A 127,150-nucleotide genomic window follows, 5' to 3' on the forward strand; every position below is an offset into this window, starting at 1 on the left:
CATCGCTGACGTACAGCGGACCAGAACACTTTGTTTGATTAACTCCCGACATATCTGTGAGCCATCTGCAGGAACAAAGACAACACCATCAAATCGTGGCACAATCTTTTGACTTGTTTTGTTCATGACCGACTGTAAACATCGTATGTGTGAAGTGTAATTAAGACACCTGACTACAAATCAACCCCATAGCAGTGCAGACAAGGCGGTGTGTTTGTGTACAGAGAGGGAGGAAAGTAGACAGGGAGGAGAGGACATTAGGACGCTGTCATCTGTTAGCTTCTAATACTGGACCAAGAGTGGTTGGTGAAAGCCAACGGTTGTCGTTAAATCTCCATGTGGCTCAGAAATGTGTTGTGAAAGCCAGCAGGCATGGAGTGATTAATATTCAAAACCACATCCTGATGGAAATTCTCATAAATCCCACAAAGATAAGACGGAAAGCCTTTAAGCCAGAGACTCTAATGTGTCATCACAGTTCCTTCACTGAGAACCAGTAACAGTCGGGGGCGTCGTACAGATAAGACAGTACAGATAAGTGAGAAAGTACAATAGTTATGTTGTATGGGCATGGATGGATTACTGACAACATTTATTGTTGGGAAGTCACAAAGAGACAAAAACAACAAACTGATGCAAAACGAGACGCAAACCGACAACAAAGAGACACAAATGGAGACAGAAAACAAACACAAAGTTACACAAAAGGACTTAAAAGTGATGCAAAACTACCTATAGGACACAGAAAACTACTAGAAAGAGGTCGGCCCTGTCTCTCCCAATGCATCCCTCTCTTTAAAAGCACACATATGAGCCGAAGGAGGCGGCTCAGTTTGGACACCAAACCCTCCCCCACTGTTTTCTCTCATCAACACTGTAAAGAAAAGGGCTGAACAGGCGGCTTGGATAATGAAACACCAAACAACCGAGGAAGTAAAGACGATCCACACACACACGACTCTCCACTGACTCCGTGTCATTTACACATTGGCATGAAAACATTGAACAAAAGCGAGACGAGCAACAGGCAGACGAGACGAAGCCGGTGGCACAGCAGGCCTTTTTCCCAGCAGAGCGACGGGGGAAGCACGAGTGTAATCAATAACACTTACTGCTGGCGTCATGGAAGTCACCGAATGGAACAAGATGAAGGAAATGAGTCACACCTGCAACCTGTTGCTCTCAGTGAAGAGGGAGACACTGCAGGTGAACAGGGTCAAATAAATGAAACGTGTTCATTACTGACATTAAGACAATTCTTTTTGCTATTACAAGTTTTCAGAAATGTGTATGTTTAAATATGCAAATGAGGCATCGTCTAATGGTAACTTTTGGTAAATTTAAGAGAAATCTCCGGATGCAAATGAACAAAGTGATAAAATAAATCTTCCCACTCGTCTGAGAGAAGACGTGGAATGTTCTGGAAGTGAAACAGAACAAAATCTCAAATTTGACCAGTGCATGAAAGTGTTTCTGTCTGTAGTGTAGGTTGTGGAAAAAACATTTAAAAAACATTTTTAATCGAACCACTGCCAACTGTAATCTCAATATTTAACATGTCGTTAAACGAATACCGCTCGAACAGCGTCAATCAAAAATGAAAATGATGTCGGGACAAATTCATGGCTGAGTTGTATTTCTTTAGATGTTACCAGTGTACATAGTTAAGAGGCTGTATACTGTATAAATACACAGTATTCAATACATAATACTACTGTACTGTACATTTGATCTACTCTCAACTTTCTATCCTAAGTCTTTTGTGTGTGAAAATGTGTTAATCTCTTCCTCGGTAACCAGGAAACCCACTCGTATTCAGTATGAACGTAGAGGCATGCGAGTCCAACAGAAGGCCTGTGAGCCACGAGGAGCAGGAAGCTAATGAAGAGCAGGTGTGCCAGCTGATCGCTCAATTAGTCTCATGTTGTCGGGGGCCGCTGTCCTCCACACTCAAATATTTAGTTCATTTCTTTTATTCCAGGATCACGGGGAGCATGAGCTCGTTGTCCCCCCCTCCCCGATAACAGAAATGAGTTTATTTGCTGAAGCAGAATCTTTGGGTTGTGACCACCAGAGGGCAGAGTCAGCAGACATATGAGAGCCATGCTTACTGTGGCTCGAGGTCTTCAGCTTCCTCTTTTAAATGCTAATCAATGTCCTGATTAGAATAATCTACATGTAAATATTCAATCCATATCATATTTCCACTTGTTCAAAACTGCCCCGTCTTTATTTTAGTTTATTTCTTATTTTTTATTTGTATTATCTAATTATTTATTAAAAAGGACCACAAAGAGACACAAAACAGCCACAAAGAGACACAAAACAACCACAAAGAGATGCAAAACAACTACAAAGAGACACAAAACAGCCACAAAGAGACACAAAACAACCACAAAGAGATGCAAAACAACTACAAAGAGACACAAAACAACCACAAAGAGACACAAAACAACCACAAAGAGATGCAAAACGACTACAAAGGCACAAAAGAACCAAACCTGTGACTCTGTGGCTCTTGTTCTTGTTCTTGTGTAGGAGGGGTGGGGCCCCTTTACATGTTCGTGCACAGGAGGCCCGTTCTCTCATAATCCGTCCATGTGTCGGTCGACCATCACATCCGTCTCCAACAACGACCCTTTTGAATCACACATATGAGCAAAGAAGGCCGATCCAAAACACAACCAGACCTCAAGTCAAAATTGATCTGGTTGACTGTCTGGGACTCGGGGAGAATTACTATAATAATAATATAATAGTATAAATATAAAGAGAAGAAACCCAAAACTAAAGCTTTGAGGCCTTGATTTGGGTTCAGCACTCTGCCCCCTCTTGGCCATAACACCCATGGGTGCAGCTGGTTCCTGCCTACTTGTCTGATGACACGAGCGGCCTTTTCTGTCATTAGGGCAGTCCTACCTCCTAAAGTCCTAAAGAGTTCATTTTGTGTTCCACAACTGTGCAGAGCCAACATCTGCGGGGCGTGAGTCAGGGCCGTTATGAACATGCGTACTGGTAAAGGTCACTCGGGCCCTCGGCTCGCTCGTTTAAACTGAATCCCTGAGTGATGGGCGGGGCCGAGCCTCCGAGGAGCGCTCGTTAGGAAGATCATTAATCAGGTTCCTCCAGACGCATGCAACTTCACAGAGATTGTTGATCTTTTCTTTTTTATTATTTATGCTCCTGCTGTGAAAAACAACAGTGTAAACAAAGACCGCTTTAGGACTCATTGTGTACAAAGCTGCTTGTTGTTAGTGTTAATAGACGGCTAACTGTTATTGAGCAGAGGGAAGGCAGCCGCCGAGGAGACTGTCAGAGACACCAGAGTGCCTGGGCCGGGTGCATTATGGACCGATTATATTGGAAATGAAGCTCACAATGAAAATTAATGGGCCTGCAGAACAGGGAAGTCTGCTTGGGTTATTGTTCATATTAATTATTCACTGAATGTGACCAAAGTCATTTCACAGGGAGACATTTTTATTGTTTTTGTCCTACAAACATTTCCTGTCTCAATAAATGAAACCACAATATAATTAAAATGTATTAAAACTTTTTCGCCATCATTTTTAAATATGCTGAAATTAAAAAATTAAAAAACAGCAGGCGTAAATGCTTCTCCTGATGCCGTGAGCACAAACCCAATAATCTGATGGGATGCACTTTGCCACATTAACAAAATAAGAACCTCTTCTGCTGCAGAACAAGCGCAGTGACCTTAGGCCGGCTACATGGGGATTTCTGTTGGAGCACAAGTGGATTTTATTCCCCATTTGGTAATTCCATAGTTCACCGTGTCATTGCTCAAAAGGAACACTTGAGGGGAGAGTGAGGCCTGATCCAGATGTCCACACTCAGACGAGGGCTGTCCCGCTGTCAAATCGTCAAGTGCATTTGGGGGATTTCTTGCCTTAAGTCCTCATTTCTGCAGGGAATATCCCACAATTCATAGCGTAGAGACGCTAAACAGGGGAGAAGCAGTAATCAAGGGCCTACACATGGGTGTTCAGCCTAACTTTATGAAGAAACACTATGAACAGGGATTTAAGATGGTGCATAAACACATGGAAAGCTACATTACACACCCAGTTTATTTATCAACCATGTCTTTGTATTTTTACTTAATGATACATGAAGAAGATCACTCTGTCCTTGGGACACGGGATGTCTTCTTCTCTGTAACAAGAAAGGTTCAACCAAATGACATTATTTAGCGTTGGCGGGAGAGGAACATGTGTGTTTTGTTAATCCAGTAAAGCTGCAATTCCAACAATTCCGTCCAGATTCTCAGTCGTCCGTAAACAGTAATCCTGTCACGTCCAGTTTGTTAAATCTTACAGTTTTGTCAATAACGTAATCATCTTGTGACTATGAATGCATAACTGAATGCAACTTCGTGAACGAAACGTTCTGTATACAAAACGCCTCATTATTTCTAACAAATTTTATTTTTTCCGGTTATAACAGCTACAGTTCCAATGAGGTGATGACATGCCATCAGTATCCAAAATGAAATAGTTTGGTGCGCATCATTACCCACAGAACAAAAACATGGTCACCAGGCCGTTTGTGTTTCCAGAAACATAAACATCAGGGGGGGGGGGGGGGGGGGGGGGTCCAGTGCCCTGGGTGGCACATTTATTCACATTTCAGGTGCTTCACATTGAAGCATTTCAACCTTGAGCACATTCGTTTCCTTTTGGGAGAGATCGATCCTTTTAAAAAGGGGGCTGGAGGCTTCACGAAGCTGCTTTTAAAACAACACATATCTGTTCAAACAGTTTGTAAAATCTGTTGTGGTGGACATTTTAAACTGGTGGAGGGGGAAAGTGTAGAATTCAAAAGACAAACTAATGGTTCAGAATAAAAATGATGTTGAATTAATGACTCGGGTGCGCACACTGCCCAGCATGCATTGCATGTTTGCAAGAACAAGCATCGGTTGACTGGAGTTGACTGCAGGAATGAGTCCTAAAACCGGGAAATGAGTCGGCCGTTTTGCACCTCCAGTTCCCTCGTCATTGAGTCAATGTGTTGTTGGTTTGATGTCTGAAATCAGGTCTGTGTTTAACACGAGCTGAAGAGATTTGAATGCTTTGTTTTCTGTTATAAAATAGGTCAGTAAACGCCCCTCTGGTGAATTTAAAAGCTTTTACTTGTCTTAAAAAGAGTGAAATGAGACGACTAGACGTCCTCACTAGAACACGTGTCGTCCTTTAGTTTAGTTTAGTTTTTTGTCTCTGGAACCAGTGTGACGCTAACTTCCTGTTGGCTACAAAAATACGTCATCCCTGCAGAACTCTACTAAGAAACTTTATAGTTTCTGTATTCTAAACTACTCCAACTTTGCGCAGAAAAGTACGACAAGAACACAATCTTTCCATTATTATAATGAACTCACCTCACGCTCACATATCGCAATCGTTGCTGAAAATGCCATCATTCACATTAATCGGTCCACATTAAAGAGTACAGGGAGAGTCAAACGGCTTCATGATTAATCGTGAAATAGTGTTTGTGGAATCTACGGATGAGGAAGAGAGCGTTTGCCATTTTAAATCTTTTCTCGTACCAATGCCTCCGGTGGACACCCGTGTGATGTACTGTGCTACGTAATCAGTACGCACACTGCTGAGTTCATCGCCGCCACTCAGACGCTGCTAAAGATCTGCAGCTTTCTAGTTGTGAGTGTATTCATTAATCTGTATATATATATATATATATATACATATTTCATTACGGTTTGTTATTTCTTTACACTGTCATCTTTCACTAAATATTGTCTAATTTGTGTCCTTGGGTGACTTGAAAGGCTCTTATAACTAAAATGTATTACTATTATTAATTCTATTAAGAGGTAATAAAGTCTGATCTTTAAACCTTTGTTGCAAAATCGAAAATCAATTAACTACCAACTCTGCCAAAGAAGAATCTAAATGTGACTTTTAGGTGCTTTTTCGTCCTCATTCCACGCCTCCAAATTGTCACAGTGTTGATGCTGTTTGTCAAACAGCCGATGGGGTTCTTCAGTCTTTGTGTTTCCGTTGAAAGGATTACCACTTGTGTTTCCTGTTGACTTGTCTCACTGCTTACTCGAGATAATTGCCTGTGAGTGGCTGGGCATTGAGCGAGGGCCACACTGCTATCTCTCAGTGCATTGTTCACAGACAATGATGGCTTTACTGTTTCCCTCCACAGCCTCCACAGCACAGCATGTGTGCACACGAGCCCTTCATCTTCAAACTTTTCCCATAATTACATTTTATGAAAGTGGGAAGGATCTGTCTCTTGTTAGATGGCCACAATCAACCATCCAAAAATATTGTTGAAACTTTGTATTACGGCCCTTCTAATAATCATTAACAGTTAATCAGGTCATGATCAGTCCTTAAAAAATGCTCATCATCATGTGTTAATAGGACTATAAAAGTGTTAATAATAGCATTATAAACACATTTATTGTTAGATAAGACATTTATTATCACTAATCAATAACGCTAATACAAGTCTTGTGAGTTCCTTCCAATATGATATTATTGTTAAACCTTTACTAGCCTTTTTTAATGCTTAATCAAGATTAATTAATATATTATTATTAATTTATTAGCAAATAACAATACACATATGACCAGTTATTTATGCTATTGTCAAGTACCAGATCCAGAGCAAGAACAATGCCTTATTTAGGTTAATAAGTCCGTTATTATGCACGAATTAAAGATTATTTTGGGCATTTTTCTGACTTTATTAAATAAAGCTAAAGTGAAATTATTTGTGCCTTAGATCTGATACCTGAAAAAATGCAACGTTAACGGTTAATAAGTGCATAATAAAGTATGTATTCATCTTAATAAAGCAACAATAAAAGGTTAGTAAAGGTTTACGAATGATAGAAGTTTGTTAAATCATATAGATGTGTTTGTAATGCTATTATAAACAATTACAAGAAACTCATGAGGCCTTTATTAAACCGTGAACTATTTTCTTATAAATGCTTATAATCTAACAATTAACATTTACATGATGTTATTATTATCAGTTAAATAGTTTTAATTGATTTACAAGTTCCAGTCTCATTACTGAAGAAAATAAACTGGTGTGTAAATCAATGACTCGCCTCTTGTCTTTTCTCGATTGGACACAAACTGATGAACTGGACCTGATGTGTCCCTGTTTATCAGAAGCACTTCTCCAGCCTCTAAGGACAGGCAGGAAGGCCTCAACATGAACCCTGAAGGGACGCCAGGCCTCGTCATGGAGGACATAATTGCGGCCACCTGTTCAGAAGATCACTAAACAGAGAGTAAGAGCAGCTTCCTACAGCAGCGATGCTGAGCATCCTTTGCTGGTTCATAACACACAAAGTGTTTCGTGTTTGTTTAGAATATATAGAAGAAAAACATGTCGGCAGCATAGATGAACAGAAAGAAAGAGCTCCACCTGCATCAGCTCAAACTGATAAAAACACCCATTTGCTCGGGTGACGCCTTTGCATTTTAATTTCACAAAGCTTTAACCTGTTGCTAACAGCTAACACAAGAGGGCGCCGCGTCATCTGCTCACTGCCTGTGAACGCAGGTGGAACGTGATGGCAGAGCTGCTGCAGGGGTTAGAGCTCTGGGTCTGCAATATGAGCCTCTCCTCAGAGACTGTGAGCCTCTTTGTTACGCAATGTGAGTAACAAGACAAGTGTTGGACACTTGCTAGTGTGTAGGGGGGGGGGGGGGGGAGACATATTGTGAATATAAATAAATGACATTTTAAGTTGTAAATGGCAGCATTAGAAAACAGTTTACAGATTTGAAAGACAGAAGGTCCAGAAATCTTTGTAATTCTTGTGGATCTTGTGTTCGTCGAGAGGACAGGTGTAATTTGACATGAAAGGTCTCACCTGCACGTGCCGCTTTAACAAAACATCATTGTGTCACGGTTGATTACAACGGTCTCAATGTCAACCTGCTCTGTGAGGATATGCGGTGATATTAAACGACCCACAAAGTCGCAACAGATGGAGAGCAGCTAGGAAACGTACGATAACATCAGGGCACGTAAATGCACAGGGGAAAAAAGGTCGGTGCATTTAAACAGACGGGTGTGCACGAATGAAAGGAATGAAGTGTGTTTATGAAGTGAGTGGAAAAAAAGAAAAATGAGGGCGTGATGGCAGAGAAGTAAAGGGGGCAGGCAGGGGCGGCTTTAGCCCTTTTGGAGCCCGAGAGGGGGATTTTGCCTCCAGTGGCCCCTTTTACACCGACGTCTACTACAACACTGATCTCAAGAATGTGTTGATGTGGGGGTTTTTTGCATAAAAATGTAAAGAATCTAAACTAAACTCAAATCCTTCATTTGCATGTTTGCAATTGAAAAGTTCTCAGGTACAAAAAAACCCCATCCTGGACGAAGAATCACAATTCATTCACCAGAGGTAAACACAACACGCACGCACGAGTCCGTCACGGCGGATCCTCCCCCCCACCGACAGATGGATGGGGTTAATATCATAATTAAGCACCTTCGGGCCGACGGGTTCCTGTTTACCGCTCGGTTGCTAGGCAGTGACATCAGCTGATCCCTCCCTCCGTCCTCTCTAATCCCTCTCCCTCCCTCTCCCTCACATTCTCTCTCTCTCTCTCTCTCTCAGATAGGCGGCGCAGACGTGGGCAGAGTGTGGGGGTATAGGAAGAGGAGAGAGCGGGAGGGTAGGTAGTAGTGTGTGAGGCTGTCAGACAGCATGGTCTGGGTCTGAGGACAGCACTGGAAGACGCAGCAGCAGCCTCCAGATCTCCATGTAGAACCGGTGTGGTGACGTCCACAGATCACCTGGACCTGTCCGCCCGTCAGCACCCGCACAGGTCAACACCGGAGAAGCAACAGGAAGGAGGAGGAGGGGGGGGGGTGGGTCTGGTTGTTTTTTTTTTCTGTTTTTTGGGGGGGTTTGTGGAGTAGGCTCCGGGCTGGACCGCATGCATGACACAACGCAAAGGCGAGAAACCCACCATCAGCATCCAGGAGCACATGGCCATTGATGTGTGCCCTGGCCCCATCCAGCCCATCAAGCAGATCTCAGACTACTTCCCCCGTTACCCGCGGGGCCTCCCCCCAACTGCGCCCCACCAGGCGGGCCACACCGGGCCCCTGAGCCCTGCCCTCTCCACCTCCACCTCGGCCACCGCCTCTGCCACCGCCGCCACAGAAAGTGACCGCCCCAATGAGGATAAACCGGAACGGGCTTGTGCCGGAGCCTCCGCCTCCCTACAGGCCACCAAGAGGGACGAGGAGCCCGACGTGGAGGGATACGACTCGGATGACTCCAGTGAGTGACGGTTACCCCTTCCAGTCATCTCCATCCTCCTGTTGACTACGGTGTTTTCCAACATGTCTTTGTGTGTGTGTGTGTGTGTGTGTCTATCCCTTTTAGTTCTCCCTCTCCCTTTCTTTTATTACTGCATCTCCATTTTTTTGCCACCGGTTGCCAGGCATCCCTCCAGCCGTGTGGCTTTGTGGCTTTATCTGTCACCTTTTCTTCTCTCGGCTCCACCGTCCATCTCTTTCTATCTCCCAAAAACCCGCTGTGTGTGTGTGTGTGTGTGTGTGTTGTGTGTCTGTGCTGCAGCTAACTCTTTCCCTCTCAGTCTAACACACAGCCAACTGTTGCTGCTGCAAAGAATACAGCTCCCCCTTCCTCCTCCTCCTCCTCCTCCTCCTCCTCCTCTCGTCTCCAAATGAAAAGATTATGTGTGCCGTTTTATTGGAGCAAATGACTACATGCCTGTGTCAACCTGTGTGCATGTGTGCATTTCTTCATATCCCCCAGTGTGCTCGGCGTGTACTGTCGATCGGGCTGAATGATTCATGGCTTCTTGGTGAAGCTTCACATTAGTCGCAGTTTTGCGCTCAGCTGAGAGCGACCGCATCCGTGAGCTCATGTTTTGGCTGGTGGCAAGATGGGCAAGTTCAAATCAGGGGAGCACATCGTTTTGTCTGTCGGTCTGTTTTTTTTTTTGTGTTGCTTTCCAAAGCATGAAGGTGTGTGTGTGTGTGTGTGTGTGTGTGTGTGTGTGTGTGTGTGTGTGTGTGTGTGTGTGTGTGTGTGTGTGTGTGTGTGTGTGAGTGAGTGTGTTTATATCTGTCTCCGTCAGAGGGGGAGGCTGCTCTGCTGAATGTCATTCCTTTAATCTAACAGGTTTGAGTGGATGAATAATAATGGAAATTAATAGCACGCAGCGGCAGCTATGGGAGCAATAACAATCCAGAGACAAAACAAGATTTTCCACATCTTTCAAAACCATTTCAGCTCCCAGCAAAAACATCTGATGATACGACTGTCTGCACCAGTGCTGAGGACTCGGCTAAATTAAAGCTGCTGCTGCCACCTGCATCATTTTCATACGAACCTTTTAACATCTGACTGATGAAGAGCTGAAACAGTGACGGAATCTCTGCTTCGGCATTCGGTTGAGTCTGAGCGTGTCTGGGTGCAACGTGTTGCTCGCACCGTGCACAAAAACAAACAAAGTGCTTCACGATGTGTTTGTATCCGGCAACCCTTTTCTAGAGGTTTGTCCCTGTTGCTCTCTGCACGAGAGTCTTGTGATTGCAGGTTAATGTGTGACAGCAGTGCGGCTTCTCTTAAGAGTTAATCCATGCAGAGCAGCATGCACGGGGGGGCTTAGGCCATCTCTAATCCAGAACTGGACAGGAAAGGGGGGGATGGTAGGGAGCAGAGGCAGGTCGGGCCTGGCAGATGTTGCTCTATAACCTTCAACAGGCAACCAGGACTTCACCGAGAGGCATTCTCCTAATGTGTGCGAGCGGTACTTGACTTCTGCAGATACGAGCTTTCTACAGGGCGTTTGCTCGTTTGCTTTCGGCAATCACAACACTGTGATTCCGAATGCCTTTGTTGGTGCAATGTGAAGTGTGTGGGAATTTATATAATCAACTGCAAAGTGACACTTCTGGGTCCCTCTCAGACTAATAGCATTCTGCTAAATCCAAAGCCACGAACGGCAGCTATTTCTTTTTTGTCGCTTTTCAAACTCACGAGGGAGTTGTTGTGCATTTCATACACGCTTGATTACTCTGAGCTAAGTATGAAGACATCCATCTTGGTTTTTGCAGTGCTACATGCAAACACCGGGACACACTCGTCCATGAGGTGGGATGAAGAAACCCACGAGCTGCTCTCTACCTGTTGCTCTAATGTGCATGCAGTAGATCAAATTCAATATTGTCTGCAGCAGCTGTGACTCACGAGGTAGAGAGCGGCTCGTCCATTAGTTGATAATTATTGAGCCGGAGGAGGGGGTAATACTCAGAGACAGAAATCTGAATTTCCAAGATTAAAGTAGCAAATCTACAAGAAAAATACTCACAAATTTGTAAGATTACAAAGTGAAAAATGTACAAAAAAATCACAAGTTTGCAGAGTTATATGGCGTAAAAATATGATCATTGAGCTGGAGGAGGGGAGTAATATTCCGAGAAAAAAACTCTGGATTAAAGTCTCAAATCTACAAGAAGTAGCTGCCTTTGAGTGTAGCCATTCCAAACAGGCACAGACATGTTTGCCTTTAGACGTGGTGGGACGACACAAAAACCCAGAGTGAAGCGTCCTGCGGTCTTTAACATCAAGCACACAACGTGACGACAGTTTTAAAACATCTGGATAGAATACATCTTCTATTTCAATCTACTGCGTCTTGGTCCCATTCCCCCTCAGCTTGTCTTGATAGTGATAACAGAAGCTGTCTAATCAGCTGTGCCACATGATGTCTAACTGTGGTTGGCTATGTGCGACAGGTGTTGGGGATGCTGTGGCATAGAGTTACTGTAACTTTATCATATTGGCGTTGGTGCACAGTTACTAACTTACTTGTTTTCAGGCTCAGTCGCACTGCAGGTTTATACAAACATCAGAACGTCCCAGCTCTGCTCTATCCTCCCCGCTAATAAGGCAATTAGACACAAACATCTGCCGGAACATCATCTTAATGATTTCACAATCATGTAAAGAGTCATCAGTGATGCCGGATGATTGCAACGTCAACTCCCCCCCCCCCCCCCCCCCCCCCCCCCAAAAAAAAAGAGGACAAAAGAGGAAGGACGTCTTAGTAACCAAGGTAGCAATCAATTCTAAATGAAAAATATCGGTGTCTGACTCATCTGCATGCTTATCACCTCCAGCTGATATGACTAATGAAGGCAGACGCTAAAATAGATCAATAAATAAAGAGTAAGTAACAAGTGGCTGTTTGGGTCTGATGCAACATCCCAAATAATCCCAAGCTGCTGCTGCCGCCGCCGAGGGAGTTTGAGAGGAGAAACACGGGGCGTATCAACAAAATACTGCAGCAGCAGTCTGCTTTAAGGAACGGCACCACGGGCTCAGTTCTTTAGACCTGCTGCACATGGTGTAGGAGAAGTCACAGCAAGGCACTTTGACACTACAGGTGGCTCAGCATCGGTCACATTCACTTCTCCAGACTCGTTAACCTGCACATGAAGCTCAACAGTTATACAGAGAGAGAGAGACGTTTGCATTTGTGTCTGTATGACTTGTTTAAAGAAAAGCTTCCACTGTTGCTCTTCATTTGCTTTGTAGAAAAAAAGGTTTTTCAAATTTATAAATACCCGACGGACAGATGAGTCCTGGAATATGCAGCAAGCATCCCAGACTCACACTGTGAAAGGATTCCTCTCTCTTTAAGATTCAAGCTGTGTTGGAAGACTTGCCGAAGGACAGCTGAAACCAAGGCTATGTGATGAAAGCCCGCCACAAAAGCCGGGAACACATCGTATCAGCTTTGCAGACGGAGGAGTTCCTGCTGGCAACAAGCGTATGAGAATAACAGCAAATTGGAACTGATTTTATAACCGCTTTGCTCGCCTTATCAGCTTTGTTTGTGTATGTTCCCAACTTCATCTCATCTCGGTGGGTTAGTAAAGTTTTAACACACTCGGCCTCTTACACACCAGTCACAAACTCATTTCTCCCTCCCCCGGCGGTGCAGCGAGCGGCGCTGTGATCCGAATGGGAAAAAAAGCAGCTCCAGTTTGAACCCGTTTGATTTGACTTTCAGAAAGTATAACTTTCACCCCTGCTGGTGCGTTAAATGCAAGAGGAAAGGAACTCTCTTCTTCCTGTTGTTTGTGATTTAAAAGAGCCAGCGCTGCCCCAAATTGGCTCTTTACCGGTCCTGCGGGACTTGATCCAGTATCTGCATGCTTCCTCTTGGGGTTGGGGGGGGGGGGGGGGGGGCGTGGTGGAGCAGTGTGGGAGGGTGGAACGGTGTTCTCCCTCATGTACCAAATCACACAGGGATGCCTCAATCCTCGCTAAGAACCTGCTGGCTAATCTGCATAGCAGCAGCATTTTATGATTCATTGTGACTCAACCTTGATTTTAATTGAAACAGAAAAGTGCATCACCCACCAAGTGTCCCGGCTCCCCTGCGAAGGGCGGGTGTGTGGGTGGGGTAGGTGGGTGGGGTGGAGGGATCAAAACCAATTGGACATCCGGATCTCTGCCACATCAGTTAATGGCCGGTTTGTAGTGGGTGTGGAGGGCCACGGGAGGAATGACCGGTGTGACCCACATGACGGAGCAGGCTCTTGTGTTTCTGAGAGATAAGCCTCAGAGACATGTGTGTTGACGGGACGGAGGGGGGTTGGTGGGTAGTGTGTGGGGGGGGGTTGTTTGGTAATGTATGCCCATGCAGGGCTCCCCTGAGATGTCTCGCTCTGGCAGTATACTGCTATCTCCTCAGCACAAGACTTCAGCTGCAGTGTTTGCTTGTAGTTGTCAACCGGCGAGGAGAGATGCAGGGAGAGCAGAGGAGACGGATCCAGCAGAACAAAAGTCACTAAAATCAACAAAACTACATTTCAGATGCTGTTGTTATTGAGGATAATGGGGATTTATTTCAAGGATATTTCCCTGGTTTATAATTATCAAATGAGTATGTTTACATGCATACTAATAATCCACTACTCCTCCGGATTGGATACGCTTCATGTAAACAGCATATTCTGTTTGGATATTCCCAGATAAGCCTTAATCCGATTGAAGCATTTTCCAATTTAAAGGTGCAGTGTGTAGAATAATGGCGGCATCGAGTGGAGAGGCTGCAGATTGCAACCAACTGGCTCATTATGAGGTAACGAAAACGCAACGATTCTTACTTTCAGGTGATCATACACAAAAAAAACACACTTATTATATTCCATTTCTGCCAATAAATTCCCCTAAATCATGGGTATTCAATTCAAATTCATTGAATAATATCTTAACAATATTTATCCTCCATTTTCAAATTGAACTGGATGAATTAGTAAATAAATGTTTTTCTCTCATTTCAAGTAAAATAAGGGCTGCATTTAGGAGTGTTCTGCAGCTTTAAATTCAGTTCATTCAGGCGTTATGTCAACCAAGAAAACCATGATATTATATCCTATCTCATCTTCTAATAAGAGAAATTTGTGTGCACTTAATTTCGGATATGAGTGGGTACATTTGCTCAAAAGACGTTTGCTTTGTCTCGTAGTTTCGCTTCATTTACAGCTTTCACTAATCATCACGGTCTCTGAACATGAGAGACATGCTGGTTTTAAACTGTTCTTTGGGAAGAATTAACATGTAGAAGTCTTACCATTCTTGTTTAAAGGCTCAGGTTAAGCTGTTCACTTTCCTCTTTTTGGAGAACGCCGTGTGAAATAACTTCCCTGACTTACATACTCCTCCTGTTGGGTCTCCCTCCCCGTCTCTCTCGAGTCGGGAAGCTTATCGGAATACACATTTTTGATTGGCTGAGTAGCATCACATGGTATGATTTACAACGCATGTAATTGCTCGGTGTTGCTCAGGTTTTAGGAGCATTCTTTGAGAATATACATCTCAATGGGGGTTTTACAGCAGTGAGCGACACACGGCCTGTTTCCTGTTTTTTATGGTCAGCTCTGTGCGTTGCACACAAATCAACTAGCCAGAAGAAAAGCCCACGTTTCTGGTTCGGAAGGAGAAACAAAGCTCAGTTTGAACATTATGAAAGATTTATATACAATAACAGTAGTATAACAATAACAATATACAGACCTTTTCAAGAAGGTGGTTGAAGGAATGACAGTAAACAAGTCCACCACAGCAAAACCAGTCAACGGTGACATTTCATTTCAAAGTTAAATCACTTTCTCACAAGTGTCCATATTAATTTGTCTCATATCTTCAATACAAAAGTAATCCATTTTAATAAAAAGGTCAATTGTTCACTAATCCCCCATATTTAATGTGAAGGAGCCTCTTCAGCACAAACGTCCCTTAACTGCAGCCTATGCAATATAATAATGAATGAAAAGCTATCCAATATTTTAATGATATAATATTTAATAATATAATATTTAACATTTATATTTAATAGGTGCTCTGTGTCCAATGACGATAAACGTTGTTTGTTTAGCACTTTTAGATGAACATAGATTATGAGTGTGGAGAGCGATGAATACAGATTTAGACCAGAGGACTTTTCCTGCACAGTCAGCCATCCTTTTGTAATCTGTGCTAAAGCGTGCGGCCGCAATTTGCAAAAAAAGCTGCGTTTCCTTCCACAGCCACAGGAAGGAGGACTGCTGAGGTGGTGCAGCAAACCCCCGATTATAAACACCTGCAATATTTTTCCAGCCCTGCTCTTCTGCTCCCTGTCACGCAAAATAGATTTTATGAACAGTACCTCCCGTACTGGGGGCCAGTGAGAGCACCTATCCACAAAAATCTGACGATGTCTGAAAATAAAACGGCCCACAGAAGAAGAATATAATGTCTGCATGCACCACCCTGATTTACCTGAGGACCAATCACATGTTTCTTTCGTCTTTTCTAAGTAACAAGTGCAAGTGCATGGCTTGCAGTCCCAGATCAAAAGGCTAAGTCTCCAACACTCCATGCTGACTCTACAGCATGTTACATACATGACACCGATCATTCTGGTGTCGCTGATCAACGGGATGATCCCCCTGAAAACTCTGCGTATTCCTTTAAGGGCAGAAGAGGACGAAGTGTGTGTGGAGCCATCTGTTGCCTCTCTCAGACCAAAAGCCATTTCTAGACCTTCGCTAAACAGAGGGGCAGCATCAACCCTCTTGAAAACTTCCCCTGAGCCTCATAATGCTCCATTCAATGTAAAAAAGGATTTTTAGCACCGCAGTTTCCCAGCACAGCAGAATCCTATTAGCAGTCTATCTGCAAGCTGTCATGCAGTCGTAATGACTCACTGTAGTTTCCCCGTGTTGTTTCTGTGAATAAACCCCGGTGCGAACAAAGTAGGGGCACATTTTCAGCCTGCTCACATTATGGGATATTATTACTGCTCCTGACTCTCAACAGGAGTGTTTTTAAGTTAGCAGCAGCAGCGCTGCTTCGTCAGACCCAAACTCCGCCTCTGCCCTCCCTTCATCCCACTAAGCACATTATGTAATGATAATGCCAGCTATTACACAGATCCATTTGGCGTCTTGGGCTGCCGTCGGTGGGGAGAAATTTAGTTTTAGTCTTATTCTGCATGCACGCGCTGAGGGAGTGTGTTTAAATATCGGCGGTTAATACAGGGTGTAATTAATGCAAATGAAAAATCCACCTGTATATTATAAACCACATGCATGTGGAGTGCCTCATCCCCTTTACTGAGGAGAAGTCACTCCATTTGCCGTTATTAAATCTGATCGCATCTCAGCCCACGCCATGTGATGAATCCAAACTTGACTAACTTAACCACAACTGCAGTGAGTGGGCACTCGTGTCCACGGAGAGCTCAGTTCACCAGCATTAGATTTGTTAGCCTCTCGTCTCTTCATCCTTTGGCGGAAAGTGTGCGAGTGTGCCGTGTGCAGTTTAATGAGGCCACATTAAAGGATACGTGGGAACGAAAGTTCAGGGCTTTCAAAGTGTTGCATCTGATTTTCATTTGTAGATAGTTGGTCCAGTAACTTATAGTTCACAGAACTGTGAAGAAAATGGCATATCAGACAGAACATATGTGATCATGTTTTTAGTTTATCTCTTCCGTGTTAGAAGTTGATGGAGCCACAACACTGCAAAATTGAGTTAAAGGGGAAGAACCTGGCTCGGGCTAAGATCGGACAAGGCCAGCTGCTGATTTTTAAAACCTCTGGGCCGATTTCATTTCAAGCTTTTTGAAGTTCTGAAGTCACTGTATGCTATTTGCTAGGCACCAAAACGCTGAGAGACATATTCATCAACTAGCTGGTGAAGACACTCAAACATATATTTTTATGGGAATTGGTGAAGACCAAACCAGAGCTTAAAGGAGACTAAATATTGGACTACTGACACCTGGTCGGAGGCCCCCGGTGTCTTAATATCGACGACCAAAGCATCCTTTAGCATGTATGAGACGCACTGGGCTTTCAACTAACTCCGGACGGACGTAGTTTTAAGAAAAAGTCCGCTGAGTGCCGGAGGAATAGAGAATCTGATAAACAAACAGGACTTTCACTCAGGGGACCGGCATTTGTGTCCTCTGTGAAACCAAAAGTTGAGTTATTTTGACTGATGACGTGATGTTAAGCGACGCAATTATGTTACTTCTGTAGTTCTATTAATCCAACACATGATCTTTTTCCAAAACCAAACCAAATAGTGTTGTTGCATGAACCTAACTACAACTGTTTCACAACTTTAACTGCAACCATTTCACAATGTTAACCACAACCCTTTTCCAAACGTTAAAAAACAAATCACAAAAACTAGTCTGGTGATTCAGCAGCTGATACTTCTGTATCTCTTGCCAGGTGGTAGCAGGTTGAACAGGCTGTGGGCTGCGGTAGGTTTTGTCTTTTAATATACTTTTAACTCTTCGCAGGCACCTCTTGTCACCAATATCACTGATGCTCGGTAGATAAGTACCAATGATGTAATAACCACGTGTTATAACGTTAGCCTCAACAGCTTCACACTGTTAACCACAACTGTTTCACTGTATTTGGAGGAAGATGCTGAGGCAGCCTTCTGGAGCTAACACCTTGTGGCCATTAGGTGAACTGCAGCATACAGTTCTGCTGCATTTAGCCATAATGGTAGCTATATCAGCAGCTGATCGGCATCAGCTCAAATAAAAACTTTGAGTCCACAAAGCCTTAAGGGTCTCAAAGTCTGCAAAAAATTACTCCATCTGCATGCTTACACCTACTGTAGAATAAAGAGAACCACATAGCATGTCTGGAATACACAGTATTACTACAGTATATCAAAGACATTTTTGAATCCAATAAAAATCAGCAGAACAAACTTTTTGTTTAAGTAGGCTAGTGCTGCTGACCGTACCTGATTGGGAAATACTGCCCACCTCATCTCTCCACTGCTTTCAACCGGAGCACTTCAACTGAAAAACAGACAGAAATCAATGGATCCTGGAATTTTCCCCTGTGCATCCTGGAAGGCCTCCTGATTGGACAGCAGTGCTGAAGAATACTTCAAACCACCACATTTTTCTTTTACATTTTGAAAAAAGTAAAATAGTGTAATTGTAACTGGTTACCTAATCTGAAGTATTTTACTATTTGATGTTTGAGAATATCTGAATATTTAAGCTGTGCATCTTTGCTTTTATTACTACAGATGTGTCTGTAATATATAAATAAATAAACTTCTTTGTTGGGATTTTCTCAATGGCCCAGAGGGTAAGCTCAGCTATGATCGAAGGAGCTTTTTGTAAGTCAGAGCCCCTTTTCTTACTCTGCCAAAAAGGCTTTCTTTCTTTCCCCCGAGTTCCTCTTGTTACTCCCCGAGAACATGCTGAACTCAAAGTTCTTTCAAGGCTTCGGCATCCCACCGGAGCTGGATCGATAAAATGTCTCTGTCCTGCTTCTTGTGGACTCCTGGAAGCCACTTCTTAGTATTTATTTTTACTCTTTCAGTTTCCGCTCCCACACGGGGGGAAAACTCAATGAGCAGTACAATACAGCTCTGCTGTAGACGGACCGCCGACCACAATGTCTGGCCTCGCAGAGGAGTGTGTTGGGCTGTAAATGCTCGCTGAGCTCACCCGGACAAATACCAGCCAGGTGGGAAGATGTCCTTGTGTAGGCGTACTGTGTGTTTCCTTTATTGTCTGCTAAGGTCGATTTGATTTCCTTAGGGGGGGGGGGGGGGGGGTCTTGCTACATGGTCTCCAGACAACTGCAGGCTTAAAGGTTTTAATCTCTAATCACACTGTAATAACGATACAGAGCAATCTCATATATTTCATGGTAATTTGATTATCAAGGAATAAGGTCAACATTAATGTTATATGCAGTTCATATTGTCGGTACATTTTTTTATGTTTAGTTATTGCTCGCCCTGATTTCGCAGAGATTTATAACCGATGGCTGTGACATTTAACCTGCCTGGTGGTTTAGTTACACAGAACCAACGTGCCATGCAGCGTTGGTATTTCTTCTTTATAAGTGCACATTATTTTCTTTATGATGAAACATCCTCTAGGTTTTATCAATTAACAAAATAAATTCCATGGCCTGCAGTTGTCGAGATATATTTGTCTGACTCTGACTTACAGTAATAGGACTGATTTAAATTGAGAAAATATGTAATTCAATTACATTTTTCAATTACATTTTATTTGTAGAGCCTAATACCACAAATCACAAATTTGCCAGAGAGGGTTTTATAATCTGTACAGCACATACTCTGTCCTTGAACCCTTGCATCAAATAAGGAAATACTAGTGTATATTATGACATGACAGATTTGTTAAAGTTAAATGACAATAAAACTCCCCAAGCAGCTGTTCTGAATGTGACAAAGCAACATCCCTCCTTCATTAGTTAGATAGGGTGAAACTAATATCACAGCGTTACAAATCAAGCGCTTCTCAGAGACATTTAATAGTCTTGTTGAGCATTAAAAGCGTATTTAGTATGCACACCGCGGTCTCCAATAAAATTCATCAAAATATCACCACAGAGAGGCTTACATAAAGATCCATGACTCGTCCGCTTCTGGCAACCCCACAAAGTAGCAGAGCTTGAGTCATCTTTTTAGGGAGCCACATCTCTGTAAAAACTCTAAGAAGGCCCAAAATTTTTATTTTCCATGAAAGTTTACTTATATCAATAAAAAGCAGGGGCGTTGTTGATGGTTTACAGCCTCTAAACCTCCACTTTGTGTGAGCAGGAAAATGAGGGGGAGTTGAAACTGTACCTCACGTCACCGGAAAAATGTTGGTGGAAGAACTTCACACAGTCTGAGCTTATGTTATGATGCTGCTCACAATTAGAGTGTCCATTATTTTAATTCTGCTTGGAAATATAAAATGTAGCTTTTTTTTTGAAAGGAGTTTAACCTAGAAGGAAAAGTATAGTTCATACGTAGGCATGTTTTCTAGATTTATTTATTTTGTATATAAAGCCGCTTTTTAGCACAGTTAGTCCAGCAGTGCAGTCGAAAACGAGGATAAATTCACCCTGCAAACATTGACTTATTTTCTTATGCATATTCACGTGCATGCTGCAGGTGCACGCTGTCCTTTGGTCACTAATGATACATTTACACAGTGACGAGTGACTTCCTTTCAAATCCCACTAAGTGCATTCTTATCAGCTTGTTGAGATTAAATATTTGACTACGGGACTCAGTTAGTTCCAGCTGTTCTCTCCGCTGCTTCATATTCACTCATCTTGACTTTCATTGATGGAGGGATGGTTGAGTGGATGGGTGAATGGGTGAATTGATGGATGTATGGCTGGACGGGCGGAGGGATGGCTGGCTGAATGATTGGATGGATGGATGGATGAGTGAATGGATGAATGAAAGGATGAATGGAAGGATGAATGAGTGGATGGGTGAGTGAATGGCTGGATGGGTGAATGGAATCGATTGATGGAAGCATGGAAGGAAGGATGGATGAGTGGATGATGGATGGATGGATGGATGGATCTGTCTGATGAATGGATGAGTGGATGGATGGATGACTGGATGAATAGATGGATGGATGGATGAGTGGATGAATAGATGGATGGATGGATGATAGATGAGTGTATGGGTGAATGGATGAATGGAAGCATGGAAGGAAGAATGGATGAGTGGATGGATGGATGGAAGGATGGACAGACGAATGGATGGATGGACGAATGGATGAATATATGGATGGATGAATGGATGAGTGGATGGATGGATAGATGACTGGATAAGATAAGATAAAATAGACTTTATTGTCCCGAAGGAAATTTGTCTTGGAAACATACATACAGTGTCTACTGTTAAAACAATACAAGTAACATATTGCATGAGTGGATGGATGGATGGATGAATGAATGGATGGATGGATGGATATATGGATGGATGGTCCATGACAAGCAGCTCTGTAGCGTCGCCTTTTGATTCTCATAGATACTTTGAGGTGTCTGCATGCAGTGTTGCCTTCCTTTATTCACCGAGGCTTGACGTGATAACGAAGCACAGTTCTGTAAGCCCGTCTGCTGTTCTCCCGCGCATTAGCAGGAGCAGTCAACTTGAGTTCATAAAAACAACACATCAATAATCCTTTAAAATGTAAATCCCCATCCTTGAGTGCAAACACAATCCTTGTAGTAGATGTGCTGTGACACTGAGTGAATGTTTGATGGAACATAGCACATTGTTGTGGGGGTGCGCCATGAAAACATCACTCAATCATACTATAATGCTTTGAAAGTCATCCATTCTTCACTGTATCTGATCACAAAGTCATCTGCAGAACACGCTTTTTGATATCTTCCATCATTTCAAGCTACTTCAAGGCATTTTACAGTAAAAGGCCACCACATGAAACCAAGTACTTTCTTTACTGTGTGTGCTGTGAACCACTGGGATAGAGAATGGATGGTTACAATGTCCCTATTGTTCTCCAGCCAAGTGAGGTCAAAGCACTGTCACTGGGATCGGCCACGACAAGGGAATATAAAATAATAGATATCACCATGAAACTTCCCCAGTTGATCACTTGCATTAAGACAATTATTTTTTGTATTAAGAATTCTGAAATTGTATGTTTGAATATGCAAATTAAGTGTTATCTAATAATAGTGACGTGGTGAATTGAGGAGAAATCTACAGACGCAAAAGTAGAAAAAAAACAAGTAAATGTGTATTTTGGATGTTTTCTTTCCACTGGTCTGCAAGAAGAAATGTTATGGGAGACAAATAGCCCAACATTGATGAGTGTATGAAAAAAAGATGTTTTTTTTCCCCCTTAAAAGGTGCAGTGTCATCTAACAGGGAGGTTTAAGATTGCAAACAGCTGAAACTTCTCCTGAGTGCTTAGTTTGTATTAGAACTACGGTGGTCGAAAGAATAAACGCAAACGTATCTAGAGCCAGTTGTCTTAAGAGTAGCATATGGTCATTTGGAGAAATCAGAGCCAGTGTGTGCGCAGTGGGGAGAGAGTAGTGAAGCAAGAGAGATGAAAGCGACGTCGAACTTGCCAGAGAGAAGAAAGTAAGTTTAGCGGTGAGGATTTCAAATGACTGTTGCAGTTTGTGCAGAAATAAATGATGCAGCTCCTCAAAGCTAGGGACGGGTATTAGGATTTTATAGATGCTGGTACTCTTATTGATACTGCTTATCGGGTCAGTTTTTTAAAATACATTTGTAGCAAACAAACTAGCAAAGCGATTATCTTTCATTGATTATCATGTTCTTCTGATCCAACTCCGTATGACATCACCAACGTTACCTGACGGCTGCTCCACAGACAGACTGATGTTCTGCTTGTTGGTCGCATGTTGTGATAAACTGCTGCTGTTTCCTCTCTTTCTTGTGAGGGTTGTATTGTGTTTGAGACGACCAGAGTTCTCAGCATCTACTGGAGACAAATGTTTTCTTCTCTCTGATCATGATGTGAGTCTCAGACTGTACTGAGCCGGAGACAAAGACAAAGAGACGGAGAGAGTGTTTTATTTAGCCAAGGTTGGTTTGTCTGTTTTGGATTACTGCAGAAACATGGCTCTTTAAGGAGGACCCACCCGGTGTGTGTAGATAGAAATGGCTTATTATAATTCAAATTTCAATTTTTCTTCTGTGTTATGCTGTCACTCATGATGCCACGCCCCTCTCAGTTGATGCCACGCCCCCCACGTTAGATCAGGGTCAAAAGTCTGAACTGAAAAAAACGACCTGAAAGTGAAAACAAATTTGAATCTGAAAATATTAAATCTGAAACTGAAAAATATAAGACCTCAAATATCAAAATATATATGAAAGTGAAAAAAAAAAAAAAAAGTATTCAAAAAATTACAGAACTGAATCAATTATATTCAACCCCAAAAAACTTTTCATCCACTTATTTTTATTTTGAATACATTGCTGTATTTGTCAATGTTCAAGACCACAACTTGAACTTTCAGGTTCAAATTTTTTTTTCAAATGAACAAAATGTTTGACCTGGATTTAGCTCCATAACAAAATTGCACTTAAATACAACACTTGAGTACTTCTGTTACTTTCCAACTCTAAACTTTAACATACAGAGTGGGAAAAAGGCCTGCATCTCTACGCTCGTCTCCGCTAGATTAGCGTTTGTTGTCATCCCACCAGGTAGAAATCTGCATCTCACTGAAGAGTGTAGCAGAACATAAATCCCACACAGTGCTCCAAACAACAGTTCAACAGGCAGCATCATCGCACCATTTCCAGGAACCGTTAATGTGAGTTTCAAAGGTTTGATTCCCTGCAGTTTCTTATCTTTCTGTGTGTGTGTTCTGACTCATGATGTCTCTGCAAGTCGGAGTTTCTTTTGGATTGTTTGTTCGTCGTAAACATACAGTATACTCCTGCACAAACAAAACCAACTAAGCATAAGTATTTCATCCCGTCTTCAGCAAGTTTTAGTTATTGATCGAGAGATCTGAGAAAACCCTCGGTGTTCAGTGGTGCCGGATTGTTTTTTCCAGGTTGAGTGGGTTGACCGCTCTCCGACGTCTGTGTGGCTAAAAGTAAAATAACCATCAGCCAAAGACGTATCACTCCTCACAGCAGTCTTTAAATATCAGAGTACTAATCGCCTACCAAAAGGAGTGTTTACAGAGAAGAGGGCCAAAATGGAAATGCTGCCTCACATTCTGTAGGCGGAGGAACTGACAAAATGATAAAAATACATACAAAGTATGTATACAACATGTGTCAATCAGAAACAGAAAACTATACCAACTCCCATTTTCTCTTATGTAAACCTCTTCATTCAACAAAGTAGGATTAGAGAATTGTGTAATATGCCGTATGTTTTGAATTGAAACAGCCAAAAGGATTCATTTTAGTTACAGACAGACCATTAGAGAATTAAATCTACACATATAGTACAGGGCACGTTACTGCAGAACAGCCTCTTCAGCAGAAATCAATATTCGTAACAAGCACAATGCCTAACCGGGGTATTTTCCACCCCCTGGAATGACATTAAAATGATCAAAACCCACAGATATTAAATGCATTCAAAAGTTGCATTCAATTGTATAATTGAGTCGAGAAATTAAAGTTCTTTCATCTCCTAATGCAGCCATCGAGCTTTCTCAAAGTCAGACCTTCATTACGCTGAGGTTCAGCTCTCTTTTAAGTGTGCGGACAAAGAAGACCAGTTGGTGCCATCAGCGATAACATGCGCCGAGGAACAACACACCAGTTGTGCGTGCAGCACATACCAACCAGCTGATTTTGCCTTCAAAGCGAATCTTGAGGCTTTGGCTTGATCTGCGCTCTGACGCAGGAGAAGCAGTCGATACCAAGAACATGAAGTGTGATAAATAAAGAGTGCTGCTTGGGTGGTTGAATCATCCGTGAGTTCTCACTCGGGGTAAAGTACTGAATCAACCGTGCGCTGACCAACTGTGTCGTTATTTGCTACCGATTGTATCCCTGCAATATAAGACGTAGACGTAGTCGGTGCGATGTCACCATTTGGTTTGTGGACAATGGTTTTGAAGCCTCACGTTAGGCATTTTGGTCGTCGCCATCTTGGTTCTTGGAGCCACGAGAGGGTCGAACTACTTAAAACTGAGTGCTTTTTTACAACCAGAGGAGTCGCCCCCTGATGGACATTAGAAAGAATGCAGCTTTAAGGCACTTCAGCATTGGCTTCAGTTTCCAGAACCAGAGGTTGCCGCCATTGGCACAAGTTTTAGCTAGAGAAATGAAATGCCATTTCAGTCTGTGCCACGATGGATTGCACTGTTTCAGCTGACCACAGTCTTTTCAATAAAACAAGTGGGTGCCTAAGTATTAACCCTCCCAGATACTGACGTTCAAAACAGCTGTTTTTGGTGATATTAGTCATGATATTATCTTCAAGAGAGCAACATTTTTCTTTGTTTTTTTATGGACGAGGAGAACTTTAAATTACCGGTGACACTGCAAAAATCAAAAGGTATACAAGTAAACAGATGGGTTTTTAAAAATGTGATTTAATTGAATTCGTGATTCAACAGATTTTATTGTTCTCCAGCTTATTCTTCTCACCTCTTTAGTACTCTAATAGTCTGAACAAAGAATCAGTGTACTTTGCAGCATAGTGTTTTTGTGAAACACCCCCCCCCCCCCGCACTCCCTGTAGAGGTTGCGGTTTCTCTGAAAAGCTCCATTTGTATAGATCTAAATGCAGTTTGATCGGATTCTGCTGGCTCTAATGAGTCGGCAACACCTTGGTACGCTGCCCCTTGATCCCTCCAGGGATGCATTTCTACTTAACAACAAATAAGGTCCAGCGGTAGCCCGATGGTGCACAGTCAATACAGTGCACGGTGGCTGCAGAAATGGAAAGAAAGATAGTTACACATCACAGGTCTGCATTTGTCTGTTTTAAGGCGGGCTGAAAAAAGCCAGAGTGGAGTGTGCTTAAAGATGAATTGTTCATACGCAATATGTGCTTTGAACAGTCCACATGATCCTTTAAGGTTTCTCGGACTCAGAAATTGAACGATTGGGTGAAAGAATTGCATTAAGTCCTCGAGCATTTCAGTCAGCCAGTCTATTGAAGGTGCAACCAAAGCTGATAACAGAGCCGCCTCGCAATGGGAGGCTCAGGTACAAGTAGGGTTACAGGCTGATTGAAGCCACCTACAGGCTGTATGACATTTTAAAATCAAAGCAAACTCTCATGGCAGCAGGACACCGGGGCTCCTCTTTGTTTGATAAATGTTAGATTGAGTTCCAGGAAAGGTTAGTCATTTTATTACAATTTGATGCATAATCGATGAAGGCCCATGTTCACTTCCCTTGTTTAGATTTGTTCTATTGAATGGATAACTCCTGTGTGTGTGCTATATACCCAGAAAGTTTAGTTCTCCTGCAAGTGGGGCGCGTGCCTACATGTACCAGGATGCATTGCATGTGTCCTCACTGTGCGTCATTCCAGCCGGTAGCTGGGAAACACAAGACATTTCAGCTTTTCTTGAGGTGATGCAGCATTTATTTGTGCACAAACTGGAAACTTCAAATTAAATCGTCACTACTAAACCGCTCACAGCGCATTTACGTCACTCTCGCTCTCTCGCTCCACTACAGACTCCTGAGTCCATACACACACACACACACACACACACACACACACACACACACACACACACACACACACACACACACACACACACACACACACACACACACACACACACACACACACACACACACACACACACACACACACACACACACACAGTTTGTTCTCTGCAGCTCAGGTCCTTGAGGATCCCCGTCGGCCATATAATCCCTGCCTCGACCCCTCTCCACTGCCTTTCTTCAGCCATATATTCTGGCTTTAATAATTACGGCTGAATATCGGAGTGAGCCAGAAAAAAACAAAACCTTGTCCATAGCATCATATGGCATGGCATTTTTGCACAGATTGCAATACAATCAGCTCAGTCAAATAGAGCTGCACACACTGAGAACTGTATTGCGTCAATAGGCCACAACAGAAAAGGGCCAGAATTTTCCCTTTAATCTTGTGGATTACATTTTTGACAGGTATAGCTCAGAAATCATTACTTTCATACGTTACATATGTCAGATCAGCATTCAGTGTGATGTAGTATATGTTCATTTGTAATTTGCATGATTCACTGACTGTAAATAGCCGTGGAATCCCACTATGTGCGTCTCTATTGTTAACCAGCTCAAACTACAGGATAACCATACGATTTGTCCAGATGGAACAAAAGACGAATCTGAATGTGGTCAGAATGGTTACGGCGGCTCCAACTGCTCTGAGAGTCAATCTGGAGGCGACAGATTTGAATCGCAGGCGCCCACACAGGACAAGATATCACGTACCGACTGTTCACGTTGACCTGCTTTATTGTGTAGAGACCAGTCCAGACTCTCCATGCTGTTATAAATCTAATATTCTGGCTGAACTGAGTTAGAATCAGCTCTCATATTGTGTAGTGCGTTTCCTGGCCAGACAGACTTTATCCAAGAAGAGATTTGAACGGATTTGAACTGTTCCAAAAAGTAGTTTTTTTGTTGCAAAATTGTATTTGTATTAAATGGTATCACTTTCTCAAGAGGCAGGTTGTGAAAAATCCCATTCAGCAAGAGTTTATCCTCCATTATCTTAATTATTTTATTAATGACTTACGTTGACGTTTGTTCGCTCTTATTATTGACTTACTAACATTTATATGCTGACTTGTCTTACATTTATACAATTATGTTTTTATATTATCACCTAACCCAAACCCCCAACTTGTTCTTAATAATGGCTTATAACTGATCCATAAAACATTAGTACATGCTTTATTAACCTTTAATAGAACCATTAGCTACAGCTTGTAATTGTAGAGGCACCGTATTAGAAAGTGGTACCAACATAACTGAACATGTGCGGAGGGAGGGAACGTGGCGTAACTCAGGGAACGATTGCTATCTCCTAACATCGAGGCTGTCTCTTCAGTCGGGAACGTGAAAAGACTGAATGAGCATTTCACAGCGTGCAGCTGACTTGTCTTGCTTGAATGCACTCCGTGATAAAGCCAGGTCTCTAATGCTTTCACAGGGTTCGCCTATCTATGAATGTCTTATGTTGTGTGCACTGTCTTGCTTTTATTGCCGCTGGTGTGCCGTGTTTATGTCATGGATTTTTTTTATCAATGAAGGCACTATCTCACAGGCTGTTTTTTCTCTGGCATTACTGGTGCACCACTGATGGTCAATATTCCTTGGGTGGGTGGATTCTCAAGCAGAAACCACACATTCTACAATCTATACCCAATCTGCGCTCGGTTGGGCCTCACTGAGTTTCGGGATTTTTTTTTCTGCTATGTGGCATTTAAAGTTGTTTTTTAGAGAGACAGGGTATATTATGAGACCGAGACAGAAAAGTAAGAGGGGGAGGAGGGCATGCAGTGAGGCCCTGGGCTGGACACAAACCCAGGATGTCATGTTTGCATCCCTTCAGGCACCCAGAATGCCCTCAGAGTTCCAAACACTACCTGGAATCCTCTTTGGAAGTCTGACCACGGATCGTTTCAAGCTTCACAACATGTCTAAAGCCACATTTAATGCTTTAAAAGAAGCACCACATGGATAAAGGTTAGTTTAATGCCAAAGCACATTTTTAAACATCAAAATAAAATAAATGTCTCTGGTGCCAATGGGTTGGAAGCACAGCTTTGGTCTCTACCCAGCTGCACACACATCTGGGTCCATCCTTACAGATACAGGGACAAGCATACCATAGAAATAGAATAGGTGTAGACAGACATTGAACTGTTTTGCATGGTCATTTGACTAGCACAGCAGAACATGATGGTTGTTTGTGAGTTGGGCCGCAAAGTTTTCTCGCAGCTCGCCGGCAAGAAAGTGTTTTCGCAGCTCTGGAGATGCAGGGCTAGCTAGTTAGCTAGTTCTTTTGTATTTTCTGTAACCACTGTAGCATTAAAGTGTGGCGGAATTAGCCATCTGCTAACTAACAAGCTGTCCGCTAGACAGACAGTTAGCTCGCTAGCTTTTTTTAAATTCCACATTGCTTAAATGCTACACTGGTTACAAATGAGCCGAACAAAGTTGTCACCCATCTGGCGATAGCAATGTTTTTTTCCTAAGCTGTGAAAAGATTGTGTGGATGAAGCATTAAGTTGTTTAATTTGGCTCATTTACTCTGGCTCTCTCTGCTTAACGTTGCTACTCCACTGCTCGCACTAGTCGTTAATCCAAGACCTCAGTGAGTCCGCGACTTAACGTATGTCGGTTACAACGTTCGCAACGAAACACATAAACATGGCTGCCACTCTGACCGTCCTGCTACATAGATTTGAGTGGGAATGTCGGCTCTTTTCCTATTCTATGTGTATTATTCAAACCCACTGAAGATTCATTTAAATTCCTGTCAAAGACAGGGCGTGTGAGGTTTAGGTGCAAGAAGTGATTGGATTTTCAGGAAGTGTTTACATTTCTCATCAGGTCAGGTGGAGTGTGCCTGTAGCTCTTAAACTTCGAAGACCACATTTACCTCTTGGCCTTGGAGCGATCACTCTCTTCTTCCTCTCTAGAACCTTTACCCTCATCTGCTTCCTTCAGACTGCTCTACCTGATTTAGAATGACTTCCTCGTCCACATCACTGGTCTCCTCTCACTCTGGGGAGCACAGGGATGGGAGTGTGTGTGTGTGTTTACACACCATCAAACATACCAGTGGGGCTGACTTTGACTAGCAGTGTGTGTGTGTGTGTGTGTGTGTGTGTGTGATTGTCCACAAAGTGTCTGGTTTCAGACTATATTGAATTGATTTAAAACACTCCTAACTTTCATCGCTGTATATACATGCTCTTGGTGTGGGGCACAACACTTGAACACTGCAATTTTGCCTGCGTGATTTGAAGTGGGATTGTAGTCCACAGTTTAAAGTAAGCTGCAGTCCTGTTTGTGATCTAGGTAGCATTAAACTATCTGTGCAACTGTTCCTCCACCTCAGCTCAGCAGGGTCTTGAAGGGACAGTATGCGGGGACATCTACCATCGTGGCTGCAGATTGAAACCATAGACAGTGTCTGGTTTGTCCGTTCTGGGCTACTGTAGAAACATGGCGGTTAACGAAAACACAGCTAACGATTCTTAGTTTTAGGTGATTAAAACAAACATAGTTATGAATAGTATATTCCATTTCTGCGAACAGATCCCCTGACACACATGCCCTTTAGGGACATTTCATAATACAAGGACTGTAACTTTGAAAGAAACCAACTCGGTTTGTCGAACTCAAACAGCTGAAGCCTCGTATTAGCCTCAGCTGAACTTAAGAATGCATTCTTACACAGAAATAAGGCTGTAAATTCAGTCTCCCATCACTTACATTGGAATGATCCATTAGGAATCAAACTTTTTATGGCCTGTACAGACAAAAAATGAACACTTTCAGTGATCGATAATAAAATAGACTTGATCAAACATGAATCTTAGCTTTTACTGTCAATCAGTGAAGCGAGAATGTCAAGTACTGCGACATGAAAACAGTATACGAGTGCTGCTTTAGTACCGGATGTGAGGACCGTGTCAGCCAGTGTATCCCACTGTAGCCGTCTACATGTTGTCAGAGATTGTATCTCGTGGCGGATGGTGCCTGCTTGGTGCAGATTCAATCACCGACAGCTCCATCTTCGCTGTGAAGGCTCGGTGAACAGCGGCATCGGTCAAACAGCACACTGCTCTTCTGCTCCCACAAAATGCACAAAATGGGTCCCGAGGATAAAAGCAATTAGAGGTTACTTATTACTCTGTTCCTGGCTGTCTCTCATCCCCTCTGTTGTTCACAATGAAAGAATATTCTTTTGTTCCTCAAATCCCTTCCTGATTTCTCACTTTGTGGAAGATGAATTGTGCTATTAATTGGAAGTGAAATGCTGAACATCCTAATGAGCCCCTGCATACATTTTGTTTCTCGTGCTCATTTTTCACGAGCCGTAGCACTTTTTACATTTAGCCCAACCGGTCATTTCCAATTAATCCCGGGGCTCACTGTAATTGGATCCCACACCCTGACTGTCAGAAAAACAAAATCCATTATTTATTCGCTTTTTTTCCCTTTCTCGCAACGTCCACTTTGCAGCCTGTCTGTCGCCTGCTTCCTGCCAATAAAAGGCCTCCCATGGCTTCATTTATTACAAGTGAGGTGAAAAAGCCTTAGTAATCATGAGTCATGTACCCCCCCCCCCATTTTCTTTTTTTGCCCTCATGGTGCCCTCAGCAGCCACCAGATCTTTAGGGCTTATACTCAGCAACACCCAGCGGACGGTCTGATGAACCAAACTGCTGTTTTGGCCTCTTCAAATGAAATGAAACAGGAAGTGACGGCAACCTGAATGACACATCCTTCCTAAGATTGTGAAACATTTTTAACAAATGTAATTTGGAACGCTTTGGGCACTAAGATGGATAGAATCTTTTCAGTTAATTTACATTTCTTTGCCACATGCAAACCACATGCAAACTACAACCATTCATATACCAGCACAACGAGCACTTATATCCCATATGTGAGCAACTTATAGAAATCAGTCTGTATCAGTGGTGAAAGTCTGGTACAGCCCTGCAGAAGCACTCAGCAGGCCTTTTCCTGCTGGCTTCTACAACACAGTATCTCACCATAGACTCCTGCTGGCTAACATAATGTAATCCGTCTGTCTCCTCCTCTCTACACTCGCACAAGCTTTGTCCCCTTCGGATTTAATCAAAAGACACTTAAAACAACCAGCGTCCTTCTTCTTTTCTTTTTTTCCCCATCACTGCACACACTCACTTACGGTGCTCATGCACACACACCTTCCTCTCTTCCTTCAACCAATAATTAAGAAAAAATGAAGCGCTCTTAACATAAATTCCAGCCTGGTGGTAGGTATAGCAACAGGTTTAAATGGGCACTGTTTAAAATACATTCTGCTCTTAGTCATCCATCCTCCTGAGTGGGTTCTAGTTGAATCCCTTGCAATGTGAAAGGGCTCTTGGTAGAACCTCCTGAGTGGGTTCGAGATAAATCCCTTGGAATAGAAAAGGGTTCTCGGTAGAGCCCCCTTGGTGGGTTCTGTATGAAACCCTTTAAATACAAAAGGGTTCTCAGATCTTGTTAGCACCATTAGAAAGTGGATAGGGATCTGAGTGGAACCATTACACCATAGAAGGGTTCTCTGTAGAGCCTCTCATAGGGGTTCCTGGGTAGAACTCTTTGAAAGGTGAAAACTTCATAAAAAGGTTCTACCAGCAACCACAAAGGTTTCTGCTGGTGGGACAAGCTGAAGAACCCTATATAATTATAGTTAGCACATCTATGTAACAGAATAATAAACTATATTCAATCAAAGACAATTTGCATTGATCTTGCAACGGTGATTCCAAATGTTTGTAACCGACAAGGTGCACACATCTGGACGGTCGGTTAGGAAGCCTGGAAGGCGGCCGCCTCCTCCAAAGCTGTCCACAACAAACGCTCTTCCCTTCACAAGCCCTGTGGCAGGGCTGTGTGTGTGACCGAGAGAAGCTGGGCTCAAATTAAATCAAATGCACTGAATTGGGAAAAACTAGCTTGAAATCATTATTAGAAGTTAGGTTTGATAAATATTTGCATTTTGAACCGCTTCCAAGTAATTCGGATACAGAACACAGATGTAAATGCAAAAATCTCTATTTCATAATTCGGAGAAAACGAAATTGAAAATGAATAAATGTTCATCCATTTTATTTTTGCTTCATTTTATTGTTAGGCACAAGTGTGCGTCTTCTTTTTCCTTATTTCAGCAGCGTCTGCTGTTTAATGGAACGTGCCAGGTAAAAAGGAACACCCATTTCTCTGGGTTATGAATTTAGATAACTAATTAACTTCATGATTTCTCTAGAGGAAGCTGTTTCAAGCCATCAGTGATGACACACTGCTGTGATTGAGCAGGCAGAAAACTTCACATTTTGGTACAATCAAGTGTCTCAAACTGTGACCCGAGCAGCAGTTCATTGCCGGATGATTCAGTCAAGACAGTGATTCAGTGTTTGTTCAATGTATCAGCTCCTGACCTGGCTGTGAAGCAAGCCAGCTCAACCTTATGTTACATATAGTGTGTTGATATTTCGACTGTTAAAAGGACCACACTGATTACATCTCTTCAACTACAACTTTAACATTTCCTCTGGGTAGACTCTTAAAACGTTTCACAACACTTAACAGTACATTTGTGCCCAAGCTACATTACTGTTGTAGAGTTAAGTCCTCTAATTCATTTTCATGCCACATGGGGATCAATGGAAATCAATAGCTGCCTAAAAAGTAGGAAAGCAGAAATGCAAAATCATTGATATGATCCTTCAAAGCTCAAGAGTGTTGCAGAGAACGCTAACCGTGTTTCTTTATAACCTATTTTATGCACAATTTGAAGTATTGCATTAAAAAGCAGTATGGAAATGGCAAAATAATTGGGAAATGTCCTGAATTGCGCAAAAAAAAGTGTTTACGGTTGCTTGAGGTTCTTTTTGCCTTTGTCAAAAAAGAGTTGGAAACACCTTTGTGAATAGATTCTGAAGTAGCGAACATTTAACCTCGCATGACTGCTGTTTTCACTCTCAGTCTCCTGAGATATCGTCTTAACGTGCAAAAACATGGCTCGTGGGTTCCATATAAACCCTCGGAATATAAAAGGGTTCTTGGTAGAACCCCCTGGATGGGTTCTGGATGTAACCCTTGGAATAAAAAACGGATTTCAGCTCTTGTTAGAACACTTAGAAGGTGGATTATGTTCTGGATAGAACCTGCAGAGAGGGTTCTGGGTGGAACCAATACAACATGGGTTCTCTGTAGAACCTCTCATAGGGGAACATTTAATTCACATGACTGGTCAGCTGTTGTCACTCTCAGTTTCTCGGATATTGTCATAATGTCCAAAAGCATGGCCGGTAGTGGCATGAACAGGTACGCGTGGACCGACGAGGAGACCAAAGTATTCTTTGGTCTTACACACTGAATCAGTTTGACAGAACTTAGCACTGTTAACCCCCCTTTAATAAAACATTTCCTTTAAAGTATAATAGAAAACCGAATCCTTTGATTCGTGAGCCACAATCTCCTGCATCCATCTGCAGCTTCCAGGCCTCAAAACGTGTTATCATAGAAATTGCAGATTACCTGCATATTTTGTGGTTGTCACATTACAAACCCAGCCCTTTTCATATTTGGCTTCTTTTTGTGCTATATTCCCACAATTCACAGCAGTTAATCTCTTTCAATGTGCTGCTGGGGTGATTTAGATTTGGGGGGAAAAAAAAGAGTAAAAATGCTTTGATTTTGATCCTTCTCACCTCCTGATTTCAGTTTACTGAACAGATGAAAGCAGTGTTGGTGGATGGTGTGCATGATGGGAGGGCACAGGGAACAGCGGTTCTTCAGGGAATTGCTGGGCTGCAAAACATGAGCATGCAAACTGGGGAGAGGAACCAAATTCCCCTTTCAGATTGCAGAGGCACTGACAAAGCTAAGTCCAATCATCTTCTGAGAAAAATGGGGGTCAAAGGTCAATCAAACGATCAGAGGGAAGGGCACTTCTATGCTGTCATTTGTCCTGAATGTCACACAGCAAAATGGCTTTTTTAATAGGAAAGCACAACAGACGAAAAAAGGGACTGTTTCACATTTTCTCACGCTGGCCTTGAGGAGGGAACACTGTCTGCTGTTTTCAGGTTGGGTGGTAGGAAGCACTTCAAAGAGGTTGGAGGGGGAAAAAAAATCAAGATGTTCATCCTTGCTCTTCACCGGGCTTATTTCATTGTTCAGTCACAAGTCATTGACGCACACGTTTAAGGCCTGGGAGGGGTTAAGAGTGAAGATAAAACCTTTCATTAACCTTCGTAAGAATAACATCAGTTCTGTTTCAGGGGAGGTTTCACCTGAATAATTGATGCAAGAAATGAAAATGTAATCTTTAAATAATCCTGCAGTAAGCCTTGGAAATGTTTCGCTGATCAACAAGATAAACTTATCTAGTCACATAATGACAGCAGCAGCTCAGTGGAGCCACAATGTGAGGATGATCACAAAGCGTGTCTCTATTTTGCCTTTGCCCACTACAAAGAATTACTGCTATTATTTATTGATCTGTATTTTCAATATAATCATGGCTGATGTTCTTCACACGTTCACTTTTGTGCTTAAAGTACGGAGGTCCGTTCCACTTGTTTCAAAGTCCTCAGTGAGCCAGTGTTTCCAAAGATTTGTCCAATTATCTGAAGCCAAAGTTAGATGGGTGAAGGGTCAATCAAATAATCAATCTGAAGGACACTTGCACACTTTAATTTTGCCTGAGGATCACACCTGAGGAGGGCTATTGCTTTTTCAACACAAGGGTCTTTCTGAAGGGGCAATTTCGCATTTTATAACCGCGGCCTTGAGAGACAGACCAATTCAACTTGATGGGTCCTTTTCAAAGCTCTGAGGAGTGATGGAGAGCTGTGGTTGCCCCGTCAGTGTACACAGACAGGATGTTGGCGGTGTTTGGTCATATTATTTCAGACATCCATTACCTTACGCTCATCTGGGGCTGGGGTCGCGGGGGCAGCAGGGCTTAGCAGGGTATTCCAGCTGTCCCTTTCCCCAGCAATGTTTTCTAACTCTTCCTGGTAACACCGAGGCATTCAGGGCCAGATGAGACATATAATCTCTCCAGCGTGTTCCGGGTCTACCGATGGAATTCTAACCAGTTGGACGTACCCAGAAAAAAGGGAGGAGTCAAGGAGGATCCTGAATATATTAACCAAACCTAATCAACTGCTTCAATACAACTCCACTGACATGCGGCTACTCTCGTCTCACTCACAACAACGTCCAAAAGTTGACTACATATGCAACTGCAGCACTGTTTATTTTCTGTACTACTTTGTGCAGAGGTACACACAGCTGGTCCGCTACAAAGGGGGAAAAAAGCGACATAAAAATGAGGCATTTTATCTTTTAGAATTCAAACCAACAATGAATGTATCTTTCTAACAAGTATTACCGGTGTAGCAACAACCTGATAGAGCTCATTGCTCTGTGCCATAGAATTCCATTGTTGTCAAGAACACGTCAGTGAGCCACAGAGAGGGAACAGCTCAATCCACGGTTGGTTTTGGCCTCTTTAGGAACCCGATTCCAGACCTCTGAGTCACTGCCTACATCTGATTATTTTAATGATGCAAACAGGTCTGGTGTTGTGCTCATTGACGTCTGTTTCCCTAATTGGAAAAAAAGCAACTGAGCCAATCAAAGCTTTGTAGGCAGAATACGAATGGAGGAATCGACACTGTCCTGTGCTAGAGCCTAAAAACATGATAAAAGAGAAGTTTGTGCAGCACAAAAGTATGTCTTAGAGGAGGCAATGGGCGTTTGGCTTCCAGGATGAAAAATGTAGAAAGACAAGGTAATTTCCCAGACATAAAGAAAAACACACGGTGAGAGCGTGCACACCTCAACCATGCTTCAGACCAGGCAAACACATGTTTTTCTAGAGCCAGCAGATGATACTGTATGACAGGTTGGAGATTGAATTATTTCACTGATTGAGCCTTTGCAGTCCAAGCAGCAATCTCTAAAATGTCCATCAAAGGTGCATTTGTAAACTTCTGTCTTTGCATTTCAGCCATCTCTTCACTGCTAACGATCCTTTCATTCTATCCTCAAATGTGATGCACGGTGCAAAGTCCATTTCAATATGAACGCTATAAATGAATCATTGTGTAATTGTGCTGTTGGGGAAATTGGTTAATGCAACAGAGTCGGTACATTTTCCGTTGTTTTTCCTGCAGCAATTGCAACTTCAGTGACCTCCAGTTTGTGTACGATTCTAACATGACGATTGAAAATGTGAAACGTGTTGAGATACTTAGTGGGGCTTCTACCGCAGGGGAGCAGCCCCGCTGATCCACTGCGTCTGTCCGTATACATTATTGCATCATATACCATCTGTAGTTATGATTAAATATCACTGAAGGATTACATAAACAACAATATAATGGAGACAACTGGGATAAGATAGGAATGACTGAAGGTTTTCAGACCTTTATTAAATCTATATCTATAAAATCACCACTGTATAGTTCTTCCTTTTCCTGTGCAAGCACAACAATTCTGGCCCCGGTGTTTTCTCTTTATTGTCCTCTTATCTGCTTCCCTCCACTCCGCCCACCATGCAGACTCTCTTAAAAAACAAGCCACAGTCAGCGTCTAGCTTTTTTAGCAAATCTGTAAAATGGCATGCTTCAACAGATACACGGCATCAACAATGGAGACGCCATATTTTAAACATTGAAATGTATTCTGAATCTGCATTATGCTGATCATCAGAGACCCGTTGCATGCCTTTAAAAAGCCGCCTACACAATCAAAACCAGACTAAACTGAAGGAATGATAAAAAAATGTAAATAACAGACTCATAACCTGGCATATGGATAGAAGTGGGTTTTGACATTACATCCAGCCTCTTCAAATCACATTATGGCACAGCAACCAGTGCGATGCTAACGTACCTACAAATATACGTCATCCCTGCAGCTCTCTATTGGAATATCAGCTGAACATACTATGAACCGACAAATCCCAGTTTAAACCTCTGCAACCACTGAGTGCTGCAGCAAGACTGACTCAGTATTTAGAGCCCAGTTGCACCGTTGTCGTTGTTTGAATCCTTTAATTCTTAAAACTGTTTAAAATGTAACAACTACACTTTGTAACTTAAAAAAAAAAAAAGAATAGTTCTTCTTGAAGGAAAGAGGAGAATCAATGATCAATGATTCCAAACTTTTTATTGTGCACATATTGTGCACAAAATTCACGCTCAGAATTCGGACCTGTAAATAAACGGTGGACGATAAATATAGTGCAGTAAAAAGAGAGTTATTTTGGCCACAGCCTCTGTGGGGCACTTTAATGGAATGAAGCCCTAATTAATGTTATCAATTACAGCTGTGCTTCACCTGCTAAAGTAGAAAAAGGAGTAAAACATCTCTCCTAGCAGGGTTAATGTCTTGTTTACTGTCATCAGAAACACGTATTTTACCGGTTTGAACAGCAAAGAAGTGTTTTCTTTCCAACACATTACTCTTCATTCTCCATTCTGGAGAGAAACACAAGGTCACACTAGGATAACACGGTCCAGCCCCCCCGCTCTCCCCTAATTTCCCTCCTCTTCTCGAAGGGAGGCATCTGCGGCACGGCTCAGTGTACCATGAGATGTTGTGAACGCAGAGATAAGAGCAAGATCACTCAAGTCGTGTCTGACAGCAGGTTATCGATCGGGAGGCAATTTTATTCCTGCATCAGGAGAAATGAACGGCCTTCTAATTCTCTGTGTGACCAAATCGTATCGGCACATCTTTAATCTGCCGGACGGCGGGCGGATCAGCCGGGGGTCTGAACACAGTCGAGATGTGAACGCCGTGTTCATCATTATGGCTGCGGGGCCGATACACTGTATATCTTTATTCGTTCGTTAATCTCTGTTTTATGAGGTGAGTCTCTGTGACTGACGCTGCTACATACAGTACATTTAATGGTGTCATGTGAAGCATTTTTCGGGTTTTCGTATTCCATTTTGGACTTCCACAATTATGTTTTGCTTAAATTCAAGGTATTTTCCAAGACTTTTGCTGATTTAGACTTTTCTGAATTGACCCTTCACTAAGTCTCGCCTCTCGAACTGAGACTGGCCAATCATAGCGCATAGCGTAGCATCGTCCAGCTCTGATCAGGGTCTGACAACAAACTGGCTCAGGTGGTCTTCATGTTCAGGGCTGGTTTAGTTGTGCAATACTGATACTTGTTACCCAGAGAGGTTAGAAGGAGAAACATGTTTCTAAAAACCTGTGGAGCTAACATTAGCGTATGTTAGGGCATCATTAACTAGCGTTAGCACTTCTATGCTAGGCTAGCTACTGAAGGTATACTGAATGTAAACACATCCTGCTTTTGCTTTTTAATGATTGTAACAGTGAATAAAGAGGAACAGTGTTATTCCTTCATTTCATTGTCTTGATCTCCAGGTTTAACACTGCGATCTGCAGCTTTAGCTTCTAACTTTATCTTTTTAACCTGTTTTCACAGCTGAGTCAGTTTGAAATCCGGGAGTCAATCGAGTGACACCGGTTGAATACAAAACATAGATCTTGTTGAAACAACCTCGGCGCGTCCAAGTACTGCTCCGCAATAAACTGTCCCGTTCACGTCAAGTCAAACCTCGGGCCTAATAAACGGCCTTTCTTCGTCCTTTTGTGAGGGCAAGAATAGCTGACATCCTCCACAGAGACGGGGCGTCTGCCACTGGTTGTTGAAAGAAGGCATGTCTGACACTCGCAGCTGGTTAAGACAGCTTTAATAATTATAACAGCAGTGTTGTTGTGGCGTTGTTGATGCCTGCAAGCTGATAAAACACACTGATGCAGTAACCTGCCTGCAGGTGATCTTCATGCTGACAGCAGATTACGTGATGTAATCTATGTTGATTTGGGGCGATTTGTCGGGGGGTTTAGATCATCTTTCCAGCCTGGAATGGTCATCCGTTAAGTATAGAAAAAGCTCAAAGCTCAGCTTCAGACTTTTGGAACCCACTTGGCATTTTAATGGTATAACTAAATACATTGTCAACCCTGATCTATCCCATCCTGTCCCCCTGGCTTACCTGCTCTATATATCGCCCCAAAATGCTGTGTTTATACTTGTGCGTCACCAAGATTTCTCCGTTGAGGTGTCAAGACGCCAGAGGATTTATAACACCTACAGAATGAAAAAACAGGAGATGGTCAGGAAGTAGCTGTGAGCTTTATTCATGCAGAATGTTTTGGCTTGGACATCCCTCTCATTTTCACACATATCCTGTCCTTTGTGATCCGTACTATACATTTCCTGCTAATTAGTGGTGTTTAGATTAACACTGGTCCCCGTCCTTCCTCTTTAACAGTCAGCTGAATGACTCTACACATGAAACAAAGATCTGCATACACAGTACAACCTGTCCTTGTGCTTCCTTCACAACAAATCTCATCCTGCTGGATCCCCTGTGTAGTTAATTTACAGCTCTGTGACTCTGCAGCGATTCGGAGCTGGTGGAGTGACTGGAAGAGGTGAACAGTGAGAATAGAAACACAGAGGCCAACAATGAGGGCGGTACAGAGGCAAAGCCAAGAGACGATCAATGCTGGGACCCACGAGAGATTCCTGCTAAGTGAAACGATGTTTTTCAGGCAGGATCACAACTGCATCACTTCTTTGTCATGTCAGTTTCTAAGAGTATGTTGACAGTTATTGACCGGGGCAGTGAAACTCAATATATATTGAATAAAATAAAGCCCTACAAGGTTAGAAAACATTACACCACATTTTGTTCTCAAATGTAATACTTTAAAGTTTCTTTAGACATCTATTAGTTGCTTTTCCAAATATTTATCACCTACTTTTCAAAATCCACTTCCACAATTTAGAACCACAGCAAAAAGAAACGTCTCTTTAAAAGCTGCTTTGCCTGTTTTTACTGCCGTTATTTCCTTCGTTCAAAACACTGGTGAAGAACACCAGGAGAAAATGCTAGAGCTGAGCTCCATGTGTGGAGAGCCTAAACGGTCAAAATGTCTGGGGGTGTTCCATCTGTAATCTGCATTTGTCCCTGACTCTGGCTGCTTAAAGTTGAGATAGACAGTCCATTATGTTTGGGACATTTTTGTGTAGCAGCAGCGCTAATCCTTTAGCAGCAGCGCTAATCATTTAACAGCGGCACTGAGCCATAGAAGTGCAACTGATAGTATCGTGCTACAGTGACAATCTTATTGCAAAGGCAAGTAATAGACACATTTTAATCACACGACCCCTCAGACACACACACATTTGTGCGATTCTTACCTGAGGGGAGGAATCGCACAAATGTTTTAGCTGGTTGGGGAAGGTGCTAATTTGGTTTTGCCAACAATTCTGTCAAAAAGATCAGATAGCAAACTGGATTTAACAGGAGCAGCTCAGTTTGTAGGAAACTGGAGCCATGCAGGTACATGTACGTTATCGTAGAAACAGCAGGTATCAGTGGAGTGGCGACGGACCAATGAGACTTGGTGTGAGGAGAGAATTCCCAGCACTGAGCCTGCCAGGAAGAGGCCTTCTCCATAAAACCAGTTAGCCGGGTAGGAGGGAAAACCCTGCAAAAGCTTTGCCGGTAACCCCGAGATGTGTGAGAGTGTGTAAGAGCAGGCGGTGACTGACTGGAGGCCGTCTGAATGACACGGAGCGCTCCTGAAACGGTGAAAGCGCAGCCTCAGTCGAAAGAGCTAAAACCCTGATCGATGAGCTTCACATACGAGAACAAGAACCGGTGAAGTGTCTCATAGAAGTGTGGAGGTATTTTTCTACAACATCTATTCTTGAAGTACAACATCAGCTCACAGTAACTTTTTTTATGGTTAGGCATTCACAGCAGAACCGGGAGACAGCAATAGTCATATATTGTTTAACCTTTAACCATCTATTGGGGAGTGTTTGAGGGTCGTGGGACAGAGTATGTTGTACAGATTGTAAAGCCCTCTGAGGCCCATTTGTGATATTGGAATATACAAATTTAATTAAATTGAAAATGTATTCTGTAAAAGGGTCTATAGTTTAGAGAATATTATAGATCCTCAGAGAAAAAGTTTCCATCACAAATTGTCTGCTATGTCAGCACCACGGACAGCGCCGTGGATTTATCAATACACAGCGCCGTTAGGCTACTGATATTTCAGAGCCAATGGTCGGGTTTATAGATTCTAACAAACATCAGTTCAAGGATCAGTGAGTCAGACCAGACTAACATATTCCACTAAACAGCCCCTCTGCCCCGGCGCTCTCTCTGGTGTTAGGGGATGGCAGGTTGCAGGATGCATTTTGGTCCTTATGCTAAACAAGGAGGATGACATCCCTCCTCATATTGCCATCTGACGACACAGCACCAGTGAATATAACCAATATTGGTTGGAAAACGTATGCCTTTGATGTAAACACCCTTTGCACAATGAGGAATGGGGCTTTGCTGTAAGGCCCTTTTGGTCTATGTACTGCTTCTCTCTAAGGGTATAAATAAAAACATCTAAATAAAAGGTTGCTCCTTCTTTACGGGACATGTTTAGCCTTCGAGCATAAAACATATTGATGTCACAAAATGGCTTTTGTGTGCATCCTTGTCATTTCACATTAAAAACAGTATAGAGGCTATAAAGCTGCAGTCTATTACATCCAAGACGCTCTGTATAAATATTTATGTAAATCACTGTAAACGTCCATGAAAATGAATGAATGTAATAGTCAGTCTGAAAGCTGCCGTCAGGGATAAAAACCCTTTGTTCATTTACATTGAACCCTGTAGCCTTAAATCATTCAGCCACACAATGACCACATGCAGCCGCGGTACATTTTCTAATATGATTGTTTGTGCATATCCCCCTTCCACAACCACCCATTTGTTTCCCCCCTTGATATTAGATCAAGTCTGGCCCAATGTGGTAAGCTATTTGATGGGGGATACAAAATTGTCCGCCTCATCCATTCCCCAGCTTGCCCAGTTCCTAGCAACCAACGAGATTAGACTGTCTGTTTCTCAGTGGTTTGGAAAGACCCAGAGTGCAGGCAGATACCCTAATCACATTATACAGACTTAATGCATGCACACCAGATAAACACATGTGTCCCTGCACACACACCCAGCCACACACAGACACACACAAAATTGATAAGTCAGTGATTCAAAACAAGATGCGGATATATGGAAAAAAGTGTTGCAATCATCCTGTATTATGAAACGCAAAAAATGTCACAGAGGCGGAGCTCACGTCGGTTCGCTCTACTCCCCATTTTATTCGTAAAATAGAATGTAGCCTTTGTGTGAGGCTGAGATCGTTTTTTAGATCAGGCTGTCACACGAGGACATAATGTTTTAAAAGAACACTCTCTGAACATGAGGGGTCCCAAACTTCTTGTTGTGGATTAAAATCGTCCCACCACTTTCCAGCACACACACACACACTTTGCTGTGACCTTCTAGATCTGATTAGAAAGCAAGGAATCTCTGTCTGTTTGTCTTTTGCATATCTCCAGAGCCGTCCATCAGATCTACTTTACACTTGGTAGGCGTATTGCTGGGAACCCAAGGACGTGCAGAGTTGAATTTAGTGCAATTTGGTTCAATATTAATATGCCTATAACAAACAAGCGACAGCGCTCTGTGCAGCAGCGTGGGCAGTCAAGCATGTAACACTGTAAGCAGCCCTTCGGGGGGCACTGCACTAGTCGAATGAATTTGCAATATTGTCTGAATTAAAAACGGAAAGTTCAGTATGTAACCATTTACTGGAAAAGGCAGCAACAATAAGTGACTTTTCACAGTGATACACAGCCTTAAAGGAATACCACAGCACCTAAATCATGACTGATATTTCTATCGTGATGTAACCCAAAGCATGGTCGTTCTTCTTACCTGGACAGTGTTTTCGCAGCTCAGACCAACCACACAGGTGACGCAGGGCACGAACCCCATTTCCACTGTTTAAGTTCTTGAACATCAAACATCCATCTCGACTGCTCCAGTTCTGGGCAGCACAAGGAGACATGGTTGTGCGATGCATCAGAAGAAAGTATTACAATTTCAAGAAACATTAACGTGCAAAAAAAAAGAGCGAGAGGCAAATGATTGTAACTGAGTCATGATCTGGCGGGGACTTTGCTTCCAAGACACATTGTGGGCTTGAAAGTGTGTTACGATACGATACTATACGATAATACATCGTACAATAGTATACGATAGGATATGAGAATAAACTATACTATACGACAAGATAATACATGATGCGATAGGATGCGATGCGATAGGATACGACACTTTACTATAATACACCATACGATACGATATAATTTGTCTTGGACATCTTATCATTGTCTTATCGTTGCTCCATGGTGGTAAACAATGGATGTAGCCTCAGTCAAGTCCTCAATGACATGTTTGTGATGAACTGCTATAAACGTACATGAACTTGAACATGAAATCACCACCTGGTCAAGTGTCCAGTCGTTGGTTTTGATCAACAACCCCATCAACGCTCACAGAGACTGTAGCGAGGGTCATTTTACATCCAGGCTGAGATCTGTCAATAAGTCGGACATGAACAAACTGCAAACTGAGCCGCAGCATGTCGTAGCAGCAGGGACACGGCGGCATTATGGACGATAACATGGCCAGTGATAGTGAGATAAGGCAACAAGCGCAGAGAAAAAAAGCAAACATGGTGACGGATAGATGGGATTACTGTCAAATGGGCTGACCCACTGCTGGGTAAAATCACCCTGTGTGTGTGTGACAGGTGTCTGACAGAGAAAAGACAGAAAGAAAGAAAGCCACACACACACACACACAATCGAGAAAGCTAGCTCCTCTGAAAATAGACGTTGATGTTGAATGTTGTTTGACTTCCTCTACTCTCTGTTGCCACGAGTTACCATACAGTAAAGATTCAGCCTACAGGCGATTCATGTAAACCATAAGAAATGTCAACAGGTCCCGCTATCTCAGAAAAGAAACACAGAAGACGTCTTCTGGATCTGTAGGAGCCCTTAGTTGTGGTGACACATATGGATCCAGGCAGGTGCTTCACAGTTGATGCTCAGCACTGATCAGACACAAAGATTAAGCGCCGCATCAATCAAGCAGCGCTCCATCACCCAGCCTGTCTGCACTGCAGTACATCTCAGTGCAAGACAACACTGGCAGTCTCTGCGACATACATATTCATACGACATACATCTTCCTAATGGAGCTCAGCTAGCGTCGCTTTGTCATTTGCAGACCCCCCATAATGTTGGACAATCAGGCTCGACATTTCCGCGGGTAATGAGAAGTGCATTACTTATTTTGCAAGGGGGTTGGGCAGGTGATGTATTGTTAACGTCTTGTCACGCCAGAAAGATGAAAGATTCATCCGTGCGCAAAATCATTTCTTCTACAGGTTTGGTGGCGTATTGCCGAGCTAATCTCTCGCTACCAGACAATTCGTGAGAACGGCCGCTAACAAACCCAAGTCCCTTACATGTCCTGGATTCGGACAGGTTGATTACAACCGTTTATCTTCATGTGTGGGGACGTACGAGGGTAGCACATGGGGTTAACGCGCTAATGGTCGACTCAGCAGCTTTCGAAGAGAGCCAGGTGGGAGCTGGATTTTCTGGAGGGAGAAAGACCATGAGTCTCGTTCTGGAGCTGTGAACTGGCTGGAGGAGAGCTTCCAGAGCATTTTTTATTTTCAAACTTTGAACAGATTTTCACAAACTTTAAGAAGTGGATGTTGCCATCTTGGTTTTTGGCCGTCGCCACGAGAGGAAGTACAACCAAACTCTGCATAACACATTCTGAGGCGACCAAAATGTTACAATTAACTTTCATGAACTGAAAACACTGTGAAAGAGTTAAAGTTGTCGGATGAAAACACAAACAACCCTCAGACCGGACGACGCTGTGGTAGCATCCTGTCAATCACCGTGTAGCCCCGCCCTAAAGCATCCCCTGCTTTATGGTCTGTTTGACTCTAAATGGACCATCATTTACTAAATGAACATCACGCTGTATTGAAGAAGACTAGAAACTAGAGATTGAGACCATAAACTCATGTTTACAATGTTTACTGAGGTAATAAATCAAGAGAGAAGAAGAGTCATTTTCTCATAGACTTCTATACAACCAGAGGAGTCGCCCCCTGGTGGACATTAGCGAGAATGCAGCTTTAAGACACTTCATCATTGGCTTCACTTTCAGAACTGTAAATTGCTGCCTAGTCTCGTCAGATATATTTCACAGTTCTATTTACAACTTGACCAAGTTGGAATCCCATAATGACGATAAATCTGACGTGACATGAATGCAGCATTATTTTGTCCCTGCGAGCGACTCCACTGATCACAGCAAATCCATAGGATTGACATGATTTTGCTGTGATATTTGTCGTGACGGTTATTTTATCACCCAGCTGACAGCGGGACCTGATGTGTTTATCAGCAGGTCTGTTGGTGGGTCAGTTTCTCCAACACGTTGGTCCACAGTTCGATCAGAAGAGACTTCTTTTAAAACAATAATTCATTACTCGTGCATGATGGAAATTGTGGCAGAATTTGGTTGGTTGAATGCCGAAAATCAGCTGATAGGGTAGATGATGGAGAGAGAGAGAGATTGTGAATGACAGTAAAGAGAGTCTTCCTGACTGATCCTCCGCTAAGCTTCATTTGTCTTACGCTGAGCCAGATTTTGTAGAAACTCTGTAAATATCAATTTTCCAGAGAAGATAGATCCATCTGTTGTTGATTTGATTTTCTTATTAGGATCTCTTCTTCCAAGAGTCCATAATAATTACAATAATTACAAACAGAAACAAACACTATTGAATTAACTAAGACACTTAAAGACGCTTTTCTGTCCAACTCTATATATGTCATATGTCATGTTATTTGACGGTTATATATATCATGAAGGTAAAGCAAAGTGAAGCAGATGCATGTCTGAGCTTCATCGCTGGAAAACAATCCATCATTATTTTTCCTACTCGTCAAATCAAAACACTATTATTTTAAAAAGGAGAAGAACAAAAAAAGCGCCCCTGCCCATTTGGCCGGGTTCCCTCGTGTTAAGTTGCTCGTACTTTCCTCATCAGACATTTCAAACATTCAATAGCTGCTCACGTTAGAGCCCGCGGCTCGCACTGAAATGCATCACGGCCTAAATGAAAGCGGGGCCAGTGTCCGTACGTCATCCATCACCGCGACCTGCTGCATCGCTCTGTGGAGTCAGGAGCTAAATATCGTTCAACAGCATCCAGAGCTGTTGTACTGAGAGGGGGGGGGGGGGGGGTTTCACTCTGCTATAATATCACATTTTAAAACATTTCATACCCAGTTGGAGGAATTCTTGAACTTGGCCTCTTCTTGCGTGTTACCATCTGTCGAATGCTTGATGGGTTTTGATTGCATTCATCTGCAATCGAGGACGGAGAGCGCGGCGGCTCAGCAGCTCATCATAATGTTGATGTGACGGCATATTTCACCCACTGATCTACATATGAAAATATCCTGCTGTGTTTCATGCAGTCTGGCCTTTATCACTACCTAGAAGCGTCTGTGTAACACCAGCATAATGCCATTACAATCGGAGAAATAATGAATTCAGCAAACATATATTTTACTCCGACTACAAAAGGGTGGCAGTCGTAATGTGTTGGTGCGGTGTTGTTTCTTATCGGGGAAACTTTTGTCAGCTCTGTCGACAGAATTTCCTATCGCGGATGCAGAAGCACTCGTCTCCCTGTCTAATCCACTGGGCTGCAACGGTGAATGTACAGCGGGGTGGAACAGATAACTTCTCCCGGGGGAAGCTGCCAGGCACAACTCCTGATCACCGCCTCCCTTCATCTTTGTTCCCTCTCCCAAAAATGCAGCGAAAGTTTACCCAATAGCGAAACAGCGTTTAATCTGCCGCAGCTCGGAATGGAACTTTTTAGTTCCAAAGGGATGCTGGACTTTCTACTCGGCCTATTAAGTGGATTAACGCAGTGTGTGACAACAGTATCATGGAGGTGTTAAACAGGCCACTGTCTTCAAAGCCACCTTTTGTTCCTGTAAGCCAACAGACAACCTGACAGCAGTAATCCTACTAAAGTGAAATTCTGTTGGATGAAAGAGACAGAAGAATGCATCACTATAACCTTCAGTGCACTGAACATTTACCACCTGCGGCTTTATTTCTCTGTAAATGAGACGATTGAATCAGCAAAGAACAGGACCATCAGGGTGACCAACATGTACTGGTTGAAAAATCAACTTTGTTGTTACTGTAACAAAGCTTTTATTCTTTTTGTTGTTATATTGTCATTATTAAGCCGACGTATGAATCAAAATGTAAGGTGAATAAAAAAGCAATCATATTTTAAGTTCCGGCAAAATGCTTTTAATAGTTAGTGTCGAGGGATGTGTACGGTTCCACAAATAAATAAATAAAGACAACATCTCAAAATATCCACTTTACAGAACAGATATGTTGTATATAAAACCAAGGGTACTCTGCCAAGCTCTTCCTCATCTTCCAATCTTGGCAAAACAAAAATTAACCAACTCAACACATATTATCTTCAAACAAACCGAAAACAAATCAAGATTCTTTCATGACAGCAGACGCAATACACAGAATAATGAATCGCATTCTACGATGCTGCTGGTGGGATTCACAGTGAGCTGCACTGACGCTTTTGACTGCACTGATACAGAGTCTGTCTTCCTCCAATAGGCAGTAAGGATGTGCACATTTTAGTAAGATGACATAGCTGCCACCCATTAAGGAGTAACTGTTATTTAACCACCGGCAAATCTATCAGTAATTCCCTGTCGAGCTCATTTGAGCCTTTAGTTGGTGCACATTCCTCAACCATCTCCCCCTGTGCCCTCCGGTGCTGCGCCGATCTCACTCATCTTTCCATACACTCACAGCAGTGCGCTCCTCCCACACAGAGATGTGGACGCTTGTTAGGTTCATTTACGGGGCCGGAGGGGGGCCAGACTTTGGCTAGACATCCATTCTATAAACTCTAATCTTTCTGTGTGAAAGCCTCGACCTGAATTCAGTAATTAACTTTGATGAGAGCCAAGGTCACTGGGAGGACAGAGCTGCCATGATGGAAACAGTCCGGAAATGTAAGACAACATTGGAAAAACAATACTTTATAATCACAGGACACTTAAACAAAGGTCTTCAGTTGTTCACCTGCGTTTATTTTAAGCTTTTAATCAGTGTGTGTAACATCAACAGATGCATCACAACCGTCGATTCAGTTTCCAATCAAAGTGAGATTATTTAGCTCTGATTTATTATAACAGGATTTTCAGGATAGAGTCCCTCTCCTACTAATTTATATCATTACCAGCCTTCATCCAGATCCATAATCAGCTGACCTTTATTCTAAACTAGATACATTGCAGTATTGATGCTGCCAGCTCTCAGCTTCATCAAAACAACAGAAAAGCAATTTGAGACAGAGAAGAAAGACAGAGATTGAGTCTCACATGATATAAACAAAGAGGCAGCATTCTCCCACCCAAGGACGCCATTCAGTACCGTGTAACATGTCTTCCTCCAGTCTGAATTATTACCCATCACACGTCCGACACGCAGAGATCCAGAGGAGCATTTGGCCTGTGGACAGACCAGCCGTGTATCACAATGACCTGTGCTCCAGCTGCCTCAGCTGTAATACAGATGTGTCTCTTGGGAGAGTCCTAATAAGACACACTAGTTCAGCTTGTATAGTGTGCAGAAAAAAGATAAAGTGCTAACAATGTGGCTACGCACATTGGCCGGTTCGCCACTTTGGTCCATACTGAAATATCTCAACGACCATCGGATTGATCGCCGTGACATTTGATAAAGATATTAGCAGTTCCCGACTGACTTTGTGCCCGACGTCACTCGCAGGTCAAAGTATCAAATCATAACACAACAGCAACTGAGCTTGTGTGTCCAAAGATCCATCTCCGTGATAAGTGAAGAAACTCCGTCCCTAATGAGGACTGTATGAGATGGTTGAAACATGGGATTGGTTTGTCGATATTAACGCCTATATATTGCTTATACTGTGTGCCAATCTAATACCAGTAAAACAAAAAACTATATTTAATATAATATTGCTGTGAAAACATCTCATTCAAAGAATTGTATTTATTGTAGTTTCTCCCGCTAAAAAAAATATTTTACAAGTTAACACTTGAACGCATCATAATGTAACTCAATGCAGCCTCCATTAACGTTAGCTGATAGCTTCGTTATTTAGCTAAGCAGGAGAAAGCTAACTCCCAAAACATCTGCCTCCAATGAAACACGACCACTGGTGAGACTTTTTCGGTTTTCGCTGTAACATCATTGGTGCTTCACAGGGGCGTCAACACAGCTGAGCTCAAACAAGCGTGGCTCAGTGATCCGACAGTAAAAAGATGCAGTCGTACAGACTTCCACCTCGTCAGCGATTGCCGTCTTTCTTCATCCTTTTCCTTTATCTGTGCTATTATCACATTCTGTGTACTGGCATGGCAGCACACTTCAGTGCATCCAGATATGTGTTTATATGAGCATGGGCGCATTCGCAGAATATTTTATGGATGTGTATCTAATGAGGGGAACCTGGAGAGTGAGCAACTAAGACAAAATGTGTCACACTCCACCGGCTGTAGTAATCAACAGGAGGTTGACCTCTGCTCCCGCTGGCTCCACTAATAATAATAATAGCTGCAGGTTCAAAGATGTACCCTGGCTGCTCTCAAGACCTCCTCGGAATTATACTGGAGATGTGTTGATGTCACGTCATCTATGTTTTTTGATATATTTTTTTAAATTTGACGTAGCGACCAAACGGTGGAATTACAACTTTCGGCCCAAAAATACTTTTTCCCATAGAACTGTATTAAGAAAGAGATGTCCATAACTAAGCAGAAACATTTTCTTTAGGTTAATAAACTTCCCAGTGCAAACACTTGAACAGCCCTTATTGAAATCATTAGGTCCTCGAAGATGTAAAGTGCACTAATAGCTAAATCCAGAGTCGTTTTCCTTCCTTTGTTGGTGTGAACGAGGTTGTGTGCTTTGTTGTCATGAAACAATCTGAGCAACATGTCACACCTTTTCATTTAAAATAGGCTTGTTCCCTATATTGACTTCTTAAGGTGCTTAAAAAAGTAAATCTTAAGTGTAAGAAAATAAATGTATTATACTGATATCTTTAGACGGTAGCACAAGACATCCATTTCATATATTTTAAGATATTTGGACTACAGGTTTATGCTCTTCTTCAGTTGCCAGTTTATCTGAAAGGGGCATGATGATGCCACCGCGCTACAATATTAGACAAGAGGCCCCGAATGTGCTGCCACGATACATTAAACATAACCGGCTGACATGTTGTCATTAAATTACTAAAAAGTAAATGTTCCCGTGTCAAAATACTTGAGTAGTTGTAAATTAATATAAACTCTAATCCAAAAGCATAACAGTGTCTGTTGAATTTAATCCTTGATTAAGTGTGTGCAGTCATGAGCGGTCTTAATCATTTCCTCTGTAGGTGGAAGCTGTGGTGAAGCTTCTATCAGGTTTCACACAACTCCTGACGTAAAAAAAAACTGATTACATTGTAAAAGTGCTCAAGATCTGAATGTGCAACACTTCCAACTTTTATTTCCATCAGACACTGAATCAGCTCCGTGGTTAAGAGCGAAAACAAGTTGAACAACAACAACAACGTCTCTTACAGAAGCCGTCATCCCCGTGAGGATTTTCAACTCTAATGAGAGGCACATTATGGGATGCTGGCATGCAATCTTAATTGTTCATTCAAGCACTGCATAAGCAGACGGATTAACACTTTGGTCCCTTGACACAACTTGTCCCACAACAGAAGTGCGTCGGGTGCGACCCGCTTCCCAAAACGGTCCCATACAACAGAACTGCATTATCAATAACATTTAGAGGGAAACACATTTTCTCCCAGATCACAGTGCTTATTGCCTTATTCTAATTTAGGTCCTCAACTCAGATAACATAAAAAACAAACCAATTTTAAGCCAAACAATTACTAATACTAAACATAACATAAGTTGTTTTGTTCTGTTTTTGAACTATAACCCAGGAGAATGTGTGTTTCCCTCTAAAAGGTAATTGAGAATGCAGTTTAGTTGTATGGAAGCATCATTTTGTAGGAGACAGGGTTACACGAGCAGAACATCGAAGCCACGCTGAGGTTTGGATCGTGTCATCTCTGCTATTTGCAGAGGATGTTTGCTTAAAGCTTCCTCAGATTGTGAGTGCTGATGTTGCTCTGTTTCTCATGGATGTGAAAACTGGCTATTACTGTGCCAACATGGTCGCCACAACAGCTTCATTAATTGCTAAAATGTCAGGGCTGTTTGTGGAACAGCTTATTTTGGACTTTCTCTGTCCTAGTGGCTAAAAACAGAAGAACAATAACAGCAGCTTCAAGATCAGCTGAAAGCTAGGAAGTAGAGATGTAACGAGAACCGATAGCTCAGTAACAAATCAATTCTGAAAACAATTGAACATTCTGAAACGTGAAGGTACTCATTCTTTCTACAGATCTATAGGTACCGTTGATCAGGGCTCGTGATTAACGGCGCCCCATTGTCACGGGGACGATAGACAATACCCATGAAAATGCTACATTATAAACAACAATCTGCAGAAAGGAAGCTCTCCTAAGATAAGACAAGAAAATGCGGGACTAATAAAGGATTATCTTATCTTATCTAGTTGACATTAGCTGTTTGCTGTTAGCAGCCGATGGGCAGTACAGTCCTGCTTGGCTAAATGTAGCTACAGTAACAGCCAACGTGCAGAGGTTGCATTAAGTTTCATCATGATGCGTTCATGCTCCACAAATGAGTATTGGGCTAAGGTGAGAGACTAATCTCATGTATATAATAATATAATGATGAATTTGTAAAAAAAACAATATACAAATAATAACAACTACAACACAAATAATGCTGATATTAATAGTCATAAAGGAGTGCATGTCAAAGTAAATGGTATTTATTTAGTTTTTTACCATGGTATCCAATTTGGAATCAATAATTGTGCTATTTCACTGGTTCATGTATTGACTACTAAATATCTGGCACCATGACACCCACACTATGATAAGCCATATTCTAAAGTGAAACCACTATCTGTATATAGTCTTTGTTACAGGGTGAACAACTACAATTTGTAAAAAATAAATTGAAGTGAAAGTACTGAAAAAGTTGTTTTCTTACGTCATGCACACTTTGAATTTGGCACATGGATTCAGTGATCACAAAGTTCATTTATCTATTATCCATTCTCATTCATTGCCTGCACAGTGATGTGAGAAAATTACAAGGTGTTTAACCTGCTTCTTCAGAATCCATTGCTTGGCACTCAATTCATGCCATTTGACTTTCAGCTATTTGGAGTTAATGGCATCCTAATTGCACTTCCATTCCACCTGAGCGAGCCCACAAAACGTAAATTGCTGTAGAGTTCACAGGGTGCGCCGATTATTTCCTGAAAGTGTTCGAGCCACAACTGCCTCCAGTTGATCCCTGCTGATCAATACTCTAAATGTCTGACACAAAAGTACAAATTTGCTCAACTGCCATCTTTAAATGCAACGTTGCATTTTAAGATCTTTTAAATGTGCATGTTTCTGCATGACTTGGCTCTCAGCTGGGAACTGCATATGCCGTTTTTGCCTGGAGGGAAGTAATGCAGCTCGCGTGATGCTCCTCCTAACGGAGCATTGTGGTGGCCACTTTAGCAGCAGCCATCACTCAGAAGAACCTCCTGTCCCTGTCAGCTGTGTCTCCTTCATTAGCTCTTTTAACACTATTATTGCCGAGAGAGCGAACCATTATTATAAAAAGCCCTCCGACATGTTCGACGGGCTGCTCAGCCGTGCTGTCACATCAAGCACAAATGTGTGAATGGGTATGTTACGCCCTTTTGACTGTGGTGGAGGCTCGGGGCTGTTTTCATTGCGATACCAGTTTTTCAAAAGCCGTACAAGTGCTCTTTTTGGACACCAAGTTTTTAAAATGTCACTTCATGCACAAATGAAGTGACAAATTGTGTGCTGTTTTTGCACCGAGCCGAGAATAAGATCAGGTTAATGTGCCTTGAGATTAGCCCAGACAAGCACTCCAAGCAATGGACACTACGACTTATATGGTCTGTTCATGGATTGGGAGGAGATGAGGGAGGAAATGGAGCTTTCCAAAGGCCTGAATCAACTGTGCCCTTCATTTTAGCATCATAAACAGTCTAAATGGTCAATGCAAAAACGCCAAGAATGACCTGCAGCAGCAAATGTCCCCCCCCCCTCCAGGATGTAACTCCAGAGCCTCAATCCATCGTTTTAAACAAAACAAATTGGTCGATATGTCGGCTTCAAAACCAAAGCCTGAGTTAACAGGCACAGAGTTCCCTCAGCACAAAACTCGTTCCACACAGCGGGAACAACGTATGTTGTACAATGTACCATGTGCTGTAAACATTTTAACGCCTTCTCTCAAAGCTCGTCATCCTTCGTTGCCTGGGAAACAATCACGTCACCTCATTCATCTCCTGCTTTTAATAACATATCTATCTGGAGCGTCACCCGATGTGCTTTTCAGTCTTTCAACATGTCAATTCAACGTAGTTACGAGCAGCCTGCTGCACTCTGCTCTCATATCAGGGAAGAGAAAGCGTCGGCCACATTCAGGGACATTCGAAGTCACTTTGTTTCAGAGTCACTCAGCAGCATCGAAAGAAAGACCCCGAGTACAAATAATGATTACGTTCATTTATCCCTTTCTTTGCCAGGAATTGTCATTTGCGATTCTTTGCAGAAAATTGGGTGATTACTGCTTTCAAGTAGCCACACAAATTGAATTACACCCATCACCTTTTTTTTTTCTTCTGAAAGTCACAGAAATTAGGATGCACAGCAGGACAGGAATATGACTCCACTGAAGGAAAAGATGACTCCACTTTATTATACTCCTGTAGTTCACAGCACTGTCACATCGTATTGAGCTGCACCCAGCAGATATCCAGATGGCTCGTGCATCTGCAGTGCAAAATAGTTCCAAGCAGCTCCTCCACAAACTGCCTCATAGAATCCTACTGTTGCCCTGAATACACAGATGAACACAGGCAACGTTACAGTAAATTCATGGCAGGACAGAACTATGCCTCGTTCCTTTATCCCCCCAAAAAATGTTTTAAAGTTTGCCTGTCCTTTGTTATTGTGGTGACACCAGCTAAATATGACGAGTCGAGGCCCAGGATATATTAACTACATGGAAACAGATGATCCTCTATGACGACCCATAACGGGAGCAGTCGAAAGAAGAACAACAAAGTGTTGCCATATAACAGTCATAAGTCGACAGCACAAGTACATTTCAAACAACAACAAGTCCACTGATTATATTATATTGTATAATATATATTACAGTGGCCGTTTACCTTGCTCGACAAAGTCTGCAAGCTATCCGAGTTCCGATTCGTGCTCCGATGAATTTTAAAACCTTTTTCTGAAGACTCATACGTACTGACAGAAGGGAACATTTGAACGAGGGTTTATTTCAGATCCATTACAACGTGACGGCCAGGCGGCAACCTCCAGATCTAAAAAAGTGAAGCCAATGCGAAAGTGCCTTGAACTTGCATTCTCTCTACTGTCCACCAGGGGGCGACTCCTCTGGTTGTATAGAAGTCTATGAGAAAATGACTCTACTTCTCTCTTGATTTATTACCTCAGTAAACATTGTAAACATGAGTTTATGGTCTCAATCTCTAGTTTCAAGTCTTCTTCAATACAGCATGATGTTCATTTAGTAAATGATGGTCCATTTAGAGTCAAACAGACCATAAAGCAGGGGATGCTTTAGGGGCGGGGCTACACAGTGATTGAGGTAAATAACAAAATATCTATTCTAGCACTTTACGGCAAGAAAATGGCAAACACACATATTCTTACGAAAACGAAAACCGTGATATACACTTAAATGATATCGGAAGTTATAAAACATGCCATGGCAACATAAATATATTTTCGCAATATAAATACATGAATGGACAAATGATGAATTGGCTCTTACAGATATATTTTCTGTTCTTAAAGAAAAACACCGTCCACATCTCTGATATATTTACAGCCTTTCAACTAGGACTGATGTTGTGCTCATCGACTGCTGTTTCCCCAGTTAGAGAAACAATTGACAAATTAGAGCTTTGTAGGTCAAGAATAGGGGCATCATTGCCCTGTGCCAGAGCCAGAATCAATCCTGGCCCCCACTGGGCAGCCCAAACATGAACACAATGTCAGACTTCGTAACAGAGTGAAAACAACACAGCAGATCAGTCTGATTATCAGGGCTAAGATGAAACAGTGGTGGGGGATAAAATGTAATGGTTCATTAAAAAGGTTTTACCTCCTGGGAGCAAGACCATGCTCAGTAAATTATATATAAATATCCATATTAGATTGTTCTTGTTGTCTTGTGCACAAAGCTAGAGGGATCCTCTGAGGAGCGTGAATGTGCTTTGTAAATATGGCACTTTGACTTCCTGTAGTCTAAGGAAAGGTTTTGGGGTCAACAAAAGGCGCATCCTCTGTGGATCATTCAAGCAGAATTTCAAGGAAATCTGCACAGCATGTTACATCTTTAGGCCTTGCTGTTAGTCACATGGTCCAACTTTTTAAGAAATTCTTGTTTTTTCTCCAGTTAAAATATCATTGTGCTGCCAATTCTAGTTGGCTTTCGGGTTTAGGTTAAGCTATGAAGAAGGAAATGGAAAAGGATTGGTCCTGGTTAAGTAAAGTGAGACACAAATTGATGGGAAACAAAATCTGACACACCAGGACTCCAAACGAGCCTTGGATTTGGTGAAGCTCCAAATGTTTCCATACAATCAAATTATATTTTCGAGGATATTCTGGATGAAACTTGGTTGCAGACTGTTTAGAAGCTGCACTGAGCAGTTTTACACCAAGTAGCAGCAAACCATGACTGAGCACAGTGATGGTTAAACTCTGTAAAACAAAACCCATATATCATGTGTCACCATCAGCACAACAACGGGCAGCAAACTAAATGTTTCCTTCGTCTTAGTGCCTGTTGGGGGTGGAGGTGGGGAAGAGGAGAGGAGCATTGATTCATTGCCGTTTAGGAGACTCATGACTACTCGAATCACAAACAGAAACTTGATTCCAAACTGAATGTTTTGGAAGTGAGTATATTTAGGGGTACTAATGTCAATGGAGATCCTAGTTCAAGACCTCAGTGTGGCCTGGTGGTTAAATCAGCCATATCCTGTAACTCATCTATTTTCTGAAAGTCTGGATGACTTTGGGTTCATTAAACTGTGATGAAATAGCTTTCTTTATTCCACTCTACATGTACTTTATAAACTAATTCCCTCTGCTGCCATAAAACTGTCACATTAAAAGAAAGATTATCTATTCGGTTTCCCACTCTTTTCTTTACTTTAAAATAATTAAAGGGGACATTAACTGCTCCAGAATAATTTTGTTTGAAAACTGTAACTCACAGACCAAAGCTCCTTTCAAAAATCTATTCACTCCTCACAGCTGTCAAACCGCCCTCGAGTGAGACACCAAAGCTTTGCTCTTCCCTGGATTGGAGCTCCTGTTTGGTCCTTAGCTAACCTCTTCTGTGCTGCTGATCCCACCGCCGCTTCAAACACCTGTAAAACCACTGAGCTTTCTTCACTCAAATGGTTTTACCTTCAGTGCCAGTGAAAATTGTAATACTTCCAGACACATGAGTGCACTAAAACAAAATGTGTTTTTTAGTGTGCCTAAACCAGGCGGCAACTTACAGGTCTGAAAAGTGAAGCCAATCCTGAAGAGCCTTAAACCTGCATTCTCTCTAGTGTCCACCAGGGGGCGACTCCTCTGGTTGTATAGAAGTCTATGAGAAAATGACTCTACTTCTCTCTTGATTTATTACCTCAGTAAACATTGTAAACATGAGTTTATGGTCTCAATCTCTAGTTTCAAGTCTTCTTCAATACAGCATGATGTTCATTTAGTAATTGATGGTCCATTTAGAGTCAAACAGACCATAAAGCAGGGTATGCTTTAGGACGGGGCTACACGGTGATTGACAGGTTACTACCATGACTTTGTCCAGTCTGGGACTCGGCTTTGAACTCAAACCATTTCACAGTGTTTTCAGTTCATGAAAGTTAATGGTCGCCTTTGGTCCTAAAAATGTCTTATTTAGCGTTTGGTTGCTCCACCCTCTCGTGTCACTTCTAGTTGCAAAATATCAAGATGGCGACGGCCACAAACCAAGATGGCGACCACCAATGGACTAAACCGTGCCAAACCATTACGATAGTGGTGTCACGTCAGTGACATTTTTGGAAGACACTGATAAATGACCAGAAAGCACTTTTATGTGTGCTAAATTTAACGGTAACCAGTTGACAAGATATTTCACTCTGAGAAACAAATGCCATCTTGATTGTAGCGCTACTGGAAAAAACAGGTAATCAACAAAGTCATTGGAATTCATCCTCTCGGCACCATGAACGTCTGTACAGTGTGTCACAACAAGCAGTTCAATAGAGATATTTCTGGACCGAAATGGTGGACAGACCGACCAAAATAAAAAGCCACTGCTGGATCTTCCCACATTTCATTGCTCATCTGCTACATATGAGCCAATTCTATTTGGAAGTTCTTCAGATGAGTTAAAGCGCGGAGGAGGTGGTGATTACAGTATCCATAAGTACAATTACAAATCCATAAAATTAATGGTGTTTTCATGTAAATATCAAAGTGTGAATGAAGCAACAAGTGGGTGTTATTTGGTACCAACAACAAAATGCTTTAGAACCGGAGAAGCTTTTTGAAGCCCACACATTTCTTCTCTTTAATATCGTGGTTGTTGAAACGCTTCCATACTGACAACATTTCATCGATCCAGGAAATGAGAGAGACCAATGTCACTTTGATATTTTGAAGGGACAAAGGATGAGATCACGCCATGAATTGTTTCCGTTCACTACTCTGCACTGCAGCGCTTCAATAAAAGATAGTCGCCTCTGAGTTTAAAGAAAAGCCGGTTAATTAGATCAAGCAGAGGTGAAGTGGGTCTCACTTTAAGCCCGGGGTTCAAACAATGCGCAGTGGAACACCTCAAGCGGGGAAAAAGGTTGCAATGGAGATAACGGAACCTCTAATTCTAGAATAAAAATTTCTGATCAAAGAAAACACAAGACTATGAAAAACATTCCGACCTACTTAAAATTCTACAACGGATCTCAACTCAAAGTCCATAATCTTCAGAAAATCTTAACCAATATACTTTTATCTGTCCGTCTCTGCTTCTTCCTGCCTCGTCTCACAGTCACTTATCTGACTCGGCCACCATATGAATGCTAATTTCATCTTCTGATAAAATACTATTGCCAAAGCCTTTTTAACTTGATCTAATCTATTCGATTTGTTTGATGATAAAATGCCTTTAGCCTATTTAAAAATGTAACAATCGAATTATGTCCATTCATTTTTCCGATTTGACGACTTAACATTTGCACTTGTGCCGCCCACTTGAAGAGAACATGCATCAATTATTTTTAGTGCACTCGGCAGCATCATGCCAGAGTGTGTATTTCTTTTTCACACATAGTTTCTTAACCCTTTCCTTGCGCTTGTTGCTCTCCATCTTGAGTATTGTAGACAGTGAGCAGAATATGAGCTATATGAGCAACAGGTTGGGTCGGTACAGGAGTACCGGCCCAAAGGGATCTTTTTCCAAAGTCTCCCGACTTCCTCTGAAGGCCAGACACGATATTAAAAACACAGTTTTTTTAAGCACTGATGGTGCTTGGATTTTGAAACATCCAAAATATACATTTAGGTGTTGATTTGACTCCTCTGTCTATTTGCATCTGTAGATTTCTCCTAAATTCACCAAAAGTTATTAGATAAAGCATGAGTTGCATATTTTAAAATAACATTTCAGAAAACTTGTAATACAATAAATCATCCTCTTAATGTGAGTAATGAAGTGGTGAAGTTTCATGGTGATATCTATGAGTTCATGTTGTGACCCTCTTCACCTGTAGAGTCTCTAAATGTCTGTAATTGAACTAAACGTCTCTCTAAAGGATGTTTTCTCTAAATGAGTTTGTTCTCAGACTCTGATCCAGAAATCTCCACTTCAGCAGCTCTTACATACACCAAACGTTACACTTTCACTCCTCTCTATGTGCTGAAGGTTAACACAGAGGGGTTTGTTCACACATCACTCAGAGCCTCATTTATACGACATTTAGTACTAAAAACATGGCGATGATTGCCATTTTATGTCTGTTGGCAGTATTTTACTGATTTATGGAGTGATATAAAGAAATATTTAAAATTCCCTCTGTAAAAACCTTTGACTCTAATATGTGAAGACAATGAAACAAGAACTATGAAGCTGGCTTCATCCAACGTTCAGATTTCTGTTCTTCAAATGTGTTTAAATTTGCACAGACACTGCCTCATTTGCATATTTAAACATACATTATCAGAAAACTTAATGTATTCAGGGACATGTGTTAATCAAGACTTTACACCACAAAACTCCTCTCACCAATTTTGTAAATGTCCATTCCTTGTGTGATTATTTCTATTACGATATTTCCCATCGGGACTTTTCTCTCAAACAATGAAAGCGGACCCGTTTGGGTTTCTTCTCTCCCCAGCTAGCCTGTTGTTGTGTTGTGTCACTAATTTATTTTCCTCTCTCTGTCTCCGTTCTTCTTCTCTGTCCTCACAGCTACATTGGGGACCTTGGAATTCAGTTTGCAGTACGACCAGGAGAACAATGCGCTGCACTGCACCATCAACAAAGCCAAGGTGAGTCCCCGTGACGGCGTTATTTTTGCAGCTTCTATTAACATCAAATGTTTGTTCTTGGATATACTTTATGTATACAAGCGTTCAGAGCTGTTGCTTTGGATTTAGCTAAACTGATCCCAAATGGCCACATTCATTGAGTTTTATTCATTATTGACTGAGCAAACGTCTGTCGCTTCCTCGTTAACGAGGCGCTAAAAAGGCCGATCAACATTAACCAAGTGACAGTTTTTCAATACGTTTTCAAATTCAATAACTGTCAGACATGAATATATTAGCAGCAGCCTACTCTCGTGACAACCTACACGTACTGGCAAAAAGGCTGTGGAACAGCGACTTAACACGTCCCACTGTTCTCTCTGTGAGAGAGAGATTACCAATAATGAATGCTTCCTGAGATGAAAATAGACGTTAAAGCGAACGGACCAAGAATGTGCACCCAAACACTTTAGTCTTAAACAAAGAAGCGTTAATAAGTAGGTTTCATATTAAAAGTGACTCTAAGGTGACTCACTGGTGAATAAAGTTCAGCATCTAATATTTCTGGAATTGGTGGAGACCAAACCAGAGCTGAAAGGAGAACGAATGTTGGACAGACTGTACTGTAAAATGTCAAACGGTGACCGAGACCTGAAGCTACCTACACTGAAGAGAGGCCTTTATTAAAAAACAGGATATTATGGGAGCGGACCTTTAGGTTTCATTTCCTCTCTTTTTTTCTGTATATTTCATCACACTGTAGTGAGAAGACCATCTGTTCCTGTTTGAAGTGTTAATTTGCCGGTACTGTTGTACAATTTCTTCAATCATTTCCATTCGTACAACATGTAGTAATCTTTCCATAGTCTCTCAGCTGGTTGAGGAGTTTCTCTTTTGATCAGGAACTCTGTTCTTCTCACTCATTAATTAGCTCCAATCAGATCTCTCTCGTCTTTCTTTCTCTTGTCAAGAAAACTCAACCCTTACTGCAGAAAGTGTTTAAAATGTAACGCCCACCAGCACAAAGCCAACGTAAACTGGAGCTCAACACAACACATTATTAATAAATGTTATTGTCTTATTCTCGGTTTCATAGGAGATCATTATTACATTATAACAGACATTTTTCAAGTCTATTTTTGTTCCATAACGTAACTTTTCATGACTGTGGTGTTTCAACTTTCAGCCAATCACACGCCCCCATGTGTTATGAAATGCTACCGGATTAAGCCATATGGAGCAGCAATACAGTGCTGGAGGGATGACGTAGTTTTGTTTGGCCAACCCTGAAAATTACCTCAACGAAACGGGGCCGGCTGTAGACTGCTTTGAATGGGGGGGGGGGGGGGGGGGGCAGTAAGACATGTTGGTTCGTCACCAATGATTAGTGTTGATATGAATGTTTTTTAGGACTGTAAACACTGTCGTATGCTTTAATCTAAAGCTATAATTAAGAGGCTTTCCACAAGGATATGGAAGAAGCAGCAGGTGGGGAAAAAGTCACCAGTTATGGGGGTCCGGGGGGCATGCAACTCTCCGTGAAGTCGGTGACTTCTGTCTCATTTTAATGCCACTATTCCACCATATACACTTATTTAGATTATTACAAAGTTGATAATGACATCCCGGCAAAAGCGAGAGCTTTACCGAGCGTCTGGATGGTTCATCATCACAACACGAACACCACAAATCAGCACGCAAACACAGATGGAGTATGAATTGTATTCATGCATATATATTTTTTTAAATGTACACATTGGAGTTCACTTGCAAACTTAAATTATTAATGCTAATATTCAATATGTGTTTGTGGTAAAGTTAAATTGCCATGACAATACATTTTTTAGGTCATTATTAGCTATTACAATGCAAACTGTAAATCAAACCCAAAATGTAAATGTTTCAGTTTCTCATTCAAGTTCTATTTTGATCAAATAGTTCACATAGTCTGACTGTATATCACCACATCAGAGTAGATTCATGTTGTAGCTGAATCAATACTGCCTACAGGCTTCCTCTGGACATTAGACAACCAGATTAGCATTGATGAATTGTTCAGTAAATACTTAATCTAAATATCTAGCATATTGGGGGGGTGGACTGCAATTACAATCCATATCTAACTTTCAATCATTTTTATGGAAGACAACACAGTAAAAAGGAGTCCAGGGGGTGTTTACCTCTCTGATTCCCTCTCCTGTGTTTGTTATGATGAAGTGGTGGCTCTGACAGCCGTGGCTGCCGTCAGCAGCTATAACTCTTCCTATCTGTCTGCCTGAATAGCTGCTAGTGAGGAAAGTGGGCATCAGAGGAGCCGGTCTTGGCAGCAGTGTTGGACAGCAGAGTGGGCATCACGCCATCTTGATTTATGATGGTTATTTTCTATACTGCTCTGCTTCCTGCCTTCGACTGCTGCCTAGCCAACCAGAAGAAGAAAAAAAAAAAATGTACATACCCATTTTCAGGATTTAATTTGAGGGTTTTTTTCTGTTGCTTTTGCCACCAAAAGCTGCAGTAGTTTCAATAATAACTGATTGAGTACCTCCGTTAAGCATTCCTCTGATTGGATCTTATAGATCCGGGCTCTGAAGAACGGGAGAAGGTTAAACACTAGATTCTGATATCGGCGCTGGTTAGAGTGACGGTGTGCAGTGGGGATTGGGTTTTATAATAATGAAGCATTGATTGCTCAAATTTACAATGCTTACATGACCATAGCCCCAATCATAATTGGTTCAAAGAAAATAAGTGTTACGCATTGCAGAAATTGACAAAAGAAGTCGCAAATGACCACTGAATTGAATAAAAATAAAAGAACAACACGTCTTATTTCTAATACAACTCTGCCTGCTTACCTCACATTGACCTTCTCCAACTAACAGTGAAGCTCAGCCTATCTGGAAAAGAATACATTGCAGTTTTTGACAAACAGAAACTGCAAGAGTGAATTATTTTGCGACACAAATGTTTCCAAATGTTAAAGTATCAACATTCAATTGAAATCTTGAGAGTGATCATTCTTCTTTCAGTCCGATTCCTCTTCATTTGGTAAACTAATTTCTATTAGAAATAGTCTAAAGTAGTTTTTTCTAGTTTTATCAACACTATTGGCCCCAGTGCTCTGTAGTTTCTACAGCTCCCTCACTCTATATTTATCCTGTTTAGAACACGCAGTGGAACAGGGACCCTTGAACTCCGACAACATTTCCAGCCTCTCAATGGACGTTTTTTTTGGAGTCTTTTTTATTCCATGTATTCTTCTTCCTCGTCAAAAAAACAATACAAGTGGACCGCTCCATCCCGAATCCTCCAGATTTTTTAAATCTTTCTGCTAAACGACTGACCCCCGAGAACCACTAGGAGCCTTTGACATGTTAAATCTATGGAGTTCCCCTCTGAGGTGAAGTCAAACTACCAGTGTACTGTGTTTAAAATATGCATGTAAGGAAATAATTAATACACCTGGTGAAAGTTAGAGAGAGATCATGAATGTAGCTTTAAAAATTACATGCATTACGTGCATTCTATCTTCAGAATTGACCCTTATGACATGCTTCCAAAACGCTGCCGCCAGATTGCTCACCGGGACAAATCGACGGTCTCATATCACCCCCGTACTCAGATCTCTCCACTGGCTCCCTGTAGCATTCAGGATACACTTTAAAATTCTCACTCTCATTTACAGAGCACTACACGCTCAGGCTCCTACGTATGTAGCTGATCTACTTCACCCCTATTCACCCGCCCGCGCTCTCAGGTCAAACGCTTTAGCTCTTCTGTCTGTCCCACGCACTCTCGCCTTAAGACCCGTGGTGACCGAGCTTTTTGAGGCAGTAGCCCCCGAGGCTGTGGAATGCTCGGCCTGCACCTCGACGCTTTCGGAAAATCAGCTCAAAACTCACCTCTTTAGACTGCCGTTTGGGTAAAACCCATGCATGTCCTAGACCTGCTTTTAAACTATGTTTTAATTTTGTATTTTCTGTGTTTATGTAAATTATTGGCCCTATGGTCACATTGTGTTTGTAATGTTGCCCTGTTAAGCACTTTGTGCTGTCTGTAAAAAGCGCTTTCTAAATACATTTTACTTCCTTACTTCCTCTTGGTTAATTCATCAAGAAGTATATTATGTATTTCAGTATTAGGACAATGCTGTATCTGACTCTAAAAACTAAAAAACATTAGTTTAAACTACTTTTACTAAAACTACATTTAACTGTCTTGGGGACTTGAACTCTTGACTGATGATTATTGGGATTACTGGAGGTCCATTTCCACGACGTCATGCTGAGAGCATGAATAAAGCTCTGGTTCTGCAGCTCGATCCAGCAGAAACCTTCACATCTTATACATTTTAATGTGTCCAAGGCCCTTCACTGCCCCTTCATTCACCCACCTAGCACAACGGACAAAATGCTACCTACATCACTGCCCTTCAATCAGGCTGCCAATCACCACATATGTATTTTCACCCGTTCTCATTTTTCTTTTCCGCTCTGCTATTACAAAAGGTAATTATATATCATTTTTAGTCACTTTTCGTGTTTCTTTTTCATTTATTGTTCAAAGAGATGGAACGAGTAATTCATGTTGTTGTCATCACCGTACAATAACAACAGCACGACAGTGAGGCGCTTTTTTATTTTCTCATGTTCCTTGTGCCACTAAATCATTAACGCTCAGAGAAACAGGTGTTTGTGCTCATGCAAGAAGAGTGTAGTTGAACAATTTGGACAGCATTTGCATAAAGTAAGAGGTCTGTGGGGTTTTTTACCAACTGAACTTGGTAATCTACTTTGTAGAATTACTTTGTAGGTGGAAATGAAGGGCTTTGAGCCACATGACAACAGCCATAGACTCTCCTGTTCACAACTCATTAAATCCTTCACCTTGACATGTGAGAGCCAGAAGTATTTGATCATTATCTTTTATAGGTTTTTTTTAATGAAGGGTACTGTAATAAGGTAAAATAACTGCTGTTGAAATCATTTTTTCTGCTTGACACCATAAAACAAGACACTTGTCCTTTTGTGCAAATGATCTTTATCCTGTCGGGCTTTCTTTCTACCCTGCAGGTTAAAATCATGCGACTTATGTTGTCTTGAAGAGATATCGACTTCATCAAAGTGAGCTTTGTTTTATTTCCCCGCTGACATCCATCCCATTGAGCAAAATGACGGTTGGGGGACGAGAGCTGCTGCTGCTCGCTTGAACCAAAAGACATTACAGTGACATCAAATACCGCTTCAATTAAGCTCCGGGTGTGACCGCGAGATGTGTAGCTACAAGCGATGATGACTATCTTGGCATGCGTCAATCAAATATGCCATTATTAATAATGGTCGCCAGTTAATATTCCCTCATTATGTGAAGCGATTCTATTTAGATAAGTATGTTTTAATGAAACCTCGTTTTGTGTTTCAGAAACATTTAACCTCTTTGCTGCTGTTGATAGATGAATGAATATCCTTCCATTGTGCAGCATACATTAGCTTTAGCCTCCTGCTTATTTGTCCTGATTAATGATTTTGCTGGTAATAGTTGGTCTTTAGATATATTTTTTCTATCAATTTACAGAAATAATTTGGTGAAAAGAGTTTTATTTGTTATGGCAACGGCGACGCTATAGACGCAGCAGTCAGTATCTCAAATTAAATTCACTACATTCTTGTGTTTATTAGAGCGTATGGCATATGATGAGATATGTTATGTGGTCATATTTTACGTACAGTACAACAGTTTCTTATCTTTAAGGTAAAACACAATGCCAACCATGAAGATGTACTGTATTTGTTGCACTGTTTTTCATTGCATCTTCATACAAGTGGTTATGGGAGCTTAGGACCATTGTTATAGTGCTGACTAGAGTTCGGACTGTGCTAGAGTATGACTGCACTCTCATGCAAAAAAATAAAATCCAGATTCCTGCAGGTATTAAACCCAAGAAAATGGGAGATTTTAGTGAGAATTTCAGTGAAATAGCGGGATGTTAGTTCGTGCTCCGCATCATGAAAAAGTCTTTTTTTGACTGGAAACACAGACGTATTGATTTGAACCCTCTATCCCAATGTTTCCCAAACTTATTTTTCTGGGGATTCACTTTTTTTAAAATGACAAACCATCGCAACTCAATTCTTAATAGGCCCAGTTTGTGAGAATTTATGCTCTAATCTAATTCACGTTGAGACAGCAATCACACCTTTTAACCACCTTAAAAGTCTGTCCAACTTAAGAGAGCCTGGGCAGAAGTTGACGCTAATTTCGACTTATTCATCGACAAATAAACTGCAGACACATTGCAGACACACTGCAGCCTGTACTGCTATGTTCAAAGCTATAAAGTCACTGCTGACTTCACACACATCTCATACACTCGCTCTCTCACTGCTTGGAATTAATTGAGAAGCCTACATGACAGCTGATAATAACAGTAATTAGAAAAGAAAAAAGTACTTATTTTCATCCACATGAAGTTCACCGGCCACCACTACGTTTCTACATTTCAGGGTCAGACATTAACTTTTGTCAAGCCAAGTATGAAAGTCTTAACTCAGTTCCACCTTGCTAGCATCACTCCATCTATAACTTCACCCTCCGCACACGGCTGCTCTCAGCAGAAAGTGAATCCTGATGGCTTACATGATGGAAATAAGCCAATTTAGCTCCTCGAAATAGGCTTTAATTGATTTAAAAAGGGGGCACATGCATGTAGACGTTCAGAGAGACGGACACTTCCACAGAGTAGTTTCTCCTGGTGAGATTTTATTGAATGACTCAGAGTGTTTCCTGGTATTACAGCGAGGTTGATACTCAACAATGTCACTCGATTTTAAACCCAAATGTCATTTTTCTTTTGTGTCTCATTTGACACACTACATTTCCAGATGTAGCGGGATGTAGGGGTCAAGACAAACCGATGACTCATATTGTGGTTTCTCAGCTGTGCGTGGATGTCATAATTCAAGCCGAATCAACACTGAATACAGTCGTTTCAGCCCGATTCTCTCACTTTACAGCTCGCTCATCCTACAAAGGGAGCAGAAAATGAGAGGGCAGAGCTTAAGAGCAACAAAGTCAATAATGAATTGTGCGAAAAGACTGAGATACCTAAATTCTGTAATTAATTTGGTGCCTCATTATCGTGAATGTGCCAATGAAGATCAAGGTGCTGGTGCTCTGCAGGCTGTTTGCTACTCGGTGTCACTCAGCCACAGGGGAGTTGGTGTAATTGTTCACAGTATTTATATAGAAACAGAGTTGGAACACATTGCATTGAGAGCACCCATGAGCTCAACTGGTGGCAAGCGAGATTTCAAAATGATCTAAATGACTAAAAAGTGTGAAACAATTAGTGAGCAGCTGGTGATGGTCGAAGCAGGGATCGTCTCAGTTACCAGAGAGACAATGACTCAGCATCCTGGAAGTCCAGTTTGAGCAACTGATTCATGTGTTTAACGGCTTATGAGACACAAACACACTGCACGGCAACTATTCGACCGTTAGTCGCGTTGATCACGAGCTAAACGGTAGAAAAATACGTAGTTACGTCACAGAGTAACCACAATAAATGCCATTGCAGCAGCTCAATGGCATCTGAACTGCCACAAATTTAAATTTCTTAAATGTTCGTGTTATTCAACTGAGTTTAAACTGCATGTGAAAAACAACAGGGATTAATTGTGAAGCAATTGTGGCATATAGCATAGCGTCATCTCCTGCAAAATCCGTTCAGTTTCTCTGGTTCAATGTCACGATAGTTGACAAAATTAATTTATTTCCTTTTTTTACATATTTATTTATAATAGCTTGAAAATCAAAAACTGAAATGAATTTGCGTTCATTTATTTAACCGGGCACTACTGTTTCAGTTTTTACAATAACCCTGCTCTGAAGTGGATGCATGACATATTGGGCTGGTCCTGTGACTGTGTGAACAGACTGCATACAAATTTAACCGCAACGACGTGAACGGATGCAAAGACGTGTCCACACAAGTTGAAAAGGCTTCAACTCGAGTATGAAACCATCTCCTCGTGGAGGACGGTCGGCTCGGTGCCCTCCTGAAGAGGGCTTCAGTGTCGCACGAGTCCACCCTCTTCACTTCCTCTCCCGTCACAACAGCCAGGAGAGACAGTTCCTCCGGTAGTCCGCCACAAGCTCATCGGTTCTGCCGATACAGAGCTTCAGGTGATTGTCGCTCCATCAGTCCTCCGAGTGGAAAACAGCAGGTTTCTAACTGGAAACTACTCGCTGGAGTCGTACACGTCAAGAGAGACAATTTTCATTGCCATTCTGTTGCTAGGGCAACAAACATCATAACAGGAAGTACAAAGGGGCCCATCTACAATGTGTATGTTGTCAAGTTTGACATTAAATCCCTTCAAGGTCTTCACTGGATATATGTTGGCGGAGGCATTAAGCCGTGTGGCCGTCACGCTAATATTCATATCACATCCGTGTGTTGTACATTTAGTTTGCCTGACAAAACATCTGAGCTGGTTCGGCTCTCACAAGACTCCTCACAATGTAAGAGGACGACGAGTTTGTTCGTTCTTTATTCTCTTTATACTTTTATCACAATCCTGAGGCCAACCAACAATCTATAAGCTTCATTTTCAAGGTGTGCGTTCGCCACGTCTGTAGTTGTGGTTCTGCAAAGCGAGATAGGATTTTAGTTTGTTCTCGTCACATTATTTTCTGTGCATTTCATGCACTTTTGCATGTCTGTGCCTCGTGTCATATGCGACCCATGTCACATTTTAAGTAAATACTAGATTTGGACTTTTGTAAACTTCAGTGCGTAACGCTCGTGTTTAAATGGACTTGCTCCTCAGCCTTTCTGCAAATAGATCAAGAGATTACAAAGCTGCAGCAGATCCACCAGAAAGTGGCAACTGTAAGGCTCCGTTCTGCAAAATCATCTTTTGCTCAAACAGCTTTTTCACCTGAAATTGACTTTACGCCACCAAATCCTCAGTGTTCTAATCTCCTAGTTTACAATAAAAGCATGACTGATGTGAATCTACAAATCCTACAGACAAACATCAGCCATTCACCTTCTCCCTGTAGCTCGCCTCATGCCAACATAGAAAAAAAACCAGCATGTTCCATTTGAGATTTGACAGAGCAACACACTGAAGCTCCTCTCGAAGAGCTTTCCTCATGAAACGGCATCACAGCACCAACACAGTCTCTTGTCATTGCGCTTTGGTTCTGCTGCAGCTTTTTTTCCCCCCATGCCTCACCACATCGCCTCACAGCCATGAAATTATCTGAAGAACTCCTCGCTGCAGGAGGCCCGTCTGTATGGAAAGACGCTCCTCTGTCATTCTTCCAGTTACTCGGCTACATAAGTGTAGAACAATTACGGGCCAATTTACAATCCTACACCCCGCTCTAAAGAAAAGAAGAAAAAAAAGACGTTGTAGCTCGCTCACTCTGAATTTCAGCAGTCCCCCTCCAGCTTCATTAAAAACAAAGTACCAGCCTGTCAACCGCTGACAGGTGTTTGTGTGTGAGCCTCCAGTCTCCTGGACCTCGGACGCAGCCGCCTGGAAGCCACACAACACTCCGCTGGCTTCCACAACACTGCTCCTAAGTGGTTTCTGACTTTGCTAATTTGTTTTTCTTAGCTTCTAGCTGATCTGAGGCCTGTCTTATATATGTCCCTGTGTTGAGATGAAGCGGTTTCTAACTTATCTGTCACCTAGAATGACCCGTTTGGATTCTGTAGAGAGAGATGCACACGGCAATAAAACATGAACCAGTACCCTGTTTGAAATACAGTATACATATATATATATATTTCTCATTTAAATCCTCTCTATTGAGTGCAGTCATGCCTTGTCGTATCCTCCCCGTCATCCCTCGAATAATAAAAGATAAAAAGCTGCGTGAAGAGTCTATTTCTAAGCACAGCACCTCCCTCCGCAGAGAAACGAGTTTCCTGCCCTTATCATTGAATCAGACGGCGGCTCACTCTTCAATTGCAGATCCAAGACCTGTTTATCCTGCACCGCCTACACTACAACCTACCTCAACACTCCACTGCAGTCTTTCATTCTCTTCCTTCTACAGCAGACTGCCCTTTCATTGCCCGCGACACCCACACATTCACAAACACACACGCACGCACACTGGCTCGGATTCTTAGAGATGTTTTTGCTCTTTTGTATTCATTATCCGTGTTTGTATCGGTTTTCATGCCGCTGGTTATACATTTACAAGGTTTCATATAACAACTTGTCTTCATTTTTAATCCCAGTAAAAAGGAGGACATCTTAAAAAAAAAAAAAAAAAGCTGAGAAACACTTTATTTCTATTGTTCAACTTGTCACTAAATATTGATGAAATGTCCAACAGACTTCCCCACGAGGCTATTCAGAAAGGATGAAGGGAGAAGCTGATGTGTCATGGCAACTGCAAAAATCAATTGTGATTCATATCTTATCTTATCTAACAGTTAATACTGCTGCTGCTGCCGCTGTCAAGTCCTGGACTAAACCATTCATTTGTCTGCCTTTTGTCCAAATAGCGTATTGTTAAGTTTGTGTGTCCTCAGCTCAACCTCTTCTACTCCAGCAGTCTTTACCACAAGACATTTCTGTCTTTTTAAAGGGGAGGGGGGTTGCTTTTTAAATTCCTCCTCAAAAAAATGCACTACAGGAGTGCATACTGTTTTTGTTTTGTCATGTTTTTCTTGTGTAGCACATGGGCTACATACACACAATTACACTTAAATCCGTTAAGTAACTTAAGTAAAACCTTTGACATTTAGAGATTTTTTTTATAAATTCCAAATTGCGATCGGATGGCGAGTACTTCCCTTCAGGAAACTGCTCACAAACCCCCTTCAACATACCTAGAAACACATCCTCTGAATGCCCTCGGCCTCTAGTTTGTGGTTGTAAAGTTTCATGAGGCTGTGATTATCCAAGAGGTCACAACAGGTCATTTTACACGGTGACGTCAGAGTTTCCACAAAGGGTCCATATAAAATGGCTACTATGGGGACTAACATCATTACACATGAACACAGATGGGCTCATTGGATCCACAAGAATGTCAAGAGTTTAGGGACCCCAGAATGAAGAACATCATTTTTAGAAAAAAAATAACACTTTTCCCACTTTTTTTGTGAAATGGCCATGCCGGCTAAATGTTAGTATTACAAAACAGAATAGACGCTAGCTGGTTAGCATGCTCATTTCAGTAGATACCTCTGCAACACAAAACAAACACGTCTGCTAGCCAGATCTTACACTTTGCACATATAAGGATGCCATTCATTTCTCTTTTTATAATCATTTTAGCATCTCGCCATGTGGAGGTGTTAACATTGTATGTGACTTGGACTTAGATTCTCTGCCTTTATCAGAGAATTATCATAAAGTGAAGTTAGCAAATCAAAGCTGGTTTTGTAACTCAGACTGGTTTTAGTGTGAACGAGTGAACAAACGAGTGGTGACGTTTTCTTGAAAATTACCGTGTTATACTTTGACTTTATCCACAGAAAAAAAACATTCAGCAGCGCTCGGAGCTGTGGAAAACAAACTGACACAGACTGCTTATTTTTATCGTTTGTCTTCTTGTCTTTGCATGTTTATTTAATTGCTTCGACTTTAATTTCACACGATCAATGTTATCTTTCTTCTTCTCCTCCACCTTTTTCCTCTTTTGCATGCTCTCATCGTCTCTGTGTGTTGCTGCTTTATGTGTGCTGGGGGAAAAAAACAGCTTCCTGTCCCCAGATACAAGAAGGTAAGTCGCTGAGATAAGCTCAAATCCCAACCAGTCCCTACTAATCAATACTTAGTGTTATCCAACCAACATCCAGACCCAGTGAACCCTGTAGAAACCATCCCCAACCCGTAGATAACCTCCTCTGTGTGTGTTATTCTGTTGGTCCCGTTCTCTTCTGGTCATAAATGTCTGCATGCTGTAAATAATTAATGTCGACTAATTAAAATCAAATAATTTAATAACAAATAGTGACAAGAGCGCGCAAAGCAATGCAGTGATTGATAACACTGGACCGAAAGGTCAACCAATTTACTGATTAATTAAAGGTAAACTCCTTCCATATACAAGATGCTGTTAGGCATCATGAATCAGTGTTGTTCAGGTAGTTAATTAGTTGTGCTAATTTATATTTTGGGTTTCACTGAAGTGAAATCCATTTCTTCTGCTTACAGTAGCCGTTTGTCCTGCCTTACCCAGAAAGCCCATTAACAATATTCTATCAAATTAATCTTTCAAGGTCACATTTAAAATCGTTCTTTGATTAACATATCAATCTGAAATAGATGATCAAATGTGTAGAAAACAGAGACCACTGCAATAGTTTACTAATGTAGATTTTGAAGATCTGCTGCTTTTAACAAACTTAAAAAGAAATTGCCCGTCTTTCTTCCACATTAATAGTAAATGTCATTTCTTACATCCTTTACTTTTTAATTAAAATCAGCTGCAGGGGGGTTACATCCTTTTGTCAGGTTTTGTGGCAATCACGTCTAAAAAGCTCAACGTGCCCAACAACTTGCGGCGCCTTCAAACTATGTGACGTCTTAATTTTTGGCTCATATATCCTCGTGCCAGTGACACTACGATGAGCACAAACACAGTTTAATCTGGATTAACACAGGTTTGAATGAGACGAGACGAGACAGAACTTTACTATTCCCGAGGGAATAGTTGTGCGGCAGTTGCAGCTCACAGCAGGAACATAGCAGTGCGAATAGTAAATGTATCGATGACGATGCCTGTCCTCTCACCTCAGCACAACAAACACCTTCATTTGGTGACAGAAATTTGCAAACTGGTGCGGACGCAAAAATAGACTTGCGCCCGAGGAAAACTGCATTTAACAAGCGTCTATGTTTGGCCGCTTCACCGAGAGGTACAAACAAAACATGCAGCAGCGGCCCGATGGCGAGCAAGTGACCCTGGCTGTTCAGAAGCTAGTTTAGTTCCCAGGCGACAAAAGAAAGAAAATCACAAATCAGCCCGTCTGCTGTATTCTTGCACAAAATCAATGACACGCCATCAGTGACGTGACTGACATTGAAACTAAGATTTCCCAGCATGACCCTGCAACACAGCCGCCCCCAACCCCCCCTCCTCCTTAAGCCTCTCGATCATCAACGTTGACATTCATCGGGGATGAATGGGACCCATCTGCCGGCTCTCCGTATTGCCTACTTCCATCCCTCCGCGATCGCCTCAAGTCGCCTTGACCTGAGCACCTCCACTGATCCCAGGTGGCCCCTGAGGCATTAACCCCTTCTTTAACATGACTGTGTCAGCTCCCTCTGGATGAGATCAATGCCCCGTCTCATCCATCCTGTTATCTGCTGCCCCTGGTGATTGATGCCCGCCCCCCCCCCCCCCCCCCCCTCCCCACCTGCCTGTTACCAGGCCAGTCAGATATGGTAATGAAGACATATGCCCTGGCTGAAGAAGAGGCTGATCGCACTGTGGAAAATAAGCACCCATGTGGGACATACAGCTTGGAAGATACACATGAATAATATTAACTCAAAATAAACTGAACATACATAAAATACTGTTTATGGATTCATGCATACATTTACTTTACAAATAGGGAGTATCGTAACACTTAAAATATGGACCTGTAAATTATAGATCTATGTTGTTTATTTACGAAAGGTGTGCAGTAAAAACATAAAACTACTGTAGCGTCTTAAATCATTACTAATGATGGCATCAGTGGCTTTTTGCAGTGGTGTTTCTCTCACTGGGAACAACGTAACACAACAACGTAACAACGTAACGCAACAACGTAATGCAACAACGTAACGCAACAGCCTAACGCAACAACGAAACGCAACAACGTAACGCAACAACGTAACGCAACAACGTAACGCAACAACGTAACGCAACAACGTAACGCAACAACCTAACGCAACAACCTAACGCAACAACGTAACGCAACAACGTAACGCAACAACGTAACGCAACAACGTAACGCAACAACGTAACGCAACAACGTAACGCAACAACGTAACGCAACAACCTAACGCAACAACCTAACGCAACAACCTAACGCAACAACGTAACGCAACAACGTAACGCAACAACGCAACGCAACAACGCAACGCAACAACGCAACGCAACAACGTAACGCAACAACGTAACGCAACAACGTAACGCAACAACGTAACGCAACAACCTAACGCAACAACGTAACGCAACAACGTAACGCAACAACGTAACGCAACAACGTAACGCAACAACGTAACGCAACAACGTAACGCAACAACGTAACGCATGCCACCGATGTATATGATGCAATTTGCTCTGATCGAATGCAGAAACGTCCACATTTAATGTATTTGTAGTTTGAGGAAAATATACAATGCCAACATATGTTCATGGCCCCTGGGCTGTAATATCATGATGCAATAACTATGTTGCAGAATGAGGATAATTCTTAAGATTTGACTCAAACTGTAAAAGCTTTGGACATCATTTGCATGATAACATTGTACTCACCAAAGTGGTGGCTGCGATCTGAACACATCACTGCTACACTAACAAAGTCAAATGGGTGAAGAAACACAAGCAGTCAGACAATTACACAGATTGTAAACGAGCTAACAGAATTCATCTAAATCACTTTGTTTAGAGGTAAAACTAAATAAAGCTAAACCTATTAATCCCTCATTGTACAAGAAGACTGTGTGCACACTACTCACTTAAACTGGCTTTTGTGTCTCATGCGGTCTAGTGTTTGTAAGTCTGTGTTTTTAAGGTCTGTTGCTGCGTATTTTATTGATTGTTCTGTTTTATGCTCTTATTTTTTATTCTGTTGTGATCTTGTTCATTAAACCTACTTAACTACAACGAAGGCAAGTCAAAGTTGATCCAGTAATTCTGGTGAAAGGTTTGAGTGATCATTTTACTACCCAGTTTAGTTTTCTCTTGCAAATACTTTTGGCTAACCCAGAGGTCATCTGACCTCATCTAGTCTCCATTTTTTAAATGATCTGCCGTTCAGATCTCAGCCCAAACTACAGAAATTACACCAAAGTAGTAACAACCAGAACGGTTTGAAATAACAACTCAATGAACTTACTTAGAGGACTATCCTGAACTAAAGACCTTAATGCCCTGGTGTTATAATTAGTGAGGCAATCAACCGAAAAATGTATAGCTCTATAACTTTACAGGCAGGGACTTTGAGTCTTTGTACTAAACTTAAAACAAATCAAGTTTTTAGTCATTTCCACCTCCAGTAGTTCTCTTAAGTTACGAGTACTGTACATGCACGGATGCGTATATTATATTTCTCCAACATAGTGACGTGTCATGTACTAAACATTCAGTGGTTCATACGATTGAGATCAGTAGATAAAGTCTCATATTCAAAGTTAATAAAGCTGCATGCATGCTTCCTGCAGTAGTTGAAAGTGGCTTTTGGCGAGCATACTCTGTTCATCATGATGTTTTCTGATCAACTCTAAACCGGACACCACTACACACTCCAACCCCACACACACACACACACACACATCCTCAGAAAGATGTCAAGGAAGCTCATCATCTCCCAAACAAAGGGAGCTCAACTTCATTTCACAGCATTTAAAAAGGAGCTGTAATGAGTGAGTATGTGTGAGATGGGAGGTGTGTGGATACACTGATGCATGTTGCCCATCTGCCTTTCGCAGTGGTCATTTTTTTTTCTCCCCTCCAACCCTCGGTAATTATGATCAACCGAGTATTCACAGGGCGCTCTCGCAATCAGCTGCATGACGCAGCTGTCTGTTCATTCCGGTCCAACCGCACAAAATGTGCCTCCGCTTAAATGATAGCTCAGGTGCCTGCCGGGAGGCAACAATAGAGGTAAATGAAGGCAGCACAATAACGCTCTCATGGAGCCGCCTCCATAACCAACGTCGTGAGGAAAATACAGGCGAAGAAAGTACGACGGAAAATCAGCAGGAAATTAAGGAGGAGCACAGCGGAAAATGAAAATCAATGAGCAAGGAGTCGCGGGGAAAGTTACAAGTTTAAGGTGCTGAGGTTTGTTTTTTGCACAGAGAAAAACAAACAAACACTTGTATTTCAGATCAAGCACGTCATGCAAAGCTGCATACGGTGCGTGTTTAGTTCACCCAGGCTCCCAGGATAAGGGAGGAGAAAATAAGAAACGAGATTGGGGAGAAAGGGTCACGGCTGGCGCTGAGATTGGAGTCGCAAAGTGAATGTTGACCGTGTTCTATAGTCTTATTTTCAGACAGCAGATTCCCGCTCCCAGCTCTGCCTCGCTCTTTTATTTTAATATTACCGTCCTCAGTGTGGCAGCAGACATGTTCTCAATACATGCATCTTTTATTTCTTTACAGTTTTTCCCTTTTATGGCGCAAACATTGAACATGAACCTTCAAGTAACTAAAATATTGTGTTTGACATTTAGCTTGTGCTGAATATTGAGATCACGATTATTTAACACAATTACTGAAATACTTTGTAAAGAGCAAAATCATGAGGTTAGATCTATGAAGAACTTTGTGCTCTTGTAAACAATGTAATCAAATGTGTCTTGTTTAGATATCAGCGGTGATGACATGGCAAAAAGTCAAAGTGTGGAAAATGAGACGGGGGTCGAGGGCTCGGGTCGGTTGCAGACAATGTTGATTTATTAGTCACGTAATTTGCGTGATGTAGTTACGACACTATCATGGTTATTTTAACCAAAGCGACATTCTTTTAAAGAATCCAACTAAATATGTTTGTTGCATAAACCTAACCGAGTTATTTCCTATGAAGACAGAAGTTTATTTTGAAAAGACCATACGAGAGAAAGAATTTACACAGATTTAAAAAAATGAGAATCAACTTTCCGTAAGATCTCATACAAACCATTGTATAAGGATCCGTTGCTTTGTGAAGGAGTCGGCACACAACTGGTTAATGGCACTTGGATTATGCTGCAGTTGTGTGAGAGTTTGTGAACTGGTGATTTGATAGTTTTGCTGCTGTTAAACGTTTAATTCATCCAGACTTTTCTGTTTTCTGATTCTCCACACACCGTGAGAGAAAAACAAAGACTTCTTGAAGAATTGAGGTTCACACGGTGTGATTAATTGATGTATAAATGGTCATTTTGTGGATGAAGTATTCCTTCAAAGCAGGCGATAGAGCATGGATTGTGTTATTGACACACAACATACAAACAGCCGCTATAACTCTTTTATGCAGATGACAGATTTTACTTTTAATTAGATTATTCCACTGTCAAGACTCCTCGTGGTTTTTATTAAAATGATCACCAAATTGTGGTTTAACACAATTCCATGTGATTAACTTTGGTTTTTTTACAGTCAGACTTGTGTTTAACTGACAAATAAGACAAAGAATCACAACAAGATCCTAGAAGGACGAGAGCTGTTCTATCTAACAACAGATGTGATGAAGTGATGTCTTACTGCACGCAGACACAACGGTCTCTGTGACAAACCTAAATGACATCAAACAGACACAGAGAAAAGCTCCCCTCATCTAGTTAGTACTTCCTGTTGGTCTGTTTTCACATAACCTCCTCTGTCTGGACTCCCACTCTCCTGTCAGGGGTCCAAGTGCATCCAACATGCGTGCTATTAAAATGAGCACATGTACACGTACGAGAGTCAGCTGAAGAAATGACTGTCACCGCGGTTCTCTGTTGTGCAGACAGGATCTGAAGCCGTAGTGTTGCCTTATCAGATGAGCGTGTCATTCTGCTGCCAGTAATTCCTGCTGAGTGCTGGGCTTCGAGCCGAGCTCCTCTATTAAGCCTGATAATTGTGGGCGAGTAGACGTCACATTTGTTTTGTTTTTTCTCTTTCTGATCCATTAAAGAAAGAACCATAAAGACTGGGACCAATTAAAATAATGGAACTGGGCTTGGAAAAAAAAAAGGCTTTGCGGCTAATTTCGGCGATGTGGAATCTTTATTATTTGCCAGATGAGAGGTGAAATCTTTGTGTTGTAAGATGATAAAGCCATGAGGTTTTATGAGCCTTTAATATCATTTATTCCACGTACTAATACATCAGAATCAGCATTCATTGCATGTGTACCCAGACAAGAAATTTGAATCAGGTTGATCTCAGTGTTGGTAACGCATTAAACTTGAAGAGGAAAAAGATGAGTGACAGAACTCCCCTTACTCACTGCAATCATTACATTCTGAATATCTACAAAGAATAAAAGATATGAGCACATATTGGGTTTGGGTTAGATTTAAAGCTGTGCCATTCGACCTCATTTTGAACCACTATTATTAAATTAAATTTATTTGTACAGCCACCAATCACAAATTTCCCTCGTAGGTCTTCACAATCTCTACAACATTCAGCCTCTGTCCTTGGACCCTCGCATTAGAAAAATAAAAAACTCCCCAAAAAAACATTTAAAAAATAAAGTAGCACGAGCTCCAAAAGTCACTAAATCTAGTGAGAAAGTCGCCAAGTCGGCAACACTCCCAGCCCGTCCCTTCAGGCCTACCCTCCATAGACATTCCCCCAAAATGGTCATCATGAACGTACACACTGTTGTTAGTCCTCACATCTGTTAAGCTACAAGCTTGTGGAAGACTCCGTCATCAACGGTTGGACTTCTCACAGTCCTGCAACGACCACAGATAACAGATTTATTTTTCTTTCCGTCAGAGCATTTGATTCATTGCTTGCTGTCAGGATGTAATGAGAAATTATAACAACAAATCTAAAAAGTTTGTGAAGGACATTACAGACCCTGCCTTTACATAATTATTTTTAATTTAACATATCACAGCCTTGATTTACTTCCTCTTTTCTCTGTAAAATAATCCAGAAAACGTTAAAATGATAGTCCGTTCAATAAAATAAAAGTTATGTCGATGCGATCACTAATTAATTCAAACTAATAGGACGTGGACAGTGTATCGATACATTACAGCACCTTCACCTTCACCCCCCCCCGGTGCCCTGCTGTGTCTGAGAATCAAGACTCAATATTTTGCACCAGTGTTCACACAGGTGGAAATCAATTGTACAAGAGGCACATAACAATTTCTCACTGACGGTAGCTTCGATAGACCAGGAGGCCGCCATGAAACTCAACGGTCGCTTTTATTCTGTAGGCTTATTAAAATACACGGCGGCAAAAAAATCCATAAAAACTGCATCTAAAATGACTGGCCGCTCTCTTCCGAGTCTTCACTTCCTCTTACATGTTCTATACATTCCATCTATCTTCACTCTGAACTCACCAGGATACACCCCCACATTCACACTCTCAAATCCCCTATATGTTGTGCATATAGTGTCTGTTTATGTCATCGAGTATGTTCTCTCTCTGTTGATTAAATAAAGACAGGGTGGAAAAAAGAAGCTGGAAGTGTGGGGTTCGGTCTCTGCTGGAGTCTGAGCTGAAGGAGTTTCTGGTGAACCTGCATGAGTTCACCTGGTTTCACCAGAATCCGACCCGGTGGCTCCGATGACGAGCATCAAGAATAACTCTATAGAAACAGACCATCTTCTCTCTGATGGTCTCGTTTAGTGATGGAGGTCTTATAGAGGATCAGGACTACACTGAGACTGGTTCAGGACCAGTTAAAAGTTCCTCACAGCAACTTTAAGGTTGTTTGTTTGTAACTATATTGGTTGTAACAGTAACTCTGATTTAATTATGGAAAATAATCGTTTAAGACATTTGTGTTGGCCTTATTGATATGTTACATTAAACATTGTGTTGAAACCTTGATATTCGAGTGATTTTAAAGGAAGGATCACACTAATATCCTTTCTCTGTGGGCTCGTATTCAGGTAGAGTCAAGAACAAATACATAAATACATAAAGCCAAAAGCAACACTGACAAAAATAAGAGAAACCTCCTTGTGCTGTGCAGACCTTTTGATTGAGGTTTCCATTTCCTCTGTTTATTCCCTCTACATCTCATCCTTTCACTTTGCTTTACTCAGTGGCACCCTCCTGGTGTTTTATTTATTTGGTCATTATACAAGTGACCTTTACTTCCTGCTCCCTCTTTGAGTCGCATTGATTCGCTCCTCAAAGGAAGGTGAAATGTATTTTCTTTTAGTCACTTCCCCTTTTCACTTAAGTGTTTCTCAGGGTGACGTGAGGTGCTGGACTGAATGTCTCAGAGACAAAGATCAGCTGTAATGATCCACAGGAAAAAAAAGGAATGAAGGTGTTGAGGGAAACTGGACAGAAGGCCAAACTTCTGTATGCTCCTGACATTTTTATCGGATGTCACATGCATGGATGGATTACTGAACGGACCTATCGAACACAGGGGCCCACAGGGTCAAGGCCCCCCTGGACTTCACCCACTAAATGTCACTCAAAGACACACAAAGCAACCAGGAAAAGACTCAAAATGACCACAAAGAAACCTAAAACAACTACAAAGAGACCAGAGACACAAAATGACCACAAAGACTACAAATGTGTCTGTGTTTGTGCATACTGTTTTTGCCATGTGCATCATGTTCATATGCCATTATTTTTCTCTTCATGTTTAAACAAACACGTTGAAACAATTAAATAAACTACTGTCTACGATGAGAATAAAGCACCAATAAAAAGAGTTTTGAGAAAACCAGCACTGCTGCCTCTAGTGGCTGCTAATGAGGCTGTTTAGACTCTCTGTAAAAGTCACACCTCTGTTTTGTGATAATGTTGCAGTAACAATGTTTGACTTCTCATTGAGTAACATTGTTTACACACTTGTGTTTCCTTCACAGGGGCTCAAGCCAATGGACCACAACGGGCTTTCTGACCCCTACGTCAAGTTGCATCTACTGCCCGGAGCCAGCAAGGTGAGCACCGTGTTCATGCATGAGAAATCATCTGCTGGATTTACTTGGCCTTTTCACTGTTAGCCTAGCTTAGCATAAAGATAGATGAAAACAGCAAAACATTGCGCTGTACAAAGTGCAGAGCAAGTGAGTGTCGAAATATTTCTTTTATCTCATCAGAACATAAAGCAAAATATAAAAAACTACTCAACAGAACCATGCTAGCTGTGTCTGCTGGCCTCCACTGGTTTGGATGTTTTGAAGGGTGTTTGTATGAGGTTCTTCTCCATATTCGGTGTTTTACTACAGTAGATGAGTTTATAGAAACAGACAGGAGAACCAGCATGAGAGCAAAGCAATGTTCTGCTGTGGACGTATTTTAGACTCCTAAAAGAATCTATATCAAGTGAACGCTATATTTAGAATACTTTTACCGCTTTACCTCGCTGTCAGACCACCCTTTTAGACGGGGCACTAAAGCCCGTTATCAATGCTCTCTTCAAAGTCTCCATTGACAAAAACATGTCATTTAATATTCGCAGAACACACGAGTTGCAGGTCTATACACAATAACACCAACACTAACTAAGTGATGGAGGCTGCGGGAGACCAGCAACTCCCTTGTTCTGAGAGGTACAATTACTGTTTTCATCAATGGAGTCTGTTTGCTTTGAATAGAGCATAAACGACTTCCGTTTCCTGTCGGACGTGTATTTTATGCGTCTAAAATATGTTTTGCGGCTGCCCCCGTCCACAGCAGTGCATTGCTTTGCTCCATCTACTGTAGTAACACACGGAGCACGGATAAGTACCTCACACAACCCTCTAAACATCAAAACTATCCCTTACAGCGAGGCTGAATAAGTCCAGCTCCGTACATAAGACACGAGTTATACAGTATCAATCTTCTCAACTCACTCTCCCGGAGAAATCCAAGTGTATTTCCCGACATGTTGAATTATGAATTTAATCACAAAAACACAAAGATAAATGATCAAGTAGTGACAAAGTCGTCCGTGACCACTTGGTGTCTTTTCAGTCATATCATTGGCTGTAAATGGATTCAATGATTTGGGGTTTGATGGGTGAAGTCTGAGTATTCAGGGATACATACTGTACATATATTTGTGCTCAGTCCTTCTTGGTTCTCCAGGGAAGCAAATAGACCCACACGAGGAGAAGGCTAATAATCTATTTTGCGATTCGGGGAGCACCACAGTGAGGGTATGTCAGCACAGGGCTTCGTCAATGTAAACAACATTAACTGGCTGATCTAATGTACCCGGCCCGGCAAGGCCGAGCCTCTTATCATCGTGCTGTGCGAGCCAAGCTTAGGTCTGCTCCATGTTGCAAGTGGACGCACTTGAAGAGACGGAGACTTATCTCATCGTAACTTATCTGCTGTGTGAGAGCCATTAAAAGCCTGCTTGGGTCTCCGAATGTCAGAGCCCATCAACTGCTTTTTCCCACCAATATGATCACAAAAAACACATGTAAAATGAATCAAAGACGGGAATTAATCTTAAATGTTAAATGTACAAAATGCCTCGCTAGTTGACAATGAATTCTTAAATTTGCTTGCGTCTGCCAGGAGGCCTTGAGGTTGAATTAATCCTTTCATTAAAGTCCTCAAATCTAATATAGATCTTGTGAATGGGTACACTCCACAAAAGCAGCTTATTGAAAGCTAAAGCTGTGCGATTATCCATCTACCTGACTCACATCTCCCTTTCTTCTCCCTCTCCTACACCTTTTTCACTCACATCTCATTTGTTCTTTTCATCTGAACTTTGTAATTGTTTAGTACCCACTTCAGCTCTGACGTTAGAGCACTTTAATGTGTACACAGATATGCAGGAGACCGATGAATAACCATGTCACTGTGTGCTTTACACATTTCTAATGATGTATCATCGACTGGGGGGTCATTCTTCAAACTAAAGGTCAGTGCGAGACAAAGAGCGTGCGTCTACTCTACAATTAAAGGCAAAGTGGAATGAAGCGTATTAAGTTGGCTGCAGTGACAAAGTCACACTGTCCGTCGTGAACTGTAATCCAAGCCTCTTAGTCTGCTAAACACCAAAGATAACGACCAAAAAGCTCAAATTAACAAAAGAGAAACAATGGAGTCATTTCTATTTTGGTCATTTTAGCTTTTTTTGCAAAGTATTCTGTGTGCCTTCAAGTCCAAGATGATATTTGTGCCACATTTAAAGAGTTCCCCTCCAGGCGTTCCTGAGGTATCACTTTCATGAGAATGGACCTGACGGATCCATAACTAATACTAATCCATCACTACACACCAGAATATATCATTGTTGGATGGATTTAATATTTAATAAAAAGAAGAAATTCTATATTCTTCTACTGCTACTACTTAGAGTGAACAATGAGAAGGTTTGTCTCAGGGGGGAACCAGAGGAAAGTCCAGGTTTCTACATAGTCAGCCTCGGCTCTGCTAAAGAAATAACACAACTCCTCTTCTTACGATATTAATTCTTAATGCATTCTCTACAAGGCTGAGGTTATTCTGGCTCGACATGCATCTGTTAGATCTCTGCAGACAGATGGATACTGTCGTAATGTCAGCCATGCATATGCCACCCTTTATGGCGAGCAATGCAAATGTGTTTTTGTGACTATTATTGTGCAGTGTATGTAAAAAAAAAACTGTGTTAATTACATTTTCAATCGCTTTTTTATCCATCTTGAATAAATGACTGTTTGCGCGCAGACCCCGATGGTGCCTCTTTGTGACACAACTTGTTTTCTTGAAATTTAAAAATAGACTAATTAGTGAGAATGCTCGGATAGAGTCGTGATTATTAGCATGAGAATGTGTAATCAGCCAATCACAAACCGAAGGCCTGACAACAGAAATTAAACCGTAACGTAATAATTGTCACACAACACATGGAATAAAACAAATCAACAGTCCGCCTGCTCTTGGTTTCAATTGGACAACTTCTCCGCCCCTTTAATCAGTGGAGAAATCAGCCAACCGACTTAATATCCATCCAATAGATTTGATCCAGAGATTGTTGTATATTCATCACGACGTGAGGAAGATTAAAAGGATTTCTGTAAAACCTGCTTATGAATGTCTGACTTTAGAAATAGTTTGTGCGCTCTCCACAAGGACACACAAGGGAAATGTATCACTTAGAGGAATTAGTTGAAAACACTATGTACTGTACAAATAACTCAGTTGCTGTGCTTTGAAAGTAAATGACGCATAATTACACGAGTAGTGAATCATCCCTTTATTTGTTCTTGATGGACATTTTAATTGATTTCTCACAAGATAATTGCTGTTCCGCAGTGTTAAAAGACGGTTTTGAACTAGGATTCATTTATTGTTTTAGATTATTAAATCTGATGTCATTTTGTGATGAAACATCAAAACATCCGTCCAATGTGAAAAATAACTCTCACCAGGACCTCTGAAGTTTAATAGTTAACATGGAAACAACAAAGCTGTGTTCTAAATCACACACTAACGTACTGCATGCTACATGCTCAATCAGTAGTTACTGCAAACTGCCGAACAAATAAATGATTAAGAATGATTTCAACAGCAGTATATGCTCAAACAATGGCCACAAAGGTTTTAAAGAATCTTGTAACGGCTCTCAAATCTCCAAAAACGATGGAAGCCAATTTCTAATCAGGCATTGTTTGTATAAACTGAGCACATATTGGGGAAACGGTTACTTAAACGGTTACTTTGTCAACTGAAAACATATTAAAACTCAACAAAGTGCACATATTAACAGCTTTTAGCCTGACTGATAGCCGGTCGCAATGCACCCAGACACAATGCATTGTGGGGCAGCTCCAGTAAGCTCAAGTCTCAAACTCTGGCTAATGTAGCAAACATACGGGCATTTCTCACCTACACAAAACTATGCAATGTGAACACACTGAATACTCCAAACAGACGAAAGTTTCCCCAGAGTTTTATCGTCACAAAAAGGTTGCCAGGTTTTGTACCATCTGGCCAAAATTACCAACAGAATCACAACTTTAAGTCACTGATAATATCTGGCAACCGGCGCTAAACCCAAAGACAGAAGTAGCTGATGCACGGATGAACGGTTCTCCATATAGTTCTAGCATGAAAACCCCTTGAAAACCCCACATTTGCGAGTATAACATAGATCCGAGGTGTTTGAGTTCTCACTTTGGACACAAGCTGCAGTTTTATTTTCTTGCTTTCAGTCTTCATGCTAAGCTAAAGTAAGCTAACTACAGTATGTGCTGTAGTGCTTGTTTTTGCCATTGACAGACTGAGATTGGCATTATAAGTGCAAATGGAAAGTTTTTCTTCACCGTTCACTTTACGTGGTCTGTTTGTTGTTAAGTGTTCTCCTTGATATGTGAAGGAGATATCATACCAACTGATCCGTTTCATTCTGAAAAGTGGGTTTTTAAAAAAACAACATGGATCAGTTCAAAACAAAACTCATCTCTTCTCTGATTTTGACCTCAGATGATTCATTACTGCACTTCATAGTGATGTGTTTTCAAACCGAGAGAGACTGAAGTCTCAAATGTCACTGGATTTAAATTAATGCTTGCAGTGAATAAAAAAAAAGTGTCCAGGTCCATCTGTCAACATCTGTCTTTAAAGGAATGTACAGAAATAAGATGTTTCTGATTAATCGAAAAATCTGACTACCAGAGAAATTTGAGCGAGAGTTGGTTCAACACAATAAAAAACGGACCGGAGCTGTTTTGTGTTGGATGTGAGCACTTCTCTCACTATTTAAGGCATTAGATTTGACCATCATCCAACACTTACGTCTACAAAGGCTAAAAGATGCACACACCATCATGCTGCTGCTACCAGCTCTGCATCCCGTCGCCCCTGAAGACGTCTTTCAATGGATGAACGTTCCACATGCAGTTTCTAAGCCGATTTAAATGTGCTTTTAAAACTTTCTGAACAGTTCACGATTATTTTTTGGGAATCTGACAAAAATGTTGGCTCTTCAGGAAGAAGCCTGGTGTCTGCACTTTAGTTACTTGAGATCATTTGTCACCCACATAGTCTGACCGGTGTCACATCCCCCCAATGATTGGTTTCAACTAAGGGCTTTATATGTCCTGCTATGGTGTATTTTTTTATATAAAATGTCACGGATTATTTCACTGCTGAGTGAAATAAAACTCCATGAGAGCATGTGGCTTCTAGGGATTTGTCTGGCGTCTCAGTGGGAGGCGTCAGAGCATTTTGCATATTCCTGTCAGGAAAAACAAGATGGCGTCACCCCCCCCAAACCACCCTCTGACATTTCTTTCAGCTTGCTCTCAAAATAATCATTAGGCTCGGTCTAAGAGCCTCATTAAGACGCACTAAAGAGGTCATAAGTTCTGCTTGCACTCTAATCAGAAGTGAAGTTTCACGCTCTGCTGCAAAGCCAGATCACAGTTCCATCTCCTTTGAGACCACAATCATTGAAATGCCTGTAATTGTTCCAGATGAAATTGTCGATTACTCACAGGGATTAGAGGCTGTGTGGAATCAGGACGTTTTCACAGAGACCGCGAGGTGATTAACGGTTGACAAATACAGTAGCGACAGGAAATAAGGCCTTTTATGCTTCATCATAATATCGCGTTGCTAAAAATAGTAATGGCTTAATTGTGTGGCACGATGCTGATAGAAATACATGGAGGACTTACACATTCTGCACCTGATGAAATGTATTTAAGTCCATGTCTTTTCAGTTTAACTAGTTTCTAAACTAAAACTCCAAACACACCATTAAAGGTCGAGTAACGAAGTTTAAACCGTTATAAACCGTGTCTGGTTATTCTTCCTTCCATCCAGCAGTAGCTGCTGGTCACGATGATGAGTTGTCTTTCAACACGAGTGTGAATTTAACACCAGCCAAGTGTCCAAAGCTCGAAGAGCAAGGTCAGCCGCACTGGCTGTTAACTTTATGGTGACATAACCTCAGCTTTACACCGCGTTCGGCCTTCGCGGAGCCATTTGATGTGTCACTTAACTTTTGAATAAATACCACAGATAATACAAGTGTGACATGGGAGTCAAACAGTTTAGAACTAAAGGGTTTAAGAAGGACCTGTTGGGATTGAAAGTGGGTCACTGAACTGTCTGATACAGCAGTGTGCTCACCTGCAGCCAGTTGATTGTCTGTCTCCCCCCCCCCCTCTCCTTCAGATATGGGGGCCTTTTAAACTAGTCTGAGATGCAGAGGTTCATGCCAAAATACTGCAATAATTGGCTTGAGAGCAAAGGTTTTTTGAACCTCGGGCATGACTGAAATGACTCGTGACACCGGTTGCTCATTTGTAGCACCGGCCTCCATCTGTGAGCAGGTGGTGGTGAATTATTTCCGCTTTAACGCATGCTGATTACACGCGCAGCAGAAGAGGGAAAACTCCCCGTCTCTCCTGCAGGTTCACACTTTATCGATTTAATTCACTTATTTCTTCACCCCAGTTAAAACCAGCGGCCTTTCACACATGGTGTCATTTCGAGGATGGCTTTAATGAAATACCTGTTGAGTCACAACTTCAGGTCAACCCCCTTCACTGAGATGTATTGACGTCCCTGTCCACAAGCAACTGATTACATTGTAATGCTATTGATCACGTCTTCTGCTTTTTGCCAGCCTGCCAACAATCCACTTAGAATATAACAAGGTGGGCGTTTAAAATAATGAAGATGCCCCCCCCCCCACAGTTAGAAGACCTTGGGAACATTGTTTTAGACGGTTATCAACACTACTACTGGAACTAAGATCATCTTTGTGTTACATGTTAGTGTTGTCGTGCATCCACGCTGGGGAATTCTTGTAATATTCACTCTAGCAGTACTGTTAACATTAAGTCCACAGCGTTTCCACTAATCTAACCCACGTCCAATGCACAGCTGTAAATGTCTTTACTCTGTCAAGAACAAATCATCTACCAATAGAAAGTACTAAGCACAGAAATGGCAAAATAAAAACTACTTGGGTAGGTTTAGGTAAAGACCGGGGTTTAGGACAAAATAAGTACACAAGTTAAATAACACAAGTATAGTAAATAAGTCAGCATTGACTTTTTGTTACACAGGGGACTGAACAGCGGTCTACTTGGTGAAAGTCCTGTGTTTGTTTGGCCCATCTATCGCCCCAGCACCCCTATGTTGACCTTCAAGGCCTTTACACACCGGGGGGGCGTACCGGCTAAATGAAATAAAATGTGAAATACTAGCCTGCAAACATAGTCTGAAGGGAACAATAAAGTGTGCCGCCTTGGTTCGCATTACAGAGCCTCTGTGTTGTTGTACACCACATTGCAATAACTGAATTGCAGAATTGTCCATTCCGCACAGCGTGATTGGTTGATGTCTTTTTTTGTGGTGCGAAAGCTCAGAAACAACTACCTCGTAGAATAAAAGGATGTCCCTTTTTTGCCGTGTAATATTCGCGTTTTGTTTCAAAGTGCTCATGACCTAAAACTGATATAAAAATATATATTAATGTGCAAAGTAAAAGCCCCCGTTGTCTAAAGGCCTTTACTCCCGTCATAATAAGCGGCCACTAGATTCTATTCGTATCGGTTGATCGATCGTGTGCACAGATGATAACGGCCTTCTGAAACTACCGGTAGGTGAAGCCGGCCCCTTCCATCCCACAACCATGAGGCTGATAAAGCCTGATAACGCCCGCTCAGTCTTGAAGGCGCCACAGTGTTATTTGCATTTGTTATCAGCCACAAACACATCATTTTGAATGCTCGGTGCATCTGTGTGTTCAACACCCTTCCTGTGGGAATCACCCACTGATTGAGGGAGAAACAGTCAGCGAGAGCCTCATTACGTGGATCGCTGCCATCAGACTTGTAAATAAATCACCACCAGCTTATTGTTTAAATTGCTTGTCACGGCCATTTTTAACACCTCGCTGGATTGCAATTGATGAAACTCTGACAAAGTCAGTCAGTGAAAACGCTTTACAGCAGTCTGATGCCTAATTTGATGCTTATTAATACGCTTCTTGATAATCTGTCTGACACACCCATGAAAGATCTAGAAGTAGATACACCACAACATTGCAAAATCTGTAGATCTTGATTTTCATCAAAAAACTGACAAAAAGTAAAACCATTTAAAGAGGAAATGAACACTTCAAAGTGTTTTTTAGCTATACACTTTACATATATATGTATGTATACATATATATACATATACACTGTATATTGTATTATATACAGTATATTGACATTTCTCACTAAATTTATAAAAATGGGCATTTTGGGGTTAAAAATGTCTCAGAAGGCCATCTACTGTTTCAAATCAGCCCTAATTGTCAAGATTAATTCTGAGATAGACTCGACAGTTTGGGACTAATTTAAGTCATGACATAAAAGAATGTTAACAGCCACTAATCACCATCTATCGTTTTTAATTTTTCAGTAACCACAGTGTAGCGTCTGTTCTCTCCTTTCTGTGACTGTAGATCAATCACAACATCACGACATCAGGTCTAACGACTGATTATCTGGAGATACCGATGTGTTTTCCTACGCTGCGACAAAGTGTATAGACGGAGCGTTACGTTTTCTCCATTACTGACATGGCTCGTTAGCTAGCTCTCGTTAGCTTGCTGATTCCACCAAGTTTTCTTGCCAACGTTGGTTACAGAAGATGAGTAGCAGACGGACGCGCCGGAGACGGAGGCGCTGGGGTCAGACAAGCTGACCTTGAGGTCGCTACAGCCACGACGGTCCATGAGGCGGAGGGACCGCGTGCTGTCATTTCTTGACTCATTTGTGGTCCGATTTATTTTCTATGGATCTTAAGATGCATCGCTTGTCTCATTGAATGCATGCATCATCATCATTTATCAATGACATGTGGTGTTAATTGCCTTAGCTGTGTGTTCTTAGGTGTTGTTCATGGACAGTGTTGTTGCATTGTTTATAATTGGAACATTGTTTTCTCAGAAAATGTGGCGCTGACAGAAACAGGAGCAGATTGAGCACGAGCCGAGCCGTTGTAACTATCTTATAACTTCAATGTCTTCCTGCATTGCTTTGATTACGCCCGTCACTTCATGTAAATGGAGTCTGCGGTTTTCATTCCCGAGCTTGTGTTTGCATGTGTGCCACCAGACGTCAATGCATTGATAAATTTCCACGAGGGCGGAGAGGCTTTGTACATTTTTAGGGGTGTTTATATAATTCTGGCAACATTTCATTGGAACTTGACACCTGAGGGATGAGCTCTCTTGAGCGGGAGGAGGGGAACCAGCAGTTAATCAATAAAGATGTTTAATCCTGTTAAATTACCAACTTTTCCGTTTGTCTTTCAGGCCAATAAACTTAGAACCAAGACCCTGCACAACACACTCAACCCTGTCTGGAGTGAGACCCTGACCTACTACGGCATCACCGACGAGGATATGGTCCGCAAAACACTCAGGTAGGCTCCTCTCAACCTAATGAATGCCCAGAATGAGGAGAAAGACAAAAACTACTGGAAGGAAAGAATGATGGGGAGAGAAGAAAGGTGGAAGGAACACCAGGAAAGGAAAGGAAAGAATGAGGGAAAGGTGTGGCGAGAAAGAAAGAGGAGGAAAGAATAGAAGGAAGGAGTGACATAAATAAATAAAAGCAATGGAAGAGAGAAAGGGAAATGAGAGGGATGGAATGGAGACATGAAATAAAAGGAATGAGAGGATGGGAAAGGAATGAAGTTTATTAAAGGAATGGAAGTAAAGGACATGGAGGAAATAAATGGAATGGAAGGGGAGCAAAGGAAAGGAAGGGAATTAAAGGAATGGAAGTAAAAGAAAGGAAGGAACTGAGAGGAATGGAAGGGGAGGAAAGGGGAGGAAGTGAAAGAAAGGAAGGAAATGAGGGAGGTAATTAGAGGAATAGAGGGGAATGAATGAATGAAAACAAAAGACATGGTGGAAATGAAAAAAGATAAAAAGAGACAAAGGGAAAAAGAGGGAAGGATATTTAAAGAAAGAATTAAAAAGAGTGGAAGAGATAAAATATGCTTTTCCATGTTTCGGTATATTTAAGCGTGAGCTGCTTTAGATTTGTGTTGAAAGGCTTAAAGACAATCCTTTTCAGGTTTCTCTTCTTCGTGGCTCCTGAGATAAATCACTGCATTACAGCCTGTATTTAACAACAGCCATTTCACCCAGAAATGATTTATTCATCCCGCGTACTCTTCTTCACTGCGATCTATGATGAGTGTCTCGGTGCCGGGGCGAACCGGACCGCGAGATACACACCCCCCCCCCCCCCCGATCACTTTAAGGGCCGGGGAAATCCTTTTGTTTGTGTAATCTCCAAACAGCACGTTGTTTGGGTGAGATAACTTCCTGTTTTTGTTGGTTATTTGTATTTCACAACAACACCTGAGAATAGACTGCAAACCTGGAGCAGAAACGTCTGCTCCTCGGGATAAATATGACACTGTTACGCAATGGAAGTGTTACTTCACTGTTCTTTGCTCCTTTATTTTTACCAAAGTGTTAACACTGTAGTAGAAGTAGGTTATATAATCAAATGCGTAATCACTTTTGGTAGCAACAGTACAGAATATATATCCCAATGATAGGTGGGCCGCATGCTGTGGAGGATTTCATTTTGCTTTAGTTTTCTGTTTAACCCCCAAGAATCTAAGAAACCGTGAGTGTTTCTAGTGTGCGTTCTCCTAACCTACAGCCGTGACTTCCTATTAGTGCCGGGGGCTCATTATATTACCCAGCAGTCTTGTATGTTTGTTGCACACTGGGAAAAACTGATTGGCGTAGTGGCCGTGCCATTTTAAGGCTGTCAGGCTGCATCTTTCTGTCGTGCGCTTGGTCCAGATCAAAATATCTTAACTACGATTTGATGGATTCCCAAAAAGGTTTTTGCACAAATATTCATGGTCCCCAGATTCTGGACCCCACTGACGTTTCCTCTGGCGCCACCATGAGGTTGACATTTGTGGTTTTGAGGAATATACCTCAGCAGCAGGGATCAGCGGCGCCGGCAGCCATAATCCAGATTTTCTTTGGTGGTCTTCCTGTTGCATATTGTTACTGATGATGCTGCTTATTGAGGTAATCCGTTGCTTTTGCGCTTACATTTTTATTGCACAATTCTCTGGGCTATGGCTGCTTATGCACCGGCTCACCGAGGCTGAAGTTGTTTTTGAACGACGCAGAATATTTCGTTAGATAAAAACATGTTGTGGTGCTTGGAAATGATCACAGCTCTATTTTTTTTCAATACATTTTGGATTTTAGACGCAATGAATAGACATGCCAACAAAAAAAGAGAGAATAAAAAAGCTGCGCAGTATTCAAATGTTGATTTATTGGATTAATCGCTGAGGAATGTTCAAGCACTCATCAAATCACCATTGTGATCAGCAAGTAATTCAAATGTGATTGTATTACTTCCAATTATTTCAAATGTAATTATTAATTATTACATCCTCATTTCTTAAAAGTCTCACAGCCGGGGAAGTAATTGTTGAATCACTGCTATTAACAGACACTCTTATCAATGCTTTGCAAATATATATTCTGGTGATTGTGTTCTGCAGAGCAGAGAAAATGTGCATTTTTACTGCACCGAGTGCCACGACGGCAACACCGGGCCACTTCTCAGAGATGTGATCTGACAGACTACACACCTCACACACCCGACTCAGATAACAGCTCCTCGATTAACCATTTTCCAGGAACAATACTGAGAGAAAAGCCTCCACATTCCCAGACAACACTGTTTTCTCTTTTTTTCCAAATTGAAATTTGAATTCAGCACCACCTGTCCATGCACTGTAGCAGATAAGTTATTCTTTATATCCGTTGTGTTTCATTGTGATACTAATTACACCGCATCCCCTACAAGCTACAGTGCTAATACTTATTACTCATGCTATTGGCTGCATGTTTTTTTCTCTCCGCGGTGGCGGCAGATTATTCGGCAGAAAAACACTAGAAGGAAACAGAATTCCACAACATGAGCCTGACGAAGTGTGAATCATTTCATGTCAGGGACTCGCCCTCTGCATTTATTGAAGACGTAGATCTGCCGAGAGCAGCGTATTCCCACACCAATAATTGACATTCATTATAAATGTAATGAAATGGTGCCGAGGAATATAGATCTCCGGTCTGAAATGTAAAGGTGTACTGTATACGTGTGCTCAGTGGTTTTGAATTGAGAGCTGCCTTTCGGTTCATCATTATCTTTCCTTCGCAGTTCTACTGTGGAACATAGTGGATCTTCTTTTTGGTGATTAAAAAATACACTCGCAAAACATACACTTACGTGTTCAAAGGATGTTGTCATGCATTGAAAAACGGTGTTGTCGTTATGCGTTCGGTGGAAACGGATAGAAAATGATCACATTGTACCAATAAGTAAAGAGACTGAATGTACCATGCACGACGGCACATTTCCATTCAAGCTGCACTAATTGAGTAAATAAGATCAGCACAGCGAGATATGTTCAAGTTAAAGTCGTGATTTGGTTTTTAATGACTGAACTGAGCAGAACATCATTTTTCTATCACCTGAAATATCTCTTGACTTCTTCTCACTTTAGAATATTTAAAGTATTTTGATCCAAACATGGCCGAGTGCTTCCTAGAAGCGTAATTTTAAACAGCAGACACTGTATGTATGTTTCCGAGACAAATTTCCTTCGGGACAATAAAGTCTATCTTATCTTATCTTATTATCCCATCGTCGGCTGCCATGCTGATCGAGTCCGACAAAAGTCTTATGAACTCCTTTGCTGCAGAACTACCGGTGTTTTGCTTCAGTGCTGTGGAGGCCCAGAGAGGCGGCGGGGGCAGGTTTATAGTGAAGTGAAGAGTTTTGGTGAGAATTGAATCCCTGTGATGGAGGATGATCGACTCCAGGTGGAAAATGACTGGTTTTATGGTTTAAACTTTACAGCCTCCCCTCTCAGCAGCAAAACTTTAACCTGAGCCTCACTTCGATCTCATCCTTCTACCTGCTCTGCTCTTCTCCTCTCAGGATTTCAGTGTGTGATGAGGACAAATTCCGACACAACGAGTTCATCGGGGAAACGAGAATCCCGCTCAAGAAGCTGAAGCCCAACCAAATCAAAAACTTCAACAACTGCCTGGAGAAACAATTACCTGTAAGTTCAATGTATCACACAGATACTTGTGGTTTTAGGTGTCTCTGTAAATGTGATTTTGTGGTTGTGTTTAAAAAGAGCACAGCAACTGTGATCAGAGACAGAGTTGGATAAGTACACAGTACTTCGTTTAGCAACGAGTGTTACATAAAATCAAGTTTTTATACATATCAGTCACTCTTTTCTTCATTGCAAGACAATACACTACCTCAGTGTATACTACACCATACACTACCTCAGTGTATACTACACCATACACTACCTCAGTGTATACTACACCATACACTACCTCAGTGTATACTACACCATACACTACCTCAGTGTATACTACACCATACACTACCTCAGTGTATACTACACCATACACTACTCCAGTGTATACTAGTCCTAGTACTGTATGTTCCAGATATATCTCCTCTGCGTGTCGGCTGCCTTTGCTTGTTGTGTAGCTGTATAGTCATGAACAACATCAGAAGACTTATGATATAAAAGGCGTTAAACCAAATTAAGTGCATACTGTGTGTCTAGATTAATACTGAATATTAAACAAGAAACCAATCAGGATATCACAATATGCAAAAATAAAAGGGAAAATGAATAAATGAAGAGATGAGGTTTTTTTTGTTTTGTTTTTTTAAGACGTTTTTATTTTGCTTCCTATTTATTGTTTACTCGTTAACCTTTGTTCTCAAACCTAATCGTTTTTTTTTTATCATATATTTTATTGTCAAGGGATTATTATAATGTTAAAAAGCAACATTTCTAGCGTTTCAGTGCTGTGTAGAGAAAATACTAAAATGATGCTGAACCGTTGCCAATAACTCACCTTATAAATAACACTGTTCACAGGAACAGCATGTGATTGGAAACTAATTGAAATACCCAGAAAAACTAACATAAAAGCTTAAATCTGTCCCACAATGATGTACATGTCAACAATTACATGCTGGTAATTGCAAGAAGAACATCAGTACAAACAACAGCATCCATAAGACTTTCCTTTGGGTTTTGAGCCCATGAGTGGGGTGCGGGAGTGGATTATGTGCGATGAGAACATGGGAGTGGAGTGGAGTATCATTGAACTGTGATTGAACATCCTTTTCAAATTGCCTACACAGTTTATAGTTAGAAAAAAAAAAAGGAATACTGTGTAATTCTGGATCACCCATATACAGAGCACTGCTTTGTGTTTGCTCCTCTCGTATGCTTTGTTGTCTATGTGGGAGTGTGAAACAGCATCCAGAAATACTAAATATGCTCGTATGAAACAGCCACGGCACATTCACCATTCTACGCTCTGATTTTGTCAAGGTTTATTTAATGTAAGTACATCGTATACTTACAAACAGACTATATTTCAAATGTGTATAGTAGTTTTAATTTGTCATACAATGACTACAGAGTAATAGTGCCAGAAGACGGCAGTGACGGTTAAAAATCCAGTTTCTTCATTAGTAGTTATAATTTGCAACAGCTCTCTACACTTTTGTGGTATAATTAAGATTATCTGTGAGGTGATGACACTAGGAATAGATTCTGTCAGTGATGATACCTCACTCACAAGTATTTTCATAGCCTCCACCACAAAAAGCACATCCTGACACGATGTTTCCAGCTGAATCCATACCTTCACCGTGACTAAATGTGAAAATGATTGAGAAAATTGAAGGTAGACCAGCTTCAAATAGTAGCTTTTCTACAGCTATCAACAGCAGAGATTGGATGGATTTACTCTGCACCTGCTGTTAGCTCTTATATTGCACATCTATTCAGGAAGCAGAACCCTGGAGGAGGTTTCACTGGGTCTGGTAGCTCAGACCATCACCACATGCAGCAGTGGCTTTTAGAGAAGCTGCAGAGCAGATGTTTGTGTCAAACTCCATCGCTGTTTTGTTGTTGTTTTTTTGCTATTTTGGAACACCCTGTCAAATATCTTACCCTAGCAACGGTGAGTATAAAGCACAGTATGGCCATTTTCACATAGAAATGCTTCAAGGCAAAGGGAAGCTATGACGGATGCTGGTTATAGAGAGAAAAAAGGGAAAGACAATTTCTGCTCTGCTTGCTCTTGAAGTAGCAGATAAGGAGTTCTGTCTCAACACAGGATGTTCTGGATGCTGTGCTGAGGAGAATATAGCACAGGCAATTTAATCATCTCATCCAGCAGCTAGCAGTGCCCGTCTTAAGCCTCTTTCCCACTGGACACGCACAAGCTAACACCCGCTAACATCTGGCTTCTGTCTTCAAGGCTACGATCAGCATTTGTTCCTATAGGACAAATGACTCCGCAGTAGTGACGGGTATTAATGCACTTTGTTTTTTTTGGGACCAGACCAGATCCACTCCTTCCGCTCTCAACTTTCACATTAAAAGGCCTTGACAATATTTACAGGCAATATTCGTCACGCCCGGGGTGTTTAAAGAACGTTCAAAAACATACAATTAATATGCTCTCCTCAAAGCTTTGAGCTTTGTTCGACTTTCCACTGTTTTAACAACCACCAACTCTGGTTTGAGAGTTTAAAAGAAAGACAGTAGCACATATAAATAAAGAAGTAACCATCGTAACATATTCGCTATTTACCAACTCTGCTTTAGTTGCCTATGTGACATCCACCATGACACGCCAATGCAACTGAACGGCATTCACACTCGGAATAGAGATTTTCGCCAGCTCGGATCTTGGAGGGAAACGGGTATTAATGGTGGTTTTCGGCTGACAGTAGAGCATTTTGATTGTCCAGCTCTTAAACAAGCCAGTCAGCCTGTGAGCTTGTGGAATGGACCCGTCACAAGTTGAAATGCAGAAAGAAATGACAGGATTTAAAAATCAACAAAAAAAAAAATCTACCAAAAGCGGACCATTTTAAATAAATTTATCTTATCTGTGACCCCTGGGAATTTATAGTGCTGTTTAAGTTTTGACATTAAAACGCACCCATGAATGAGCTAAGAACCTTTAGGATAGCGCCTCCATTGTCACCACAGTAAAAAGATAAAAAGTGCTCACATAGAGGTCTTTGGAAGACAGAGGAGCTTGTTTGTATGTTTTGGTAATCTGAAGGTAGCTGGGCAGCTGTGTCCTTGTAAACATTGTGACTATTCACCCATTTCTATCTAATGGATCTGTCTGCCAGCCTCTACCCTGGATCTGCCCTTAGCATTGGCACCAGCAGACAGTAGAGGGGCTGACCTGTGTAGGAGCCAGCAGACTAATCTGCCAATGAATCTTGGATCCGTGTCTCTGTGCAGTACATTTCTCTATTCCCTCAGCTCAGCTGGACAATGAAAGGCTTAATTGTAAGAGACGGCCACAAATTTGAAGCTCACCCTGCTGGTTTAATTCCTGTTTTTGGAGAGAAAAAAAGGCGCTTTATCTCATTACAGTTCATGTTAACCAGTGATGTTCATTTGTCTGCCCTGGAAGCTCAGCACAAGCAATGATGTTGCTACTGTGCTGAATTGCTGGACAGGGCTTACAAAAAAAGATGGTGGCCCAATTAGTGCGAGAGTTGTTCCAAAACCGATTTTCCAGTATTGGATTTGCCTCCAATACAGCCTAAAATGCTGGATGCGCACCAATCTGATACCACGATATATCATTTATTAGCTAATTTATGCTACAAAGAAACAATAACAACACGTGCTACCCGATCAGTACATCCTGCAGGATTTCTACTGAACATGTGTCATGAGCACCGGAAAAAAACAATCACTGCATCTGAAATAAATCACAGCAGTAATTGCACATGTGCAATACCGATCTGGCAAGTGCAAGATGAGAGTGTATCGTTCGCCAGAGCTTTCAAAATGTGAGCAAAATGGCAATATTTAACACAGGAAAATCTGCCAAACTAGAAAATAAAACAAAGTTATATGGCATTCATTCTCTGTATGTGTTTGTTCGTGTTCCACAAAGGGTTTAACCTGAGCCAGGACATACGACAACAATCATATCTTATTCAAACAGGATTAGTAGTAAACAGCTGCTGAACAAGTTTTTATTGCCGGTATTCGGCAATCAGAATCAGCCAATATGCAAGTTCAGGTGTGAGATTCGGCGTGAAGAAAAATATTTTTTATCGGAAAATCTGTAATTAGTGGTGGGGTCTTAAAGTGGACTGTGACAGTATGGACATTCATGGTCCCCAGAGGATGATAGTTACATTATATTAATGACACCATGAGCTTCAGATCTAAACATTCTCTCTAACGTGGGTTCTGTCCCTGAAACCCAGTCACCATAATAAAATGTTTTTCTTGTTTCTGCAAATCACAGATACTTGCGGTTCAATATTTGAAGTTCTCTCTATTTCTGGCCATCTGGTGAATGGTTTTGTTCTCCACTAACTACCAAGGGAAATATCAGGCTCATTAGCTCTTAATGCTCCACTGTGTTCACCATCTTGTCACTAACTTTGTCCATCTGCTGTTTGGAGCTGGTCAGGTAAATGTACAGTAGAGGTATAAGAGCAGTTCTGCTCTAAATCGCAACGTTGGGAGCCGTAAAACCAAAAAACAATGAGCTGAAAGATGCTATAAATCTCAGTAGAGCTGAGGGGAAACACAGGATTGTCACTATGAGCGAACCCTTCCACGTGTCATGTGATCCCTTAATAAAAGAATTATTGATTATGGCGGCTTTAAGTGCTCCTGGAAATGCTGCAGTAGCATGACTAGATTTCCATAATGTTTTCTGTGGGGATATAGTTAATGTTGGATATTTCACATGAGAGATGTATGCACAGAAGATAGCAGAGCTTTTGACTGTTAAACTCTTGATTTGTATCATTTAGAATGTTTATCCCTAAGTTTTTATTTGAGCTCTTTTTTTATTTTTAGACGTGACTATTAAATGTTACAAAGGAAAAACTCCAGATTTGAAACCGAGTTTTCAGCAACTTTAAGAGGTAAAAACATCAAATCAAAATACTTTACATTTTTATTTCATATTGCAGCACCCTGGGGCATTATACTTCATGTTTTTGTCTTGTTTTTTTAAAGCAATATTCTTTTAGTGAGAAAAGAATCCTTACGCCTTCGAGCACCAGGTTCTCGTATGGGATTGTACCTCCGCTCTTACCAGCAGCGCTTTCTTTAACCTCTCTGTGGAATACATTAGTGCGTGTGCAGACTGAACGCCAGTGGCCTGTAAACCTTGGTCTCTTCTTCTGCAACAGCACAATACTCAGCGAGTCCCACTGTTCTCTGAGAGGTGTTGATCTCAGGGATCCAACCAGGACATTGGCAGGAGATGTGCTTTGGCCCGGCTTCCTGCTACACACTTCCACAGCCTCATATCCTGAACTAACAAAGTAAAAAGAACGGCGCTCATCTCGGGAACATCAGGAGATAGGCTGAGGTTGCCACTTGTGGCAGTTAATTACGGGTTTCCACCTCGAACTGTACGTTAAGAAATTGGAATTGATTCCTGGAATCAGTCAAAAGGAAAACCGCCCTTTATCCTGGAATGTCACCTGACCTTTTTTTCCTGGTAATTTCTAATTTCGCTGTTTCCCTGGTAACCCCTAAGGGGCTGAGTAATACCTGGAACACTTGGAATATTATTGTGTCGGGTTGCTGCAGCTCTGCAGCCTGTGGAGTTACAGATGCAGAGAGAGCGACGTATATCTCACTCGATTATTTAGCTCTGCAGCTACATTCATTTAGAGTGATGTTCAGTCACGTCGGAGGTGTCCGGTTATACTGTGCGTTAAATTAAATTAATGGACATCCTCCAGCCGATCTTAATTGAGTTTTCCCCCAGGCAATGGTACAATTAGCTGGAAAATGTTAAGCAAACACTACTGCGCAGCAGTGTGTTTGTTTATGTAAGTAGATTTTAGGTTTGAGCAGATTGATGGGAAGAGGAAGAGGAAGAGGAAGCTCACAGAAGAAAACACAGCGGATTATGAGACAATGGGCCCCTGGGCACACATGTAAAAGGCCCCACCGCCTCTACCGCAGCATAGGATGGAGACATGCAGACTTTATAGTTGTTTAGCTTCGTCTTTTTGACCCTTTTTATGGTAATTGTGTCTCTATCGTCGTTTTGTGTCTCTTTGTGATCATTTGCTTCTTTGTAGTAGTTTTGTGTCTCTTTATGGTCATTTAGTGTGTCTTCATCGTCTCTTCCACAGCTGTTGTGCATCTCTTTTCTTTGTGGTAATTTGTGTCTCTCTGGGTTCGTTTTTTTGTGTCATTGTAGTTGTTTATTTGTCTTTGTGGTCATTTTGAGTCTCTTCCTGGTTGGTACGTGTTTCTTTGAGTGACATGTTGTAGGTTAAAGGGCCCCAGACATTTTGGGCCCCTGGGTCTGTGTCAAGTAGGCTCGTTCAGTAATCCGTCCATGAAAGCAGAGACAGAGAGCAGACAGAGTCAAAGAAGAGCAGAGGCCCATGTAGTTTTAGTTTTCTCGCGGTTAATGATGTTGTATGGTCATTAACTGAATTGTCAGTTTAATATGCGTCTGTTTGTTCATAAATATAGCATCTTAAAAGTAATTTGTTAGAGAAAAGGAGGAGAGTAGCCAAGGTACTCGGATGATCTGCGAGTGTGAAATGGAAAAGACGACAGTGCTGAAAAGATGTTAGCACTTGTCAGCACCGTGATGCCATCAAGGCAGCCTGAGGTTTGTGCTTCCTCCCTCGCTTTCTGTCTCGACACTCTTGTATTCCTGTCAGCCTCTTGGTTCGCCACAGACTTCCCCGCCGACCATCTTGTTAAACGGAGATGGAGAGGCAGAAACAACAGTGGGATGTCCTGAACACGGATAAACAGCAGAAGAAGAGACGGGACTAAATGGATTTGACAGTAAACCGAGGCGGCGGCCGAAACACGTCGGCATGCCAGACGAAATGGATGCCGAGTCCACGAGTCCAGTGAGACGTCTCGTAAAAGTCATCTGTGATTCATGGAGAGAGAGTCGGTTCCCTGGAGATATCCGATTAGTACCCTGCTGTGGACACCGCTGGACAGCTTGTTGAGCACTGTCTCCTACACGCAGTACAAGACTGTGTGTAGGAGACAGAAGTCTGCATTCTGCAGAGACTATCGGCCTGTTTCTTCTTCTTCATTTTATTATTCTTATACCGTTTCTGAATGTTATGGGCGTCAGTGTTTTTGCAGTGAATGTGTGAGTGTTGTAACAAAGACCACTGCTTGGAGCTTTTTCATAGCTGCCCATTCAGACACAATTGTTCTAGCTTGTAAAATAGTTTTGCATTTGAAAATGTAAAAAAAAAAAAAAAGCCATTACAAGGTTGTAAAATTTGCTACAAAACCTTTTTTTTTATTCTTTAAACCTGCAATAGCTGATTTCTTTTGACGGCAGATGCCTGCTGCGACTGAATCAACAACAAAAGAGCAGTGAGAGTGAACCAAAATAGTACAATTTCCCACTGGACAGCTAAATAGTAAGCTGAAAGTCACTGTAAAGCACTGCACAGCAGAGGGGAGCTTCAGCTTAGGTTCATCACTAGAGGAGGGTTGTTCCACATCGTCACTTAACACATTATTAAAAAAATATGGATTATCGCCGCTTTAAAGTTTATTTATCATTATTAGTTGATGATAGCATTTTTCAATGGAATCAATTTTGTTTGTAGGAATTCATTATTGACCTTTGAAAACTGTTGACAGGCGACATGGAATTGTAAAAAAGGGCAATTGTTAGTTTTTGTGCTATGAATTTGAATGTATACGACGTGCACGAGCCATAATGAAGCAAAGCATAAAGCAAGACACGTTTTCTGGATTATGAGTTTGGTGAGCGTTTTTCATTGATGGGCACCATCTCAGGGTCCAGTTCTTATAATACATATATGAATGCAACACATTGGCGAGCTGTTTCCATTTTCCCATTGTGTATCTACTTGCAACACATGGACATGCATGATGCAGAGAATTCTCATTAAATTGCATTGAACAAAAACAAATCAGAAGGGGGGGCGACTCCTCTGGTTGTATAGAAGTCTATGAGAAAATGACTACTTCTCTCTTGATTTATTACCTCAGTAAACATTGTAAACATGAGTTTATGGTCTCAATCTCTAGTTTCAAGTCTTCTTCAATACAGCATGATGTTCATTTACTAAATGATGGTCCATTTAGAGTCACACAGACCATAAAGCAGGGGATGCTTTAGGGCGGGGCTACACAGTGATTGACAGGTCTCTACCACAGTGTTGTCCGGTCTGGCGGTTTTTCCGTGTTTTCGTCCACTTTAATCTATTCTCGCTGTGTTTTCAGTACGTGAAAGTTAACGTAACATTTTTAGTCGCCTAACAATATATGTTTCGGCATTTTGTTTTACTTTTACACCTTTTAGTGTCACTGTGGTTCCAAAAGACGGCCAAAATGCAAAACTCGAGGCTTCAAAACTGTAGTCCACAAACCATGTCAACTTCCTACAGACAGTCTGTGGTTTGGGTTAGTTGTTCTCTGCCAGAGTGTGTTTGATTCAACCACTGGGGGGAACCAAAGTCAGAATCTTTTAAAAGTTAAACTTCTAGACTAGCAATTTTCACAAAATGCCAATTTTTACATATTTGGCAATGTGTTTCATTGCAGCTCAAAAGACACGTTGAAGTGTGCAGTTCAACAGGAAGTTGTTACCACTGAAGGATTCATCGATGGTATTTTTTGAAGTCATGTCAAGATACAAAGTATTAGAACTATGTGTCTCTTAGGTTTAACTGTATTGCTTAGCTCTGGGGTGTGAGGTCATTTGTCATCAAGTCAATTTCATTTATATTGAACCAAAATCACAAAGTTGCCTGAAGGGGCTTCACAATCTAGACAGCATTCGACACCCTCGGTCCTTAGACCCTCGCTTCGGAGACAGCGAGGAAGAGTGAGACAGCGAAAAAAAACTAATGCATATCAAATTTGAAATAGCACAAACCAAAGTAAAATAACTCACAGTCCCATTTCCCACATTTCCACTAGTCCATGCACTTTCAAGTAGCCATTGATAAGCATGAAGTCGTTAAGCCTCTCTGTGCATTTCCTCAGCTGATATGAATGCTCTTATACTGTATATGTGGTAAAGAATGAATGCTGGTGTAAAGGAAAGCCCAGTGCATATTCACACAATCAGCAGCTGCGGGACTATTGCCGGTAAATTGCATTTCTAAGTCATTGGGCATAGCTGTGAAAAAAAACAAAGCTTAAATAGCTCTTTAGGGACCACGAAAAAGTCATATGCGCAAGTATTTTTCCCTCTTCGGAGCTTGAAGTGCTCTGTGAAGCAGTGAAAGAATGCGAAAAGAGGCTAAGCATTAAACATTAGGTAAAAACTGACTCGCTAATCAGATCGCTGGTCTCGGGCTTGGAAAGGGACTTTGGTTCGAAGGCTGCAAGAACTGCCAGCTTGAAGATATTCAAAATATCTTTGAATGAGCTATTCAATCGTTCAACCAACCAAATAAGTTAATCAGGCTACATTTTTGAAATAACAGCAGGTTCATGTAATCCCCTTGAGTAATAAAAGATAAAGTATGTAGCAACTAAAAGGCATTACACGAGACAGTATAAATAAGGGGGGGGGGGATTATTGAACTTATTTATTATTATTTAGTTCAGTTAAGTTTAGGCAACAAAACTACTTGGTTAGGTTTAGGAAAAGATTGTCCTTTGGGTTAAAATAACCACTGAAGTATGCAAGTTACGTGACAAATAAATCAACGTTGACTTCTGGTTTCACACGGGGCGTGAACAGCGGCCTCCTGGCTGAAAGATCGCCGTTTGTTGGACACATTCCCCCCTCCACCCACCCAGTGCGGGCTTGTGCGTTCTTTATACTTCCTCATTCATGATTACGAGGCGTACATACAAAATAATGTCATGGAATATCTACGTATTAAGACGCATTGTTTTTCCGAGCTAAAGCTACGAATGCTGGATGAGACCAGCCTGTATAAATTGAGCCATCTTCTGGGAAGACGGATAAACAGCACAAGCTCTAAATGTTGCACGTTCACACTACATGGTTTGAAATGACATCATAGCGTGCAAAATGACCTAAGAAAATCACCTTTAATGTCAAATCACCAAATCAAGACAAAACATGTTTGAGTTCATTCGGCAGGACGTGAAAGGTTTGGTCCTCTTGTTGAATGTTGCGCTCATCAGTGAGAAGGCCTGATGTGTGTCAGTTCAGATGTTTGTCTCTAAAGAACATGTCAAATTAATTTTGATGAGGCTATTAACTCACCATCTACAACGGAGGTGACATTAATCAGCCAATCAGTGTACGGCTGATTTTCAGGACACACAACTGTCAAGAAGTCGCTGAAGACTTTTTAGGATATTGACTTCCTTTCACAAAATGCTTGACATGGCAAAAACAAACTATTGGGATCTAACAAATGAATGAAATCCATGAGCGAGAACATTTCCATGTAACAATGTTGTCTACATGGATTAACAGCATGTTGGAAATTAAAGCTTTGGTTTAATCGAATGAGGATGATGCCAGAAATGAGAGAAATCTGTTGCAAATGGCGCCGGGCATGAAGCCGAGTGGCTGGCTGGCAGCCACTCGGTCGCATAAATGCCTGCACGTGTTCAACAACTAAACATTGTCATTTTCACCACCGCAGGTCAACAAGACAGAAGACAAGTCCCTGGAGGAACGAGGACGCATCATGATTTCTCTCAAGTACAACACCCAGAAGTCTTGCCTGGTAGTGGGCATCATACGCTGCGCTCACCTCGCCGCCATGGACGCCAACGGCTTCTCCGACCCCTACGTCAAAACGTCAGTATGCAGACACGTGCAAAGAAACACACCCAAAAACAGAAACCGGAGCCGTTACAGCAAAGCCTATAGGAGCATCAGCTGGTTTGCTTTCATGCCACATTCTGATATGTGATTCTGGTTTATTTAAGACTTCATTTCAGAGTTTGCGCCATGATTTCTGTCTGCAATAAGACTGTACTCTCTAAGTTAGGACTGCAATGAAAGATTATTTATTTTAAAATTTAAGAAATCATCAATCAGTGTTTCCAAACGCAGTAAAGAAACCAGAAAACAAAACAAAAAAAATCACATTTCAGAAGCTGGAATCAGAGAATATTTGAGAGTATTTTTCTTCAATAATTACTCAAACCAATTATTTGATTATCAAAAAAGTTGCTGATTTATTTAATAGTTGACAATTAATTAATAGATTAAAGTTTGCATTCTACTCTACGTTATGTTGCTTTTAGCGGTATCCACAATTTCATGATCATTTCCCGAAACTGTTGCTCAAGGACAAAATCTGGCCTTTTGTTTGCAGGAGAGGAAATAATTCAGGAGGTCACAAATACCATTAAGACTCGGCCGCCGGCCTTCATGAATATTGATTTCATATTTCATAGCAAATTGGCTTTTTAGTTGTCAAGATAATGGTCAAAGTGTCAAACTGCCATCACCATCCATAAGCCCTAAAATCTTAATTTATACACCGTGAAACAAGCATTTGTACATTGAAAGGAAGCACTTTACAGCATACATGATGTACACACAAGGGCTAAAGCCACCCGTCAGTGTCGATTGATTACCCCCATATACTGCTATTTTTAGTGGATGTACAAGACGCTGCAGAAGAGCTGAAATGGATTAGCTGGCAGTGCTGATGTTTTAGCAGAAAAAGAGGTGAGCTACCTGTGATTATCAGCTGCACGAAAGACACGCAGCACAAGAGGCCATCCGCAGGGCTGCAATTTGGAGGAGAGTCCTATTTATCACACCTGAACATTTCCCCAAGTCTTTCATCTGGCTGAGAAATGAAAGTGCAATTAATTTCCGACTCTGCCGTCGCACACCCCGGGAACAAAAGCGCGACTCGGAGGAGGGCTGGCAACAATCTTTCAACAGTTTGAGGTTGAGAAAATCTCCCTGAAGCTTGAAGGACACGCGGGCAGATAATGGATTTACCGACAAGCTCATGTGAGAGGGAATAAAAGAAATGTATACTCTGTCAGATAGACATGGCTGCACGATGTCTCTCCTCTCTCACCGGCAGAGTCTATCTGACTCATCGGATCACAGCTGTCACCTGAACAGCACATGGTTTTATTCTATTGTGTTTATTCTTTAAATGCATGTGTAGTATGAATGTAGGATGCAGACATCAATTAGCCGTGGTGGAGTACAATCCTCTGTAATGGCTCTCCACTCAAGGACTTTCATCAAGCTTAGAGGTTAAGATATATTTAAATGTTCGGTTGCATTACGCAGCTGCTGAGCAAAAGCATTTTAATGCAAAACTGCAGTAATTTAGAGCAAAATACCATTTAGAACCATCGTATGGTGCAATGGCGTTATTTGCATCCGAACTTTCACTTTCAGCTCGTTTCGCCTCGGGGTCGGTAGTTCTATTACATAACAATTAGGTTCCCTGCAACATTCTCATCAACAACAATTCGAGCGCCCACTCCCCCTGGGGTAAGTTTGTGAGCAATAACCCACTTATATTCCCTTTAAGTCTCTGTGTTACCTCTAGAAATTGAAGTCTGTGTGGGTCCAGTGAGCACATAAACGGGAAAGAGAGATGTGACGAGCGACTGCGATTGCTCACTGGATTGAAGTATACCACCAACGGTTCTTTGTCAAATGGACAGAGGCAATACACAACATCCACTACTAGAGTTGTTCTGATATAGATACACCTATCAGAAATGCCTCCAACACAGCCCAAAATACTGGACCAAGAATAGACGAGTCTATGAACCGATCACATATCTCGTTATCATATAATTTATCGGCTCTTTTATGCGACAAAGGAACAACAACACGTGTCACTTGTCACCTGATCCCAACATCCTGCCATGATGGCTCTGAGCATGTGCAAACTAGTACTACACACCTGTGGTTAAACACTCCTGTGCACTTTTTTTCCCCTGATAATGAAGAAGAAATTTGTGTTGAAATAAGCAGGATGAGAGCTAGTTAGCGTTAGCCGTTAGCAGCCGGTGGGCAGCACAGTCCTGCTGGGCTCGACAACAGAGCTAACCGCTAACAGCAATGGAGGTTGCATTATGTTGCGTACAAGCTCCATTCAGTAAAAATAAGTATTGGGTGAAGGTAAATTATAACTTTATTATGGTGTGTTCAAATATAATCTTGTAAACTTCAATTAATACAGTTGTTTGAAGAAGATGCTTTCACAGAAATATAAAGTTTAGAGAGTGAATTATGACCTTTCTAACTTCCTACCACTAAGCAGCTTATAATACATTATTAAAACTACTAAAAAATGTCAAAGCAAACAATTAAATAGAAATGCAATTATTTCCAAATCCTTTGAATTGTGTGTGTTTATGCAAACAACCACGATAGATGACAATAAAAGTAAAAGGAAATCATTTTGTGACGTTTACACCGACTTCAGCATGATGGGGAAGAGAGTAAGTCCATGTATGTAAATACATATCTGAACAACATGCAGGGTCTCCTATATTCATATATAAGTACAAACTGCCTTTTGAATTATTTATGAGGGCAGAACAGATACGCCTTCACCCGGACCAGCGGCAGCTCTAACGATGTGTTTTCACCAGCGACTCACAGACGGAAACCTGAAACCGATGAGAAACCGCAACAAACTCGGTGGCCAGTTTATTAGGTTCTCCTAAAGTAAGCTCTGCAACGAGTGCTGCCGTCACGAAGGTTATGATGTTCAGGTTAAATTATACATTTAGGGTTCAGCTCACTTTTTGCAAATGTTCTTGTTAATCAGTGTGCCATCAACATTCAGTCTAATTATGACACCAAATGTGTAATTTTATTATTTCCATATAAGCATTTAAAAACACATTTCTCCCATGACAATTGTAATAATATATTAGAGGAAAAAACAAAAAGGCTGCCATCCTTATGACAACATCTACATCTGAGTTGATATCATTAACTCTACCAACCTTCCACCCGTCTTGTTCATCAGCATTAAACATAAATTCTGCAAAGAAGGCAACGAGCACCAGCCAATCAGAGCAGGGCGAGTCTTCACAGAAGGAGAAATAGCCAATTCCCATTCCTGATCTCCACACAGGGTTTAGTTCTCTCGCTTCCAAATCCTCGAGTGTGTGAGAGCTCTCTCACAAACATGTTGAGCCCTCTATGAACCCTTAACCCAGAAGTCCGCATTTCTGCAAACTTTGCCCAAAAGGAAGAACCCACAATTCATAGCAATGTGAGTTTCCAGTCAAGGACTATTAACATTACTCAGGAACATTAAGGATTAAAGACAGAACATAAAAACACTTGAAATCAGAGGATATTTACTGATTTATTCCTCAAATATTTCAATTTGTCATTGAAGCAGTTTTGACAAAAAATCGAGTAAAAACATTATTTGACAATTACCTCTCATCTTATGAGGAACGAGTCTGGAAGACGTTCAGATCAGGGGGTACACAGTTAGGATGAATACCCTCCATTGTACATCGTATTTTTTTGACGTTGTCATGGCAACGTGATATGTTGCAGCAAAGTGCTGTCCCATTCGTATTCACACCAGCCTCTCACACTCAACCACTTACCAGGTGACGTCAGTGAGTCCCTGAGGGTTCAGGGTTTAAGACCGCGGGGGGGGGGGATGCTGAGATTGGGCCAATCAAACTGCCAATGGCTGTAAAAAAGGTCATCTGGCATGCACATGAGAGGGCTCTTCAACATCTCCAATAAATTATCTGGCACACTTATTGATGTTGTGCCATCAGTTTAGCTACCGCGTTCAAAAGGTTGCCTACGCCTGCATTTTACCGAGAGATGTTTCTTATAATTTGTTGATCCCATTTAGAGGTTTCAGGGGAGATAAAATATATATTAGAAAAAAACAATACAATTCAACAGCACCACAAACTGCCTTTAGAGAGGCCGTGAATCCTCTGAAACCGTTTGAATAAAAACTAAACGTTATAACTTTGGTGAACACAGGACTGTTAAGTTTCAGCTCAGTGTACCTAATAAACTGGCGACTGAGTGTAGACCGCTTCAGACGGGACATTACAAGCAGAAACATCATTTTCCATGCACCGATCAATTTTAAGATATTTGGCTATTTTGCTTCCACGACACGTCTTCTTTCAGACGAGTGTAAAGATTTATTTCACGGCTTTGTCTCCTAAATCCACCAAAAGTTACCATTAGATAATACCTCATTTACATATTTAAACATGTCTAATGAAGTGGTGAAGTTTCATGGTGATATCTATGAGTTCATGTTGTGACCCTCTTCACCTGTAGAGTCTCTAAATGTCTGTAATTGAACTAAACGTCTCTTTAAAAGACGTTTTCTCTAAATGAGTTTGTTCTCAGACTCTGATCCAGAAATCTCCACTTCAGCAGCTCTTACACACACCAAACGTTACACTTTCATTCCTCTCCATGTTCTGAATGTTAACACAGAGGGGTTTGTTCATATTGAGAGATCCTAAATTCCCTCAGTAAAACCCTTTGACTCTAACATGTCAACAAAACAAAACAAAACAGAAATGTTAAACCCGGCTCTTCTACAACGTTCAGATTTGTTCTGGAAATGTATGAAAATCGGCACATATTTAATCAGATAATGACTCATGTTGAAACTGTTAAGATTATTAAACCTCACTAGAGAAAGCTCATAAAACCTAATATTCACAAAACTTGAGATTTATGTGGTGTTGTTGGGAGGCGAGGAGTCTTCAACGCTGTATTCTCATCATTAACTTAAATGAAAACTAATGTTTTGGACATCAATTTTAGGAGGCGATGGCTTCCACGAATTACCAACTGCAAAAAAAAATGTCTTTAATAAAATCACAGATGGAGTCTATTAAAGTCAGATAATGTAAGTAATGTATTTTAAGTAATGTGGTGATGTGAAGCAGCTGTGTGGTTGGATGTGGGGCAGTGCCACAGCGCCCTCTCCAGGACAGAACGCAATAACAGCTGAATGATGCTTCCATGAGGATTTACATAGTCGATGAGGGTTTCAAATGATACCCGATGAAGGCATTTAATGGGTGAATCTGCAGGGATTTGTGGTCTTTTCTCCGCAGTAAAAGCTTTGAGGTATTAAGTCTTCGCTCTGCTCTCCTGCAGGTACCTGAAGCCCGACGAGAACAAAAAGTCAAAGCACAAGACTGCTGTGAAAAAGAAGACGCTCAATCCAGAGTTCAACGAGGTAGGAATCCACCGCTTTGGCGCTAAAACCTTGAAGCTCCAGTTTTAGTTTCCATTTTTCTTAAAAGTGTTTATCCAATGCTTTTATGTGCTGAGCAACCTCCATAACCTCAGGAATCACAGAAGCCATTGTGAGAGTCAGGTGAGGCTGTCAAATTGAAATCTTTCTTTCATGGCTTTGTGAGAGCAGCAGAAGTGAAGGCGTTTCTGGATGTAGGTAGAACATGCATGTAGCTCAGGTGTCTCTTGTCAGCGTCGATACTTTAACCTTTTATCTTCTATCATCTACTAGTGAGACGCTGACGCAACGGCCTTGTGAACATTTTCATAACAGCGCCAGAAAAGAAAACTTGATATGAGACGTCTTCTATTCATCATTTCTTCAAAGGCATTTTAAGTTTTCTGTTAAACTCTTACTGAATTATACCTGAACTTTTACTTTGTTGCTTATTTAGTCATGAATATTTAATCTTAGAGAGAAAAAAAAAAAACGTAGTGTCGCTCATCGTAACAAATCCATAAGAAAGAGAGAATTATCACCAACTGTGCAGTTCCTCTCAGGTCTCTGGAGCGCTTTCTCACATAGACATAAGAAGTGGACGTAGTCATGTCACGGAAGTTACCATATTTAAAATATGTCGAGACGCCTGCTAGCGACCTGTTAATCACTGTGTAGCCCCGCCCTAAAGCATCCCCTGCTTTATGGTCTGTTTGACTCTAAATGGACCATCATTTACTAAATGAACATCATGCTGTATTGAAGAAGACTTGAAACTAGAGATTGAGACAATAAACTCATGTTCACAATGTTTACTGAGGTAATAAATCAAGAGAGAAGTAGAGTCATTTTCTCATAGACTTCTATACAACCAGAGGAGTCGCCCCCTGATGGACATTAGAGAGAATGCAGCTTTAAGACATGAAGCATCGACTTCATTCCTCAGAAACGGGGGTTGCCCCTTGGTTTATCAGCTTTTTTCAGCTCGTTATTGGCATTTTCAAGGCATTAAATTCATTTTGGTTCACGCTCCTCGGCCCATAAATGTAGACAGTGCAGGTAGTGTGGATGTACTGGGGCTCGTAGACCAGTTATCACACCTTATTTTCATCAGTCAACTCTTTTGTAACCAAAGTGACTGAATGTAAATATTGTTGACATCAGAAATGAACTCCCTGAGGACCCAGACTTTTTTTGCAGACTTTTTTTTGCAAGAGGAAGCCAAACATGTTCTGGAGGTCCTTCAGAGTGTCGCGCCACAGGGCAGCTCGTCTCTGAAGGACCCGCCCATATACGAGCGGACGGCCACGGCCAAACGCTGACGCAGGCCAGCGGCTTGACATTTACCTCTGACATTATTTGCGTCCATATCCCTCCATCACCTCTTGGCCTTTCTGTCAGAGACGAGCAACGGTATCGAGGCATTGATTTCCACTAAGCAGCGGCCCTGAATGAACTACAGATATAAATGCTGAATGAATTCCCTTCCTTCACACGGTGCAAACTGATATCACAAAACACTTGTTTCGCTTCATCGACGGGGGACTTCATTGGTTATGCTCCTGTTACAGATGAGTGATACCAATCTCTTAATTCGACATGATATAGATTTAAATGGATCCTTCTAGAAAAACTAAATCCCACGACACATACCGCCCAATATTAAGAAATATGAGTACAATTACATCAAATGTTTGTGCCACCAAGAACAGCCCAGTATTTTACAGAAATACTTTAATAATAAACTTCCTCATAACTTTCCTGTGTGTTGTTTTTACATGTTTGGAGGAGGTTACTCGTGCATGTTGCTGTATTTGTATCTACGTTTCATTCAGGTCATTCTCTCACATGGTTGATGGTGAAGTGTGCAACTGGGCGCTCAGTTCTGATGTCTCATTGGCTTCCATAGTCGTGTGATGTTTGCCAGCTCAATATGTCAGGGCTGTTTTGGTACAAACATTATGTAAAAGTGGTAAAAAACGTTTGGAAGCGATGCATTTTTTTGAATTTGACTACAGATATTTTTTCAGGGAATCAATACCACGAGTACAGTATTGATCTGCCCATCACTAACTGCCATTTTCACATTTTACATTTAATTCCCCTGTGCTCCAATCAAGACACTTGTAGTATATTGAATGAGTCTACGACGGTTCACTCTGCAATGAATGATTCCCTGAGAGTGAGAAAAAGCAACAACTAAGCTGAATATTATTTCAAACACAAACAAAAACAATTCAAGCTCAATGAGGCAATCAGAAGTATGTGAATCACTTTCACCAGAAAATGAAACATGCAGATTGCATTCAGGTCTGTAATAATACATTAAACCCAACACTACACAGAAGAGTTCTGTTATTCAGGTTGCAAAGCAGAACGGATTGTTATTGAATGTCCAGGACCTTTAAACTCACGTTTTAGGCTTCGTACTTTGTGATGATCTGAAAATATGTAATTGTATGTGATCACACTGAAGAGAGGAGCTCTTATTTTTCTGCTGTTTTTCTGTAGGAGTTCTGTTACGACATTAAATATGCAGACCTCACCAAAAAGACCTTGGAGGTGACCGTGTGGGACTACGACATCGGGAAGTCCAACGATTTCATAGGTAAGCACGGGCGAACCGCGCCAGCTCTGCTTTCACCGGAGATAACGATGAGCTGAAACAGCTCGATAGATATTCCTCAGCATCAGCAGCACCACTGGCTGTCTGGACTATATTTGGACTGTGGAGGAGTGACTTAGAGATGCCGTACACAGATGTGTTAGCTACCTGTCAATCACAGTACGCCCGCCCTAAAGCATACCCTGCTTTATTCATTTATGTATTACTAAATGAACATCATGCTGTATTGAAGAAGACTTGAAACTAGAGATTGAGACCATAAACTCATGTTTACAATGTTTACTGAGGTAATAAATCAAGAGAGAAGTAGAGTCATTTTCTCATAGACTTCTATACAACCAGAGGAGTCGCCCCCTGGTGGACATTAGAGAGAATGCAGGTTTAAGGCTCTTCAGGATTGGCTTCGCTTTTTCGAACGGGAGGTTGTCGCTTGTGTTGGACAGAAGCATGCACCCAATGCATCCTGGTACATGTGGGCAATGCAAACACGTCTCCAATTAGCAGGAGAAATCAGCTTTCTGGGTCAATATAGCAGCACTGAGGAGGTTATTGCTTCAGTTGACTACATTTATCAACACTGATCGGACATCCACATAAAAGGGAGGTGCACTTTCTCTTTAAGAATCAAGTAACGTTGCAGGAAGGACACATTTCATGCTCTCATCCCTCAGTGACCTTGCCTGTATATCAAATTCAAATAGCACTGTTTTTTATTCATTCAGCTTCACAGGAACTAGACTTCCAGCATTAAGCAGCAGTAAAAATGTTGACTTATTGTCTTTATTTTAAACAAACACCTAAAAGCATGTTTCACTGCAAGTGCTTGGAGATGTTTGTTAAACACGTATTCACACATTTATTCAAAAACAAACCGACACCAGCTATAATACCATGAAATGGACGTGGTAATATTTCACTGTGCCAACTAGAGATCACTTTAAACCAAGATGGATGCCCTCGGCAACACAGCAGACACCATCAGAACAGCCACTGAGAGGACCTGGAGGGGAGATCGTTGGGTCTACATTAGTGAATGATGTATTAACCATTAATAAATCCCTAGTTATAAAGAGTGTGTCTCATTACAGATAACATATTTAAAGCCATACACAGTTGTGTTCCGTTACTATAATGCTGCTTTTACCTTTTCGCGTTCTTATAATGTGACAGATTGATGTAAATCTTTGCTGAGAACTCAGCGTATGACTGATTCTCTGCTTGTGCCTTCTTTCAGGTGGAGTATCTCTGGGTATCAATGCAAACGGAGAGAGGCTCAAACACTGGTTTGACTGTCTTAAAAACAAGGACAAGAAAATTGAGCGCTGGCACACGTTGACCAATGAATTACCTGGTTCATTAAATGACTGAAGACCCCCATCCTGTCCCCCCCCCCCCCCCCACACCACCACCACCACCACCAGATAGGACTTCCTGCCTTCATTTTCCTCACCCGTCTTCTTCTCTGGATTCTCCTCGACCTGCGACACCTCTTTGGGAATATATTTCCTCTCAACAGGGCTCGGTTAAAAAAATATCCTTACGTTTGTGTTCTTATGTACAATAGGGGTTGCACGGCTACTCATTTCTTTTCAACAGAAATTCAATGAACAAAATGAATCACGGGGATTACAGTGTCGAATTTGTAAGCTTCGTAATTCTAAATTTGATCAGTGAAGAAAAAAAAAATAAAAAATAACGGAGCAAATGCTTTCTATTCGATGAGATCTTTTAACAGCAGCTAAATGATTTACCAATGATTCACCAGTCCCTGAAACAGCACAAACAAAGAGTGGAGAATCCAACAAAGGATGTAGCAACATTTTATACTGTTGGGGAGTATGCAGAAATGTTTAGTGGAGTGGTTCTCATTTCGAAGATGTTGCACTTTAATACGATTGTCAAGCTGTTGGGTAGCGAAGGTCCTGTCGTCGTTCACCCCCATGTAAGTCCTGTAAGCTCTGACCAATGGGCCGACTACAAGCAGTTTGTTCTAGAAACATGGAGCATTTATTTTTTAGTTTGACTCATTTGCCTGGTAACGACAAGGTCCTAACCTCAAGTTAATTCCTCAGTATACTTCAAACTAATTTGATCGTGCAACGTGCTGTCCGACCGAGACCGTCCTCCAGGAAAACCAACTCAAGCTTCAGTAAATGTCCACATACTACAGGTTATGTTCGGCTGCGGTTATTACAGTATGACGCTTGTCCATTGAGAGCAAAGGAAGTAGTAAAGACTTTAGGGAAGTCCACAGAGGGAGATGGTCAGGGTGGTCGGATGGGTCAGCAAAAGATTAGACTTTGACCTTTTCTACCAACTATTAACGTTATTTAATTCAACCATGATCATTCCATAACTTGTGCCTAAACCAAGCCAAACCTTAACCATAGCGATGTCGCGTTTCTACCCATTCTGAATGTCCACAGTTGGAGGAAAGCATGCAGTCATATCTTCCTCCTGGCTTCATCCCACTGCCTCCGCCAATCCATCTCCAACAACTCTTTGTCTTTCGTCTTTGTCACCTCAATGCGATGAATCATTCAAGTGGGGAAACACTTTCAAACTGTCTCTCCTGGTGGGGTTGTACATGGTATTACAATCAAAACGTTTAAAAAAAAAAAAAGTACAGCAAGGAGAGCTTGAGAGAGAAGTTTAAATGCTGCCTCTGGCTTTCAGACCGAAAGCCGCGTTAGAAAACATTCTGCTGGTGAGACGATGAATTACAGGTTTACTTCCGTGACATAGATCAATGAATTTAAAAGGCGTATTAAACACGGACGCACTGCACGGCGGCAGCGTCACAGGCATTCACAAGACAATAGTGAGGCAAACAGATGGAATTCGGCTTGCACCATAGACTGTACATAAGAAATAGACGTAGTTGTTGCGAGTTTGGGAACTGCGGTTTTAAAAGCCTAGAGTTCTGCATTTTGACTGTGGCCATCTTGGAATTTCAGCCAGTGAACGCAAGTGACTATATTTGGACTGAGGAGGAGTGACGTAGAGACGCTGTATACGTCCCTGTGTAGCCCCGCCCTAAAGCATACCCTGCTTTATGGTCTGTCTGACTCTAAATGGACCATCATTTACTAAATGAACATCATGCTGTATTGAAGAAGACTTGAAACTAGAGATTGAGACCATAAACTCATGTTTACAATGTTTACTGAGGTGATAAATCAAGAGAGAAGTAGAGTCATTTTCTCATAGACTTCTATACACTCAACGGCATGGCCTCCCTTGCTGTTGTCTGTCTGAACGCGGCCTATAGTGGGTATTGTGGTGTGCGGGTCTCAGCCAGACACTGTAACACCATCAGCACCTTGTTTGAAGTATACTGAGGCATCAGAAAATCAACTTTGCCTCCCCAAGCCTACTTACAGCAAGTATATTTAGGTGTCTTGGCGCCACCTACTTGGATTACTCACTGATTTTTCAGTGCAACCTCTGATCTATAGAGCTGCCTGGTTGTGTGGTAATCCTGATGTCAAGGCTCCACAAGTGGTTCGTCCATTCAATCATCCCACCCGGACCTCAGAATAGCATATTTCTTATTTACAGTGCTAAAGCGACAGGTGTCTAAATAAGATGCATTTAGAAATTCAAGTAAAATTTGAGATCAGTCATGGGTACAAGGCCACAGTGCTGTTTTCAGCTCGCTGGCTGGCTTCGGTCAAAAGGGAATGCTTCATAGACCCTTTTACAGCTTGTAAACAGTGTTAGCATGTAGTTTGGCAATGGAAGTACGCTGGAGTGTAACAGCTTGTCAAGCTATGCAAGGTGATTAACCACCAAAGATGAAGAATGCAACATAAATAAATGGACTTTTCAGATCCGTGTGCTGTCAGTGAGTGAGTAGAAGACATTGGCAAGTGGAACAATATTTAGAGGTCAGATATAAAGATGCATTTGAATGAGAAACCGAGCGTGCAATGTTACAGCTCGCCAGCGAGGACGTCACCAGATGACAACTCTGTTATCTGTGTTCATGTACAGAACGTCAAACACCATGACAGAGACTCAGAGGTTCGACTTTATTCACTTTTAAAATGGCCGCTACAAACAGTCCGGTGGCAGTCGACACGTTTAACAGCTTGCAGCTCTAGACGTCGTCAGTGTTTCAGTTTAACTGGTGACCGTGTTAACTGGTGACTCTCAGATGAAAGCGTCGTGGATGTTCGTAGTGACGGCAGCTGTTGAAAACACCAACAGAACGCGTAGGAGTCCTCGTAAACTCGTAAATCAGTTTTAAATACAGACTCATCTGTTTATTATCTACATCAAACTTTTATGTAAGTTACTACGAGCAACCACGGTCACTAGTTAAACTGAAACATCTACAGAACTGTTGGAATATTGATTCTGACAACCGAACATGCAAAAACCAGAAATGTTGATGCTGGTGACAGTTTTAATTCCATGTTTAAATCATATTAACTCGTCTCGTTGACTGGGGCAAAACAACTCTTCTGTTGCCAACATGCACACGCATATTTTAGACGACGTCGGTGGTAAAAGGGTTTAAGAACAGCGGTTCAGACTTTAGGTTCAAGATGTGTCAATGGGTGCAATAAGAGCATAATCGTGTAATAGCTGCACTGAATCTGTGATTAGTCAGGTAATGAATTTAAAAGTAGATTTCATATGCACCCGATGATTCAGGTGATTTGTGATTTTGAAATTTCAGCACCGAGGTGGAAACACTGACGGTCACACAGCCTCACTTCTGTGTGGAAGGTAGAGCGCCTACTCGACAGAAAGCAGCTGTAATCAACAACAGAGTAAAGTTCAGCGGCTGAAAAAAAATAAATAATCACTTGTCGAACCACAACAACACCACATGATTGGGCAGCTCTATGGCGTGCGTGTGCGTGTGCGTGTGCGTGTGTGCGTGCGTGCAGCTTATCGTTTACACTACTGAAAAATGAGTTTTCACAACAACAACAAAAAACTCGCTGGCAGCATTTTCACCTGTAATGTGGCTGAAAATGTACCCGCTGTTTGTCAAAAGGGCAGAATTTCAACAACGGAAAGTTTACGTCAAATATTACAAAAAAAAACAATAACAATAATAATATCAAAAGCATGTATTGTTTACAACAGCCTATTGTTGCTGAAGTTCAAGTTTGCTGCTGAGGGGGCGAACACGCCCTTTGCTGAAGTCACTGCGATTGTTCAGTCGTGCGATGCAAGCTTCGCTGAGACGGGCGAGAAGGGCACGAATTTTTAATATACTAGCCGTGTATGTATATTGTTACTATGATGTGTTCTTTGTTTTTCTAATGTAAGCAGCTCCACTGTAAAATGTATCAAACAGAATGTAAATGTTTAACCCCTTCTATTCCACAGTAAATCCTCTGAGAATGTGCAGCTTAGTGCTCCGTGTTGATATCGTTCACATGTCAAATCTCCAGCTCTGTATCTGAGCACACACACACATATCTGGGAATAGAGACGGCTGAACTCACGGCCCAGGACCAGGTTTACTAAAGTCAGACTTTTTTACTTTAAGTCCTTCTAGCCTGTTAAAATATTTATGTTTTTCTCTTTCTTTTAATATTTTATGTTGAAGTTTCGTACCCTTAGTGCAGCCCTGGAAACTTACCAGAACTGAAAAACTCCCAACTTGCGTTGCCCTCATGGACCAGTAGGCTGGGATGCATGCCATGTACTTGTGATTTTATGAGTTTGATGACCTTTCTTTTCTGCATGCCCCCCACGCACCCGCCTTCCTTGTAAAGTCCCACCGTGCACTGACTGGTAACAAGGAACACAAAAAAAGAACAGTCCTCGCATATCGTTCAGGATTCCCGTCAGGCTTGCAATTCAGCTAACAGCCTTTTTGTCATCGCCCCGCGTCACTGTAAGTGAACGGCCGGCCACGTTTTGTTTTTAGGGAGCATGTAGATCGCCGTCAGTGCGACTGCTCTTCTAATCACATCATTTCAACTCACTCATTTCAGCTGGTGGACAGCGACGAACAGCCCTAATGTCCATTTCTTATATTATTTGACCCTCTTAACCCCTTGTTCTGTTGTTGACACTATTACAATGCTTTCACACTACATTCTGCTCATCCTGGAGAAAATTTGATTTAGACCAACGTCATCACACCTTCAGCACCGAGGAATGAAATGTTTAATGCATCACATCGGCCCTCGCTTCTTTAAAGCTTTCACAGCCTCTTCAGCCACATTGATTTGTGATGCACAAACCGGCTCTGAAACCTTGTTGGCATCTCAATATAATCCTTGACACAACGGTGATCCCTCTCTCTCCCTCTCTCTCCCCGATGAATATGTAATGAATACGTGTGATTTTGATTTTGTAATCTGTCTGCCTTTGTATGCAAGCTCAATATTATGAAGAAAAAAAAATTAAACTGCATGCGTACGTTCTTGGTTTTGTCATGACATGACTTTGCCTAATGTTTGATACTGTTTTCTGTATTAAAAAAAAACTAAATACACGACTGTGGATGCTCTAAGATTATGCTATAAGTCAGTCTTTCTTCTGGACAACATTTTGTACCTTTGAACACTATCGCATTGCCTGTTTGGCTGCTGTATTGACTATCTGGAAGCGTGACTTGATGTGAATTAAAATCTCTCCTTTGTTGTTTCGTTTCCTCTTTGACACTCACATTGTCCATCATTATATTTTAGTCCCACGTCAAATGAACAGGTTGTCTTTCCTCATTTTTACTTCTGTCATTTTGTTGAATGCTCTCCAAAGAATAACTTTAAAAATGACGAGATGATATTGCAATGAATAGTTATATTTTAGCAGTGTTTGTACTATAACGCATAATGTAGCGGACAAACAAATGTGCATATTCGCACAACGTCACACAATCAATGCAACATTTGAAATCAAAATGATATTCGAGTAATCCAGTGATTTGTTATTGCACTACTTAAGGAGGACTCACAGGAGACAGGTTTAAAAAAAAGAATATTAAAACCAATGCAACAGGCAGAAAGATCCGGACTTTAACTTGCAAGCATGGGTCAAGCTCCAAAAAACACAAACATTTCCCAAAATACAACCAACAGCTGACTTTATCAGAGGTTGGAGATACTTCAGAAGTCTATCAATCTATCATGACTGTACAAAATGAACCGTGCAAAGAAACATTTTTAACCAGATGGCTACGCACATATTCAGACACATTGAAGTAAACTACTCAGTAAACTACACATTCTCGTGCTGCAACTTCTACTTTTCAGAGCCCAGCTGCATTGTGCAGGTCTATTGAACAGACAGGCCATTTTTCAAGTGGTATTCCCCTTTAAAACAAGACAATTCAAGGTGTGCCTTTCGCCAGATTACTCTGCACAGCTCTGTGTCACACAAAGAAAAATCAATTAGCTGCTTTTCTTTGTGCCCTCGTCCCCTAATGCGACCCGTTTTAGCCCAAAAGTAAAAGAATCTGGACTCTGTCAGCAACATGCAGGTGCTAATGTCCTTCCACCCAATATGATCAGCAACACAGACAGATCACAGCAATTAGCTTGGTTTTTATTTAACCACAATACAGTTAAAACTCAACTAAACAGTTATATTTGAACAATTACCGTAAAACTTCAATTTCATTTAATTAACGGATTTATTTGCTTCAATCACTGAACTTAACCGACCAATTTACTTCCTTTCGCATTAAACTGTTGCTCAACGAAGGTGGTAAAATACTATAACATTGTTTAGTTAAACCAGTATGAATATTACTTAATATGTAAAAATGAAGCAATGGAATAACATTCATTACGAAACATTCATTTGATCTATTTCTTAGACGGTTAACGACCCTCCTCTCACCAAGCACACCCAACAGCCCGGTGCAGCTACAGTGTCGTTAGCACATCAGGAGATGCTGCGTGTCTCTGTTGAGCAACACTTCGGTGATCGTTACAATTTATAGTAACAAAGGAAAAATACCTCCAGAACCGGCGGCTCCTCATTTCACGCCTCTATTTAAACACGTTACAATCATGATACACATACAGGTACATGCATGACCTTTGACCTCTGCATTTAAGCCATCCTAAGAACTTTAGGAACATGTTGCTGCTGTGAAACGCCCGGGCAGCAACTTGGTGTTCAGTGTCTGGCTCGAGGACACTTTAGCTTTGTTTATACTCGCGCTCGGTCGCCGTAGCTCGAGCCTCCGCAGACGGCACGCGAACTCCGAGCATCAGCGGAGAAGTTCATTCACTATGTGCTGCAAATGTACTGCGACTCAAACAGACAACGAGTGTAACTCAGAGATACGACCATTGACTGTAGGTGTAACTGGCCGTGATTACGTCATTTTCTGGCTTGCACGCCTCGCTCCGGCTTCACTGCGCTTTTGAGACGCAGACAGCAGGAGCCGGGGATCGAACCATTAACCCTGTGGTGTGTTGGTTTCATTACGTATTTACAAGTTGGCGTTACTGTCCAATGTAAAGTCACATTGATCAGCCCTTTATCCAGCAACATGGCAGCTGTTTTCAGCAAAAACAACAAAATGTTTTTCCTGCTCAGCACCAAAACAGACACATTTAGAGTTTACAAGTAAACCTAATGGAGCACTTAACAGCTCCGGAGCCAGACATTTCCCTCAGGAATTAGTTCTGAGCAAAGCTAAAAGGAAAGTGAATATTGGACTTAAATTCATCAGGCGGCCAGGGGAACAGCTCCAGATGATTGATAAAGTTGCTCCGTGTCTGCTGGCTGTGTATATAGGCAATTAGCTTTTAGCCATTAGCCGTGTGTCTCGGAGTTTCTTCCCCCCTGGTGGCCAAGAAATCCATGAAAAACAATTACCTTGTTAATTGACTTACTTATTGATTATCACGATCACGTTTTTTTTTTTTATATTGATGACGACGGGCTTTGGAAGGAGGAAACCAGAAGCCCTGTAAAGAAATAGCCTGTTTGCTCACAAGTTTCATCATTTCATTTAGTTACAAAAGGTCCAAGGCCCATCAGAAAATGCTCCTTTATAACATCTGTGAAGAAAATAATATTATAGAATTATTCTTGGCCCATTTGAAGGATATCTCTTTAGGGATGGATACAGAACTGTGGAGGATTCCCATTTACTTCCCTGTCAAGAGTAAGACTTTGAGGATATTTGGAACTTGTGATTTATGTCTTTAAGCACAACAGAAATGAGAAAATTTGAGCTCTCGGTCATCCATCTAACAAATGGGAAAATGCATGAAATGATGAACGAGTGGCTCTTTAAAACCTGCAGCTGGACTCTGATGACTCCGCCTCTGCAGGTGAAGAGGACGAAGAGAAAAGTGAAGCCATCACAAGACGGATGCAACAATAACAGATGCGTCAAAAAGAAGTTCAGTTTTCTTGATAAAGCCCTAAACGGCTGCAAGTATAATATTTCTGCTTTGATGAATATGACTAATAAACATCATTAGGGGTGTTTCAGAGTAACATTTATATTAAATATAAGGTGAGCTGTGGAGGTATCATAGTACACCAATAAAGCAGGACAATAGTTTTCATGCATGAACCTCTCGCACTAAAAAACGTGTTCTTAACTGGCACAACATATACTTCCATCATAATGTTGCTAAACCTTTTACACTAAACTACTCACAGTAAACACTGAAACTAGTTTAGTTACATGTCTTGTTGACTTTGTGAAAAGCCGACATTTGTTTGAAAACAGTGATTGCTGAGGAATAGTTGCAGCCGATAGTTACATAACCTCGGTTTAGCAGGTTTTTGGTATTTTGTGTTCGAGGTTGTGCAAAGTCCACTCATCCGTGGAGAAAAGGGTGTTTGCACAGATCACAGTTGTGTGAACTGGTGGAGGGAGGTACCTGTAAGACGTGGGCTGAGCCCCGCCAACACCCTGGTTGTTCTCAGGATTTCATCCTGGTCACGGGGAAGAGCTTAGCGCTCACCCCTGTCCTCCATATTGTGTGTGTGTGTGTGTGTGTGTGTGTGTGTAGGTGTGTGTGTGTGTGTGTGTGTAGGTGTGTGTGTGTGTGTGTGTGCGTGCGTGCGTGCGTGCGCAGCAGTACAGAAACTCCTGATGCAGAATGCATTCAGACTAAAGCGAGAGTGTGAAGCTAGCCAGAGCAACATGCATTTTAAAATCAACAATATTATTCAAACTAGATCATGAAAGAAACTTCTACGGCATTTATTCTCTGTCTAGTTTGTCCACGTTTCACAAATGTTCTAACCTGAGCCCGGCCACAACAATGATCGCAGATCATTAAAACCCAAACAGAGTTAATAGCATACAGCTGTTAACAAATATGAATACATAGATATGTTTTAAAAACACACTGGTATCAGATCAGTGCTCTGGAGTCTATTGTTTTGTATTTTGATTGGATTTAACACAGCAAATAGTTGACAGATTAAACATCCCATTACCGCTCCAAACTCAAAATGTATTTTATTTCTTTTGAAAATGTCCCACAGAAAGCAGGTTGCATTGTAAAGCTGTGCAATCGACAGGTGGTCAAGCATGAAATGTGTTTTCCTACATGCAAACTTCAAATAATCCCTCTAGTACCACCATCATCATCATCATCATCATCATCATCATCATCAGGCCCAAAGTGAGGCCACTTTTTATTCTATTCGTCTACTTTTGAACTAGTTCTGTAAATCAATATGTAATCAGGCCACATGTATTCCTTTATACCTGTGTTACTCTCCTCCATGTGCTTTTTCTTGACCCCCCCCCAGAATCTCTTAGATGCATCATATTTTGGTGTTTGCGTGGCCACTGGCTGCACACACACACTCGTCACTGTGCCGTCTCTTCGGTTTAAAGCGTCACACTACACACTGTGTGTGTGTGTGTGTGTGTGTGTGTGTGTGTGTGTGTGTGTGTTCGTGCCGTCTCCTGAGCCAATGTGACAGGATTTCTTTTGAGCTGAAGTCATCAGAATTCCTCCCTTCTATTTGTTGCCACTGATGTGTGAAGTTGTTTTGTACACTTTTAAAAAAGGACAACTGCATCCAGGAAAGTGCTGAGTGTGCTCAGGAACGTACAGTGACTCAAGAGAGTGGAAGCTGAAGGAAATCAGTCTGCTGGAACAGTTATGAAAGCCCGAGGCTGTCCGGAAACAAACCGGTACGATTCAGAGAACACTGCGGCTCTTATACAGTTTAAGGACAGTTCCAGTGCACATAGAAAGTTCACCTGCTGTATTCTGAATGCTGCATAAGGTTTGTGACTCCATATATGATCAGTTTTAAGCGCATAACTTTCCTAAGGACCATTGGATGACAGATTAATCCCAACTCAACATCCATTTCATGTCTTTTTCAGAGATTTTCAACTTCATCCCACCTGAGCCGCATGCAGATATTCCAACGCTGTCAGCTGTCATTTGCAGCTTCTGAGATTTTGCTTTTAAGACTTTTCAGTGAAGCAATCATCACGCCGCAGCCAGAATGTAGAACCGGTCCCTCGCTGCCTTCGGCTGTCATTTCATTGTGATATTTTACTCTCCACTCCACCTCCTCCTGAGTTAATTCTAGTCCTCAGAGGGAGAGCCAACTGTGGATATCAGCATCCAACGGCAGGGTTTTCATTTTGGTGGTTTTATAGTTTTCATATTCCAAATATTAGTTAAGCGACTCACGCTGTACTGAGCCGGAAACAAAGACAAAGAGACAGAGAGAGGACGTTTGAGACTAGGACGTCTCACTGCGGAACTTCTAAAGAACTATCGTCAGCATCTTGGAATCAAAGAGCAAAGATTTTCTCCCCCACAGAACTCAAAATACTGTTCTGCGTACATGCAAAAGAACTGCACCCAAACATGTATTTTACTGCAACATTTGGTGTATTTGTCCATTTGTCTTTTTCCAGCACTTCCACTACAGCCACGGCCAAAAGCGACTGAAAGAAAACCAACAACGTCCGCTGTAACATTTTGTTTCTTACAATGATTCAATGTGTTCTAGTGTAATTTGAGCTGACTTTTCACTGTACAGTTTACATGCTCGTACTCGGGGTCATCCCGCAGGAAAACATCTCTTCATTTGATTTATGAGAGTTTCAAAAATAAGAATATTTTCAATGCGTTACAAGATATTTTGAGCCACTTTCCCGTCCGGTGAATCGGAGCATCAGAACCTAAGCAGCGGCTGGTTTGACCGCGATGTAAGGGGTTAAAACAAGGCGACTGTCTGCGTCAGAGTCCTCTCGTCGTACGGCAACATCATCAGACAGTTATATATTTATTTCTCATTACCTGAGAAACGGAAGTGTGGCGTAAGCTACATGCTACCGTGCATATGCACGAGGTATTTCAAGCCATCTTGACACACAATACAAAAAACATCATGGGACCCAAAAAGCATCAATATGCTGCTTTACCTCTTTAGTGTCCAAGTACAGTACAAACAGAACAAGCTGCAGACAGGATGTGCAACACGGTCATGAATGGACCCTGCAGTAAATGTGAAGCTTATTTATAATATATCTAGAATAATATTGATAATAACCTACAGGATTTGTATTCAACCTCCTCGCCGGCTCCTTTGTTGTGAATCTGTGTGTTGACAGTTATAGAGACGATATCAAATGTCTCCTGGAGGACACGAGAGCACACAAGAGGACTTGAGAAAGTAGCCGACGTCCCCTTAAGCCCCGAGCGCTGAACCCTCAGACCGTCTTTGACGTCAGCGCTGACGTGTCCGAGAGCTTTTAGTGATGCTACCTGGACAGAGACTGTGAAAGACCAAATGTGAGGCTGATATTGGTTCTTTAATGAACTGCAGTGTTTGTTGTTTGCTCATTTTTTGAAAGCAAATACATGAAGCTGTTCAGCAACACAAGTGTTTTTATGCAAGAGGAAATGTTCTTCCTGCCACTTCCTGTTTATGTCAGGTTTCTATTTTTACAATACGACTGACTGTTGAAGCCCCCCGCCCAGTTACTTTGACCTCAAGCTTAATGTTCTCGCACAGCACATGTTTAGTTTAGTGTCGGCTGAGGCCAAAGCTGCTTGTTCCAAGTAGATAGTCATCATCCTCGATGCTTTTATGATTCATGTAAAAGACACAACATTGTTCTTGTGTTGTATTATAAGTAAGGGAAATCCTACACTCTGACTTAGCGGTCATACAGCTTGTGCTTTTTCTGTTCATATTTGGATACATTTACTATCTTGACGTCGTCATCGCGGCGTCACTCATTGGTTTGGGGACAGCCGTTGTGGACGCCGTACACAGCTCAGGTAGCGGCAGGGACCTGTCCACACAGCAGGATGTTCATTTAGTAAATGATGGTCCATTTAGAGTCAAACAGACCATAAAGCAGGGGATGCTTTAGGGCGGGGCTACACAGCGATTGACAGGTCTCTACCAGAGCCGTATACGGCGTATCTACGTCACTCCTCCTCAGTCCAGATACGGTCACTTCCTGTTTACTGGTTGTAAAAACCAAGATGGCGACGGCCAATACGCTGAACTCAAGCCTTAAAAACATCAGTCCACAAACCAATGAGTGAAGCCACTTCTTATATAGTCTATGCCTGTAATCTATTCTTTACACTGATGTTCATTTCTCTTTTTCAAAAGGCTAAAATAACAAGTCTCACTCTTATTACATCCCCACGCACACCAACACTACAGCTCACTTTTCTTGCGAGTATAACACTATGAATGTCTTCGAGGGTAGACTTCAGAATGTTTGTGCTGTTGTCCCCAAAATAGACACGTTTGTACGATTCATTACTTTAATTTTACAAAAAAAAAAAAGCTTTTAGAGACACATTGGGGAAGCAGCCAGGAGGAGGCCGACATAGAATGAGGAAAAAAGCTCCGCGATCAATTTGCCACCGAAAGAAAATAAGAAAAGAATCAGACTGAGTGGAGCAGCTGGAGAGGAAAACACTGTTCTGCACACAAAGCTCTATTAAAGACATCCTCTCTGATCTACGAGGGCAGACTCTTCAACATGTGGCCAGTTGGAAGACGTACCAACACTTGTTCCTG

At 41.6% G+C, this 127,150-nt stretch overlaps 1 protein-coding gene across 1 annotated transcript; it reads left to right on the top strand.

The window, feature by feature from the left end:
* Positions 1-8,967: 8,967 nt before the first annotated feature.
* Positions 8,968-114,538, top strand: doc2b (double C2-like domains, beta; the record flags this gene model as incomplete). The annotated part of the gene is made up of 10 exons (XM_079170994.1): positions 8,968-9,313; positions 60,384-60,463; positions 72,176-72,199; positions 81,193-81,267; positions 90,579-90,688; positions 94,264-94,390; positions 104,995-105,152; positions 110,466-110,547; positions 113,056-113,152; positions 114,405-114,538. The coding sequence occupies 10 exons, from the start codon at positions 8,968-8,970 to the stop codon at positions 114,536-114,538; spliced, it is 1,233 nt and encodes a 410-aa protein (XP_079027120.1).
* Positions 114,539-127,150: the final 12,612 nt, after the last annotated feature.

Source organism: Pholis gunnellus (genome assembly GCF_910591455.1).
Source record: "Pholis gunnellus genome assembly, chromosome: 13".
NCBI classification, from domain to species: Eukaryota; Metazoa; Chordata; class Actinopteri; order Perciformes; family Pholidae; genus Pholis; species Pholis gunnellus.